At 42.2% G+C, this 115,910-nt stretch overlaps 2 protein-coding genes across 2 annotated transcripts; both read left to right on the forward strand.

Moving 5' to 3' along the window:
* Nucleotides 1-8,428: 8,428 nt before the first annotated feature.
* si:ch211-266g18.6 (synaptotagmin-like protein 2) lies at nucleotides 8,429-78,421 on the forward strand. The gene is made up of 15 exons (XM_014209985.3): nucleotides 8,429-9,003; nucleotides 15,711-15,856; nucleotides 16,072-16,165; nucleotides 17,023-17,068; nucleotides 17,158-17,200; nucleotides 17,297-18,835; nucleotides 29,449-29,510; nucleotides 29,832-29,936; nucleotides 30,950-31,122; nucleotides 31,666-31,771; nucleotides 59,966-60,127; nucleotides 60,720-60,798; nucleotides 63,250-63,349; nucleotides 75,273-75,478; nucleotides 76,165-78,421. Exons 1-15 carry the CDS (start codon nucleotides 8,873-8,875, stop codon nucleotides 76,302-76,304), a joined length of 3,132 nt encoding a protein of 1,043 aa, XP_014065460.2. The 5' UTR covers nucleotides 8,429-8,872; the 3' UTR covers nucleotides 76,305-78,421.
* A 12,062-nt stretch (nucleotides 78,422-90,483) lies between these two features.
* LOC106610579 (glycoprotein endo-alpha-1,2-mannosidase) lies at nucleotides 90,484-93,754 on the forward strand. The gene is given in 6 exon segments (XM_045723328.2): nucleotides 90,484-90,530; nucleotides 93,182-93,294; nucleotides 93,297-93,360; nucleotides 93,362-93,457; nucleotides 93,459-93,549; nucleotides 93,551-93,754. Coding segments are annotated over 6 exon segments (615 nt in total).
* Nucleotides 93,755-115,910: the final 22,156 nt, after the last annotated feature.

Raw genomic sequence — 115,910 nt, forward strand, 5'->3', positions numbered from 1 at the left:
GGCTAGAGGGCAGTGTTAGGATGACTGACGTGCCCAAAGTAACTGCCTGTTACTCAGGCCCAGAAGCTAGGATATGCATATAATTGGTAGCATTGGATAGAAAAGTTTCTAAAACTGTTAAAATAATGTCTGCGAGTATAACAGAACTGATATGGCGAAAACTCGAGGAGAATCCATACGGAAATTCTTTTTTTTGAGGTCACCACCCATTCAAATGAAATCCTCCCAGATTGCAGTTCCTATGGCTTCCACTAGATGTCAAGTCTTTTTAGAAAGGGTTTCAGGCTTGTTTTTTGAAAAATGAATTTGTAGTTTTTCAAGGTTGCTCTCATTTTGGACTGTAGTCTTGTGGCACGCGTGGAAGAGGGTGCGCACTTCATTATTTAGCTCCGGTATTGAACATACTACATTCCGTCTTAAATTTTAGCGTTTATTTACATATTAGGGCAGCTGAGGATTGATTAGAAACGTTGTTTGACTTGTTTGGATAAAGTTTATTGGTAACTTTTGGGATTGCTTTGTATGCATGTTGAACGAGTGGAATGGGTGGATTATTGAATCAAACGCGCCAACTAAACTGACTTTTTTGGGATATAAAGAAGGACTTTATCGAACAAAATGACCATTTGTTGTGTAGCTGGGACCCTTGAGATTGCAAACAGAGGACGATATTCAAAGGTAAGGGATTTATTTTATCGCTATTTCTGACTTTTGTGACGACTATGCTGGTGTATGCGGGGCGCTGTCCTCAGATAACCGCATGGTATGCTTTCGCCATAAAGCCTTTTTGAAATCTGACAAAGCGGCTGGATTAACAAGAAGTTAAGCTTTTAAATGATGTATGACACTTGTATTTTCATGAATGTTTAATATTAAGATTTTTGTATTTTGAATTTCACCGGATGTTTTCGAGATGGGGCGCTAGCGTCCCACCTAGCCCAAAGAGGTTTTTAATTCACCAGGGAGGGTTAAACACACACACAGCAAAGAGATTAGCACAGAATGTGTCAATTTCAATTTATCTTAAAAAAATAAAGTCCAATCCTCTTACTGCATTCCTGGACCCATCACATATGGACACATACTGTATAACTGTCACCATGGAACAGGAGGGGCCATTATACAACAACAGATGTAATCAACTAAGAATATCCATAAATATTGCTTAACTTTTATAGCACTGAACGGTCAATTTTTGAAAAGTGCCTTGTCTTCATTAAACTTCACAAGATTCAATGTCTAATTCGACTCTAGTTCACTGGATAGGGAATAGTGGTGACCTCTACTGAGCTACGCAGCCTACCCATCTCCTCTGCCCGGCCTCAGTGTTGTGCTATTTCTCTTGAACATGGATGACAGATGGCAGCATTGTTTGTTTGTTTGTGTTCGGGGTCCTCCACTCTGATCTCTAGCCTGGTTTCCTGGGGGAATCCCAGGCTTTTGCCCTACAGGAATCTGCTCACATGTCTCCCTCAGGATGTGACCCGATTCAGGAAACTATGCGTATGTCACAAGTCACGACTTCACAGGAGCTATTTGTACATTAAAATAAATGTTTTATAAAAATTGTTTTTTTGGCAGAAATGCCTTCTCGAACATGTATACTTTCATGTGCCTTTTTATATCAAAGTTTTATGCCATCTGTAAATACGAATAAAATTGTTAAATTACGAGCCTAGTGGGTTTAACCACAGAAAAAGTCAGCAACCTTCCCGCTAGACATGATTGGGCTGGACATGCCGAGCGATGAGTTTGGATTGGTCTGCCATATAGCACACGTCTGTCTATTGGAGCTGGTCAGTATGTCTAGGTAATCATGTCAAACGCAGTAGTAAAACTGCATAAACCTAATGTCAAGTTAAAGTGTACTGTTAACGTTAGCTGACTGGCTCGCTAGCTATGTGTATGCTCTCCACTTTCTGCAGGACCGAGATTTGAAAGTGGAACTTGAGTATGATAGCTAAGGAGATGGAGAAAACACCAGTCTGATTACATTGTGCATGGCATCAGACAGGAGACGCGTCCAACCATGATGTATCCTGGTATAAGATTGTTTAGCTAGCTACATTTTCAGATATTACGTTTCTAATTTTGACAGTGGTTTCATTTCAAGTGTACTGTTAGCTAGCTATGTGTGTGTATGATCTTATTCTTCGTATCTCAGACATATTTGCTTGATTAGTTATAGCCATAGAACCTGGTTGTTAGCTACCTGCAGATTCATGCAGGGTGGTAACGTCATGAGTTGTGATTATGGTCCATTGTTTAGCTAGCTAGCTGCATGTCTTGTCAAAATTAGAGTGGAGTCTTTGTTAAAGTATTTTCATTTCAAGTGTACTGTTAGCTAGCTAACGTAAGCTGGCTGGCTCGCTAGCTGACGTTATGTCATGCGTTGGGATTCATTATTTACCTAGCTAGCTATCTAGCTACATTTCTTACAAAACTCTCGTCTTAGTGTGCCAGAGCGCAGAATAACTGATTCAATTTTGAACGCTCAAAACCCATTGAATATTGCCGGTGTCAGTAAACGTCGGCAGCAAAGCGTAATTCAATTCAGAGCGCCCAGTGCGCGCTGAACTCAAAACGCTCTGAATTTACAAACGGACACTCTGACAGCACAGTTGCAGTCACGAACGCTCTGGATGACATACTGTAACAGCCTAACCAGCTCTGCTAGGGCGACTAATGTTCAGTGAGTTGTTCTCTCTCTTTTAGATGTTTGGAAGTAGCTGGCAAGTTAGTTCAGAACAGTTGGATCAACCCTTAAAGAGATGGGTGGGGCTAAGGCTGAAGAGGGTGTGAACAATGCATGAATGAGTGTAGACATAGCAGGGCTCTTCAATAGTAGTACCAAAACATTGAAAGACGTTTTTCTCAAAAGCGAGTTTACAAGTTGATCAACTTTCAAAGCAGAATTACTTTCCCATTGTTTCCTCAAATGCAGTGTATTACATGCCGTTTTGTAGCTCTGAGTCTCTAATTTTATCCAAAATAAAAAACAGATTCAAATGTTGCTACATAAGACTGAATAAGATCCAGGTGGTGAGTCACATATGTGCTTTAATTTGAGTGTGAAGACATTTTCTTCGTGTGAGCGACTAGGGACGGGGTTAAGTATATCTGTGAGGGACTGCTCACACGCGAGTGCATTTTTGTGTAATTTGAATGTACAAAATGTGTGCATTTTGACATGTTTATTTGATAAGTCTAAGGCCTAGATTCAATCCGATCAAGCGTTAACCAGCGATAGCCGACACCCACATAACTGATGTTTTGGTGGTGTCAGAGGTGCGCAGCAGCTCTTGTGATCGTTGTTACGAAGCCACACCCGTCCCACTAGCGTTAGCCTACACTTTCTCGTTCTGAACTTCTATCTAAAAATAATGACGCTCAAATTGAAAATCATTCAACAAAATAATGAGGATTTCTATCATCCTAATTGAGGTGTAGATTACATCTCAGTGTTTGAACTTGTAAACAACGCTGCATGGGATATATCTAAATGCGACTCCATGCAGCCAATGGCGATGTCTGCTCTAGGTAAAATGTCGGGAGCCATATGTGAATTTGACAGCTCTAACGCAGTTCCGACACCGTCAAAACATCGGCTAACATCCAGATATCCACATATATGCAGCCTTTGACTTGCCTACTGCTGAAATATTAGAAATATGTATCTTCATTATTTCTCTTCATATGACAAGGATTTGCCAGTAGATTGTCGACTTGATTCATGATGACTGTTAGCCTGCTAGATAAGATTTTTTTTAAGTAGGATGTCCTTGATCAGTCCAATCAAAGCTACTGTAGATATAACGTGATTTGACTTCCTTTTATCTGTGGCCAATGACCTTGAGCCTTCTTGGATGGGCACTTCTAATGCAACTCTATGGCAGCACCTAAAGGGGCTTGAATGTTCCAGCTCTACCCTTAGATTTTGCGGTGATGTAGTGTCCCCATGAGTGTCAGAACACTGAGCCAATCACGGCACAAGTAGAGAATATTACCAACCCCTACGCTCCGTATTTTCCACTGGCTGCCCCACGGAAAGCACTGAGCTAGGCTGAAACACCTGCATTTTGGAGCTGCCTTAAGAAAGCAAAAAATAGTTTTGTATGCGGCTTTATTAACACAATGATTTATTTTTACATTGTTTGCAAACTGATATGTGACACATATGAATGCCAAAATAACATGCATTTTTATTTTTTGGGCTAAACAGGTGGGGATCTGCTCCACTTGCCCTGAATGACAGGTCGCCACTGCCTGTAGTTTATTATGGGTTAATAACCTAAACTGTTACCTTCATTTTTATAAAGTGTACCTTAATGTAAAAAAAGAACATCATTGAGTTATTTTTTTTTTTGTCCCGGTTTAGCCTGTGTTTGATGGTAAAGTGTCTTGGCTTTCTGTGTCTGAGGATGCAGATGTGTCCTGTAATTGTGATCTTGTCACCACAGCAACCAACAGTATCATACCTATCCTGTAATCATGTCTTTGGTCAAACATTTACCTTCATCCTTCCAACTCTGGGCCACATAACCGAACACATACACTAAATACTTGACACACAGAAAAATGTGTACATAAATACTCTGACACACACATTCCCACACACGCATGCACAAAAACGCGCACACACAACTCCCTGTCCAACATAGATTTTCACTACCACCGATGACACACTCTGCTGAGTTCTTTGGGGTAATTAGCACCAGCTATTAGTCATGGAGATTTTATGATGGAGAGAGAGAGAGAGGAGGAAAGGGCAGGGAGTGCAGAAATAGAGAGTGGAATGGACTGGATCCTCCTTTCCTCAATGTGGATCGATGAAAAGGCTACATAGTCATCCACCATATATGGTGGATGACATTCTCTATCATTATCATATCAATATTACCACTGCAACTTTATTTATTTCACATCGTTCAAGAGTTTTCAGATTAGCCGTCATGAAGCAAAGAAACAAGACAAGAAGTAATCACTTTAAAATAATTTGGACGCTTGTGGGAACATATTAAGACAGTGTGCTACTGGTGAGAGTCATGGGACTCCTTTAGTACAGTCCTTGTCCTGGAGAGCAACATTGGTGTGCAAGCTTTTGTTCCAGCCCAGCAGTTAAACGCTTTATAAACCAGAGTTGCACTGAGGCGGTGTGTAATAGTAGGAAGACCACTTAGTGCAGGGTGAGCTGCATAATCAGATCTGACGTAAATAACATGAGTAAGTCTACCTCTGATAAGCTTCCCAGTAAAGCATTAAAAACAATTAAGCAACCCAGAAAAGTGCTAAAAATAGCCCATATTAACATGCTTGTAACAGATGACATTCATATTTTGAATATCTCTAAAACTCACTAAGATAATACTTTTGATACAGCGGTAGCAATACATGGTTATAACATTTACCGAAAAGACAGAAATGCCAACGGAGGCGGTGTTGCGGTCTATATTAAGAACCACATTCCTGTAAAGCTTAGAGACGATCTAATGTTAAATACTGTTGAAGTAATATGGCTACAGGTTCATCTGCCTCACCTAAAACCTATTCCTGTGGGAAAACCACCAAGTGCTAACTGTCAGTATCTGGATAATATGTGTGAAATGCTTGATAATGTATGTGATATGAACAGAGAAGTATATTTTCTGGGTGATTTTAAATATTGACTGGCTATCATCAAGCTGCTCACTCAGGAAAAAACTTTAAACAGTGCCTGCAACCTGGATCAGGTTGTCAGTCAACCTACCAGGGTAGTTACAAGCAGCACAGGAATTAAATCATCAACATGTATTGATTACATCTTTACTAATGCTGCAGATATTTGCTTTACAGCAGTATCCAAATCCATAGTATGTAGTAATCACAATATAATAGCCATATCTAGGAAAACCAAAGTTCCAAAGGCTGGGTCTAATATAGTGTATAAAAGGTCATACAATAAGTTTTAAAGTGATTCATATGTTGATGTAAAGAATACAGTTGAAGTCGGAAGTTTACATACACTTAGGTTGGAGTCATTAAAACTTGTTTTTCAACCACTCCACAAATTTCTTGTTAACAATCTATAGTTTTGGCAAGTCGGTTAGAACATCTACTATGTGCATGACACAAGTCATTTTTCCAACAATTGTTTGCAGACATTATTTCACTTAAACTTCTGACCCACTGGAATTGTGATAGTGAATTATAAGACTAATTGACGACATTTGAGTCAATTGGAGGTACCTGTGGATGTATTTAAAGGCCTACCTTCAAACTCAGTGCCTCTTTGCTTGACATCATGGGAAAATCAAAAGAAATCTGCCAAACTGTAGACCTCCACAAGTCAGGTTCATCCTTGGGAGCAATTTCCAAACACCTGAAGGTACCACGTTCATCTGTACAAACAATAGTACGCAAGTATAAACGCCATGGAACCACGCAGCCGTCATACTGCTCAGGAAGGAAATGCATTCTGTCTCGTAGAGATGAACGTACTTTTGTGTGAAAAGTGCAAATCAATCCCAGAACAACAGCAAAGGACCTTGTGAAGATGCTGGAGGAAACGGGTACAAAATTATCTATATCCACAGTAAAACGAATCCTATATCGACATAACCTGAAAGGCCGCACAGCAAGGAAGAAGCCACTGCTTCAAAACCGCCATAAAAAAGCCAGACTACGGTTTGCAACTGCACATCGGGACAAAGATCGTACTTTTTCAGAAATGTCCTCTGGTCTGATGAAATAAAAATAGAACTGTTTGGCCATAATGACCATCATTATGTTTGTAGGAAAAAGGGGAAGCTTACAAGCTGAAGAACACCATCCCAACCGTGAAGCACAGTGTGGCAGCATCATGTTGTAGGGGTGCTTTGCTGCAGGAGGGACTGGTGCACTAAATATATGCCATCATGAAGAAGGAAAATTATGTGGATATGTTGAAGCAACATCAAGACATCAGTCAGGAAGTTAAAAGCTTGGGTGCAAATGGGTCTTCCAAATGGACAATGACCCCAAGCATACTTCCAAAGTTGTGGCAAAATGGCTTAAGGACAACCAAGTCAAGGTATTGGAGTGGCCATCACAAAGCCCTGACCTCAATCCCATAGAACATTTGTGGGCAGAACTGAAAAAGCGTGTGCAAGCAAGGAGGCCTAGGAACCTGACTCAGTTACACCAGCTCTGTCAGGAGGAATGGGCCAAAATTCACCCACTTATTGTGGGAAGCTTGTGGAAGGCTACCCGAAACGTTTGACCCAAGTTAAACAATTTAAAGGCAATGATACCAATTACTAATTGAGTGTATGTAAACTTCTGACCCACTGGGAATGTGATGTAAGAAATAGAAGCTGAACTAAATCATTCTCTCTGCTATTATTCTGACATTTCACATTCTTAAAATAAATTGGTGATCCTAACTGACCTAAGACAGGGAATTTTTACAATAAATGACAGGAATTGTGAAAAACTGAATCTAAATGTATTTGGCTAAGGTGTATGTAAACTTCCGACTTCAACTGTACATTCAGGTATCATATCTTCTCAATGTCATACCTGCACATATACTGTATTTTCAAAAGCTAATTGATAGACAAGGAAATAAGAAAATAAAATACCATTTATTGTCTTAACTATCTAGGCCTGTAAATACACTGTGTTTACAAAACATTCGGAACACGCTTATATTGAGTTGCACCCCGCTTTGCCCTCAGAACAGCCTCAATTCGTCAGACCATGGACTACAAGGTGTCGAAAGGACCATTCTTGATACACACGGGAAACTGTTGAGCATTAAAAAAAGCTGCAGCTTTGCAGTTTTTGAAAAGGCACTAAAATCTTTTGTCTTGCCATTTCACCCTCTGAATGCCACACCTACACGATCCATTTCTCAATTGTCTCAAGGCTTAAAAATCATTTTTTGACCTGTCTCCTCCCCTTTATATACACTGATTGAAATAGATTTAACAGGTGACATCAATAAGGGATTATAGCTTTCTCCTAGATTCACCTGGTCAGTCTATGGCATGGAAAGAGCAGGTGTTCCTAATGTTTTGTATAGTCAGTGTATAGCTCACTATTGGATGATCATAAATAAATAAATTGTCCCTCCTTAGAAAAAAGTCAATATATCAAGTTTCAGTTTGATAGGGTGTGTCAAAACACATGACTTGCATGTTTCCACAAGAATGAGGTGTGTCTGTCTGTAAACAATTCCATTATGCCTTGAGGTTGGGTTTTCATGAAGCAATGATTTACCCAAGCATTAGGTAAGGGTGTTCACTATGCAACAAGGCTAAACCCTTCTCAGTGTTAATGGAGAAGGTTGCTGAAATAGTTAATTAGTGAAGCCTTGATACAAAGTTGCCATAGCTTTCATTACGCTGGGAAACAGACTGGATAAGTAATTAATTTCCTACTTCTCCTTAGATTCTAAAATCTTGACATTATTGACAAAAAATCTGTGCTCATAGTGCCCACAGCATTTTTCCCTGGACAATGGCGTTGCACTGTAAATCATTAACAGCTCTCTTATTGACAAAGGACCTTTCACTGTTTACATTATTACATCATTCATTGCCAGTTCGGCCAAACACTTTGGTATATGTGTTGGAACTCAGTGGCTGCATGTCCCCTCATTAGATTAGCTGTTTTAAATTGAGAATTTTTTGGTACATGTAAAGAATATATGCCATACTTTCACCTTTCATCAGTCAATGTGTTTTTCCTCTTTCCTCAAAGTAGTTTAACCGGTTTGGCACCCTTTTTATTTACGTTCACAGGTGTGTGAAGACTGAAAATAAAACTCCTTTTTCTCCTCATTTGGATCTTTGGGACTCTTTTGGATGTACAGCTTTTTTTTTAAGTGTTAAACTGACATAAACTTCATGTCATGATGAAGTCCACAAAGGATTTATTGGAGTTTCTGGACCTGAGTCATCTGTCCACAGATGAGGAATTGGCAATCCGACAGGTGCTTCAGCGAGATGACAACCTCAGGAAGCGAGAGACTGGACGCATACGGTAATTCATTTATGGCCTTGGTGGCAATATTTTTGGGTCGAATACATGCTGAGAATGAACATGTCCTATTTCATGATAGTTAATGTTGTGCTCAGGCACTGATGTTCGGCGAATATGCCTGACTCGCAGTCGGCATTCCAATTCATTCAAAAGGTGTTCGATGGGGTTGAAGTCAGGGCTCTGTGCAGGCCAGTCAAGTTCTTCCACATCTACTGTATCTTGACAAAACATGTATGTATGTATGGACCTCGCTTTGTGCACGGGGGAATTGTCATGCTGAAGCAGGAAAGGGCCTTCGCTAAACTGTTTCCACAAAGTTGGAAGCACAGAATCATCATTGTATGCTGTAGCTATAAGATTTCCCTTCACTGGAACTAAGGGGCCTAGCCCGAACCATGAAAAACAGGCCCAGAGCAGGTAGTGTTCTCCTGGCATCCTCCAAACCCAGATTAGTCGGTCGGACTTCCAGATGGTTAAGCGTGATTCATCACTCCAGAGAACGTGTTTCCAGTGCTCCGGAGTCCAATGGCGGTAAGCTTTACATCACTCCAGCTGACTCTTGGCATTGCGCATGGGGATCTTAGGCTGCTCTGCCATGGAAACCCATGTCATGAAGCTCCCGACAAACAGTTCTGGTGCTGCATCCAGAGGAAGTATGCATTCATATATAAATACAGCATAGGCCTAGGCTACATAGCAGAGTTGGGGTAAATTCCATTTCAATTCCAGTCATTTGAGGAAGTACAATGAAATTCCAGTTCCCATTCCAATTCTCTTCAGTGAGTGTTGCAACCGAGGACAGACAATTTTTACGCGCTATGCACTTCAGCACTTGGCTGTCCCATTCTGTGAGCTTGTGTGGCCTACCGCTTCGAGGCTGAGCCGTTGTTGCTCCTAGACATTTCCACTTCACAATAAAAGCATTTACAGTTGACCGGGGCAGCTCTAGCAGGGCAGAAATTTGACGTACTGACTTGCTGGAAATGTGGCATCCTATGATGCCATGCAGAAAGTCACTGAGCTCTTCAGTATGAGACATTCTACTGCCAATGTTTGTCTATGGAAATTGCATGGCTGTGTGTTCGATTTTATACACCTGTCAGCAACGGGTGTGGCTGAATTGCCGAATGCACTAATTTGAAGTGGTGTCCACATACTTTTGTATATACATTCAGACCCATTGTCTTTTTGTTACTTTACAGCCTTATTCTAAAATGTTTTAAACAGTTTTCCCCCCATCTCAATCTACACACAATACCCCATCATGACAAAGCAAAACGTTTTTTTTTTTGCAAATGTATTAAAATATAAAAACTGTATCACATTTACATAAGTATTCAGACCCTTTACTCAGTACTTGTTGAAGCAGATTTGGCAGCAATTACACCCAAGAGTAATCTTGAGTATGACTCTACAAGCTTGGCCCACCTGTATTTGGGGAGTTTCTCCCATTTTTCTCTGCAGATCCTCTCATTCTCTTTCAGGTCTCTCCAGGGTTCAAGTCTGGGCTCTGGCTGGGCTATTCAAGGACATTCAGAGACTTGTCCCAAAGCTCCTCTGTTGTCTTGGCTGTGTGCTTAGGGTCTTTATCCAGTTGGAAGGTGAACATTCGCACCAGTCTGAGGTCCTGAGTGCTCTGGAGCAGGTTTTCATCAAGGATCTCTCTGAACTTTGCTCCTTTCATCTTTCCCTTAATCCTGACTAGTCTCCCAGTCCCTGCCGATGAAAACATCCCCACAGCATGATGCTGCCACCACCATGCTTTATTGTAGGGATGATACCAGGTTTCCTCCAGACGTGACGCTTGGCATTCAGACCAAAGGGTTCAATCTTGGTTTCATCAGACCAGAGAATCTTGATTTTCATGGTCTGAGAGTCCTTTATGTGCGTTTTGGCAAACTCCAAGCAGGCTGTCTTGTGACTTTTACAGTGGAGTGGCTTCCATCTGGCCTCTCTACCATAAATGCCTGATTGGTGCTGTATTGCAGAGATGTTTGTCCTTCTGGAAGGTTCTCGCATCTCCACAGAGGAACTCTGGAGCTCTGTCAGAGTGACTATCGGGTTCTTGTTCATGCCCCTGACCAAGGCCCTTTTCCCCCGATGGCTCAGTTTGGCCTGGCGGCCAGCTCTACAGAGAGTCTTGATGGTTCCAATCAATCTTCTTCCATTTAAGAATAATGGAGGCCAATGTGTTCTTTTGGACCTTCAATGCTGCAGAAATGTTTTGGTACCCTTCCCAAAATTTGTGCCTCGACACAATCCTGACTCGGAGTTCTACGGACAATTCCTTCGACCTCATGGCTTGGTTTTTGTGCAAACATGCACTGTCAACTGTGGGACCTTACAGTTGAAGTCAGAAGTGTTCATACACTTATGGAGGTGTCATTAAAACTCGTTTTTCAACCACTCCACACATTTCTTGTTAACAAACTATAGTTTTGGCAAGTCGGTTAGGACATCTACTTTGTGCATGACACAAGTCATTTTTCCAACAATTGTTTACAGACAGATTATTTCACTTATAATTCACTGCATCACAATTCCAGTGGGTCAGAAGTTTACATACACTTAATTGACTGTGCCTTTAAACAGCTTGGAAAATTCCAGAAAATGATGTCATGACTTTAGAAGCTTCTGATAGGCTAATGGACATCATTTGAGTTAATTGGAGGTGTACCTGTGGATGTATTTCAAGGCCTACCTTCAAACTCAGTGCCTCTTTGCTTGACATCATTGGAAAATCAAAAGAAATCAGCCAAGACCTCAGGAAAAAGATTGTAGACCTGAGGGTGCTTTGCTGCAGGAGGGACTGGTGCACTTCACAAAATAGATGGCATCATGAAGCAGGAGATTTATGTGCATATATTGAAGCAACATCTCAAGACATCAGTCAGGAAGTTAAAGCTTGGATGCAAATGGGTCTTCCAAATGAACAATGACCCCAAGCATACTTCCAAAGTCAAGGTATTGGAGTGGCCATCACAAAGCCCTGACCTCAATCCTATAGACAATTTGTGGGCAGAACTGAAAAAGCGTGTGCGAGCAAGAGGCCTACACACCGGACTCAGTTACATCAGCTCTGTCAGGAGGAATAGGCCAAAATTCACCCAACTTATTGTGGGAAGCTTGTGGAAGGCTACCCAAAACGTTTGACACAAGTTAAACAATTTAAAGGCAATGCTACCAAATACTAATTGAGTGTATGTAAACTTCTGACCCACTAGGAATGTGATGAATTTGACATTATTCTGACATTTCACATTCTTAAAATAAAGTGGTGATCCTAACTGACCTAAAACAGGGACTTTTTCCTAGGATTAAATGTCAGGAATTGTGAAAAACTGAGTTTAAATGTATTTGGCTAAGGTGTATGTAAACTTCCTACTTCAACTGTATATAGTCAGGTGTGTGCCTTTCCAAATCATGTTAAATCAATTGAATTTACAACAGGTGGACTCCAATCAAGTTGTAGAAACAGGATGTACCTGAGCTCAATTTCAAGTCAAATTTGGAAAAAGTAAAGGGGTCTGAATCATTTCCGAATGTACTGTATAGTGTATCTCAATGCAGTTAAATACTTGGAATTATACTTAACAAAAATAAAAACACAACATGTAAAGTGTTGGTCCCATGTTTCATGAGCTGAAATCAGGAGCAGAACTGTTCCATACTCACATGTGTTTACCTCCCTCTTACTGAGCATTTATCCTTTGCCAAGATAATCCATCCACCTGACAGGTGTGGCATATCAAGAAGCTGATTAAACAGCACAATCATTACACAGGTGCACCTTGTGCTGAGGACAATAAAAGGCCAGTTTTCACACAACACAATGCCACAGATGTCTCAAGTTTTGAGTGAGCATGCAAATAGCAATGCTGACTGCAGGAATGTCAACCAGAGTTGATGCCAGATAATGTAATGTTATTTTCTCTACCATAAGCCTCCAACGTCATTTTAGATAATATGGCAGAACGTCCAACAGGCCTCACAACCGCAGACCACGTGTAACCACACCAGCCCAGGACTTCCACATCCAGTTTCTTCACCTGCGAGATCATCTGAGACTAGCCACCCAGACAGCTGATGAAACTGAGGAGTATTTCAGTCTGTAATAAAGCACTTTTGTGGTGAAAAACTCATTCTGATTGGCTGAGCCTGGCTCCCCAGTGGGTGGGCCTATGCCCTCCCAGGCCCACCTATTGCTGCGCCCATGCCCAGTCATGTGAAATCTGAAGATTAGGACCTAAAGAATTTATTATCAATTGACTGATTTCCTTATATGAACTGTAACTCAGTAAAATTGTTGAAATTGTTGCATGTTGTGTTTATATTTTTGTTCAGTATAGATTACTTGAAATTAGTACTGTTCATTTGTTATATTCAGCCCTTCAGCCCAAATTTAAGAGCTGATTTGAACATATGCAGTGAGGGAAAAAAGTATTTGATCCCCTGCTGATTTTGTACGTTTTCCCACTGACTAAGAAATTATCAGTCTATCATTTTAATGATAGGTTTATTTGAACAGTGAGAGACAGAATAACAACAAAAAATCCAAACAAACGCATGTCAAAAATGTTATTAATTGATTTGCATTTTAATTACGGAAATAAGTATTTGACCTCTCTGCAAAACATTTATGTATTTATTTTACCTTTATTTAACCAGGTAGGCAAGTTGAACAATTTCTCATTTACAATTGCGACCTGGCCAAGATAAAGCAAAGCAGTTCGACACATACAACAACACAGTTACACATGGAGTAAAACAAACATACAGTCAATAATACAGTAGAAAAATAAGTCTATATACAATGTGAGCAAATGAGGTGAGATAAGGGAGGTAATGGCAAAAAAGGCCATGTTGGCAAAGTAAATACAATATAGCAAGTAAAACATTCGAATGGTAGATTTGTAGTGGAAGAAAGTGCAAAGTAGAAATAGAAATAATGGGGTGCAAAGTAGCAAAATAAATAAATACAGTAGAGGTAGTTGTTTGGGCTAAATTATAGATGGGCTATGTACAGGTGCAGTGATCTGTGAGCTGCTCTGACAGCTGGTGCTTAAAGCTAGTGAGGGAGATGTGTTTCCAGTTTCAGAGATTTTTGTAGTTCGTTCCAGTCATTGGCAGCAGAGAACTGGAAGGAGAGACGGCCAAAGGAGGAATTGGCATGACTTAGTACTTGGTGGCAAAACCCTTGTTGGCAATCAGAGGTCAGACGTTTCTTGTAGTTGGCCACCAGGTTTGCACACAACTCAGGAGGGATTTTGTCCCACTCCTCTTTGCAGATCTTCTTCAAGTCATTAAAGGTTTCGAGGCTGACGTTTGGCAACTCGAACCTTCAGCTCCCTCCACAGATTTTCTATGGGATTAAGGTCTGGAGACTGACTAGGCCACTCCAGGACCTTAATGTGCTTCTTCTTGAGCCACTCCTTTGTTCCCTTGGCCGTGTGTTTTGGGTCATTGTCATGCTGGAATACCCATCCACGACCCATTTTCAATGCCCTGGCTGAGGGAAGGAGGTTCTCACCCAAGATTTGACGGTACATGGCCCCGTCAATCGTCCCTTTGATGAGGTGAAGTTGTCCTGTCCCCTTAGCAGAAAAACACCCACAAAGCATAATGTTTCCACCTCCATGTTTGACGGTGGGGATGGTGTTCTTGTGGTCATAGGCAGCATTCCTCCTCCTCCAAACACGGCGAGTTGAGTTGATGCCAAAGAGCTCCATTTTGGTCTCATCTGACCACAACACTTTCACCCAGTTGTCCTCTGAATCCTTCAGATGTTCTTTGGCAGACTTCAGACGGGCATGTATATGTGCTTTCTTGAGCAGGGGGACCTTGCGGGCGCTGCAGGATTTCAGTCCTTCATGGCGTAGTGTGTTACCAATTGTTTTCTTGGTGACTATGGTCCCAGCTGCCTTGAGATCATTGACAAGATCATCCCGTGTAGTTCTGGGCTGATTCTTCACCGTTCTCATGATCATTGCAACTCCACGAGGTGAGATCTTGCATGGAGCCCCAGGCCGAGGGAGATTGACAGTTCTTTTGTGTTTCTTCCATTTGGGAATAATCATACCAACTGTTGTCACCTTCTCACCAAGCTGCTTGGCGATGGTCTTGTAGCCCATTCCAGCCTTGTGTAGGTCTACAATCTTGTCCCTGCCACCTTGGAGAGCTCTTTGGTCTTGGCCATGGTGGAGAGATTGGAATCTGATCGATTGATTGCTTCTGTGGACACGTGTCTTTTATACAGGTAACAAACTGAGATTAGGAGCACTCCCTTTAAGAGTGTGCTCCTAATCTCAGCTCGTTACCTGTATAAAAGACACCTGGGAGCCAGAAATCTTTCTGATTGAGAGGGGGTCAAATACTTATTTCCCTCATTAAAATGCAAATCAATTTATAACATTTTTGACATACATTTTTCTGGATTTTTTGTTGTTGTTATTCTGTCTCTCACTGTTCAAATAAACCTACCATTAAAATTATAGACTGATATTTCTTTGTCTGTGGGCAAACGTACAAAATCAGCAGGGGATCAAATACTTTTTTCCCTCACTGTAAAACATCTACATCTTTGAGAAGATTTACAGTGCAGTAGATTCATGTTAATAGAGAACAACATTTTTGTTGGAATATTTACTAAAATAATCAGGCTTTTCATTTACTACTTTTCCATCTGCTTTATTGTCTATTGGTGGCAGTCGTCTGCAAATCTCCATTCCTGACCCTAAAAAGCTTAAAGTTATGACTGGGGAGTGGTTCGAAGAGCTCCGGACTCATCGCTATGGACGACAGTCAGACGTGACAGAAGTTCTCAGGTCTTCAATGAGGAGAAAGAAGACAACCGGTATAGATTTTGTACTGATCACCATTAATCAGTTAAATAATTACACTCTCAATCAATGAAAGAATAATTCATATTTTCCATATTCGGATTTTAACCCCTTTGTCAGTCATCTCCCACTGTCACTCCTCAGGATAAAGACTGTAGTTACATTATTCATACAGAGGGATGGGCTGACCGAATATAAATAATCTGAGTGATCATTGTCTGCTTCTCAGCCTTTGGGACTAGCACTTTCAGCGATGTCGGACAAACAGAAAACAAAGAAGGAGAAAAGGAGAATAAGGACCCTCAAACCAAGACTTCTGAGATGTAAGTTTATTCTAAGAGTAGCCTACAATATCAAGATTTCTGGTCACACATGGAATACAAACATACAGATTGCAGAGGCTTAATTAAGCATTGAACAGTGAATTGCTACCTCCTAATAGAAGAGAAATGTGTTACAAGAGCAAACTTCTGGCATTAAAAGCTTCAGAAGATTTCTGTGCTGGTATTACAGAATTACTTTTACTGCAAGGTGTTTTCAAATCAAATGATATTTGTCACATGCACCGAATACAAGCTTACTGTGAAATCCTTACTTACAAGCCCTTAACCAACAGCAGTTTTAAGAAAATGGAGTTAAGAAAATTATTATTAAATAAACTAAAGTAACATAATAAAATAACAATAATGAGGCTATATACAGGGGGTACCGGTACTGAGCAAATGTGCGGGGGTACAGGCTAGTCGAGGTAATTTGTACATGTAGGTAGGGGAAAGGGACTATGCATAGATAATAGCGAGTAGCAGCATTGTAAAAACAAGAGGGGGGGTGTCAACGCAAATAGCTCGGTTGGCCATTAGATTTATTTTACTCAATTATTCGTTTCAGCTTAGAAAGCAAGGAATTATTGTATCGGTGTACGCAACTCTATTACTGTATCTATGCATGCAACTCACAAATTAAATCACTTGGCTCATCAACAATTGCAGGAAAATTGCTATTGAAGAAATACCTATTTGTCATTCAAACATTGTAATTTTGCCAAAGATACACTTTTTTTTAAAGAGTTCTACACCTTTCAGTCTTGCACTGACATTTGAAGTACTGCATATGCATATTAAGTACTTATATTCTTATTGTTTGAGTACAACTCCTTGCAATCTCTCTTTTCCACTCATAGCCAGACACCAGACACAAGTTTCCTCAACCCATCTTTTCGTGAAAAGGTTTGTTTTATTGCATTATTATTTGAGACAAAACTTTCTTTCACTTTAATCAAAGAGTTGATGCATAATAACACAATTGTGATCCTCAGGCTAACCAGGAACTTAGCAATGAGGAAAGCACTGTGGATACTGGTGAGTATGAAACATTTTGCAGCTGTGGAAGGATCCACCGAACCCTATCCCGACAGGCCAACCCTAAACTAAACCTGAACTTTTCCTTTATTACAGACAACACCGCTGTTGATGTTCCTGAATGGAAACATCCACTCTACAGGTCTCATGAGGGGCCTGCTAGTAAGGAAAAATGTACCAGCCCATTTACATCTCAAAATCAAGAGATGCCATACTCTAGCACAACTGACACTGTCCACCAATCACCAGACAGGAAACCTGGACAAGAAAACAAGACAGAATCTGCTTATATTGCCAATGCCATTCTTGAGTCTCAGCTCGGTCCTATCAATGTATCTAGTTCCGACCCTCAAACCAAACCAACAACCAAATCCCTGAACACTATTGTGGATCTGAAGTCTAGCAAAAAGCTGGTGTTTCCCCCTGAAATAAAGGATGATCCAGAGAAGAACAGCTCTGTAATGTATGTAGACCCCTATGTATGGACACAACCAGAGTTGAAAAGTAGCGTCATAGAGGCCGAGCCAAAAGACATAGAGATGGCCATAGGAACAACTAAAACAATAGTGATATTGCCTAGTGTTGACACACATAATAGGTCAGAGGATAGCACCATTGGTTTTGATGTTGAACATTCAGGGCAGGAGTCTCTCACTACTCCGTCTTTTGAGATCTGGGCACAGAGCAGCCACATAAGGCCAAAGCCAAAAGAGGTGAACTTTCCAAAGGTAAAGACAAATACCACAGGGACTCCACCTACTGGTGACACTCTGACCCAATCAGAAGATAAGTTCAACAACAGGAGACCTGATGATGAAGTTTCAGAACATGAGGGGCCTCCTAGCATGCAATCTTCAGAGGTCAAGTATGAGAAGGAGCAATTTCAGCTTGAATATGAAGATATGTTGGGGCTGGAATATGTTAGGCTAAACCAAGATGTTTCAACAGAGAGCCAAGAACTTCAAACAGACCAAAACCACAGTGAAATGCTATCATTTGAGAATACATACTCTCTCCAGAGAAAGGACCCTTTGCCTACCATTGAGTCATTCAAATGTATAGAGGAACCTCAGTACTTGCTCCAAGAGGGACCACAGGACATACTCACCATAGACAAACATGTTCCTGTTGATGAATCATCTATCTTCAAAGAGGCCAGACCCAAGAAGGACCTAGTTTGTTCAGAAGAATCTCTACCATTTGCTGTTTGTTTTCTAGATGAAGTCATAATTTCTAGCAATCTCCATACATCAAAGGAGGACACTGGTGAGGACAAAGAGAAGGAAGTGTCAAAGTTAAGAAATGATTCTCTCTCAGAGACTGGTCCATCTTTGTTACATGTTTCATGCCACGAACAATTGCATAGGGTTTCTCCAAGAGATTTTGATGAAGAAAAGAAACAAGAACAGATGGATGTAAAGAAGTCTACTGAATCTCTAAGTAAAGCAGTGGATGGAGAGACATTTGTTACTTTAGATGGAGAGGAGGTAGATATATTTAAGGAAAGGAATACTTTGGAGTCCAAGCTGTCTCCAAATGGAGACTTTCAAAAAGTGAATCAGAAGACTGGAAAATGTCTCATTCCCACAATAGTGGTCAATTCCTCTGAATCCCCAGTGACAGATGACACTGAAGGTAAGAGGTCTCTATATTTTGCAGTTTAAACTTTGGTATGGAGCTCTCTATTTTTCAGTTTCACATGCCACAACATGTTGCGATGCTTTTGTTAGCCGAACTAACATGATAAAATTAAATCCTGATCTCGTGATTTCAAATCCTTTGCTTTCATAACTGTGTTTGTGCTTGCTATTGAAGGTCAACTCTAAGTGACTACATTGTTAGAAAGGAGGTTCAGAATGAAAGTACTTTACAGTGTTTCATTTGGAACACAGCTTCAAGCTATGACATTTGAGGAGAATCATGACACACCTTTGACTTATAAAAAAATATATATACAGTCCCAGTCAAAAGTTTGGACACACCTACTCATTCAAGGATTTTCCTTTATTTTCTACAGTGGTTCCTCAATTAAAAGTTTTGAGATTATGCCGTGGGAATTTGTGGTTTAGAGCATTACCCTGCATGACTGCTTCATTGCTCCAGACCACCGCAAGGGGGAGTTGGAGCACTGATTATGCTCTTGGTTCCCAATGCACTAATGTGTCTCTAACTGACAATGAATGAGCAATATAAACCAAATAAAAACAGATAATTGTGCACGACCCCACAATTGAATTTCAATGAACTGAATGATGAGGATGAAGGTTATTCTAAGAGAAACAAAAATGTTCAATTATTTTCCAGTTAGTTCTTTGTGTATATTATTGGTTATCCTGACCTGGATGCCATGTACAGTACTATTGTCTCTAAAATGAACAATATTACCACCGTCTCTTGCGCATGTCATTATCCTTTCATATTGCATCCTTATTTACAAAGCTATTATTATTATTAGATATTCTCACAGACCAGATTTGCCCAAATGAAAAATGCCCCTTAGATATTAATTTAGAATCCTCCAATCTTCTAAATGTAATTATTGGCGGAGAGACATATAGATTCAATGTTTCTGCATCGGGCCTCTGTATGGGGCGGGAAGGCCCCATCTATGCTTAGATTCATAATTACGTCTGAGATTGCAAATAATTCAAACAGCGATATTTTCATTGCAAATAAGGCTTGGCATTGGGAAAAGAGGGAGAGATGAACGCATATCTCTCTGTACATTCTTCTCTGAAACTTCGATTTTCATTATCTACCTTTCTTCTTGATACTTTTTGAGAGCAACATTTTATCTTGCTATTAAGCAAATTGTTCTGAACAAATGTTGACTTTAAAAAAAGTAGTGTAGCCTACAATAGGCTACATACTGTAGACCTGTTTTTCCCCACCAATCACGCACAGAGAAATAGACAAAAAAGAATAATTGGAGAGACAGTGATTTTATGAGCGTAATCAGATCAACATTATTATCTTATTGTCATTGAATTTATGTACTAATCATATGTGTTAAACATGTTAAATGTGTAGTGTAAGACAATTAATTGTGCAAATATTATATACATATTATATTTCTGGCCAGCTGACTATTGTCTCAGAAAAATTTGCCCTGGGGCCAAACCGAGTTGACAAACCCTGATATATAATATGTGTTACAGAGCCTTTACATAAGTCCACTCAAGTTTCTTCAACTGTCTTCTGATTGATTAGAGCGATGTTGATGTTGTGCTGTGATGCCAGCAGATTCCAGATTGCATTTGCCAGTCACTCATCCTCTTCAACCATCAGTGAGTTGCTTTGAATAGTCTTGCTGGAAATGGAATACAATGTAAAAATGTGCAGCATACAGTAAAGACCAACAGTCTATTTATTTAAGCATTATTTTTAGCATTATTAGGCCTACTTTACAGTATTGTAGCCTACTGTACCTGTTTTTTTCCTGGACTTTTACGTTTGCGGTAACACAGGCGAATAGCACTGTCCGTGACCATAATCCCCAAGTCTAACAGTATTTTACCGACATGTTTAATTATTCAAGGCTCCTTTCTCTGTGGTGGAGTTATTTTAAGAATACTTACTGGAACATCCAAAGTCATCCAAGTGTTATAATAGGATTTGAAGAAATTGCCTACCAACGTGTGGTCAACTATTTCAGCACTGTTTTATGCTGCTCTGAGACAAGCATGGGGACTGGTCTTGATAAATCAATTCGATTTTTATTTTCACTGAATTTCTGTTTGGGTATTGGTTAGCCTACAATTACGGTGTGGAAACGGTCACATTGTACAGCGCCATATTTTCCTAAAGGAAACCCTGAGTTTTTTTTCCTTCTTGGAATAGAAACACCATAATATTAATTAAATTCTCTACTACAGCCAATATCACAAAAAGTTATATGCTTCCCAAAGATGCCATCTGCTGGTCGAACTAGCACTAACTAGCATTAATGGCAACAATGGCTGAATAACGTGCCATAGAATTCTGCAGCAGCCCACAAGGTGTGCTGCAGTGTGACACAACTTTTACAGGAAGAACCACTGTACATTGTAGAATAATAGTGAAGACTTCAAAACTATAAAATAACACATATGGAATCATGTAGTAACCAAAAAAGTGTTAATCAAATCAAAATATATTTTATATTTGAGATTCTTCAAAGCAGCCACCCTTTACCTTGATGACAACTTTGCACACTCTTGACATTCTCTCAACGAGCTTCATGTGGTAGTCTCCTGGAATGCATTTGAATTAACAGGTGTGCCTTGTTAAAAGTTAATTTGGGGAATTTCTTTCCTTCTTAATGCGTTTGAGCCAATCAGTTGTTTTGTGACAAGGTAGGGGTGGTATAAAGAAGATAGCCCTATTTGGTAAAATACCAAGTCCATATTATGGCAAGAATAGCTCTAATAAGCAAAGAGAAAAATGTATTACTTTAAGACATGAAGGTAAGTCAATGCGGAACATTTCAAGAACTTTGAACGTTTCTTCATGTGCAGTCGCAAAAACCATCAAGCGTTATGAGGAACGCCACAGGAAAGGAAGACCCAGAGTTACCTCTGCTGCAGAGAAGAGTTCAGTAGAGTTACCAGCCTCAGCAATTGCAGCCCAAATAAATGCTTCACACAGTTTAAGTACATATTTCAACATCAACTGTTCAGATGAGACTGTGTGAATAAGGCCTTCATGGTCGAAATGCTGCAAAGAAACCACTATTAAAGGGAACAAAGAAGAAGAGACTTGCTTGGGCCAAGAAACACGAGCAATGGACATTAGACTGGTGGAGTCTCTCCATATTTGAGATTTTTGGTTCCAACCAGCCGTGTCTTTGTGAGACGCAGAGTAGGTGAACGGATGATCTCTGAATGTGTGGTTCTCACCCTGAAGCATGTAGTAGGAGGTGTGATGGTGTTGGGGTGTTTTGCTGTTGACACTGTCGTTGATTTATTTCGAATTGAAGGCACACTTAACCAGCACGGCTACCACAGCATTCTGCAGCGATACGCCAGCCCATATGATTTGCGCTTAGTGGGACTATCATTTGTTTTTCAACAGGACAATGACCCAACACACCTCCAGGCTGTGTAAGGGCTATTTGATCAAGAAGGAGAGTGATGGAGTGCTACAGCAGATGACCTGGCGTCCACAATCACCCGACCTCAACCCAATTGACATGGTTTGGGATAAGTTTGTCCTCAGAGTGAAGGAAAAGCTGCCAACAAGTATTCAGCATATATGGGAACTGCTTCAAGACTGTTGGAAAAGCATTCCAGGTGAAGCTGGTTGAGAGTGTGCAAAGCTGTCATCAAAGCAAAGGGTGGCTACTTTGAAGAATCTCAAATATAAAATATATTACGATTTGTTTGACACTTTTTTTGGTTACTACATGATTACAAATGTGATATTTCATAGTTTGTCTTCACTATTATTCTACAATGTAGAAAATAGCAAAAATAAAGAAAAGCCCTTGAATGAGTAGGTGTGTCCAAACTTTTTACTGGTACTGTGTATATATATACAGTACATTCAGAAAGTATTCAGACCCCTTCCTTTTTTCACATTTTGTTACGTTACAGCCTTATTCTAAAATTGATTAAATAAAACAATTTCATCAATCTACACACAATACCCCATAATGACAAATCGAAAACAGGTTTTTAGAAATGTTTGCTAATCTATTAAAATAAAGTATTCAGACCATTTGCCATGAGACTCGAAATTGAGCTGAGGTGCATCCTGTTTCCATTGATCATCCATGAGATGTTTCTACAACTTGATTGGAGTCCACCTGTCATAAATTCAATTAATTGGACATGATTTGGAAAGGCACACACCTTTCTGTGTAAGTTCCCACAGTTGAAAGTGCATGACAGATCAAAAACCAAGCCATGAGGTCGAAGGAATTGTTCGTAGGGCTCCGAGGCAGGATTGTGTCGAGGCACAGATCTGGGGAAAGGTACCAACAAATGTTTGCAGCATTGAAGGTCCCCAAGAACACAGTGGCCTCCATCATTATTAACTGGAAGAAGTTTGGAACCACCAAACCACTCAGAAGGTCCTTGGTCAGGGAGGTGACCAAAAAGTCACTCTGACAGATCTCCAGAGTTCCTCTGTGGAGATGGGAGAACCATTCAGAAGGACAACCATCTCTGCAGCACTCCACCAATCAGGCCTTTATGGTAGAGTGGCCAGAAGGAAGCCACTCCTCAGTAAAAGTCACATGAGAGCCCACTTGGAGTTTGCCAAAAGGCACCTAAAGGAGTCTCAGGCCATGAGAAACTATATTCTCTGGTCTGATGAAACCAAGATTGAACTGTTTGTCCTGAATACCAAGCGTCATGTCTGGAGGAAACCTGGCATCATCCCTACAGTGAAGCATGGTGGTGGCAGCATCATGCAGTGGGGATGTTTTTCAGCGACAGGGACTGGGAGACTAGTCAAGATCGAGGGAAAGATGAACGGAGCAAAGTACAATCAATCAATCACATTTATTTATAAAGCCCTTTTTACATCAGCAGACGTCACAAAGTGCAATACCGAAACCTAGCCTAAAACCTCAAACAGCAAGCATTGCAGATGTAGAAGCACGGTGGCTAGGAAAAAGTCCCTAGAAAGGCAGGAACCTGGGAAGAAACCTAGAGAGGAACGAAGCTCATTGGCCAGTCCTCTTCTTTCTGTGCCAGGTAGAGATTATAATAGTACATGGCCATTTAAGGCCAGATTGTTCTTCAAGATGTTCAAATGTTCATAGATGACCAGCAGGGTCAAATAATAATCACAGTGGTTGTAGAGGGTGCAACAGGTCAGTACCTGAGGAATAAATGTCAGTTGGCTTTTCATATCTGAGCATTCAGAGGTCGAGAAAGCAGGTGCGGTAGAGAGAGAGTGTCAATAACAGCAAGTCCGGGACAAGGAAGCACGTCGGTGAACAGGTCAGGGTTCCCTAGCCGCAGGCAGAACAGTTGAAACTGGAGCAGCAGCATGACCAGGTGGACTGGGGACAGCCAGGAGTCATAAGGCCAGGTAGTCCTGAGGCATGATCCTAGGGCTTTGGTCCTTCGGGAGGGGAGGGAGAGAGAGAGAATTAGAAGGAACATACTTAAATTCATACAGGACATCAGATAAGACAGTAGTATTATAACAGACTGACCCCCCGGCACATAGACTATTGCAGCATAGATATTGGAGACTGAGACAGGGGTGGGTCGGGGGACACTGGAGCCCCGTCTGACGATACCCTCACAGGCAGGATATTACCCCCACCCACTTTGCCAAAGCACAGCCCCCACACCCTTAGAGGGATATCAACAGACCACCAACTTACTACCCTGAGACAAGGCTGAGTATACCCCACAAAGTTCTCCTCCACCGTGTGAGCCCGGGGGGGCGCAAAACCAGACAGGATGATCATGTCTGTGACTCAACCCACTCAAGTGACGCACCCCTCCTAGCGACGGCGTGGAAGAGCACTAGTAAGCCAGTCGCTCAGCCCCCGTAATAGGGTCAGAGGCAAAGAATCCCAGTGGAGAAAGGGGAGCCAGCCAGGCAGAGACAGCAAGGGCAGTTTGTCGCTCCAGTGCCTTGCTGTTCACCTTCGCACCCCTGGGCCAGACTACGCTCAATCATAGAACCTAGAGAAGAGATGAGTCTTCAGTAAAGACTTAAAGATTGAGACCGAGTCTGCGTCTCTCACATGGATAGGCAGATCATTCCATAAAAATGGAGCTCTATAGGAGAAAGCCCTGCCTCCAGCTGTATAAATTCTAGGGACAATAAGGAGGCCTGCGTCTTGTGACTGTAGCATACGTGTACTGTAGGTATGTACGGCAGGACCAAATCGGAGAGATAGATAGGAGAAAACCCATGTAATGCTTTGTAGGTTAGCAGGAAAATCTTGAAATCAGCCCTAGCCTTAACAGGAAGCCAAAGTAGAGAGGCTAGCACTGGAGTAATATGATCAAATGTTTTGGTTCTAGTCAGGATTCTAGCAGCCGTGTTTAGCACTAACTGAAGTTTATTTAGTGCTTTATCCGGTAGCCGGAGAGTAGAGCATTGCAGTAGTCTAATCTAGAAGTGACAAAAACATGGATTAGCTTTTCTGCATCATTTCTGGACAAAAAGTTAATTATTTTTACAATGTTACAAAGATGGGGAAAAAAGCTATCCTTGAAATATTCTTGATTTGTTCATCAAAGGAGAGATCAGGGTCCAGAATACCACTGAAGTCCTTCACAGTTTTATTTGAGATGACTGTACAACCATCAAGATTAATTGTCAGATCCAACAGCAGATCTCTTTGTTTATTGGAACCTAGAACTAGCATCTGTTTTTTTCCGAGTTTAGAAGTAAAACCTTTGCCGCCGTCCACTTCCTTATGTTTGAAACACAGGCTTCCAGGGTAGGCAATTTTGGGGCTTCACCATGTTTCATCGAAACGTACAGCTGTGTGTCGTCCGCATAGCAGTGAAGGTTGACATTGTGTTTCCGAATGAAATCACCGAGAGGTAGAATATATAGTGAAAACAATAGTGGTACTAAAAAGGAACCTTGAGGGATGCCGAAACTAACAAATTGATTTGTCAGAGTACAAACCATCCACAGAGACAAACTGAAATCTTTCCAACAGAGACAGATAAGATCTAAACCAGTGCTGTCTCAGTGCTATGATGGGCTCTAAAACCAGACTAAAGCATTTCGTATACATTATTTGTCTTCAGCGAGGCAGTGAATTTCTGCGTAACAGCTTTTTCAACAAGTTTTGAGAGGAATGGGAGATTCAATATAGGCCAATCGTTTTTTTTATTTTTTATTTCCCGGTCAAGGTTTGGCTTTTTCAAGAGAGGCTTTATTACTGCCACTTTTAGTGAGTTTGGTACACATCTGGAGGATAGGGAGTCATTTATTATGTTCAACATAGGTGGGCCAAGCACAGGCAGTAGCTCTTTCAGTAGTTTAGTTAGAATAGGGTCCAGTATACAGCTTGAAGGTTTAGAGGCCATGACTATTTTCATAAATGTGTCAAGAGAGACAGGATAAAAAATGTTGTGTCTCCATTGGTCCTAGGTCCTGGCAGTTCTGTGCAGACTCAGGACAACTGAGCTTTGGAGAAATACGCAGATTCAAAGTGGTGTCTGTAATTTGCTTTTTAATGATCATGATCTTTTCATCAAAGTAGTTCATGAATTTATCACTGCTGAAGTGAAAGCTATCCTCTCTTGTTGAATGCTGCTTTTTAGTTAGCTTTGCGACAGTATCAAAAATACATTGTGTTCTTATTCTCCTCAATTAGGTTGGAAAAATAGAATGATCGAGCAGCACTGAGGGCTCTCTGATATTGCACAGTACTGTCTTTCCAAGGTAGTCGGAAAACTTCTAGTTTGGTGGAGCGCCATTTCCGTTCCAATTTTCGGGAAGCTTGCTTCAGGGCTCAGGTATTTTCTGTATACCAGGGAGCAAATTTCTTGTAACAAATGTTTTTTGTTTTTAAGGGTGTTACTGCATCTAGGGTATTACGCGAGGTTAACCGATTTTTGTACTCCGACTTCCTTGGGTAGGTGGAGGGAGTTTGGAAGGGCATCTAGGAATCTTCAGGTTGTTCAAGAATTTATAGCACGGCTTTTGATGATCCTTGGTTGGGGTCTGAGCAGATTATTTGTTGCGATTGCAAACGTAATAAAATGGTGGTCCGATAGTCCAGCATTATGAGGAAAAACATTAAGATCCACAACATTTATTCCATGGGACAAAACTAGGTCCAGAGTATGACTGTGGCAATGTGTAGGTCCGGAAACATGTTGGACAAAACCCATTAAGTCGATGATGGCTTCGAGAGCCTTTTGAAATGGGTCTGTGGACTTTTTCATGTGAATATTAAAGTCACCAAAAATGTGAATATTATCTGCAATGACTTCAAGGTCCAATAGTAATTCAGGGAACTCAGTGAGGAACGCTGTACACGGCACAGGAGGCCTGTAAACAGTAGCTTTAAAAAGTGATTGAATAGGCTGCATAGATTTTATGACAATTTTTTTACCTTTATTTAGCTAGGCAAGTCAGTTAAGAAACAGTTCTTTTGGAAGAGCACCAGTATTTACTTAACTTTTATTTAACTAGGCAAGTCAGTTAAGAAGAAATTCTTATTTACAATGACAGCCTACCGGGGAACAGTGGGTTAACTGCCTTGCTTAGGGGCAGAACAACAGACTTTTACCTTGTCAGCTCAGGGATTCAATCTTGCAACCTTTCGGTTGCTAGTTCAACACTCTAACCACTAGGCTACCTGCCGACTAGAAGCTCAAAAGACGAAAATGCAGTATTACCTCCGCCTTTGCGGGATGTGCAGGGATATGGTCACAATTGTAACCAGGAGGAGAAGCCTCATTTAACACAGTAAATTCATCAGGCTTGAGCCATGTTTCAGTTATGCCAATCACATCAAGATTATGGTCAGTGATTAGTTCATTGACTATGACTGCATTGGAAGTGATTAAGTAACCCTATTTTGAGATGTTTTGTTTTGCTCAACCTGGATTGAGGCCCAGACACGGTCTCGATGGGGATAGCTGAGCTGACTACATTGACTGTGCTAGTGGCAGACTCCACTAAGCTGGCAGGCTGGCTAACAGCCTGCTGCCTGGCCTCTCTCATTGTGGAGCTAGGGGAGTTAGTTCTTAGATAAGATGAAAGCACCCCTCCAGCTAGGATGGAGTCCGTCACTCCTCAGCAGGCCAGGCTTGGTCCTTTTTATGGGTGAGTCCCAGAAAGAGGGAGGGGCAGAAAACAGTTTTCAACCAGTGATTGAGTTGTGAGTGTCAGCTGTAGAGCTCATCACTTCCCCTAAGAGACAATTACTCAATGCTGACATCTTTCTAGCTGATTTACACGCTGAAGCTTTGTTGCGCTTGGTGACCTCTGACTGTTTCATCCTAACATCGTTGGTGCCGACGTGGTAAAACAATATCCCTGTACTCTCCACACTCGCCAGTTTTAGCCTTAGCCAGCACCATCTTCAGATTAGGTTTTATGTTTGGTAGCTCTGCCCCCTGGTAGACCGTGTATGATCGCTGGATAATTATTTTTAAGTTTAATACTCGTTGCTTAATGGGGAGAACCAGTTGAACATTTCTGTCGGCTGAATGAGCGACACCTGTTGAGTATGCCAACAACATTTCTTTCCAGGAGCCTTGAGAAAATTGTCCGGCTGCAGGGACTGTGAGGGGGGGGATTTATACTACTATCTGTACTTACTGGTGGCACACACGTTGTTTCATCCTTTCCTATACTTAAATTGTCCTTGCCTAACGATTGCATCTGAAGCTGTGCTTGCAACACACCTATCCTCACCATAAGGCGATAGTTCTCCTGTATAGTATGAGTACAGTGACTGCAATTAGATGGCATAGTGTTAATGTTACTACTTAGCTTCGGCTGGTGGGGTCCTGTAGAACCATGTCCAGATAAAGCGTCCAGGGTGAAAAAGTTGAATGAAAAAAACTAAGACTTTGGTAAATGTATTAAAAGTAAAAACTGAAAAGTCTGGATGATAGCCAAGTAGCAACAAACAGCACAACAGCACTGAGACGAGTCCGGAAGTTGAGGGCCTTAATGAAAACCTGCTCCAGACCTCAAACTGGGGTGAAGGTTCACCTTCCAACAGGTCAAGGACCCTAAGCACACAGCCAAGACAACGCAGGAGTGGCTTTGGGACAAGTCTCTGAATGTCCTTGAGTGGTCCAGCCAGAGCCCGGACTTGAACACGATCAAACATCTCTGGAGAGACCTGAAAATAGCTGTGCAGCGATGCTCCCCATCCAACCTGACAGGATCTGCAGAGAAGAATGGGAAAAACTCCCCAAATACAGGTGTGCCAAGCTTGTAGCGTCATACCCAAGAAGACTCCAAAGGTGCTTCAACAAAGTACTGAATAAAGGGTCTGTAATGTTATGTAAATGTGATAAGTTTATTTAATTTATACATTTGCAATAATTTCTAAAACTGTTTTTGCATTGTTATTATGGCGTATTGTCCTTGCCTAACGATTGATGTAGATTGATGAGATAACAAAATGTGGAAAAAGTCAAGGGGTCTGAATACTTTCCGAATGCACTGTATCTGACACTTAGAGATTCACTATTCAGTAGTATGTTTTCAATCAAGGAAGTTCACATGCCAATTGAGGAAACATGCATATCACACCAAATGACAAACAGTTGTTTTTGTCTTATGTGGGGTTTTTTCTCACTCTGGCTTAGAGCACCCAGCTACGTCTCAGGAACCCCCTTCACTGGTTGTTACACCTATGGACACCTGGGAGGTTAGACGTTAAAATACATTTCCAACAAAACAAATTAATAAATGCATTCTTAAACTGTTTATGCACATATTCTGAATAATGGCTTTCACTTGTGGGAGTTTAGTAGTACTGATATATAAACAACCAGAAAGATGGATGTTTTCACTCTTTAAAACATGCACGCACACACACTGATGCCTTTCATTCATGGGAGTTAAGTTGTCTAAATACATGAAATGTTGCACTTTTGAATAAATTTGACCACATACAGTACATGCACACACCGGCTGATGGCTTTCATATGTCTTCCTTGACTTTTACTCAAACTTTAACCCTCTTCAGGATGAGGGTCTGGACTCAGATGATGACTGCAGCTCTGTCTCCAGCTATGGGTCTGACTTCTCTGCAAGAAGAGGTTATGGCTCCATTGCTTTGGGCCTCACTGGGGTAGGACCATTTAATGGACAGTTACCATAAAGCTACCGTTTACAACAACATACTGTAGTTGTTTTTGGAAGATATGGCTTGAATAGCAAGATATTAGCTGTCCCGTGAAATATTTTTTTTAATACTTTTTCTATTTTTTTTAAATCTTTCTTTTTCCTTTCTCTGAACATCAAAGGTGATATTTGTGCAAAAATACAATCATACATCAACTTTTCAAAATACTTGACACAGCTCTTGATTTTGCAGTTCATAATTGCATCATGTTTTAAACTATTGCAATGATTACTTAAAACCCCCCAAAATGATTGATTTATTTAGGCCACCTTTTCCCAAAAAAGTTGTGAAATACTGATGGTGAGGCTTAACCCTTTTTTTTCAAATGCATATTCTTGATACCATTTAAAAGGAAACAGTTTGAAGTTTGTGGAAATGTGAAATGAATGTAGGAGAACTTAACACATTAGATCTGGTAAAAGAAAAAAACATGAATTTTTTCCCCTCATCTTTGAAATGCAAGAGAAAAGGTCACAATGTACTGTTCTAGGTTAGGCAATTTTGGCCACTAGATGGCAGCAGTGCATCTGCAAGGTTTTGGACGGATCCAATTAACCATTGCATTTTTGTTCAAAATGTTGTATCAAGACTGCCCAAATGTGCCTAATTGGTTTATTAATACATTTTCAAGTTCATAACTGAACTCAAACAATAGCATGGTATTCTTTCACTGTAATAGCTACTGTAAATTGGACAGTGCAGTTAGATTAACAATAATTTAAGCTTTCTGTCCATATCCCATATGTCTATGTACTGGGAAATGTTCTTGTTACTTACAACCAAAGCGGGATGGGGGGGGGGGGGGGGGGGGGGGGGGGGGGGGGGGGGGTGTAATCGATCCTGTAGAGGTTAATATGGTTGTGTTTGGTAATCCTTCCATTTCCAAAATGACGCCTGAAGAACATGCTTTGTCTCCAAATGAGTAGCTTTGAAATGTCCCTCTCCTGTCCTCTTGTCAGCGCACTGGCAGTCTTCTGAGTGTGTACAGTGAGGCGGGGGACTTTGGGAGTGTGACTGTCCAGGGGGCAGTGGAGTTCTCGCTAAGGTACAGAAATGCAGAGGAGCTCATCGTCACAGTGGAGCAGTGTCAGGACCTTGCCTACGCCAACCCTCGCAAGCAGCGCACAGACCCGTAAACTCAACACACCACGCATTCATGCACATAGACACACAAATTCAGACCAATATTATAGTAGTTAAATCAGGTGTTTTAAAGATGCACTATGCAGAAATCATTCTGCCATTTCCTGGTTGCTAAAAATTCTAATAGTTAGCCTAATTTCAATTGATGTGACAAAACAAGCAAGTATAGTGTAGAGAATTATTGTACCATCTAATCTGCTGTGAAATATATTTTCCATAACCCAATATATTGTATTTTCAACTGTTTGAAGCTGGTGTACAAAACTGAAAGTAAAAGACCCAAAAACGAGAAATAGTGCACATAGAACAGATGTACCGCTTCTTAGACTTGCTTTCAATGAGAATGACAGATCTATAACTTACCTTTCTATGTGAATTTGGTCGAGTCGCCCAAAAAGTTACATATTGCAGCTTTAATTGGGGTCTCCAGAACCTACAACAGGTTTAAAAACTTTCAGGGTGAGGAACTATACATCAAGTTGTAAAATAGTGAACTACTCCTTTAACAGCATTACTCCTGTCTCCTGTGCAGATATGTGAAGACCTACCTCCACCCTGACAAATCCCGCCATAGCAAGAAGAAGACCTCCATCAAGAAACGCACAATTAACCCAGTGTTTGGTGGAGAGACACTGAAAGTAGGTTTTACCATGTTGTGAGTGCTTTCTGTATATTTTATGAATGAATTTTATATGAAAATGTACTTTGGAAGGTATGCATCTCTTAGCCTGGTCTTTGTTTATTTTTTCACTCAAATACAATTACTTTATTTACAACCAAATCTGAGTTTCCCCACCCAACGTGTGCAGTTGGCACAATGGTGTGGGCTTGGCTGACTGGAATACGCATGCACATTTGGTGCAGAACCAGATGTTATGCGTGTATACAGTGACATGAGAATATTCCCCATAGTTTTTGTTCACCCACACCAGAAGTGATCAGGACACGCAGGCTGAAATATCAAAGCAAACTCTGAACCAATTCTATTAATTTGGGGACAGGTCAAAAAGCTTTAAACATTTATGGCACTTTAGCTAGCTAGCTTGCTATTGCTAGTTAATTTGTCCTGATATATAAACATTGGGTTGTTATTTTACCTGAAATGCACAAGGTCCTCTACTCCTCAATTAATCCACAGATAAAACGGTAAACCGAATTTGTTTCTTGTCATCTCTCCTCCTTCCTCCGGAGTGTGGACGTCAGCTCATCTTTCAATCACCCACGTGGGTATATGCTCCTAAAAACCAATGAGGAGATGGGAGAGGTCGGACTTGCAGTGCGTTGAGCGTCACAAATAGAACCAATTTCTATTTTAGCACCTGGCCACGCGGACGCTCGCTGAGGCACGCTAGCGGTGTGGTTGCAATGATTGAACAACGTATGTGTACATTTATTTTGCAACGCTCGCGCACATGTTAGGGTCCTGCATTTTGTTATTTTCTACCCCACATTTCCATCATCCCACCTCAAGGGGCCAATATAGCACCTTCTCACATTACGTGTGAAATAATTGTCATGTGTGCATACCATTATCATCTAGTATTATCCAATTAGTCAAAGTTCCCATTATTAAGTTAACTGACTTCAAATTAAATGTCTGCTGACACTCACAGCTCTGTTGTCATCAGCAGCCTGCGCTTTAATGCACCAAAATATAAGCCTCAGGACATTATCAGCATAAATATTTAATTACTTATTCATTGCGTGTTTTAGAAAACAATTAGTTTTAGGCATTATCAGTTTTTTAGTTTTGTTTGACCCTACTTGTTCAAGTCCAACTTTTTCTGAATGAGTTGGGTTGCACATCTAGCTAGTTTTTAAATCACTATTACTATGGCCCTTTTTCACTTTGACCCTTCATCTTAAATCAAATCACATTTTATTGGTCACATACACATAATTAGCAGATGTTATTATTGGTGTAGCGAAATGCTTGTGTTCCTAGCTCCAACAGTGCAGTAGTATCTAACAATTCACAACAATACACAAATCTAAAATTAAAAGAATGGATTTAAGAAATATATACATTTTAGGACAAACAATGTCGGAGTGGCATTGACTAAATACAGTAGAATAGAATACAGTATATACTGTACATATGAGATGAGTAAAGCAGTATGTAAACATTATTAAAGTAACTAGTGCTCCATTATTAAAGTGGCCAGTGATTACATGTCATCTGATGAAGGTGCACATGGTCCTATTTATGTAATGAATATGAATTCGGAGGGCAGAAATGATTAAATATTAAAGCATTAGACCTCTCACTAAAGGCGTCAGTCATACAAAAGGTTCTAAAATCCGAACTGGTTTTGCAGCACGCAGATTCCAGATTGCCTTTGCCAATCACTCATTATCTTCAACCATCAGTGAGTCGATGGCTTGAATAGTCTCGCTGGAAATGGAATACCACGGTAGATGCTGTGTTTTTGGTTGATTGCCAGGTGGCATTGGTGGAGAGTCAGGCAGAGAGCGACCTGTTTAAATTATATGAGCAAAAAATATTCCATTTTATTTGGAATGGCAAGCCAGACAAAATTAAAAGGGCCTATTGTCTCACCCTATGTTCAAGATTACAACCGCTCACTTTCGGTAATTTGAAAACGAAATCATCTCCAAAATATTGTTATTTTTTAAACAAGGACTTGAAAATGAGATTGTAAACTCTGCAAACAACGTTTCCAGTCCGAGAATGAGAATGGTAAATGACTGTAATTAATCCATCCACCCATTATTGGCTATTAGCAGGACAATAGACTCTTGCCAAGAAGGAGGGTAGGGGGAGAATTGTATTGTTACGGATTAATGTTTTCAGGTGATAACAAACAAGTTCCATCGGGTTTAAGGATAGGGGGCAGTATTTTCACGTTCAGATGAAAAGCGTGCCCAGAGTAAACTGCCTGCTACTCGGGCCCAGAGTCCAATATTTGCATATTATTAGTAGATTTGGATAGAAAACACTCTGAAGTTTCTAAAACTGTTTAAATGATGTCTGTGAGTATAACAGAACTCATATGGCAGGCAAAAACCTGAGAAAAATCCAACCAGGAAGTGGGAAATCTGAGGCTTGTAGTTTTTCAAGTGATTGCCTATCCAAACTACAGTGTCTGTGGGGGCATTTTGCACTTCCTACGGCTTCCACTATATGTCAACAGTCTTTAGAACCTTGTTTCATGCTTCTACTGTTACTGGGGAGAGAATAAGAGCTGTCTCAACCAGTGGACTGCCTGAGACCTATGAGTTGTTTACTGCGCAGTCACACAGGTGCGCTGTTCCTTCCTTTTCCTCTGTAATGAATACGCTATTGTCCGGTTGGAATATTATCTATGATTTATGTTAAAAAGACCCTAAGGATTGTAAACATCGTTTGACATGTTTCTACGAACGGTAATGGAACATTTTGACTTTTCGTCTCTGGTTTTGTGCTCGCTCATTTTGCCTTTGGATAGTGATCTGAACGTGCGAACAAAAGGAGGTATTTGGACACAAATATGGAGTTTATCGAACAAAATGAACATTTCTTGTGGAAGTGGGAGTCCTGCGAGTGCATTCCGACGAAGAGCAGCAAAGGTAAGTGAAGATTTATAATACTATTTCTGAGTTTTGTTGACTCCAGAACTTGGCGGGTAACTGTATAGCTTGCTTTGATGGCTGAGCTCTGTACTCAGAATATTGAACAATGTGCTTTCGCCGTAAAGCTGTTTTGAAATCTGACACAGCGGTTGCATTAATAACTCTACCCACATGTATATATTACCTCAATTACCTCGACAAACCGGTGCCCCTGCACATTGAATCTGTACCAGTACCACCTGTATATAGCCTTTCAGGTATTCCTTAACCTCTTGGGGCTAGGTGGGACGCTAGCGTGCCACCCGTGGTGCACTCCATCAACAGCAGGTGCATTTCAAGAGCGGCAAATTTGAATCCAAATAAATGTCAAAATTCAAATTTTTCAAAAATACAACTATGTTACACCATTTGAAAGATAAACATCTCCTTAATCTAACCACGTTTTACGATTTCAAAAAGGTTTTACGGCGAAAGCATAAATTTAGAGTATGTTAGGACAGTACATTTACAAGAGTTGTGTGTAATGTTTTGTCAAGTCAAAGACAGGGTCACCAAAACCATAAAACCAGCTAAAATGATACACTAACCTTTTACAATCTCCATCAGATGACACTCCTAGGACATTATGTTAGACAATGCATGCATTTTTAGTTCTATCAAGTTGATATTTATATCCAAAAACAGCGTTTTACTATGGCATTGATGTTGAGGAAATCGTTTCCCTCCAATAACCGGCAGTCAAGTCAGCGTCACATATTAAATAATTAAAATTAGAAAACATTGGTAAAATATTATATTGTCATTTAAAGAATTATAGATTTACATCTTTTGAACGCAATCAACTTGCCAGATTTAAAAATAACCTTACTGGGAAATCACACTTTGCAATAATCTGAGCACTGTGCCCAGAAAAATACGCGTTGCGATACAGACTAGACGTCATGTTGGGGAGATCTAAAATCGAAAATACTATGTAAATAATCCATTACCTTTGATTCTCTTCATCAGATGTCACTTCCAGGTATCACAGGTCCATAACGAATGTAGTTTTGTTCAAAAAAGCTCATCATTTATGTCCAAAAATCTCCGTCTCGTTAGCACATGATGTAAGCCAGCCGGACTTCTCGTCATGAACGAGGGGAAAAAATATATTTCCGTTCGTTCAAACATGTCAAACGTTGTATAGCATAAATCATTAGGGCCTTTTTTAACCAGAACATGAATAATATTCAAGGTGGACGAATGCATAGTCTTTTATAACGTATTGGAACGAGGGTACCCAACATGAAGTAGCGCGCCAGGTGTCTAATGGGACATCACCGTTCCATGGCTCTTGTTCGGTCAGATCTCCCTCCAGAAGACTCAAAACACTTTGTAAAGGCTGGTGACATCTAGTGGAAGCAATAGGAAGTGCCAAAATATTCCTAAACCCCTGTGTTTTTCAATGGGATAGGTTTAAAGTCAATACAACACATCAGGTATCCACTTCCTGTCAGAAAATGTCTCAGGGTTTTGCCTGCCAAATGAGTTCTGTTATACTCACAGACACCATTCAAACAGTTTTGGAAACTTTAGAGTGTTTTCTATCCATATATAATAAGTATATGCATATTCTAGTTACTGGGTAGGATTAGTAACCAGATTAAATCGGGTACATTTTTTTTATCCAGACGTGCAAATGCTGCCCCCTAGACCCAACAGGTTAAAGAGGTGGGGTTTCAGGTGTCTCCGGAAGGTAGTGATTGACTCCACTGTCCTGGCGTCGTGAGGGAGCTTGTTCCACCATTGGGGTGCCAGAGCAGCGAACAGTTTTGACTGTTATTGAAAGAATTATAGATACACTTCTCCTTAGATAAAGGAGAGTCTTATCTTTAAAATGCTGTGAAATAGTCATATGTTTGAAAAATTGAAGTTTTTGTATTTTTGAGGAATTTGTAATTCGCGTCACGCCTATCATTGGATATTGGAGCAGGTGTTCCGCTAGCGGAACGTCTAGATGTAAGAGGTTAACCTGTTAGGGCTAGGGGGCAGTATTGACACGGCTGGATAAAAAACGTACCCGATTTAATCTGGTTACTACTCCTGCCCAGTAACTAGAATATGCATATAATTATTGGCTTTGGATAGAAAACACTCCAAAGATTCTAAAACTGTTTGAATGGTGTCTGTGAGTATAACAGAACTCAAATGGCAGGTCAAAACCTGAGAAGATTCTGTACAGGAAGTACCCTGTCTGACCATTTCTTGGCCTTCTTTGTCATCTATATCCAAAACAAAGGATCTCTGCTGTTACGTGACACTTCCTACGGCTCCAATGGGCTCTCAGAAGGCGACAAAAAGCTGAATCGTGGCTTTGCAGGCTCTGGCTGAAAAAAAGTAGCGCGTTTGGGTAGTGGCTGGTTACAGTACTGTGAGACTCAGGCGCGTGCCCGCGTCGACCGAATGCTTTGTTTTCTTTCCTCTGTTTACCTAAACGCAGATTCCCGGTCGGAATATTATCGCTTTTTTACGAGAAAAATGGCATAAAAATGGATTTTAAACAGCGGTTGACATGCTTCGAAGTACGGTAATGGAATATTTAGAATTTTTTTGTCACGAATTGCGCCATGCTTGTGACCCTCATTTACACTTCGGATAGTGTCTTGGAACGCACAAACAAAATGCCGCTATTTGGATATAACGATGGATTATTTTGGACCAAACCAACATTTCTTATTGAAGTAGCAGTCCTGGGAGTGCATTCTGACGAAGACAACAAAGGTAATCAAACTTTTGTAATAGTAAATCGGAGTTTGGTGAGGGCTAAACTTGGTCCGTGTCTAAATGGCTAGCCGTGATGGCTGGGCTATCTACTGAGAATATTGCAAAATGTGCTTTCACCGAAAAGCTATTTTAACCTGTTGGGTCTAGGGGGCAGCATTTGCACGTCTGGATAAAAAAAATGTACCCGATTTAATCTGGTTACTAATCCTACCCAGTAACTAGAATATGCATATACTTATTATATATGGATAGAAAACACTCTAAAGTTTCCAAAACTGTTTGAATGGTGTCTGTGAGTATAACAGAACTCATTTGGCAGGCAAAACCCTGAGACATTTTCTGACAGGAAGTGGATACCTGATGTGTTGTATTGACTTTAAACCTATCCCATTGAAAAACACAGGGGTTTAGGAATATTTTGGCACTTCCTATTGCTTCCACTAGATGTCACCAGCCTTTACAAAGTGTTTTGAGTCTTCTGGAGGGAGATCTGACCGAACAAGAGCCATGGAACGATGATGTCCCATTAGACACCTGGCGTGCGAGTTCATGTTGGGTACCCTCGTTCCAATACGTTATAAAAGAGTATGCATTCGTCCACCTTGAATATTATTCATGTTCTGGTTAAAAAAGGCCCTAATGATTTATGCTATACAACGTTTGACATGTTTGAACGAACGGAAATATATTTTTTCCCCTCGTTCATGACGAGAAGTCCGGCTGGCTTACATCATGTGCTAACGAGACGGAGATTTTTGGACATAAATGATGAGCTTTTTTGAACAAAACTACATTCGTTATGGACCTGTGATACCTGGAAGTGACATCTGATGAAGAGAATCAAAGTTAATGGATTATTTACATAGTATTTTCGATTTTAGATCTCCCCAACATGACGTCTAGTCTGTATCGCAACGCGTATTTTTCTGGGCGCAGTGCTCAGATTATTGCAAAGTGTGATTTCCCAGTAAGGTTATTTTTAAATCTGGCAAGTTGATTGCGTTCAAGAGATGTAAATCTATAATTCTTTAAATGACAATATAATATTTTACCAATGTTTTCTAATTTTAATTATTTAATTTGTTACGCTGACTTGACTGCCGGTTATTGGAGGGAAACGATTTTCTCAACATCAATGCCATAGTAAAACGCTGTTTTTGGATATAAATATGAACTTGATAGAACTAAAAATGCATGCATTGTCTAACATAATGTCCTAGGAGTGTCATCTGATGGAGATTGTAAAAGGTTAGTGCATCATTTTAGCTGGTTTTATGGTTTTGGTGACCCTGTCTTTGACTTGACAAAACATTACACACAACTCTTGTATATGTACTGTCCTAACATACTCTAAATGTATGCTTTCTCCGTAAAACCTTTTTGAAATCGTAAAACGTGGTTAGATTAAGGAGATGTTTATCTTTCAAATGGTGTAAAATAGTTGTATTTTTGAAAAATTTGAATTTTGACATTTATTTGGATTCAAATTTGCCGCTCTTGAAATGCACCTGCTGTTGATGGAGTGCACCACGGGTGGCACGCTAGCGTCCCACCTAGCCCCAAGAGGTTAAAATCGGACACCTCGATTGCACAAAGGAGTGCTGTATCTATAATTCTTAAAATAATTGTTATGTTTTTTGTGAACGTTTATCGTGAGTAATTTAGTAAATTCACCGGAGGTATGCTAGTTCTGAACGTCACATGCTAATGTAAAAAGCTGGTTTTTGATATAAATATGAACTTGATTGAACAAAACATGCATGTATTGTATAACATAATGTCCTAGGTGTGTCATCTGATGAAGATCATCAAAGGTTAGTGCTGCATTTAGCTGTCTTCTGGGTTTTTGTGACATTATATGCTAGCTTGAAAAATGGGTGTCTGATTATTTCTGGCTGGGTACTCTGCTGACATAATCTAATGTTTTGCTTTCGTTGTAAAGCTTTTTTGAAATCGGACAGTGTGGTTAGATTAACGAGAGTCTTGTCTTTAAAATGGTGTAAAATAGTCATATGTTTGAGAAATTGAAGTAATAGCATTTCTAAGGTATTTGAATATCGCGCCACGGGATTCCACTGGCTGTTGAGTAGGTGGGACGATTTCGTCCCACATACCTTAGAGAGGTTAAAAAGGCTTTACGGCGAAAGCATAAAGTTAGATTATGTTAGGACAGTACATTGAAAATAGCTGTGTGTAATGTTTTGTCAATGCAAAGACAGGCGTCACCAAAAGCAGAAAACCAGATAAAATTATGCACTGACCTTTGACAATCTTCATCAGATGACACTCCTAGGACATTATGTTAGACAATACATGCATTTTTTGTTCTATCAAGTTCATATTTATATCCAAAAACAGCATTTTACTATGACGTTGATGTTGAGGAAATATTTTCCCTTCAATACCGCCAGTCAATCAGCACAACAAATTAAATATTTACTATTCGAAAACATTGGTAAAATATCATATTGTCATTCAAAGAATTATAGATTAACATCTCGTGAACGCAACTGCATTGCCAGATTTAAAAATAACCTTACTGGGAAATCACACTTTGCAATAATCTGAGTACTGCGCCCAGAAAAATAGGCTTTGCGATACAGACTAGGCGCCATCTTGGAGTCATCTAAAATCAAAAATACTACGTAAATAATCCCTTACCTTTGATTATCTTCATCAGAAGGCACTCCCAGGAATCCCAGGTCCATAACAAATGTAGTTTTGTTTGAAAAAGCTCATAATTTATGTCCAAAAAGCTCCGTGTTGTTAGCGCGTCCTGTAGGCTACTCAAAAACATGAACAACGCCCGCCGGACATGTCTTCATCAAAGAGGGAAAAAAATATATTTACGTTCTTTCAAACATGTCAAACGTTGTATAGCATAAATCATTAGGGCCTTTTTCAATCAGAACTTCAATAATATTCAAGGCGGACGATTGCATTCTCTTTTAAAACGTATTGGAACAAGAGTACCCAAACATGCACTCGCGCGCCAGAGTAGTATCGGCCATCCGCTTATGACCAAAGTTCCAAGTCTCTTGTTCAGTCAGTTTTCACAGTAGAAGACTCAAACCACTTTGTAAAGACTGGTGACATCTAGTGGATGGCGTAGGAAGTGCTCAATGATTAGTAAGCCCCTGTGTGTTTCAATGGCATAGGCATAAAAGTAATTCATCACATCAGGTATCTACTTCCTGTCAGAATTTGTCTCAGAGTTTTGACTGCCATATGAGTTCTGTTATACTTCAGACACCATTCAAACAGTTTTAGAAAATTCAGAGTGTTTTCTATCCAAATCTGTTAATAATATGCATATCCTAGCTTCTGAGTTGGTGTAGGACGCAGTTAAAAATGGGCACATATTTCTTTCAAAATTCTCAATACTGCCCCCTAGCCCCAACAGGTTAACACTTTTTTGGTTACTACATGATTCCATATGTGTTATTTCATAGTTTTGATGTCTTCACTGTTATTCTACAATGTAGAAAATAGTACAAATGAAGAAAAATCCTTGAATGAGTAGCTGTGTCCAAAATTTTGACTGGTACTATATGTGTAGAGTGTGACCTAGCGTTTGTGTGCGTATGCATGTGTCTGTACCTGTGTGTGTTTATCTTCACAGTCCCCGCTGTTCCATAAGGTGTATTATTATATGTGTCTAATTTCATATCTAGAGCATTCCTACTTAGCGTTGTGTTGCTTAGGGCACTATCCTAAGTTGATAACTACATGATAAGTCTACAGCTGTAAGGCACTAGCTTCGGACAGTCTACAGGGATGGCTTATGGACCTCTTGGGAGAAACTGGTGAGTACGGTAGCTGTAGAGTCAAAGGCCTCAGGGTAAATGTTCAACTTTACCAAGGCTGGTATTTTGCTCGGACCCTTAAGTGATCCTAGCATAAATCCTCAATAAATGTTCCGTTGTACATGTGTGTTTATGCTTACACAAGTGCACATGCCAAGGGAAAGAAAGCCAAGTATCCTGGTAGGCTGCAACCTGTTCAGAATGAGTCTGACTCCATCAAATAATTTCCATGTCAATGCCTGGAGGTCAGTAAGAATTGATGTCAACCTCAAGACATATGTTAAGGGGACCTCTAGTAGTTTTACTACACGTCAATGTGTCTTGCACCACTGTAGTGGCGATAGGTATGAAGGAGTCTATTTCATAGCTATGTTATCCACGGAGGAACTCTATAAGCACGGAACCGGTCGTATGCGGTGTGATCATGGTTCATGACTTCTAATAAATTTCCTCCTGAATAGAGGGTTCCGTTTATTAGTGGCGTGTGTTCCGTCGAAGGGCTTGTCCGCTCCTCAATGTTCTCATGGGTAAAGTTTACCACTAGATTTGTTTACTGCCTCGTACAGTGTTGCACGTAGTCTCAACCCCCCCCCCCCCCCCCCACTGGCCTCGACAAGAGGCTCATCATGTGTATGGGTTAGTACCCCCCCCCCCCCTTTTGTGTCTCGGGACCCCCCATCAGTGGTTGGTGTTGGTGTCCGAGGCACAAACGAAAATGTTGGACCCTTTGCACGAGTAGTCAGCAGCCGCATTGGTAGTAGATTGGCTGTAACCTTTCAACCAAATCTCCTGGTGTTTGTGCTTTAAGATGCGCAGTGGTTGTCGAGGCCTGTCAGTCACCACAGCATACACATGTGCCAACCGTTCCAGTACCTGTGAACTGAGACGAGGATATCTGTCTGTGATATCACATAGTGTTTCACCAGTGAGGTTCATCGGGTCAGTTGCGGGACTGATGCTGTTCGTTTCATTTTGAGGGGTTTCAGTCCGCTGAAGAGAGAAAAATGTATCATCGGAAGCAGAGTACACTCTGCACGTCGAGGCTTTTATTCCTGAGACGGCCGCAGTCTTGCGGAAGTGTACAACGGACAAGAGAAGTTAATCTTAGCTACAGTATCGGATGACTCCAAGGAGATGGGAAGTTGCTCATTCACAGAGACTGCTGGCTCGAAATCATGAAAAGAATGGTCAATCAGGTTTGCCGATTCAATGTGACGAGATATCGTAATATGTCCTGAGGTCAGATTCTGCACCAAGAGGTTTCGAAATGTCTTTTTCCCATGGGGTGCTGTCGACAGACACCCCTCGTTGATGACTGCGTTGCACCTAGCATTAGTAGAAGACAGTGTGGTCAGTGGAGATGGCATTGTGACCATATTTGGTTGGTTTTCTTTCCATTAGTGGGAGTAAACAATCCATCAAGTCTGCTCCGAGTAGCAGGGGTTAAGATTTGAGGCTGGTAACATTCACAGGGTGAACAAGCGATACGTCCTGGAAGTGTAGTTTCAGCATGAGTCTCAATGTGAGAGGTGAGGTAGCCTGAGTGAAACCTCAGTGTAGTTTCGCATCGTTCCCTTTTTAACCAATGTTTAGTTGGCTTCAAAGCCCTTTTGAGATCATTGAACAAGGTTTGAGAGATGAGCGACAATGTCGAGCCTGAATCAATTAGCGCAGGAGGTTAAGTAGTCCTCCAGGACTATTTCCAGTTATGGCCTGTTTGAGTTGTGTTTAGTGGTCATATTCCCCACAAACTGGAGTGGTCATTCGCAACGACGTGATGTCATTTCTGTTCAAGGTGAAAACAGATCGCCTGATCAGGTTTTGAGTGGAATTGGCTTGTGAAGTTTGACCTTTTTCTTCACAACCTTTGTATCAGAGTCTATAGAGAAAGCCTGTGGGCTTGTTTCTTGATCGAACAGGCCCTGGACGGAGTCTTGAGTGAGAGCGGGAGTAATTAGATTTTTAACGTCCTTGCTAAGGGTCTTAATCCTGTCGGACCTATTGTCTGGCAATTCCACGTCTAGTCATAGTGACTTAACTTTTTCCCTTTTCTCAAATTTTTGTCGCTTTAGTACTTCATGTAGTAGAACGTCTAGAGAGCATCGGTCAACGTTTTGATCATTGTTGAACCCTTTGTTGCCCTTGTGCTCTGACACTTTGTGGGGGTTGGGTGCAGGAACGTAGCGATCGGGTCGATTGTAGCGGTAGTCGTTTCGATGGCAACGTACTTTACAATTATTTTGACCGCAGTGGGTATTAGTATTGTGGTTTTGTGGTAGAAATCATTGTTGTGTGTCATCTCTCAATGCTCCAACACCTGATAATCCTCTAACAGGAGTGGATGCTCCTGTTCAAACTTCAAAACCAAGGTGTCAGGGCACTCCGCGCTTAGCACTTTTGATGCCTCAAAAGCTGTGCTCGCAAGCTCTGAGTTCTGAGATTGGCAAACCAATGTGGGCTGTAGGGCCCAAATAGGTAAGGAAGTTGGGAAACATGTTCGACAGAAACATTTGTTTGAATGGTAACAGCTCTTCCATTCCTGTTTCAGTGAGTAGGGCAAAGTAAGTTGAATGAAGCCTATGATAGTAAGCTTGAGGGTGTTCATTCCATGCTTGTTTGACAGTGTTAGCCAGCAAGCTGTCGTGTTTACGAGTTGTAGAACACTGAATTATACTTTCAAAGCCGTGGCAATTTTAGTATAGTTGTTTTGCAAATGAATCTTGTCACGTGTCTATTTGACGTTATCTTCAACAGGTAAAGCCTGTCAGAACCCGTAGTGTTCGGGTAGCCATCCAAGGCGTCCTCTCTGTCTGCTAGGAACGTCTCAGTGTCGTTTGGCTTACCTGGAACGGGGTCAAAGGTGCGGAAGTTTTTGAAGAGTTTGTCAGGGCGTTCTGTGCCAAGTGGGCAGAGAGGGTTGGCTTCATCCTGTGAGGAAACTGGGGCCGAAAGTCCAAGTGGAGAAGCCAAGCTTTTGCTTTGTTGGCGAAGAGGCTCCATATTACTCTGTGCCGAATGTCCAAGAGGAGAAGACTGAGGAACACCTGAGGGAAGCAAAGTCTGAAACCTTTTTTCGTCTTCACTCCTTTGTGTACCGAGCTCGGTTGCGTGGTTGGGTAGTCACGCTGCAGCACGTGACTGTTCTGGAATTCCTCCAGATGGTACCTAAGGTTGGTATTTTGTGCATAGCACAGTCCACTTGGGCACTTAGAGTACTTATTTCAGACACGTGAGTGTCGCACTTGCTCCGTTTGGCCTCATACTTAACTGTTATGGTTTGCAGGTAGAGGACTTGAGTACAGAGCGAGAGAGTCAGTAATGAGATTTCCTCCGCTTGCTTAGAAATCAATATTTCCATCCTCATCACCTGAGTTCTCTCATCATTCCTTTGGTCAGCGACTTCAATGAGTTCTGCTGATTTCAACCATTTCTTGCTTGTGCTTCAGCCGTGCTATCAGGTTGTGCGCTACTGGTGTAGAAGTCAGGTGCAGGAGAGCAGAGAGTTGTGATCAGGCGCACACTTTATTTGGCAGAAGCAAACAACTGACGGACGCAACTGTGTCAAACAAACCTCCAGCCAAAAGCAAAAGTGTAAAGCGTGACAAAGTCACAAGGATGCAAAAATATTTAACAATTAAACATACTACGGGTGAACACGGTACCCGGGAAAAACCAGCCTGGCGCATCACACAAAAACACGTAACAAAGAACAATTCCACACAAAGACATGGGGGGAACAGAGGGACTGTAAACCAGGTGTGCAGGGAAACAGGGAAACAAGGCAAAACAAATGGAACAATGAACAGTGGAGTAGCGATGGCTAGAAGACTGGTGACGTCGACCGCCGAACGCCGCCCGAACAAGGAGAGGAGCCGACTTCGGCGGAAGTAGTGACACGTGCACTGTGGTACTGGACCAATGCCAATCTCTGATTGTGATACATCAGAGCTAAACTGGAGAGAACCTTACAAGGCCTGTGCCCGATGGTTGATTTTGGAGAGCATTTGTCTCAATTTCTGCTGTTTTTCCACTAATTGCATAGTTAGGGTTTGTATCACTGCCAAGGTCAGCGACCAATCCTTTATGGGTGAGTGTTCGATAATTAGCAGGGACTAGGAACCACACCCTCTGATAGCTTGTGCATGAGAAAAAAAACATATTTTTTTTGAGTCGTTGGAAGCTGCAAAAACTATTTTTATCTATTTAAACATGTTAATGAGCCATCAATACTGGATCAGCAATGATTAGGATGTGAATGCAAAAGCAAATTTGATTGATTAATCAATGTTAAAGACATGTACAGTCTATCTGGGACTTAAACTTTAATTAACCTGAAATCGTTGCTGTATCTAGGGTTAATGTGGAAAAGTTTAAAATGTATCATTGGTTGAAACACATCAATTTGGACCTCACCCAAATGATGGACCTGAAAAGGTATGTTCAGCAATTTAACATCCTTGTTAACCTCACTAGGGTAGAGGGCACAATGTTCACCTCCGGATGAAAACCATGCCCAAAGTAAACTGCCTGCTACTCAGGCCCAGAAGCTAGGATATGCATATAATTGGTAGATTTGGATAGAAAACACTCTAAAGTTTCCAAAACTGTTAAAATAATGTCTGTGAGTATAAAAGAACTGATATGGCAGGCGAAAACCTGAGAAAAAAAGATCCCACTTCCTGGATGGATTTATGTTTGTAGTTATCTATTGAATGCCATTACAGTATCCATTGAATTAGGACTCAAATTGCACTTCCTATGGCTTCCACTAGATGTCAAAAGTCTTTAGAAATGGTTTCAGGCTTGTATTCTGAAAAATGAGGGAGTAAGACCACTTTGAGTGAGTGGATCCTGGGAAGTCACCAGACCTGTTTCCTGCGCACGACCGAGAGTGCACCTTTCTTGTTTTTCTTTTATATTTACATTTACATTTACGTATTTTAGCAGACGCTCTTATCCAGAGCGACTTACAAGTTGGTGCATTCACCTTATGATATCCAGTGGAACAACCACTTTACAATAGTACATCTATATATTTTTTGGGCGGGAGGGGGGGTTAGAAGGATTACTTAATCCTATCCCAGGTATTCCTTAAAGAGGTGGGGTTTCAGGTGTCTCCAGAAGGTGGTGATTGACTCCGCTGTCCTGGCGTCGTGAGGGAGCTTGTTCCAACATTGGGGTGCCAGAGCAGCGAACAGTTTTGACTGGGCTGAGCGGGAACTGTGCTACCACAGAGGTAGGGAGGTGAGCAGGCCAGAGGTGGATGAACGCAGTGCCCTTCTTTGGGTGTCGGGACTGATCAGAGCTTGAAGGTACGGAGGTGCCGTTCCCCTCACACCTCCGTAGGCAAGCACCATGGTCTTGTAGCAGATGCGAGCTTTAACTGGAAGCCAGTGGAGTGTGCGGAGGAGCGGGGTGACGTGAGAGAACTTGGGAAGGTTGAACACCAGACGGGCTGCGGCATTCTGGATGAGTTGTAGGGGTTTAATGGCACAGGCAGGGAGCCCCGCCAACAGCGAGTTGCAGTAATCCAGACGGGAGATGACAAGTGCCTGGATTAGGACCTGCGCCGCTTCCTGTGTGAGGCAGGGTCATACTCTGCGAATGTTGTAGAGCATGAACCGACAGGATCGGGTCACCGCCTTGATGCTAGCGGAGAACAACAGGGTGTTGTCCAGGGTCACGCCAAGGCTCTTAGCACTCTGGGAGGAGGACACAATGGAGTTGTCAACCGTGATGGCGAGATCATGGAACGGGCAGTCCTTCCCCAGGAGGAAGAGCAGCTCCGTCTTGCCGAGGTTCAGCTTGAGGTGGTGATCCGTCATCCACACTGATATGTCTGCCAGACATGCAGAGATGCGATTCGCCACCTGGTTATCAGAAGGTGGAAAGGAGAAGATTAATTGTGTCGTCTGCGTAGCAATGATAGGAGAGACCAGGTGAGGATAAGACAGAGCCAAGTGACTTGGTGTATAGCGAGAATAAGAGAGGGCCTAGAACTGAGCCCTGGGGGACACCAGTGGTGAGAGCACATGGTGTATATTGACGACGCTATTGTCCGGTTGAAATATACTGCTCAAAAAAATAAAGGGAACACTTAAACAACACAATGTAACTCCAAGTCAATCACACTTCTGTGAAATCAAACTGTCCACTTAGGAAGCAACACTGATTGACAATAAATTTCACATGCTGTTGTGCAAATGGAATAGACAACAGGTGGAAATTATAGGCAATTAGCAACACACCCCCAACAAAGGAGTGGTCCTGCAGGTGGGGACCACAGACAACTTCTCAGTTCCTATGCTTCCTGGCTGATGTTTTGGTCACTTTTGAATGCTGGCGGTGCTTTCACTCCAGTGGTAGCATGAGACGGAGTCTACAACCCACACAAGTGGCTCAGGTAGTGCAGCTCATCCAGGATGGCACATCAATGCGAGCTGTGGCAAGAAGGTTTGCTGTGTCTGTCAGCGTAGTGTCCAGAGCATGGAGGCGCTACCAGGAGACAGGCCAGTACATCAGGAGACGTGGAGGAGGCTGTAGGAGGGCAACAACCCAGCAGCAGGACCGCTACCTCCGCCTTTGTGCAAGGAGGAGCAGGAGGAGCACTGCCAGAGCCCTGCAAAATGACCTCCAGCAGGCCACAAATGTGCATGTGTCTGCTCAAACTGTCAGAAACAGACTCCATGAGGGTGGTATGAGGGCCCGATGTCCACAGGTGGGGGTTGTGCTTACAGCCCAACACCGTGCAGGACGTTTGGCATTTGCCAGAGAACACCAAGATTGGCAAATTCGCCACTGGCGCCCTGTGCTCTTCACAGATGAAAGCAGGTTCACACTGAGCACATGTGACAGTCTGGAGACGCCGTGGAGAACGTTCTGCTGCCTGCAACATCCTCCAGCATGACCGGTTTGGCGGTGGGTCAGTCCTGGTGTGGGGTGGCATTTCTTTCGGGGGCCGCACAGCCCTCCTTGTGCTCGCCAGAGGTAGCCTGACTGCCATTAGGTACCGAGATGAGATCCTCAGACCCCTTGTGAGACCATATGCTGGTGCGGTTGGCCCTGGGTTCCTCCTAATGCAAGACAATGCTAGACCTCATGTGGCTGGAGTGTGTCAGCAGTTCCTGCAAGAGGAAGGCATTGATGCTATGGACTGGCCCGCCCGTTCCCCAGACCTGAATCCAATTGAGCACATCTGAGACATCATGTCTCGCTCCATCCACCAAGTTGCACCACAGACTGTCCAGGAGTTGGCGGATGCTTTAGTCCAGGTCTGGGAGGAGATCCCTCAGGAGACCATCCGCCACCTCATCAGGAGCATGCCCAGGCGTTGTAGGGGGGTCATACAGGCACGTGGAGGCCACACACACTACTGAGCCTCATTTTGACATGTTTTAAGGACATTACATCAAAGTTGGATCAGCCTGTAGTGTGGTTTTCCACTTTAATTTTGAGTGTGACTCCAAATCCAGACCTCCATGGGTTGATAAATTGGATTTCCATTGATTATTTTTGTGTGATTTTGTTGTCAGCACATTCAACGATGTAAAGAAAAAAGTATTTAATAAGATTATTTCTTTCATTCAGATCTAGGATGTTTTATTTTAGTGTTCCCTTTATTTTTTTGAGCAGTGTATTATAGATTATTTAGGCTAAAAATAACCTGAGGATTGATTAGAAACATCGTTTGACATGTTTCTACAAACTTTACGGACACTATTTGTATTTTTCTTCTGCCTGTTGTGACTGCCTTTGAGGCATTGGATTACTGAACAAAACGCACCAACAGAACAGAGGTTTTTGGATTTAAAGAGGGACTTTATTGAACAAAACAAACATTTATTGTGTAACAGTCTTGTGAGTGCAACCATATGAAGATCATCAAAGGTAAAGCATTTTTTATGTCGCTATTTCTGACTTTTGTGTCGCACCTGCTTGGTTGAAATATGATTTTCATGCTTTTGTATGCAGGGCTCTATCCTCAGATAATCGCATGGTTTGCTTTCGCCGTAAAGCCTTTTTGAAGTCTGACACAGCGGCTGGATTAACATGAAGTTAAGCTTTATTTTGATGTATAACACATATATTTCAAGAATGTTAAATATTTGAATTGAGTATTTTTGCATTTCACGCTCTGCAATTTCACTGGATGTTTGGCCAGGTGGGACGCTACCATCCCAGGTACCCATAAGAAGGCTAAAAACAATATTTAACATGTGTAAATGTTTGTATGACCATAACAAGATTCAACAACTGAGACATAAACGGAACAAGTTCCACAGACATGTGACTAACATAAATGGAATAATGTGTCCCTGAACAAAGGGGGGGTCAAAATCAAAAGTAACAGTCAGTATCTGGTGTGGCCACATTAAGTACTGCAGGGCATCTCCTCCTCATGGACTGTGCCAAATTTGCCAGTTCCTGCTGTGAGATGTTACCCCACTCTTCCACCAAGGCACCTGCAAGTCCCCAGACATTTCTGGGGGAATGGCCCTAGCCCTCACCCTCCGATCCAACAGGTCCCAGATGTCCTCAATGGGATTGAGGTCCGGGCTCTTCGCTGGCCATGGCAGAACATTGACATTCCTGTCTTGCAGGAAATCACGCACAGAACGAGCAGTATGGCATTGTCATGCTGGAGGGTCATGTCAGGATGAGCCTGCAGGAAGGGTACCACATGAGGGAGGAGGATGTCTTCCCTGTAATGCATAGCGTTGAGATTGCCTGCAATGACAACAAGCTCAGTCCGATGATGCTGTGACACACCGCCCTAGACCATGATGGACCCTCCACCTCGAAATCGATCCCGTTCCAGAGTACACTCCTCGGTGTAACGCTCATTCCTTCGATGATAAACGCAAATCCGACCATCACCCCTGGTGAGACAAAACCCTGACTTGTCAGTGAAGAGCACTTTTTGCCAGTCCTGTCAAGCCCTCAGTCCAGCCTCTCTCAACCTACTGCGGACAGTCTGAGCACTGATGAAGGGATTGTTCATTCCTGGTGTAACTCGCGGGCAGTTGTTGTTGCCATCCTGTACCTGTCCCGCAGGTGTGATGTTCGGATGTACCAATCCTGTGCAGGTTTTGTTACACATGCTCTGCCACTGCGAGGACGATCAGCTGTCTGTCCTGTCTCCCTGTAGGGCTGTCTTAGGTGTCTCACAGTACGGACATTGCAATTTGTTGCCCTGGCCACATCTGCAGTTCTCATGCCTCCTTGCAGCATGCCTAAAGCACGTTCACACAGATGAGCAGGGACCCTGGGCATCTTTCTTTTGGTGTTTTTCTGAGTCAGTAGAAAGGCCTCTTTACTGTCGTAAGTTTTCATAACTGAACAGATCCAGTTGCGGCATGTTCAGACAAATCCGTTAAGGTGGGTTTCGGAACTCTGCGTGATTTCAGTGATTTGTGATTTTCTGAAATAACACTCAATCATTCAACCCTCTGTAAATAAGTCAGTTCTTAACGTAAAGACTTAAAGCTCAAAATTCTGTAAGAGCCTACCCCAAGGCGGATATGAGTTCACTTTCAGCTTCCTGTGTCAACCGGAAGTGCCTTAAATTGGGGTCATAGGGACTGTTTCGAAGGGTTAAAAATGTCAGATCTTTTCAAAAATTCATGTGTGTGATTAGGCAACCCTCATGAACTGTAAATCAGTCATTTCTCCCAACAGATGTCAAAGGAAAAACACACACACATAAAGGATGGAGTGACACAGTGCGGGGCTTAACCTCTATGGGCTAGGTGGGACGCTTGCGTCCCACCTACTCAACAGCAAGTGTAATCCCGTGGCGCGATATTCAAATACCTCAAAAATGCAAAAACTTCAATTTTTCAAACATATGACTATTTTACACCATTTTAAAGACAAGACTCTCGTTAATCTAACCACACTGTCCGATTTCAAAAAGGCTTTACAACGAAAGCAAAACATTAGATTATGTCAGCAGAGTACCCAGCCAGAAATAATCAGACACCCATTTTTCAAGCTAGCATATAATGTCACAAAAACCCAGAAGACAGCTAAATGCAGCACTAACCTTTGATGATCTTCATCAGATGACACACCTACGACATTATGTTATACAATACATGCATGTTTTGTTCAAGCAAGTTCATATTTATATCAAAAACCAGCTTTTTACATTAGCATGTGACGTTCAGAACTAGCAAACTTCCGGTGAATTTACAAAAAATTTACTAAATTACTCACGATAAACGTTCACAAAAAGCATAACAATTATTTTAAGAATTATAGATACAGAACTCCTCTATGCACTCGATATGTCCGATTTTAAAATAGCTTTTCGGTGAAAGCACATTTTGCAATATTCTAAGTAGATAGCCCGGCATCACAGGGCTAGCTATTTAGACACCCAGCAATTTTAGCACTCACCAAAGTCAGATTTACTATAAGAAAAATGTTATTACCTTTGGTGTTCTTCGTCAGAATGCACTCCCAGGACTTCTACTTCAATAACAAATGTTGGTTTGGTCCCAAATAATCCATAGTTATATCCAAACAGCGGCGTTTTGTTCGTGCGTTTTGTTCGTGACAAAAAATGTCTAAATATTCCATTACCGTACTTCGAAGCATGTCAACTGCTGTTTAAAATAAATTTTTATGCCATTTTTCTCGTAAAAAAGCGATAATATTCCGACCGGGAATCTGCGATTAGGTAAAAAGACGAAAGAAAATAAAGCATGGGGGTGACTTGTGCACGCGCCTAAGCCCATTGTCCTCTGATCGGCCACTTGCCAAAAGCGCAAATGTGTTTCAGCCTGGGGCTGCCTCGATATCATTCAGCTTTTTCCCGGGCTCTGAGAGCCTATGGGAGCCGTAGGAAGTGTCACGTTACAGCAAAGATCCTCAGTCTTCAATAAACAGAGACAAGAAGAACAAGATCTTGTCAGAGAGGGCACTTCCTGTAAGGAATCTTCTCAGGTTGTTGCCTGCCATATGAGTTCTGTTATACTCACAGACACCATTCAAACAGTTTTAGAAACTTTAGGGTGTTTTCTATCCAAAGCCAATAATTATATGCATATTCTAGTTACTGGGCAGGAGTAGTAACCATATTAAATCGGGTACGTTTTTTTATCCGGCCGTGTCAATACTGCCCCCTACCCCCAACAGGTTAACCTCTTGAGGATACCGTAGGATAGGGGGCGCCACAGCGCATTTTGAAAAAAAATCGTTCCCATTTTCAACGGCCTACTAATCAAACTCAGAAGATAGGGCATGCATATACTTATTATATATGGATAGAAAACACTCTAAAGTTTCTAAAACTGTTTGAATGGTGTCTGTGAGTATAACAGAACTCATATGGCAGTCAAAACCCCGAGACCGATTGAAACAGGAAGTGTAATTCTGAATTGTGGACTCGACTTCATCACTTTGCCTATTAATCACACCGTGAGCAATGGTTCACTGAGCACTTCCTATTGCTTCCACTAGATGTCGCCAGTCCTTTCACAGTGGTTTGAGCCTTATAGAGTCAAAACTCAGTGAATGACACGAGTTTGAAATTGGTCACAGGGGATGGGCCATCACCATTATGACGCCGGCGGCCATGTCTGCCCCCACCTTTGGATACGGTTTTAAAGGCCATGACATCATCCCCCTCGAATCTTATTGGCTCTCTTGGTGTTAGAGGCCCTGAAGATTTATTTTATACAACGTTTGACATGTTTGAACGAACCTACATGCGCGAGCATTGCTTTTATTCTGAACTTCAGAGCTGCGCTTGGAGAGAGCCATAGGACGCGCTACCAACATCAGGCTAATGGAACGTGAAGTATGGACTTTTTGACCGAAAATACATCTGTTGTGGACCTGGGATGCTTTCTGATGAAGACAACTAAAGGTAGGCGATTATTGACAATATTATACAAGATGAGATGGTTCATGCTATTGCGTCCAAGATGGCGCCGAGCTCTGTATATTAGCTCATTTTCTGAGTATCGCATCTCCTTTTATCGCAAAGTGTGATTACCCAGTAAAGTTAATTTAAAATCTGGTATGACGGGTGTTCTCAAGAGATATTCATCTATAAATGTTAGATTGACAATATACATTTAAAAAATCGTTATAGTATAGCAATTTATTGAAATGTAGCATTGTTTACCGGGACGCTTTTGAGGGGAAATTAGGTAGTCAACGTCAGACAGAGATGTAAAATGCTGTTTTTATATATAAATATGACCTTTATTGAACAAAAGAATGCATGCATTGTATAACATGATGTCCTAGGGGTGCCATCTGATGAAGTTTGTAAAAGGTTAGTGCTGCATTTAGCTGTTTTTTGATTATATGTGATGCAAGTGGTTGGTCGGAAAATGGCTATGAAGCTGCTTTTTACGATGGACTCATCTAATATAATCTAATGATTTGCTTTTCCTGTAAAACCTTTTTGAAATCGGACGACGTGGGTCGATTCAGGAGAGGTGTATCTATAAAAAAAAAATATATATATTATTTATTTTTTTTTTAAATTCTGATTTTTTTTTAATGCTAATTGCCAATATGATTTTTCGCTGGATTTTGATCCCGCTAACGGGATCAGATGGGTGCTATGTTTTAGATTTTATTTTCACATTTTCAAGATTAGACCCTTGGGTCTTGACTTGATGTGCATTTGCAATATGAAAATGTACAGTGGAGTGCGCTCGCCATCTATGGGATTTTTGCTGTGTTACACTTGGCATTTGCAATATGTTTTGAATGAATTGGCGTCCAAATGAGTGGTATTGTACATCGTGTATATGTTTCGTACGGTGCCAATAAGATCCCATTCATTTTTGTCCATTTCAGGGGGCTGTTCCCTTTGATGATCTTCTTCTGTTGGCACTCCAAAAGGTCACAGTTACATCACAAATGGTCCTTTTGTTCGATAATGTCCTTCTTTATATCCATAAAAACTCAGTTTAGCTGGCACGCTTCAGTCAATAATCCACCCAGTTTCCCTCCATCAAAATGCATACAAAATGAATCCCAAACTTTACTAATAAACTTTTCCAAACAAGTCAAACAATGTTTATAATCAAACCTTAGGTACCCTAATATGTAAATAAACGATAATTTTTAAGATGGAGAATCGTTATTGTCTTTACCGGAGAAAAATACCAAAGAACGCGCTCTCATTCATACGCTTGGAAACACTACAGCCAAAATGGGAGCCACCTAGAAAAACTACAATTTCTGGCTAATTTTTCCAAAAACCAGCCTGAAACTCTTTCTAAAGACTTGACATCTAGTGGAAGCCCTAGGAACTGCAATCTGGGAGGACTTCGCCTTATAATAAAAGTGATAGGAAAAGTTTATAAACGTAAACGTAAATGTGATTGCCATTGAAAATAGTGGTAGGCTGAAATGTTATTTTTTTGGGATGGTTTGTCCTCAGGTTTTTGCCTGCCATATCAGTTCTGTTATACTCACAGACATTATTGTAACAGTTTTAGAAACTTTACAGTGTTTTCTATCCAAATCTACCAATTATATGTATATTCTAGCTTCTGGGCCTGAGTAACAGGCAGTTTACTTTGGGCACGCTTTTCATCCGGACGTGAAAATACTGCCCCCTACCCAAGAGAGGTTAACCTGTTATGGCTAGGGGGCAGTATTTTCACGGCTGGATAAAAAACGTACCCGATTTAATCTGGTTACTACTCCTGCCCAGTAACTAGAATATGCAATATAATTATTGGCTTTGGATAGAAAACACTCCAAAGTTTCTAAAACTGTTTGAATGGTGTCTGTGAGTATAACAGAACTCAAATGGCAGGTCAAAACCTGAGAGATTCCTTTACAGGAAGTGGCCTGTCTGACCATTTCTTGAACTTCTTTGCCATGTCTATCTTTTACAAAGGATCTCTGCTCTAACGTGACACTTCCTACGTCTTCCATGGGCGCTCAGAGCCCGGGAAAAACCTGAATGTCGTCATCCCAGCCCCAGGCTGAAACACATTATCGCCTTTCTCAAGTGGCCGATCAAGGGACTGTGGGCTTAGGGGCGTACCCTGGCCGCCGCCGTCTTTGTGATTTTTCCTCTGTTTGCCGAAAAGGAGATTCCCGGTCGGAATATTATCGCTTTTTTACGAGATAAATTGCATAAAAATTGATTTTAAACAGCGGTTGACATGCTTCGAAGTACGGTAATGGAATATATAGAATTTTTTTGTCACGAATTGCGCCATGCGCGCGACCCTGCTTTACCATTTCGGATAGTGTCTGGGACGCACGAACAAAATGCCGCTATTCGGATATAACGATGGATTATTTTGGATCAAACCAACATTTGTTATTGAAGTAGCAGTCCTGGGAGTGCATTCTGACGAAGACAACAAAAGGTAATCAAACTTTTATAATAGTAAATCTGATTTTGGTGAAGGCTAAACTTGCCGGGTGTCTAAATAGCTAGCCCGTGATGGCTGGGCTATGTACTTAGAATATTGCAAAATGTGCTTTCACCAAAAAGCTATTTTAAAATCGGACATATCGAGTGCATAGAGGAGTTCTGTATCTATAATTCTTAAAATAATTGTTATGCTTTTTGTGAACGTTTATCGTGAGTAATTTAGTAAATTGTTAGCAAATTCCCCGGAAGTTTGCGGGGGGTATGCTAGTTCTGAACGTCACATGCTAATGTAAAAAGCTGTTTTTTGATATAAATATGAACTTGATTGAACAAAACATGCATGTATTGTATAACATAATGTCCTAGGTGTGTCATCTGATGAAGATCATCAAAGGTTAGTGCTGCATTTAGCTGTCTTCTGGGTTTTTGTGACATTATATGCTAGCTTGAAAAATGGGTGTCTGATTATTTCTGGCTTGGTACTCTGCTGACATAATCTAATGTTTTGCTTTCGATGTAAAGCCTTTTTGAAATTGGACAGTGTGGTTAGATAAAGGACAGTCTTGTCTTTAAAATGCTGTGAAATAGTCATATGTTTGAAAAATTTAAGTTTTTGAATTTTTGAGGAATTTGTAATTCGCGCCACGCCTATCATTGGATATTGGAGCAGGTGTTCCGCCAGCGGAACGTCTAGATGTAAGAGGTTAATTGCCTACCGTCTGTAAGCAGTTACAGGCTGACTGCACCACTCACATCGCGTGAACGAGCATTGCAAAATACATTTAGAAATCTATATTAATCCATTATTGCGCGCGCCAACGAGCGTCTGAGTTGCCAAGGGCTAAAATAGAAGTCAGTTCTACTTGTGACGCAGATCGCGCTGCAAGTTCTGCCTCTCCCATCTCCTTATTGGTTTATAGAAGCAGATACCCACGTGCCATCTCCTCATTGGTTATACCCATGTGGGTGACTGAAAGATGAACGAGGTCAGTGCACCTAATTTATGAAAGTTGCCAATTGCAATATAAAGTCAAGAGAAGAAAAAGCCTGGAAGGAGGAGAGATGACTAGAAACGATTCGGTTGACCGTTTTATGTGTGGATTAATTGGCAGAGTAGAGGACCTTGTGCATTTCAGGTAAAATAACAACTCAATGTTAATATCCCAGGACAAATTAGTATAATTGGTTCAGAGTTTGTTTTGATATTTTAACCTGCGTGTTTTGATCGCGTTTGGTGTGGGGGGACAAAATACATTTATGCACGATGGAGCACGATGGCGCACGTGCGCAGCCGGTTTGGGTTCCATGTTAGTGTCTTAAGGACCGTTCCACAGGTGCATGTTCATTAATTGTTTATGGTTCATTGAACAAGCATGGGAAACAGTTTTTAAACCCTTTACAATTAAGATCTGTGAAGTTATTTGGATTTTTACGAATTATCTTTGAAAGACAGGGTCCTGAAAAGGGACGTTTCATTTTTTGATGAGTTTAGTAGGATTGATTCGATATTAGTGTTTATTTTTTGTATTTTTTTACCAACACTAACCAGTTTTCCATCCATTGTTTTTGTGCGAGTAAAGTACTGTACGTTGAATAAAAGATGTCATGACAGCTCTGAATTAAACAGAACATTTGTAGGTACAATTTCCCAATGTTGACAAAGCAAAACACGCTAGACAAGGTCGGATCATTTTGTGTCTGTAAAATTAATTATGGAAGAAATGTTGTTGGAAACGCTTTAATATGCAAATATTGATATACTAAACATGATATACTAAACATCATATCGAAGTAAAATTGGAATCACTCGATAACATGTTGTGTCGTCCTCCCACCACAACGAGTCGGGAAAGCATGCTGTTTATCAGGCTACAGAAAGAAGTATTCAGACCACTAAGACATTTTCCACATTGTTACATTACAGCCTTATTCTAAAATTACAGTACCCCATAATGACTAAGCAAAACCAGTTTAAAAAAAAAATAGTGCTAATTTATTCAGATTAAAAACTGAAATATCACATTTTACATAACTATTCAGACCCTTTGGCAGCAATTACAGCACCTTTGGCAGCAATTACAGCCTCGAGTCTTCTTCGGTATGATGCTACAAGCTTGGCACACCTGTATTTGGGGAGTTTCTCCCATTATTCTCTGCAGATCCTCTACAGTTCTGTCAGGTTGGATGGGGAGCGTTGCGGCACAGCTATTTTCAGGTCTCTTCAGAGATGTTTGATCGAGTTAAAGTCCGGGCTCTGCCTGGGCCACTCAAGGGCATTCAGAGACTTGTCCCGATGCCACTCCTGCATTGTCTTGGCTGTTTGCTTAGGGTCGGTGTCCTGTTGGAACCTTTCACCCCAGTCTGAGGTCCGGAGCAGGTTTTCATCAAATATCTCTATGTACCCTGCTCCGTTCATCTTTGCCTCGATCCTGACTAGTCTCCCAGTCCCTGCCCCTGAAAAACATCCCCACAGCATGATACTGCCACCACCATTCTTCAACATAGGGATGGTACCAGGTTTCCTCCAGACCTTGACGCTTGGCATTCAGGCCAAAGAGTTCAATCTTGGTTTCATCAGACCAGAGAATCTTGTTTCTCATGGTCTGATCGTCTTTAGGTGCCTTTTGGCAAACTCCAAGCGGCTGTCATGTGCCTTTTTACTGAGGAGTGACTTCTGTCTGGCCACTCTACCATAAAGGCCTGATTGGTGGAGTTCTGCAGAGATGGTTGTCCTTCTGGAAGGTTCTCCCATATCCACAGAGGAACTCTAGAGCTCTGTCAGAGTGACCATCGGGTACTTGGTCACCTCCCTGAGCAAGGCCCTTTTCCAACGATTGCTCAATTTGGCCGAGCGGCCAGCTCTAGTAATTGTCTTGGTGGTTCCAAACCTCTTCCATTTAAGAATGATTTTGGGGACCTTCAATCTTGGGGACCCTCAATGCTGCAGAAATGTTTTGGTACCCTTCCCCAGAACTGTGCCGACATAATCCTGTCTCTGAGCTCTACGGACAATTCCTTCAACCTCATGGCCTGGTTTTGGCTCTGACATGCACAGTCAACTGTGGGACCTTATATAGACAGGTGTGTGCCTTTCAAAATCATGTCCAATCAATTGAATTGACCACAGTTGGACTCCAATCAAGTTGTAGAAACATCTGAAGGATGATTATTGGAAATATGATGCACCTGAGGTCAATTTCGAGTCTCATATCAAAGGGTCTGAATACTATGTAAATATGGTATGTTTTTTATATTTAATACATTTGAAAATCTAAAAACCTGTTTTCGTTTTGTCATTATGGGGTATTGTGTGTAGGTTGCTGAGGATTTTTATTTATTTAATACATTTTTGAATAAGGCTGTAACATACCAAAATGTGGAAAAAGTCAAGGGGTCTGAATACTTTCTGAAAGCACTAAGTTATGATGAACTTCATAGGATGGTGAAAGTGCAAGGTCACAAGCTCAATTGATGCTCCTTTCCAATTTATATAGAGGGTCTTATTCTGGTGACATTATCGTCAATGCTTGGCAGCCGTTTGACAAATAAAATAATCTTGCTCTTTTGTCCGTAATAATTATCATAATTTAGGCTGGCTGACCCGCATTCTATTTGTGAGCTGTTGGCTAGAGCGCACATGCCAATACCAGAGTGGGTACCCTCGCCATATAACACAATTAAATATTTCATTTGGTACATTTTGCTGCAAAAAGTAGTTTTATGTGCACTACATCACGTACAGCTTCTTATCTGCAACAAGTCAATTTGATGGAAACGTCTCTGGTGGGAAAATGCGGATTTTAGAATATTAGCATGAAAATCTGAAGCCAATTGCTGAACTGAAACCTAGCTAGTAACAGATAATTTTTATTATATTCTAATGCTGCATTCATAGCAAGTGGGACACTGAAAATACTACGTGTAAACTGGAAGCAAAAGGTTTTGTGCGTTTACATGCTTTGAGCTAATTGAGAACACAGATTGGCTAATGGCAAACAAGCTGCGTCAACCATAAACTATTGTAGTGTTAAAAAACCAAACCAAATTATTTGAAGAATAATGTTTTGTTGTTGATTTAGCTGTCAAATTCTGTTACCGAGGTAATTTCCTTAGTAGTTGAGTTCATCTTGTGCTAGAAGTCAGATCTCAGGGGTGACGAGTTTCCCACTAGTAATTAGGAGTTGGACAGGCGTTCAAGTGGATTATATCCTCGTATTTACGAATTTACAAGATGTTATGAACGCAGCTTCTCCTCTTAACATTTTATATTTTATTTCATATTTTTTATTCGTGTAATACAGTTTTTTTTGTATTCCCCTCTCCAGTACAAGATGACGATGGATGATCTGAAAGGCAGGACACTGAACCTTTCTGTGTGGCACAATGACTCTAGAGGGAGAAATGTCTTTCTGGGGCAGGTAGACATTGACCTTAAGACCTGGGACTGGGGGCATGAGACCCTTACCTGGTACAACCTACAGCCCAAGGTAAATAGCATTTACTGTATAAGAGTTGTGGAATTTATACAGAAAGAAACACCACAAGGCAGATTGGTACATTGCCTCCCAGGCGTTGAGGTCAATCCCATTTTAATGTAGTCTTTTCAGGTGGATTTGAAATGCACCATTATTTTCAAAGAGGATTATTTTCAGTTAAATCTCAATTCACTTTCTGAATTGCCTGAAAAGCCTGCTTATTTGACCCACCACTGACCTGAGCAGATCTCTGGTAAGGAGGAGTTTCCTTGAAATAAACCACAACACAAATATTATTGTAGAACATGTGTTAAAACCCAGCTGGACACCACCTCTCCCTCCCTGACCAACATTGGCCCTGATATAGAGATGAAATGCTATGTGCAGTAAGAGATGAGTTCATACTTTATTGATCCCCAAGGATGGATTAGTTTGTCGACCTGACAAACCCACAATAAGAACCAAAAAATATCACAAGACATTAAGAACAACTATTGGATATAATGTATGTTTGTAAATGTTTTGGAAACAAAAAGCAGTAAGAGCAACACTCAATTATAATTGCCTGTGTGTTAAGTCATCATCCACTTGTTTTTATTTGCAGAATCCTGGCGTTCAGGACTCTCCTGAATATCATGGACTGTTGACAGTAGCACTGAAATATATTCCCCCTGGCTCAGCAGGTACTGATATGATATGCCTGTCTTTTTTGTGCATGGGATAGCATTATGTTATGATAGAAAAATTGTGACAACTAATTCGTGTTTAAATTATTTTACTGATCCAAAACATATGTATACAGTTCCAGTCAAAAGTTTGGACACACCTACTCATTCAAAGGTTTTTCTTTATTTTTAGTATTTTCTACATTGTAGAATAATAGTGAAGACATCCAAACTATTAAATAACACATATGTGATCATTTATTAACTAAAAATGTTAAACAAATCAAAATATATTTGATATTTTAGATTCTTCAAAGTAGCCACCCTTTCTCTTGATGACAGCTTTGCACACTCTTGGCCTTCTCTCAACCAGCTTCACCTGGAATGCTTTTCCAACAGTCTTGAAGGAGTTCCCACATATGCTGAGCATTTGTTGTCTACTTTTCCTTCCCTTTGTGGTCCAACTCATCTCAAACCATCTCAATTGGGTTGAGGTCGGGTGATTGTGGAGGCGAGGTCATCTGATGCAGCACTCCATCACTCTCCTTCTTGGTCAAATAGCTCTTACACAGCCTGGAGGTGTGTTGGGTGATAGTCCCACTATCATTTGTTTTTCAACAGGACAAAGTGTAAACTATACGGGATGGCGTATTGCTGCAGAATGCTGTGGTAGCCTTGCTGGTTAAGTGGGCCTTGAATTCTAAATAAATCACTGACAGTGTCACCAGCAAAGCACCCCCACGCCATCACACCTCCTCCTCCATGCTTCACGGTGGGAACCACACATTCGGAGATCATCCGTTCACCTACTCTGCGTTTCACAAAGACACGGCGGTTGGAACCAAAAATCTCAAATTTGGACTCATCAGACCAAAGGACAGATTTCCACCGGTCTAATGTCCATTGCTCATGTTTCTTGGCCCAAGCAAGTCTCTTATTATTATTGGTGTCCTTTAGTAGTGGTTTCTTTGCAGCAGTTTGGCCATGAAGGCCTGATTCACGCAGTCTCCTCAGAACAGTTGATGTTGAGATGTGTCTGTTTCTTAAACTCTGTGAAGCATTTATTTGGGCTGCAATTTCTGAGGCTGGTAACTCCAATAAACTTATCCTCAGCAGCAGAGGCAACTCGGGGTCTTCTTTTCCTGTGGCGGTCCTCGTGAGATCCAGTTTCATCATAGCGCTTGATGGTTTTTGCGACTGCACTTGAGGAAACTTTAAAAGTTCTGGAAATGTTATGGATTGACTGACCTTCATGTCTTAAAGTAATGGACTGTTGTTTCTCTTTGCTTATTTGAGCTGTTCTTGCCATAATATGAACTTGGTCTTTTACAAAATAGGGCTATCTTCTGTATACCACCCCTACCTTGTCACAACACAAATGATTGGCTCAAATGTATTAAGGAAAGAAATTCCCCAAATTAACTTTTAACAAGGCAGACCTGTTAATTGAAATGCATTCCAGATGACTACCTCATGAAGCTGGTTGAGAGAGTGCCAGAATGCCAGCACAGGAAAAAAAAATTCATACATTTTTTTAATGAAATGTATGAAATTGTATGAAATGTATGCATTCACTACTGTAAGTCGCTCTGGATAAGAGCGTCTGCTAAATGACTAAAATGTTTAAAAAAAAATGTAAAAATGTAGCTATTTGAAGAATCTCAAATATATTTTGATTTGTTTAACACTTTTGTTTACTTCAATGATTCCATATGTGTCATTTCATAGTTTTGATGTCTTCACTAATATTCTACAATGTAGAAAATAGTACAAATAAAGAAAAACCTCTGTAATGAGTAGATGTGTCCAAACGTTTGACTGGGACTGTATATTTAACCTTCATTTTAGGCACGTCAACAACACATGTAGTGCACATTTTGCAGACCTCAATCAATTTGTGTCATAAAACAATTATAAATTTTTCCTACTAAACCCCTTCCTCCCCTAGCGATTTCACAATCTACAAAAATACAATATCACACCTATCTCACAATCTACAGTTATGGTGCCACTCTGCACACACAAGCTTGTTAGCTAGCTAGCGCAAAGGAAATTCAAAGTTCCTCCATAGAAGCTGCTCTTCTTAGGTATAATTCTGTGGACCTAATTCATAATGCATGGCATAATGTAATGCCCAGCACTTCAAGCCTCCTCCCCAACCCTCTCTTGCTCTCTCCCCACCCGCAAGATTTTAGTTACATCTTGCACCATAGGCTACACATCATCAAAGGTTGATTTCACCGGTTAAAAAAGGAACAGAAACAAACAATATAAACCGGTAGTTTTTTGGGGTTCAAACCGGTCGGAATAGTGGAACGAAACCAAACCGATTGGAAAATAATTTTGATTCCAACTCCTGAAAAAGACTAGATTAGTCAATAGTTGTGTAGTACATATTGAAAGACATGTTGGACACTGAATTAGCTCTCTGATCATCAATATTGGATATTGTGCCTCCTCTTCTTGCAGGTGGTGACAAGATTAACTCAGGGCAGGTCCATGTGTGGCTGAAGGAGGCCAGAGAGCTGCGTAAGCTAAAGCCTCAGGGTGTCGACTCCTTTGTGAAGTGGTGAGTAGAAGACAGGTTTAATAGAATGGCATCTGAGGCATGTATGGTCACATACACGTGTTTAGCAGATGTTATTACGGGTGTAGCAAAATGCCTGTGTTTCTAGCTCCAAAGGTGCAGTAATATCTAACAAGTAATATCTAACAATTACACAACATATACCCAATACACACAAATCTAGTAAAGGAATAGAATTAAGAATATAAAAATATATGGACAAGCGATGTCAGAGCGGCATTGAATAAGATATAGTATAGGATACCGCAATTTCATAAGAGATGGGTAATGAAAGATATGTGGACATTATTAAAGTGACTGGTGTTCCATTTATTAAAGTGGCCAGTGATTTCAAGTCTATGTATATACAGTTGAAGTCGGAAGTTTACATACACTTAGGTTTGGGGCGGCAGCGTAGCCTAGTGGTTAGAGTGTTGGACTAGTAACCGAAAGGATGCAAGATTGAATCCCCGAGCTGACAAGGTACAAATCTGTTGTTCTGCCCAGAACCTCTTGCATCTAGACGTTCCGCTAGCGGAACGCCACGGCAAATATCCAATGGAAGAACGTGGCGCAAAATACAAATACCTCAAAAATGCAATAATTTCAATTTTTCAACCATACGACTATTTTACACCATTTGAAAGACAAGACTCTCGTAAATCCAACCACATTGTCCGATTTCTAAAAGGCTTTACAGCGAAAGCAAAACATTAGATTATGTTAGGAGAGTACACAGACAAAAATAATCACACAGCCATTTTCAAAGCAAGCATATATGTCACAAAAACCCAAAACACAGCTAAATGCAGCACTAACCTTAGATGATCTTCATCAGATGACACTCCTAGGACATTATGTTATACAATACATGCATGTTTTGTTCAATCAAGTTCATATTTACATCAAAAACAACTTTTTTACATTAGCATGTGATGTTCAGAACTAGCATTCCCATCCAAAACTTCCGGTGAATTGACTAAATTACTCATCATAAACGTTGACAAAATACATACATTATTTTAAGAATTATAGATACAGAACTCCTTTATGCAATCGCTATGTCAGATTTTAAAATAGCTTTTCGTTGAAAGCACATTTTGCAATATTCTGAGTACATAGCTCAGCCATCACAGGCTAGCTATTCAGACACCCACCAAGTTCGGGGCTCACTAAACTCAGAATTACTATTAGAAAAATTGGATTACCTTTGCTGTTCTTCGTCAGAATGCACTCCCAGGACTGCTACTTCCACAAGAAATGTTGTTTTTGTTCCAAATAATCCATAGTTATGTCCAAATATCTCCGTTTTGTTCGTGCGTTCAGGTCACTATCCAAAGGGTAACGCGCAAGCGCATTTCCAGACCAAAAATGTCAAAATGTTCCATTACCGTACTTAGAAGCATGTCAAACGCTGTTTAAAATCAATTTTTATGCCATTTTTCTTATAAAATAGCGATAATATTCCAACCGGACAATGCTGTATTCATTCAAAAAGGAAGAGAAAAAATGGCAAGGTCTCGTGAACGCGCATCTCCAATCTCTTTGTCACCAGGCAGTCCACTGACAAACTGTGCTGCTGTTATCTGCCCAGAGACAGGAGACGCCACAATCCGGTTTCTGAAGGCTTTAGAGAGCCAATGGAGCCTTAGAAAGTGTCACGTAACAGCTCAGATACTGTAGTTTTGATAGACAAGCAACAGAAGGACTACAAATTCGCAGAAAGGCCACTTCCTGCTTGGAATCTTCTCAGGTTTTTGCCTGCCATATGAGTTCTGTTATACTAACAGACACCATTCAAACAGTTTTACAAACTTTAGAGTGTTTTCTATGCAAATCTACTAATAATATGCATATTCTCGTTTCTGGACAAGAGTAGTACCCAGTTTAACCTGTTAGGGCTAGGGGGCAGTATTGACACGGCTGGATAAAAAACATACCCGATTTAATCTGGTTACCACTCCTGAAATGTGTGCCCATTTGTGATAAGCATGCACCTGTGAATAAATGTAGAATCAGTGGAAGGGACAATCCCTGGTTTTCAGATAAATTGCTAGACATACAAACACTCCTGTTGACTGGCCCTCCTTCAGAACGCTAAGAAACAAATGCACAGGATTGCAAATCAGATTTCTTTCTAAATGCAGTCACAGAGAATCTAAACAACCCTACCAAGTTCTGGAAAAAAAATCAAATCAGTGTCAGGATCTAATGTATCCTCTGGCCTTCCTGACCATTTAACGATGGATTCTAATGAAATGAAAGATAAAGCCGATATTGTAGGAGTTTTTAACATGCACTTCTTATTTTCTGGTTCAGTTTTTGATAATAGTGGGGTCCAGGTGTCTAATGTAAGCTCTGTTACAGGCTCTCATGTGAATCATTTTAACTTTGAGCCTGTTTCTTATGCTAAGCACTAAAAGCAGTTGACACTAAAAAGTCTGCAGGTCCAGATAACCTGGATCCCTACCTCAAAAGGTAGCAGCTGATATTATTACTGAACCTGTGGCTCACATTTTCTCTTGACCAATTCTATAGCCAGCATTTGGAAATCAGCTGATGTCCTCCCACTGCTAAAGGTTTGGTGTCACGTCTACTCCTTCTCCTCCCCTCTGGCGTTCAACGTCGCCAGAGTACTAACCACTGGTCGTGGGATTCATCATTACGCACACCTGGCATCCATCATTACACGCACCTGTTGATCATTAGGATACTCACTTGGACTCTGAATACCTTCCCTTTATCTGTCACTCCCTTGGGTTTCTTCCTCAGTCGGTGTTGTTCATGTTATATCACCACTGTTACGCTGTTTCGTTTTCATGTTTGTTGTTTTATTAACCTCTATGTGACCGGCGGGACGAATTCGTCCCACCTACGTAACATCCACTGCCAGCCTGTGGCGCGATTTTCAAAATCTTCAAAATCCTATTACTTCAATTTCTCAAACATATGACTATTTTACAGCCATTTAAAGATAAGACTCTCGTTAATCTAACCACACTGTCCGATTTCAAAAAGGCTTTACAACGAAAGCAAAACATTAGATTATGTCAGCAGAGTACCAAGCCAGAAATAATCAGACACCCATTTTTCAAGCCAGCATATAATGTCACCAAAACCCAGAAGACAGCTAAATGCAGCACTCACCTTTGATGATCTTCATCAGATGACAACCCTAGGACATTATGTTATACAATACATGCATGTTTTGTTCAATCAAGTTCATATTTATATCAAAAACCAGCTTTTTACATTAGCATGTGACGTTCAGAACTAGCATACCCCCCGCAAACTTACGGGGAATTCGCTAACATTTTACTAAATTACTCACGATAAACGTTCACAAAAAGCATAACAATTATTTTAAGAATTATAGATACAGACCTCCTCTATGCACTCGATATGTCCGATTTTAAAATAGCTTTTTGGTGAAAGCACATTTTGCAATATTCTAAGTATATAGCCCAGGCATCACGGGCTCGCTATTTAGACACCCGGCAAGTTTAGCACTCACCATAATCATATTTACTATTATAAAAATGTCATTACCTTTTGTTGTCTTCGTCAGAATGCACACCCAGGACATCTACTTCAATAACAAATGTTGGTTTGGTCCAAAATAATCCATCGTTATATCCGAATAGCGGCGTTTTGTTCGTGCGTTCCAGACACTATCCGAAATAGTAAAGAAGTGTCGCGCGCTTGGCGCAATTCCTGACAATAAAATTCAAAGTATTCAATTGCCGTACGTCGAAGCATGTCAACCGCTGTTTAAAATCAATTTTTACGTCATTTTTCTCGTAGAAAAGCGGTAAAATTCCGACAGGGAATCTCCTTTTCGGCAAACAGAGGAAAAAATCCCAAAGGCGGGGGCGGTCGGGGTCACGCGCATAAGCTAGTGTCTCTTGATGGGCCACTTGAGAAAGGCGATAATGTGTTTCAGCCTGGGGCTGGAATGACGACATTCTCTTTTTTCCCGGGCTATGAGAGCCTATGGACGACGTGGGAAGTGTCACGTTAGAGCAGAGATCCTTAGTAAATGATAGAGATGGCAAAGAAGTTCCAGAAATGGTCAGACAGGCCACTTCCTGTAAAGGAATCTCTCAGGTTTTGACCTGCCATTTGAGTTCTGTTATACTCACAGACACCATTCAAACAGTTTTAGAAAATTTAGGGTGTTTTCTATCCATATGTAATAAGTATATGCATATTCTAGTTACTGAGTAGGAGTGGTAACCAGATTAAATCGGGTATGTTTTTTATCCAGCCGTGTCAATGCTGCCCCCTAGCCCTAACAGGTTAAAATATTCACCTGCTTCTCGACTCACAGCGGCATTGTTACAGAATACCGACTCAAACTATGGAAGCAGCAGGAAATTTAAAAATCTCTCAGACGGTCAATTAACAGGGTAATCTTCTACGTCAACACCATGACCAGCTGGCACAACTGGGATCGGCTATGGAGGAGGTTCTTCGCAGTGTGCAACGTCTCGAACACACCCAGGAGGCGTTCCCTTCATCCAGTGGAGGTAACTCTACAACCAGTCGACCCAGTGAGTTAGCACATTCAGCAACCCGCGCAGGTCAGCGATGCCCATTTATCCAATCCTGGATAAATATTATGGTACACCATCCAAATGTCGTGGCTTCCTACTTCAGTGCTCCCTCTATTTTACGCATCAGATGGGAGCTCCCAACACTGTTTCCAAGGTTGCCACGGGGATTTCTCTACTGACTGGGCGGGCGTTGGAATGAGCTAAGGCGGTCTCAGGGGGAAAGGAGGATCTTGATTCTTATGAGGGGTTCATGGCTCAGTTTTACATATATTTTTAATCATCCCCCAGAGGGCAGTGAGGGAGGTGAGCGGCTACTGCAATTACAGCAGGGGAACCAGACGGCTGCTGAATACGCGCTCACCTTTCGGACAGTAGCAGCATCCACTGGATGGAATGTGCCGGCACTTCGCACGCCATTCAGAAGAGGTCTGAGCGAGGAGGTCCAGACGGAACTGGCCTATCGAGACAATCTCACCTTGCGATGGCCATCCGTCTGGATAACATACTTTGGGAGTGCCGGTACTCTCATCGTTTCTCTCCCTCCCCAGTGAACACTCGGGATCAGAGCCTGAACCCATGGAGGTAGCGGTCACACGCCTCCCCACGGCAGAGCGCCGCAGACGGATACAACTGGGGCTCTGTTTGTACTGTGGACAAGAAGGGCACAAGCTCCAGAGGTGTCCGGCATGTCCGAACCTGGGATCCACAAGAGCAGAGGACAGTCACGTGATCTTCCACCCCCTGGAGCAGGAGTGAGTATGCCGTCTTCATCATTGTCGTCTTCATCACGCTATAACCCTACCATCTCATGGTCGAGGATGAGAATTACACACTGTTCACCCGAGTGCCGGAGGACCTGCTTCCCTGTCCCGTGTGGTTCCATGTTGAGAGTCCTATGGTTGCCCTTCAGCCCATGTCCCGGAGGTATACCAGGACCTGTGAGAGATATTCTCCAAGACTCGGCCCACCTGTCTTCCTCCTCATCGCCCCTAGGACTGTTGCCATCGACCCGCTTGCAGGTGCAGCGCATTTATCCTCTGTGGGTGGCTGAGATCCAGGCCATGGATGATTACATCCAAGAGGCGAGCTAACAAGGTTTCATCTGCACTTTCACTTCCCCTGCATCGGCTGTTTCTTTTCTTCATGGCCAAGAAGGATGGAGGGTTACGTCCCTGCATTGACTACAGAGGACTCAACGAAATCACCACAAAGTATCAGTACCCTCTCCCATTGGTGCCGTCAGCAATCGAACAGCTCCGCGGGGCGAGTTTTTTTTACCACACTGGACCTGTGGAGTGCTTACAATCTCATCCGCATCCGGGAGGGGGATGAGTGGAAAACGGCATTTAGCACGATGTCTTGTCACTACGAGTACTTGGTGACGCCAATGCTCCGTCAGTGTTCCAGGCTTTCGTCAATGAGGTGTTCAGGGACATGCTCGGACACCAGGTGGTCGTGTATATCGATGACATCCTGATCTACTCGGCTACCCTGGAGGATCACATCACTCAAGTTCGAACAGTCCTGGAACGCCTACTGGCTAACCATCTGTTTGTCAAGGCTGAGAAGTGCCAATTTAACCAGAGGTCGGTATACTTCTTAGGTTACCAAATCAGCCCGCAGGGAGTGAGGATGGAAGATAAGAAGGTAGATGCAGTCAGGTCATGGCCAGTCCCAACCACCATAAAACGGGTACAATGGGGTTTTGGGGCTTGCCAACTTCTACCGTTGCTTCATCAGGAACTACAGCTCTGTCGCTGCTCCTCTCACATCTCTCCTTAAGGGAGGGCCCCGTAGGTTGGTGTGGAGCCCAGCAGCTGAAGAGGCCTTTGGTATCCTTAAGGGACATTTCACCTCCACCCCATTGCTAAAATTTCCAGATCCCACGATATCCTTTGTGGTGGAGATGGACGCTTCAGAGGTAGGTGTGTTATACCCCTGTGCGTTTTACTCTAAGAAACTGTCCCCTGCAGAGAGGAATTACGACGTCGGGGATTGGGAGCTTCTGGCAGTGAAGTTGGCATTAGAGGAGTGGAGACACTGCCTGGAGGGCGCGAAGGAACCATTCGTCATTCTCACCGACCATCGGAACCTGGAGTACATATGGACAGCGAGGAGGCTGAATCCGCACCAAGCGAGGTGGGTACTGTTCTTCACAAGGTTTGACTTCACGCTGACCTATTGCCTAGGTTCAAAGAACACCAAGGCCGATGTCCTGTCTCTACGATTTGGGAGAGGGTCCTGTCCAGAGTGCACCTATAATCCCATCCTCCCGAGTCGTAGCTTCTGTGGTCTGGGACATAGATGCGGACATCCGCCAGGCTCTGGAGAAGGAGCCCGCACCCAATAACTGTCCTCCTGAATTCATTTACGTTCCCACAGGGATAAAAGATCGGCTGCTGACCTGGGCGCACACAGTTGTCGTCGCTAGACATCCAGGTTTTCTCGCACTATCCATTCCATCTCTGAGAAATACTGTTGGTCCACCTTAGCGCAGGACATCACTTGTTATGTCAACTCCTGTTCCGTATGTGCTCAAACAAAATCCCCCCGGAACGCTCCAGCAGGTAAACTCCTTCCCATGCCTCAGAAACCCTGGTCACATCTATCTTTTGACTTTGTAACCGATCTCCCCTCTGACGGTTTCACCACCATTTTGGTGGTAGTGGATAGATTTTCTAAGTCCTGTCATTTAATCCCTCTTCCTGGTCTCCCCAATGCTCTCCAGGTCGCTGAGGTACTCTTCCAGCAGGTCTTCCGGCACTATGGCCTTCTGGAGGACATATTCATATTCTCCCACCGTGGCCCTCAGTTCACATCATTAGTATGGAGGGCCTTTTTGGAGAAGCTTGGGGTCACAGTCGGCCGTCTAACGAGCAGGTGGAGAGGATGAACCAAGAGCTAGGGAGGTTCCTAAGGAGTCACTGTCAGGACCGGCAGGGTGAGTGGGCACGATTCCTTCCATGGGCAGAGTACCCCCAGAACTCGCTACGTCACTCCTCAATGGGGTTGACCCCCTTCCAGTGTGTTTTGGGTTTCCAGCCGGGCCTGGCTCCGTGGACTCCGGGCCAGACCGAAAACTCCTGCGGTTGATGAGTGGCCTGCCTGTTCCATCGTCAAAAGGAACAGGCAGACCGCCACCGCAGTGAGACCCCTGTATTCCACCCTGGGGATCGAGTCTGGCTTTCTACCAGGAACTTCCCACGCCGCCTGCCCTGCAAGAAACTGAGGCCCCGGTTTGTGGGGCCATTCAAGGTTCTCTGGAGGGTCATCGAGGTGGCGTATAGGTTACAGCTCCCAAGTCATTATCGTATTGCACCCTCTTTTCATGTCTCCTTTCTCAGGCCGGTGGTTCCTGGTCCCCTAGCTGATGCTGTCCCCCACAACACCCCCGATCCCACCTGGACATTGAGGAAATGTCCGGTGTATGCTGTCAGATCCCACCTGGATTCCCGGTGTCGTAGGGGTCGGTTCCAGTACCTGGTGGACTGGGGGGGTATGGCCCAGAGGAGTGATGTTGGGTTCTGGTGGAGGACATTCTGGATCCCAACATCCGTGATTTTCACCTTCGATGACCAACCCGCTCCTCATCCTCGGGGTCGTCCCTCTGGTCTGCCTCGTTCGGCAACCGGAGCCGCACGTCAGAGGGGGGTACTGTCACATCTACTCCTGCTCCTCCCCTCCGGCGTTCGACGTCGCCGGAGTACTAACCACCGGTCCTGGGATTCATCATTACGCACACCTGCAGATCATTAGGATACTCACCTGGACATACGTAGCTCCCTGATTACCTTCCCTTTATCTGTCACTCCCTTGGGTTCCTTCCTCAGTCAGTATTGTTCCTGTGTTTATGCTATATCACCACTGTTACGCTGTCTCGTTTGTTGTTTTATTAAACGATGCACCTGCTTCTCGACTCACAGTGTCACTGTTACAGGTGGAGATCCCTCAGATGCTAATAACTATCGTCCAAACTCCCTATCCTGGCCAAAGTATTTGAATCCCTAGTGAGTTCACAGTTAAACATCTTAATTGAAAATAACATACTGAGCGGGGTTCAGTCTGGCTTTTGATTGGGGCACAGCACCCCAACTGCAGGTGCTCTGTTTGTTGATTTATCAAAGGCATTTGATTCAGTTGACTATTAGTTTTTGCTAGCTAGACTCAGTAACATTGGTCTCAGTGAAGGGGCAGTAAATAGTTCCTAAACCAATCTTTCTGACAGAACACTATGTATATACTGACAATCACAAGTCTAGCTTTCTTGAGATTAATAGAGGTGTGCCCCAGGGTTCCATTTTAGCTCCTGTGTTGTTCTCAATTCCTATTAATGATTTGGGGAATGGGATTCAACCAGCAAAGTTGCATCTGTATGCAGATGATCCAGTCATATATTGATGTGCTCCTTCTCTGGTTCAGGCTGTTGAAGAGCTCCAGACTGCTTTTCAGGCACTGCAGGCCTCCCTTTATGGTCTCAAACTGGTCTTGATTATAAAAAAAATACTAAATTCATGACCTTTACCAGAGCTCACACTCAGCCAGAGAAGGTTAACATTTTCACACCTTGTGGCTTATCCATTGAAAAAGTGTCATCCTACAAATACCTACGTAGGTACAGTGTATGGTTGGATGACACATTGTCCTTTTAAAGTTCATATAAATAATCTTGTAAGGAAGCTTACATTGAAATTGCTTCCCGCTTATGGCTAGAAAGAAGCTTGTTCAGGACACTTTTCTCTCTGTAATTGAATATGGTGACTTGTTGTATATGCATGCAGCCTCCTCTGTTTTACAGAGACTGGACTCTGTTCATTATGCATCCTCCTTTTAAATCCATTTTTCAAATGCCAAGTCAATCACCCACCATTGCACCTTGTAGCAAAATGGTAGGTTGGAACTCCCTTTATATGCGCAGAAAGCTACATGTGTTCATCAACAAAGCCCTTTTGGGTAAACTCCCTCTTTACCTCTGTAGTCTGGTCTCCTTCACCACCAGCAGTTACCGGTTTGCTAGGTGGTTGCTATTTAATGTCCCCAGGACATTTACAGTATTAGGCAAGACTGCCTTCTCGTCTTGTGCACCAGAGGCATGGAATAGTCTACAATCCATGCTTCATTTAGATTTGTTAGTGCCACTGAATGAATTTAAAATATTGATGGGAGACTCTGTTACAGAGGAGTGTAAATGCTTTTTTAAAAGTATTTTTTTCATATTGTATTGTTGTATGTTTTAACCCCTGGTCGGGCTCGGGACGGACATCCAGTGAAAAATCCTATCGCCATTAGCATAACAAAATGTAATATTGCATAACAAAATTAGCATAACAAAATTAGCATAACAAAATGTAATATATATTTTTTCAAATATAGGACTATGTTATATCGTTTTATAGATACACCTCTCCTGAATCAAACCACGTTGTCCGATTTCAAAAAGACTTTACAGCAAAAGAAAAACATTAGATTATGTTAGAGGAGTATATCGTAAAAGTAGCCACATAGCCATTTTCCGACCAACCACATGCATCACAAATAACCAAAAAACAGCTAAATGCAGCACTAACCTTTGACAATCTTCATCAGATGACACTCCTAGGACATCATGTTACACAATCCATGCATTCTATTGTTCGATAAAGTTCATATTTATATATAAAAACAGCAATTTACATCGGCGCTTGACGTTGACTAACTATTTTCCCTCAAATGCATCCGGTGAAACAGCGCTACAATTTACTAAATTACTATTCGAAAACATTTTTAAAATGTAATATTGTCATTCTAAGATTTATAGATGAATATCTCTTGAAAGCACCTGTAATGCCAGATTTAAAAATAACTTTACTGGGTAATCACACTTTGCGATAAAAGGGATGCGATACTCAGAAAAATAGGCTACCGTTACAGGTCAGCACCATCTTGTAACAATCGCATATCAAATCTACTCTTGTATACTATTGTCAATAATCCCTTACCTTTGATTATCTTCATCAGAAAGCACTTCCAGGCATCCCAGGTCCACAACAAATGTATTTTCGTTCGAAAAAGTTAATCCTTTACGTCCCAATAGCTTGTTCTTGTTAGCGCGTTCTGAAGGTTGCTCCAAAACTTCCGTCGGCTGCGGGACTCCTCTTTCAATAAAATGCATTTTTTTAATTTAGGTTCGTTCAAACATTGTATAACATAAATCTTTAGGGCCTTTTTCAACCAGAGCTCCAATAAAATTCAAGGGGGACGATTGCATTGTCTTTCAAAACGTTTCGAAAGGGGAGGGTAGCCAGGGGCGCCGGTGTCATAATGGTGATGGCCCTCCTCATGTGACCACTTTCCACAGCGTGTCATTCAGTCAGTTCACAGTAGGAGACTCAAACCACTTTGTAAAGACTGGGGACATCTAGTGGAAGCAATAGGAAGTGCTCAATGAACCATTGCTCATGGTGTGATTTATAGGCAAAGTGATGAAGTTGAGTCTGCAATTCAGAATTCCACATCCTGTTACGATCGGTCCCGGGTTTTGACTGCCATATCAGTTCTGTTACACTCACAGACACCATTTAAACAGTTTTAGAAACTTTAGGCTGTTTTCTATCCACAAGTATTAATTATATGCATATCCTAGCTTCTGAGTTTGAGTAGGAGGCCGTTTAAAATGGGCACAAATTTTTCTAAAATCGCTGTAGCGCCCCCTATCCTAGGCGACCGTCAAGAGGTTAATTCTGTAATGTATTGATTGTTGCTGCCTTCTTTGCCAGGTCTCTGAGTCTCAATGGGCTTTTCCTTGTTAAATAAAGGTTTGCGATTATTCCAAGTGTAAGGTGTAAAAAAACAAAGCTCATTTACCTAATTGTAGAAAGCAGATCATTCAATCGACGGTCCTAGACTATGGAGATATCATCTATATGAATGTAGCTGCCACTTCACTAAAGCCATTAGATGCGGTTTACCACAGTGTTCTATGTTTTATTACGGGTGACAGGTTTAGTACACATCACTGCATTCTCTACCAAAAGAGCTGACCCTCTTTGATGTCATGTAGCACCATACATTGCTTAAATTGTATTTATAAAGCTCTTTTTCAAAAACAACCACTGTACCCAACATCATTGTTAACCTTTAGACGTATGAGTTACCATACCCGGTCTCAGGGATGGCTAACACTGGGAAAGTCCTTCGGTCTCTACAGTTAGAAAGCGAGGCATTTTTTTTTCTCAGCTTCTTAATGAACTCATCAATATGTTATTTTTTCTATGATAGCTTATCATCTATCCAGATGCACAGATATTTCCAAGCAGAGACACACCATATGCTAAAGTCATTAACGTAATTTTTATGTGCTATAGAAAACAAAATTATTGCATTTTCTATGTCAGTTACATGTTGCCTGACACAAGCAAGAAGAGTCGTCAGAAGACGCGGGTGGTGAAGAAGAGCCAAAAGCCTGTGTATAACCACGCCATGGTGTACGACGGTTTCTGTGCCGGAGAGGTCAAAGAGGCTTGCTGCGAGCTGACTGTGTGGGACCACAACAAACTCTCCAATCAGTTCCTGGGAGGGGTGCGCCTCAGTCTGGGCACAGGTGATTATTAAACACCATTTTATCATGATGTTACTTGTGCTTTACTCATGCTTGACAAATGTCTGTGATAGTACGTTTGGAAATTTGTTACGAAATGTAATCAATTTCCATGGCTGAAGCACTAAAAACATAGTTTAACAACTGAAAAAACAAAGTATGTGTCACATCCTGACCAGTAGAGGGAGTATTTGTATTGTAGTTTGGTAGGACGTGGCAGAAGAGTATTTGTTTCATATGGTTTGGGTTGTGTGTGTAGTATTAAAGGGGTGTTTGGTTTATGTATTCCGGGGTTTTAGTTTATGTTCTGGTTTGTCTATTTCTTTGTTGTCTGTGTGGCTCCCGATCAGGAACAGCTGTACGTCGTTGTTCCTGATTCGGAGTCATATATTAGGAGCTTGTTTTCACCTGGGGTTTTTGTGGGTAGTTGTATTTTGCACTGCTACGTATAGCCTGTAAAACTGTCGTCTGCCGTTCTTTGTTTTGTTGTTTTTTCGTGTTCTCTTTATTTAATAAATAATAAGATGAGCATCAACATTCCTGCTGCGTTTTGGTCATCAATACACAACGACAACCGTGACAGTATGAGATGCTACTATAGTTCGTCTTTGATTTTGGTATAGAAGTTGTTCTCTCAAATATTTTGCAATGGCTTTTCTGAAATGCCTTACTTTTCTGTTTGATTCCAGGACAAAGCTATGGCAAAAACGTGGACTGGATGGAATCTGTCAATGAGGAAATTAAACTTTGGGAAAATATGCTATCAAGTCCAGATGCTTGGGTGGAGGGTGAGATCCCCCTTCGTTCCTCTATGACCCCCAGGAAGTAGAATAAATCAGTGCGGGAGCGCAGCGCAGTGGTAGTGCTAGAGTCGAACACGCGCATATTTCCATGAGCAACACTTTCCAACTTTCTACCCTCTTCAACTGTACCCCATAATCTACATTCTAACTTTTCTGAAAAAAGGAAAACAAATATATCAGGATGATGAGGTTCGGTAAAAGGTAATTACTGCTCAGAACCTTTTTCTTGTGATAGAGATTTTTGACTGTGATTAATCAAAGTATAAAGAATTAGAATTGCAATGCATAATTTTTCTGTGTATTTTTTATTCACCAATACTTTACTTACAGTACCAGTAAAAAGTTTGGACACATCTACTCATTCCAGGGTTTTTCTTAATGTGTACTATTTTCTACATTGTAGAATAATAGTGAAAACATCACAACTACGACATTTTTATTTTACCTTTATTCAACTAGGCAAGTCAGTTAAGAACATATTATTATTTACAATGACGGCCTAGGAACAGTGGGCTAACTGCCTTGTTCCGGGGCAAAACGACATTTTTACCTTGTCAGCTCAGGGATTCGATCTAGCAACCTTTCGGTTACTGGCCCAATGCTCTAACCACTAGGCTACCTGTCACCCCAAAACATAACACAAATGTGATCATTTATTAACTAAAAATGTTAAACAAATCAAAATATATTTTATATTTCAGATTCTTCAAAGGAGCCACCCTTTGCCTTGATGACAGCTTTGCACACTCTTGGCCTTCTCTCAACTAGCTTTACCTGGAATGCTTTTCAAACAGTCTTGAAGGAGTTCCCACATATGCTGAGCACTTGTTGGCTGCTTTTCCTTCACTCTGCGGTCCAACTTATCCCAAACCATCTCAATTGGGTTGAGGTCGGGTGATTGTGGAGGCCTGGTCATCTGATGCAGCACTCTCCTTCTTGGTCAAATAGCCCTTACACAGCCTGGAGGTGTGTTGGGTCATTGTCCTGTTGAAAAACAAATGATAGTGGGACTAAGTGTAAACTATACGGGATGGCGTATTGCTGCAGAATGCTGTGGTAGCCTTGCTGGTTAAGTGTGCCTTGAATTCTAAATAAATCACAGACGGTGTCACCAGCAAAGCACCCCCTCACCATCACACCTCCTCCATGCTTTTGGGTGGGAACCACACATGCAGAGATCATCCATTCACCTACTCTGCGTCTCACATAAACACTGCGGTTGGAACCAAAAATCTCTAATTTGGACTCACCAGACCAAACGACAGATTTCCACCGGTCTAATGTCCATTGCTTGTGTTACTTTGCCCAAGCAAGTCTCTTCTTGTTATTGGTGTCCTTTAGTAGTGGTTTCTTTACCGAAATTAGACTATGAAGGCCTGATTCACGCAGTCTCTGAACAGTTGATGTTGAGATGTGTCTGTTACTTGAACTCTGAAGCATTTATTTGGGCTGCAATTTCTGAGGCTGGTAACTCTAATGAACATTTCCTCTGCAGCAGAGGTAACTCTGGGTCTTCATTTCCTGTGGCGGTCCTCATGAGAGCCAGTTTCATCATAGCGCTTGATGGTTTTTGTGACTGCATTTGAAGAAATGTTCCATATTGACTGACCTTCATGTCTTAAAGTAATGGACTGTTGTTTCTCTTTGCTTATTTGAGCTGTTCTTGCCATAATATGAACTTGGTCTTTTACAAAATAGGACTATCTTCTGTATACCACCCCTACCTTGTCACAACACAAATGATTGGCTCAAACGCATTAAGAAGGAAAGAAATACCCCAAATTAACTTTTAACAAGGCAGACCTGTTAATCGAAATGCATTCCAGATGACTACCTCATGAAGCTGGTTGAGAGAATGCCAAGAATGTGCAAAGCTGTCATCAAGGCAAAGGATGGCTATTTTGAAGAATCTTAAATGTAAAATATATTTTGGTCACTACATGATTCCATATGTGTTATTTCATAGTTTTGATGTCTTCAGCTTTATTTACCTACAATGTAGAAAATAGTATAAAATTAAGAAAAACCCTGGAATAAGTAGGTGTGTCCAAACTTTTGTCTGGTACATCTTGTCATTTCCCAGGGAGTGTGTCTGTTTTCAAATTATGTAAGTGTAAAAATAAAGTTATGTTTGTAAAATGGTCACCAGCTTTATTTAGCTTTTTTGTACAGTACTGCATAGTACATTATGGTTAAAATCTAGTGCTTACTGACCTAATGTGGGACAAGGACAGAATTGTGCTGACTTTACACAGAACATTGCGAGACAGAATCTGGGATCAGGATGACATTTTTTCACAGGATGAAAGGAAGGACAAAAGGTCAATTGGATAACAAAGCAAGCACTCTATCATGTAGTAAGTGTCTTCCTTTATGTGCAATCAGTTAATGCATTATATGTTTATCTCTCAATACCACAAGGATGACGCAAGTGAAGTTTGGTCTAGTGCTGTAGGTTGGTTATCTTGGAATTCAGCAGGTAATAATTCTTAATAAGTAATTAATAATTATGTAATAAGTCATTACATAATGTATTGAGTTTATTTTCCAATTCTGGGGTCCATTTGACTAATGGTTTATATTAAGATTTCAGTGTTAGTGTATTGGTATATGGCAGTCATCTTTGATTCTTGAACTTTATTTTTTAATCTGTTTGTGCAAATGATTTAAATCTCAGTTGGTACACTCAACATTGGCATTCCAAAATACTTAAACACATTCACAGCTGTAATATACTGAAAGATCAACTTGTACCAAAATGATACGAAGAGAAGAGCATGGAGAAGGGAAGGAACTGCTCATGATCTGAAGCATACCACCTCATCTGGGAAGCATGGTGGAGGTAGTGTTATGGCGTGGGCATGTATGGCTGCGAATGGACCTGGTTCCCTTGTATTTATTGATGATGTGACTGCTGACAATAGCAGCAGGATGAATTCTGAAGTGTTTAGGGCTATATTATCTGCTCAGATTCATCCAAATGCTTCAAAAATCATTGGATGGCGCTTTACAGTGCAGATGACCTTAAGCATACTGTAAAAGCAACCCAATACTTTTTTAAGTCAAAGAAGTGGAATGTTCTGCAATGGCCAAGTCAATCACCTGACCTGAATCCAATTGAGCATGCATTTCACTTGCTGAAGGTGAACCTGAAGGCAAAATACCACAAGAACAAGCAGGAACTGAAGACAGCTGCAGTAAAGGCTGGTAGAGCATCACCAGGGAAGAAACCCAGCATATGGTTGAATGTCACCATGTAGCAAAAAAAAATGCTCCATCGTCAAATTCGTGTTGATGAGAGGAATCACTTGAAGCCATTGCGGTCTGGTCAGTTCTTTCAGTGTTGCTCAAAGGATTGTGTTGTTAGCGTTAGCAAATGATGTTATTCTTCAATAACACAAACTCCAAAGCGAATCAGGGGCAGAAAAATAGATTTATTCAGACAAATCAAGATGTTATGCTGGGAGTCAGATGTTCAGTCTCCAGTGTCCTCATGTTCAGTGTCCTCAGCTTTTCCCCCAGAATAAAGGAACAGGATGCCACTTATAACCCCTCCAACCTAGCCTGAGGTTGACCAATCAGAAGTCCTTGCAGGACCACTTGGCCAATGGCCAAATAACAAGTATCTCACTCCAGACTCAATGTACAGACCAATGAAAATGTGACCCACGTAGCACACGTTGTTCTGAGTTCAGGAGTGACATTCTACAGATTCTGAACAGATGTTGAACTGAAACCCATCTCCTATTACCATTCGCTATTGACCATTAGTACTCTCGTTTTTAGTTTAGTCCTCTCAAACTCTCCTACTCTGCGTTGTGTAGTTATCTTTAAAATATTCTTACATTAGCGTCTGCCTCCACTTCAGAAAAGCCTGCCTTGGGGGAGGGACAGAGCCAGAGCACGAAGCACTGCCCCACACAAGTTGTAGTCTTCCAGAGACTGGAAAAATGTGTCAGCTCATATATTTAGCAATGAATCCACTGGTAGGAACATTGCTGAAAGAAGTCCAATGTCTCTATCGAACAAGGACAACCATATCTATACCACAAAAATGTATAATGCGAACAATATCACATAGAGCCTTCACGAAATGCCACAAATAGGACTAAATTTATGTTCAGATCTCACAATACACCGGAAGCCGCCATAGGGTGTATCATTCAGCACGCATCACCCAGACCTGACTTCCTCCTGGGCAATTATGTGTGAAACATATCTGACTGACATAGAAATGGCTCGGACATGATGAAAACAAGCCCAGATTCACCCAGGGTGAAATTCCCTTTTAACTGGGACTTTATCAATGAGAATTGATCCACAGTAAAACGAGTCCTGTATCGACATAACCTGAAAGGCCGCTCAGCAAGGAAGAAGCCACTGCTCCAAAACCACCATAAAAAAGCCAGACTACGGTTTGCAACTGCACATGGGGACAAGGATTGTACTTTTTGGAGAAATGTCCTCTGGTCTGATGAAACAAAAATAGAACTGTTTGGCCATAATGACCATCATTATGTTTGAAGGAAAATTGGGGGGAGGCTTGCAAGCCGAAGAACAACATCCCAACCGTGAAGCAGGAGGGACTGGTGCACTTCACAAACAGATGGCTTCACGAGGAAAGGAAAATTTGGTGGATATATTGAAGCAACAATTCAAGACATCAGTCAGTAAGTTAAAGCTTCTTCACAAATGGGTCTTCCAAATGGACAATGACCCCAAGCATCCTTCCAAGGTTGTGGCAAAATGGCTTAAGGACAACCAAGTCAAGGTATTGGAGTGGCCATCACATGACCTCAATCCTATAGAACATAGTGGCCAGACTGAGTGGCCAGACTGCCCGGTTCTGCCAGAGTGGCCAGACTGCCCGGTTCTGCCAGAGTGGCCAGACTACCCGGTTCTGCCAGAGTGGCCAGACTGCCCGGTTCTGCCAGAGTGGCCAGACTGCCCGGATCTGCCAGAGTGGCCCTCCTGTCCTCCAGTCCAGCCCGAGTGGCCCTCCTGTCCCCCGGCCCAGCCAGAGTGGCCCTCCTGTCCCCCGGCCCAGCCAGAGGGGCCCTCCTGTCCCCCGGCCCAGCCCGAGGGGCCCTCCTGTCCCCCGGCCCAGCCCGAGGGGCCCTCCTGTCCCCCGGCCCAGCCTGAGTGGTCCGTCTGCCAGGGTCAGCCCGAGTGGCCCGTCTGCCCGGCGCAGCTATCGGCATCATCAAAGTGGGCAACGCCGAAGGTGGAGCGAGGTCCACGTCCTGCACCTGAGCCACCTCCAGGATAGGTGGGTTGGGGAGGGAGTGTGTAGCACAGTGCCGTCGGTGACGGCAGCCACCCTCCCTTCCCTCCCTTATTGTATAGGTGTTCTTTTTTGTTGGGGTATTGGGGATTTTCTTGTGTTTTCCTTTTTTAGGTGCATCCCGGGGTCTGCACCTTGAGGGGGGGGTACTGTCACGTCCTGACCAGTAGAGGGTGTAGTTGGGTCAGGACGTGGCAGAAGAGAGTGTGTGTTTTATTGTTTCATTGATTTTGGCCGTGTGACTTCCAATCAGGCACAGCTGTAGAGGGTTTTGGTTGATTGGGAGTCACACATAAGTTGCCTACGTTTCCTTTGTGTTTCGTGGGTAATTGTGCTTGTCATTGTGGTTGCACCTGACAGGACTGTGTTGGCTGTCAGTTTTGTTGTTTTTGTAAAATGCATAGTGTTCGTGTAATTAAATATGACGAACCCTAACTCCGCCGCATTTTGGTCCACTTCTTCCTCAGACAGCCGTTACAGATTTTAAAATAGCTTTTCGGTGAAAGCACATTTTGCAATATTCTAAGTAGATAGCCCGTCATCACAGGGCTAGCTATTTAGACACCCAGCAAGTTTAGCACTCACCAAAGTCAGATTTACTATAAGAAAAATGTTATTACCTTTGCTGTTCTTCGTCAGAATGCACTCCGAGGACTTCTACTTCAATAACAAATGTTGGTTTGGTTCAAAATAATCCATAGTTATATCCAAATAGCGGCGTTTTGTTCGTGCGTTCAAGACACTTTCCGAAAGGGTAAAGAAGGGTGACGTGCCCGACGCGTTTCGTGACAAAAAAATTCTAAATATTCCATTACCGTACTTCGAAGCATGTCAACCGCTGTTTAAAATCAATTTTTATGCCATTTTTCTCGTAAAAAATAGATAATATTCCGACCGGGAAACCGTGTTTTAGTACAAAGAGAGAGAAAATAAAAACATGGGGTCACCTCGTGCACGCGCCTCAGTCTCATTGTCCTCTGATAGACCACTTACAAAAGGCGCTAATGTTTTTCAGCCAGGGGCTGCAAAGACGTCATTCAGCTTTTTCCCGGGTTCTGAGAGCCTATGGGAGCCGTAGGAAGTGTCACGTTACAGCAAAGATCCTAAGTTTTCAATAAAAAGAGTCAAAAAGCCCAAGGAATGGTCAGAGAGGGCACTTCCAGTACAGAATCTTCTCAGGTTTTTGCCTGCCATATGAGTTCTGTTATACTCACAGACACCATTCAAACAGTTTTAGAAACTTTAGGGTATTTTCTATCCAAAGCCAATAATTATATGCATATTCTAGTTTCTGGGCAGTAGTAATAACCAGATTAAATCGGGTACGTTTTTTATCCGGCCGTGCAAATACTGCCCCCTACCCTCAACAGGTTAACCTCTTGATGGTCGCCTAGGATAGGGGGCGCTACAGCGATTTTTGAAAAACATTCGTGCCCATTTTAAACGGCCTCCTACTCAAACTCAGAAGCTAGGATATGCATATAATTAATACTTGTGCATAGAAAACACCCTAAAGTTTCTAAAACTGTTTGAATGGTGTCTGTGAGTATAACAGAACTCATATGGCAGTCAAAACCCCGAGACCGATCGTAACAGGATGTGGAATTCTGAATTGCGGACTCAACTTCATCACTTTGCCTATAAATCACGCCGTGAGCAATGGTTCATTGAGCACTTCCTATTGCTTCCACTAGATGTCCCCAGTCTTTACAAAGTGGTTTGAGTCTCCTACTGTGAAAACTGACAGAATGAGAGGCTGTGGAAAGTGGTCACATGAGGAGGGCCATCACCATTATGATGCCTGCGCCCCTGGCTACCCTCCCCTTTCGAAACGTTTAGCCTCTATGGGCTAGGCGGGACGAATTCGTCCCACCTACGTAACAGCCACTTGCAGCCTGTGGCGCGATTTTCAAAACCTTAAAAATCCTATTACTTCAATTTCTCAAACACATGACTATTTTACAGCTATTTAAAGACAAGACTCTCGTTAATCTAATCACACTGTCCGATTTCAAAAAGGCTTTACAACGAAAGCAAAACATTAGATTATGTCAGCAGAGTACCAAGCCAGAAATAATCAGACACCCATTTTTCAAGCTAGCATATAATGTCACAAAAACCCAGAAGACAGCTAAATGCAGCACTCATCTTTGATGATCTTCATCAGTGTAACGGTTGTCTTCATGAATGGACCAAGGCGCAGCAGGTATGTGAATACTCATTGTTATTTTATTACCAAAAAAAGAGTAAAGCATCCACTTGAAAAAACAATGACGGTGACAACAGTAGCAGTTTTACAGGCTATACACGCAGTGTAAAAACAACTACCCACAAACCCAAGTGACAAACATACTGCTACATATATGACTCCCAATCAGGAACAACGATCCCCAGCTGTTCCTGATTAGGAGTCACAAGACCAACACAGAACACAAGACTGCCACGTCCTGACCCCAAAACTACAACAACAGCTCCATCTGCTGGTCAGGACGTGACAGTACCCCCCCCTCAAGGTGCAGACCCCGGAATGCACCTAACAACGAAAAAACACCAACCAACAAAATCCCCAACAAAACCCATAAACAATAACCCCTAAACAATAAGGGAGGGAAGGGAGGGTGGCTGCCGTCACCGACGGCACTGTGCTACACCCTCCCTCCCCAACCCACCTATCCTGGAGGTGGCTCCGGTGCAGGACGTGGACCCTGCTCCACCCTCGGCGTCGCCCACTTTGGTGGAGCCGATAGCTGCACCAGGCAGACGGACCCCTCGAGCCGGGCCGGAGGACAGGAGGGCCCTTCGGGCTGGGCCGGGGAACAGGAGGGCCCCTCGGGCTGGGCCGGGGGACAGGAGGGCCCCTCGGGCTGGGCCGGGGAGCAGGAGGGCCCCTCGGGCTTGGCCGGGGAGCAGGAGGACCCCTCGGGCTGGGCCGGGGAGCAGGAGGGCCCCTCGGGCTGGGCCGGGGAGCAGGAGGACCCCTCGGGCTGGGCCGGAGAGCAGGAGGGCCCCTCGGGCTGGGCCGGAGAGCAGGCGGGCCCCTCGGGCTGGGCCGGAAGGCATGCGGGCCACTCGGGCTGGGCCGGAAGGCATGCGGGCCACTCGGGCTGGGCCGGAAGGCATGCGGGCCACTCGGGCTGGGCCGGAAGGCATGCGGGCCCCTCGGGCTGGGCCGGAAGGCATGCGGGCCCCTCGGGCTGGGCCGGAAGGCATGCGGGCCCCTCGGGCTGGGCCGGAAGGCATGCGGGCCACTCGGGCTGGGCCGGAAGGCATGCGGGCCACTCGGGCTGGGCCGGAAGGCATGCGGGCCACTCGGGCTGGGCCGGAAGGCATGCGGGCCACTCGGGCTGGGCCGGAAGGCATGCGGGCCACTCGGGCTGGGCCGGAAGGCATGCGGGCCACTCGGGCTGGGCCGGAAGGCATGCGGGCCACTCGGGCTGGGCCGGAAGGCATGCGGGCCACTCGGGCTGGGCCGGAGGGCAGGAGGACCACTCGGGCTGGACCGGAGGGCAGGAGGACCACTCGGGCTGATCCTGACAGGCCGGGCACCTCTGGCAGAACAGGGCAGTCCGGCCACTCTGGCAGAACAGGGCAGTCCGGCCACTCTGGCAGAACAGGGCAGTCCGGCCACTCTGGCAGAACAGGGCAGTCCGGCCACTCTGGCAGAACAGGGCAGTCCGGCCACTCTGGCAGAACAGGGCAGTCCGGCCACTCTGGCAGAACAGGGCAGTCCGGCCACTCTGGCAGAACAGGGCAGTCCGGCCACTCCGGCAGAACAGGGCAGTCCGGCCACTCCGGCAGAACAGGGCAGTCCGGCCACTCCGGCAGAACAGGGCAGTGCGGCCACTCTGGCAGAACAGGGCAGTCCGGCCACTCCGGCAGAACAGGGCAGTCCGGCCACTCCGGCAGAACAGGGCAGTCCGGCCACTCCGGCAGAACAGGGCAGTCCGGCCACTCCGGCAGAACAGGGCAGTCCGGCCACTCCGGCAGAACAGGGCAGTCCGGCCACTCTGGCAGAACAGGGCAGTCCGGCCACTCCGCCAGTTCAGAGCAGTCCGGCCACTCCGGCAGTTCAGGGCAGTCCGGCCACTCCGGCAGTTCAGGGCAGTCCGGCCACTCCGGCAGTTCAGGGCAGTCCGGCCACTCCGGCAGTTCAGGGCAGTCTGGCCACTCCGGCAGTTCAGGGCAGTCTGGCCACTCTGGCAGTTCAGGGCAGTCTGGCCACTCTGGCAGTTCAGGGCAGTCTGGCCACTCTGGCAGTTCAGGGCAGTCTGGCCACTCCGGCAGTTCAGGGCAGTCTGACCTCTCTGGCGACTGTTGACTGGCGGGCAGCTCTGACGACTGTTGACTGGCGGGCAGCTCTGACGACTGTTGACTGGCGGGCAGCTCTGACGACTGTTGACTGGCGGGCAGCTGCACCATCTCGTCCGTATAGGCGAGATGGTGCGCACCTCAGCGTAACATGGCGCCCTCCACCTCGTACGCACCTCCCTGTAGTCACGGGTAGCTGGCTTACGGCTCTTCCCTGGCCTGGCCAAACTACCCGTGTGCCCCCCCCCAAAAAAATCTTGGGGCTGCCTCTCGGGTTCCCTCAGCTCCCTTAACTTGTCCGCCCAGAATTTTCTCTCGTCCTGCCAGGTCCATTCTTCCATTTCCTTCTCCTGTGGCTTCCTCCTCTTCTGCTGCTTGGTCCTTTGGTGGTGGGTAGTTCTGTAACGGTTGTCTTCATGAATGGACCAAGGCGCAGCAGGTATGTGAATACTCATGGTTATTTTATTACCAAAAAAAGAGTAAAGCATCCACTTGAAAAAACAATGACGGTGACAACAGTAGCAGTTTTACAGGCTATACACGCAGTGTAAAAACAACTACCCACAAACCCAAGTGACAAACATACTCCTACATATATGACTCCCAATCAGGAACAACGATCCCCAGCTGTTCCTGATTAGGAGTCACAAGACCAACACAGAACACAAGACTGCCACGTCCTGACCCCAAAACTACAACAACAGCTCCATCTGCTGGTCAGGACGTGACAATCAGATGACAACCCTAGGACATTATGTTATACAATACATGCATGTTTTGTTCAATCAAGTTCATATTTATATAAAAAAACAGCTTTTTACATTAGTATGTGACGTTCAGAACTAGCATACCCCGCAAACTTCCGGGGAATTCGCTAACATTTTACTAAATTACTCACGATAAACGTTCACAAAAAGCATAACAATTATTTTAAGAATTATAGATACAGAACTCCTCTATGCACTCGATATGTCCGATTTTAAAATAGCTTTTTGGTGAAAGCACATCTTGCAATATTCTAAGTACATAGCCCAGGCATCACGGGCTAGCTATTTAGACACCCGGCAAGTTTAGCACTCACCAATATCAGCTTTACTATTATAAAAGTTTGATTACCTTTTGTTGTCTTCGTCAGAATGCACTCCCAGGACTGCTACTTCAATAACAAATGTTGGTTTGGTCCAAAATAATCCATCGTTATATCCGAATAGCGGCGTTTTGTTCGTGCATCCCAGACACTATCTGAAATGGTAAATCAGGGTCGCGCGCATGGCGCAATTCGTGACAAAAAAAATCTAAATATTCCATTACCGTACTTCGAAGCATGTCAACCGCTGTTTAAAATCAATTTTTATGCCATTTTTCTCGTAGAAAAGCGATAATATTCCGACCGGGAATGTCCATTTAGCTAAACTGAGGAAAGTAAACAAAGCTTTCGGTCGACGCGTGCACGCGCCTGAGTCTCACAGTACTGTAACCAGCCACTACCCAAACGCGTTACTTTTTTTCAGCCAGAGCCTGCAAAGCCACGATTCAGCTTTTTGCCGCCTTCTGAGACGCTATGGCAGCCGTAGGAAGTGTCACGGGACAGCTAAGATCCTCACTCTTCAATAAACAGACACAAGAAGAACGACACCTTGTCAGACATGCCACTTCCTGCCTGAAACCTTGTCAGGTTTTTGCCTGCCAAATGAGTTCTGTTATACTCACAGACACCATTCAAACAGTTTTAGAAACTTTAGGGTGTTTTCTATCCATGTGTAATAAGTATATGCATATTCTAGTTACTGGGTAGGAGTGGTAACCAGATTAAATCGGGTACGTTTTTTATCCAGCCGTGTCAATACTGCCCCCTATCCTAAACAGGTTAGAAAGACAATGCAATCGTCCCCCTTGAATCTTATTGGAGATCTGGTTGAAAAAGGCCCTAAAGATTTATGTTATACAACGTTTGACATGTTTGAACGAACCTAAATAAATAAAAAAAAATGCATTTTGTTGAGAGAGAAGTCCCGCGACCGACGGAATTTTTGGAGCAGCCTTCAGAACGCGCTAACAAGAACAAGCTATTGGGACGTAAAGGATTAACTTTTTCGAATGAAAATACATTTGTTGTGGACCTGGGATTCCTGGAAGTGCTTTCTGATGAAGATAATCATAGGTAAGGGATTATTGACAATAGTATACAAGAGTAGATTTGATATGCGATTGTTACAAGATGGTGCTGACCTGTAACGGTAGCCTATTTTTCTGAGTATCGCATCCCCTTTTATCGCAAAGTGTGATTACCCAGTAAAGTTATTTTTAAATCTGGCATTACAGGTGCTTTCAAGAGATATTCATCTATAAATCTTAGAATGACAATATTACATTTTATTACAAATGTTTTCGAATAGTAATTTAGTAAATTGTAGCGCTGTTTCACCGGATGCTTTTGAGGGAAAATAGTTAGTCAACGTCACGCGCCGATGTAAAATGCTGTTTTTATATATAAATATGAACTTTATCGAACAAAATAATGCATGTATTGTATAACATGGTGTCCTAGAAGTGTCATCTGATGAAGATTGTCAAAGGTTAGTGCTGCATTTAGCTGTTTTTTGGTTATTTGTGACGCATGTGGTTGGTCGGAAAATGGCTATGTGGCTACTTTCACGATTTACTCCTCTAACATAATCTAATGTTTTGCTTTTGCTGTAAAGCCTTTTTGAAATCGGACAACGTGGTTCGATTCAGGAGAGGTGTATCTATAAAACGATATAACATAGTCCTATATTTGAAAAAATATATATATTAAATTTCGTTATGCTAATGGCGATAGGATTTTTCGCTGGATGTCCGCTGGATGTCCGTCCCGAGCCCGCCCAGAGGTTAATAAGATTATTTCATTCATTCAGATCTAGGAAGTGTTATTTTAGTGTTCCCTTTATTTTTTGGAGCAGTGTATTAAAGGCAATGCTACCAAATACTAATTGAGTGTATGTAAACTTCTGACCCACTGGGAATGTGATGAAGGAAATAAAAGCTGAAATAAGTAAATATCTCTACTATTATTCTGACATTTCACATTCTTAAAATAAAGTGGTGATCGTAATTGACCTAAGATAGGGAATCTTTACCAGGATTAACCTTTCTGGCGCAGGCGTTCCGCTAGCAACCCACCTTGACAACATCCGGTGAAATTGCAGAGCTCCAAATTCAAAATACAGAAATAGTCATGATAAACATTCATAAAAAATACAAGTGTTATACATTGGCTTAAAGATTAACTTCTTGTTAATACAGCTGCTTTGTCAGATTTCAAAAAGACTTTACGGCAAAAGCATACCATGCGATTATCTGAGGACAGCGCCCCGCTTACAAAAGCATACAAACATTTTACAACCAAGTAATGGAATTACAAAAGTCAGAAATAGCGATAAAATTAATCACTTACCTTTGAAGATCTTCATATGGTTGCAGTCACAAGAGTCCCAGCTACACAATAAATGTTTGTTTTGTTCGATAAAGTCCCTCTTTATATCACAAAAACTCTGTTTTGTTGGCGTGTTTTATTCAGTAATCCACTGGCTCAAAGGCGGTCAAAACATGCAGACGAATACATCCTAATAGTACCAGTAAAGTTCGTAAAGTTCGTTGAAACATGTCAAACGATGTTTATAATTAATCCTCAGTTTGTCAATTGTCTAAATAATCAATAATATTTCAACTGGACAATAGCGTATTCAATATAAAGGAAAAAGAACGAAGTGTGCGCAATCGGTCACGTGCGCAAAGGAGCTCTGCTTCATTCTGCATGCCACTTACAATATGGTCTCATTCTTCCTAATTTTTCAGAAAACAAGCCTGAAACAATGTCTAAAGACTGTTGACATCTAGTGGAAGCCATAGGAACTGCAATCTGGGTCTTAACCATTTAGATACTCTATATGCATTCAATTGAAAACTACACACATCAAAAATATCCCACTTCCTGGATGGATTTTCCTCAGGTTTTTGCCTGCCATATCAGTTATGTTATACTCACAGACATTATTTTAACAATTTTGGAAACTTTAGATGCATATCCTAGCTTCTGGGCCTGAGTAACAGGCAGTTTAGTTTGGGTACGCTTCTCATCCAGATGTTGAAATACTGCCCACAAGCCATAACAAGTTAATAATAATGTAACAAACTACAATTTCAGAAATTACCTTCGCTTGGGGGTAGCAATTCTGTCACTTGCTTTTCAGTTGTCGGTAGGCTACTCCTGACCGATCATAAATGGATAAGTAGCCAACGTTTTTTAATTTCAATCTGTAGGGTGAACCAACAATCAGCAGCCAAATTTCAAAGAGAACAATAAGCCCAAAAACGTCAAATAGTTCTCACAATAATGGACAGTGGATCACAACAGGCATTAAAATAAGAATGGCAAGGTTTAGACATTTATTGATTTGGTGGCGCTCATATTCATATTATTAACAGTTGTTTTAAAGCCCTTTACACCACAAGATTCTTCATTTGGAAGTCCATTTGGTCTCAAATTGTTCCTTAATATCAAGGGACCTGGAAAAAATAACATTCAAATGCATAGTAACATTGACATTGTCATCACTGAAGCAGCAAAACGAATGACACAGACCACCGAGAGGGTCAAGAACATGGAGGCTGCTCTCAGGCAATTCCCTGCTTTAAACTACAATGTGCATTTACTTAAAAATCGCACTGTTGGTTAGGGCCTGTAAGTAAGCATTTCACTGTAAGGTGAATAACTGTTGTATTCGGCGCACGTGACAAATAAACTGATTTGATTTGCATGCCTTTTACTACACATGGTATGGCAACACACATTTTGATGGAAAGTACATTCACTGGCACCACCCTATTCTGCCACACTGGGACTCAAAGGTGGCAGCAAGATAGCCAAGAGGGGGAGACAGCCCACCAGATGACATTGGAGCCTACTTCGGGAGCTTATAGTTCCTGGGACCTCTCTGTTATTGAAGCTCACATTAAGCAACTGTGAATGGCAGCTATACCCCTCAACAATTCACCCCTCTGTGGACAAGACCCAAGTTTGTAATCTCATTCATCATCAGTTGGATAACTGAGTCTGTGCATTTGTGTGTTCTTGCTGTTTCCTGGTATCCACTCGGCATGAAGGATGAAAACAGGTGCGTATGATAATGCAAAAAAGCAAGCATGGCTCATATATATTTATTCTTTGACCAATATCATAAAACAAAGCAAAGAAAAATGTGTCATTTACATTTACATTTAAGTCATTTAGCAGACGCTCTTATCCAGAGCGACTTACAAATTGGTGCATTCACCTTATGATATCCAGTGGAACAACCACTTTACAATAGTGCATCTAAATCTTTTAAGGGGGGGGGGGGGGGGGGGTTAGAAGGATTACTTTATCCTATCCTAGGTATTCCTTAAAGAGGTGGGGTTTCAGGTGTCTCCGGAAGGTGGTGATTGACTCTGCTGTCCTGGCATCGTGAGGGAGCTTGTTCCACCATTGGGGTGCCAGAGCAGCGAACAGTTTTGACTGGGCTGAGCGGGAACTGTGCTTCCTCAGAGGTAGGGGGGCCAGCAGGCCAGAGGTGGATGAACGCAGTGCCCTTGTTTGGGTGTAGGGCCTGATCAGAGCCTGAAGGTATGGAGGTGCCGTTCCCTTCACAGCTCCTTAGGTGTCCTAAGTCATTTTTTTGTTTACTCAAATGTAATGCCTCTTTTGTCCCTATTGCCATTGATTTGTGTCTACTACACAGGTTGCTTTTCATATTGAACCATACAAAGGAAGAGATCAAACAAGTATGTTTCCAATGTCAAATACAGTTGAAGTCGGAAGTTTACATACACTTAGGTAGGAGTCATTAAAACTCGTTTTCAACCACTCCACACTTTCCCTGTTAACAAACTATAGTTTTGGCAAGTCGGTTAGGACATCTACTTTGTGCATGACACAAGTCATTTTTCCAACAATTGTTTACAGACAGATTATTTAACTTGTAATTCACTATCACAATTCCAGTGGGTCAGAAGTTTACATACACTAAGTTGACTGTGCCTTTAAACAGCTTGGAAAATTCCAGAAAATTATGTCATGGCTTTAGAAGCTTCTGATAGTCAAATTGACATAATTTCAGTTAATCAGATGTATACCTGTGGATGTATTTCAAGGCCTACCTTCAAACTCAGTGCCTCTTTGCTTGACATCCTGGGAAAATCAAAAGAAATCAGCCAAGACCTCAGAAAAAAAGTTTAGACCTCCACAAGTCGGGTTCATCCGTCATAACGCTCAGGAAAAAGACGCGTTCTGTCTCCTAGAGATGAACGTACTTTGGTGCAAAAGTGAAAATCAATCCCAGAACAACAGCAAAGGACCTAGTGAAGATGCTGGAGGAAATAGGTACAAAAGTATCTATTTCCACGGTAAAACGAGTCCTATATCGACATAACCTGGAAGGCCGCTCAGCAAAGAAGAAGCCATCGCTCCAAAACCGCCATAAAAAAGCCAGACTACGGTTTGCAACTGCACATGGCGACAAAAATCGTACTTTTTGGAGAAATGTCCTCTGGTCTGATGAAACAAAAATAGATGGCATCATGAGGAAAGGACGATTATGTGGATATATTGAAGCAACATCTCAAGACATCAGTCAGGAAGTTAAAGCTTGGTTGCAAATGGGTCTTCCAAATGAACAATGACCCGAAGCAAACTTCCAAAGTTGTGGCAAAATGGCTTAAGGACAACAAAGTCAAGGTATTGGAGTGGCCATCACAAAGCCCTGACCTCAATCCTATAGACAATTTGTGGGCAGAACTGAAAAAGCGTGTGCGAGCAAGGAGGCCTACTAACCTGACTCAGTTCTGTCAGGAGGAATAGGCCAAAATTCCCCCAACTTATTTTGGGAAGCTTGTGGAAGGCTACCCGAAACGTTTGACCCGAGTTAAACAATTTAAAGGCAATGCTACCAAATGCTAATTGAGTGTATGTAAACTTCTGACTTCAACTGTACATCATAGTAAATAGTACGCCGTTCCTTATTATATATTTTTAATTTGGCCTTCAGCCTTGTCAGTATCAATGGAGTTCCACTTCTATTACTACTCAACATAGGTTTTACCAAAGCTTAATTCATGTATTTGTTCACTAATACCTTATATTGGTGATGTTTAAAATACGACCTCAGCTTTATGGATTTGTCTATGATTGAAGTCCAATGCCTAACTCAAGCAGATGTCTATTTCTTCACCTTTTTAAGTAGACCCCATTTGTAAAATTGTACTTAATTTGTAATTGTGTCATTCTATCTTAAGAGATGGTGAGCACTCTGCATTCTACAGGCATAGAACAAACACTGGAAAGTTTCTTCAACTATTCTACATGTACGTTTCATATCTACTCAACTCAGAAGAGTGGGAAAAACACCTGAAAGCAGTAGCATTAGAGATACTCCCTAGCAGGGCATCTTCATAGGACTCCTCGTTGAAGAGAAACAAGAGGGATATAGTCACCTCAGGTTTCGACGGAGTTTACACTTACTTTGCCACTAATGGGTTTTTCTATGGCTCCACTTACCGCAGTTGGGACTCCATTCTGTGGAGACAACAACCTGTTGTTCATTCCAAGTGTGGGGCCAGGTTATATTGACACCAGTATTAGGCCTTGGAATTTCCAGAATACATGCAAACCGCATTAACGGGAAGTACTATGAAAAGGCACTGCATGTAGCCCTAGTTGCAGGTGCTGATATTATCTCTATAACGTAATTTAATGAATGGCATGTGGGAACCCAGACTGAGATGGCAATTACAAAAACAAGCCAGACTGTGTACCTAGATTGCTTACTCAACAAGCCTGTTGTCTATTTTGAGATAACTCGCAAATAAGCAGCAATATTTAGCATTGAGAGGAAGAGATGGCCAGAATGAGTGTCTAACATCGTTTAATCTGAACAGAAATTTACTTCACACATATTGCATTAATCAGCCAGGTATACACAGTATAGATTGTAGAATTTGACAACAATAGTGTGACAGAAACCTATGTTCCCTTTTTATCCTGTGTGGTAACATTAACATGCTAACAAATAAAAAGGCAGCCTTATGTACAGAAATATAGAACTATGTGATCTTTCTCCTGCTTCATATGATTATGATGATTTGCACTTTAATGTATAACTGTTTACTTAAATTATATTTGGGCAGTTGCCTACCCAGGGCCTACCCCAAATAAACCCCTTCCTGACTAAAAAGCACTTTTAATGGAGGATCTGAATTTAATATGCTTCTTAGTCCAGGGAATGCTTAACCTTGTTCTGTGCAACCCACCACGATGTGACAGTTCTTACGTCAGAGCATTATATACTTACTTTTCGATCACATCACTATTTAACAGGACACTGAGAATGTTTAATAATGTGAATGTACCCCATAAATCAAATTGTCATATACATACCAATGACTAAGCAGTTTGAAGCTTGAGTCCTTAATTGAAAGAGCTATCATCCATGATACCAAAATGCTACCTTTTTTTTACATTTACATTGTTTACAAACATTAGAGTAAAACAAGCTCATATTTTGGATTCTGATGGGGTACAACGGTTGAACTAAGTTAATGAGGCAAGTTATACGTTTAAGAATCAATGGGTATATCATTTATGTATGTCCAGAAATATATGTATCAACTAAGGATTCTAGCTTGAAGTTTGTTAGTATTTATGAACATACCATTAAATCAACATTGAGAACATCTAGGCTACTCTTATGTGATGTGTCATTTCAGGGTTATCCTTCTCCTCCATAAGCTTTCTTTAAATATAGGAAATGCAACAAAAGGGGCAAACATTGTCATTAAAATCATCAACCTGGATACATCAACATAATCTCTGGTGATGTGCACTGTAGACTACTGTATCTCCAAGACAATTTAGATAGAGGATTAGACTATTCAAAATTGTCTACCAAATAAAGCACGAATCTTGTCAAATATGTGAATGTGGGTTTGGATATAGGCAATGCCTATGTTGTATTTGTAATTTTAAACATTTACTTGGAAAACCACGTCACCTGCGAACAAATAGGCTAATTGTATGAGCAGCGGGAATATTGCACAATCATTCCTAATTCAGATTGGGAACGCATGAATCACATTCAATTTAATCAATAGCCTAATGCATTTTTAGCATGCACGTCCGACTAGAATCTCTGCTAGTCTACCTACATTTGGTTTTGCGAAAACGCTTTCAGCATACAGCTGCATTATCGTTAAATAGGGGCAAGGTAGCGCATGGGCAGCCGGTGGGGAATTATTCCACATCGCATCACATGCCTTACATTGCGTCCTTATATTAATGAAACGTTGCATTTGATAATATTTTGTGAATTAACAATAGCCTAACAGTCATTTTCTAATTCTGGTAACCTTGGCAATCAGGTCGCATTAGATGGGTATTTATATAGCCCTCCGTTGCAAGATCGTGGAAACGATATGGGTTTCGGCTCCCATGAATCTTTGCCAATTCCTGCAAATATTGCCACCGGCGCAGTGTATTTACATCCTTAACGTTTTCGGCATGTAGGATGGTATGAGGGAACGACCTGGCAAGCCAATGGGAAGTTATGCATATTTTAACACACGCTTGTCGAGATGGTGAGTAAAATGTATTTTTCTCCGCTCCATGTCAGAACAGTGGTACCTGGTATCGCAAGACATTCTGTTCTAGCTAATTAAAAATGAAACGTCAATAAAAAAAATCAACGAAATGCGTATATCTCGTCATCGTTCAAGTCACAATTTTGGGTTAAAATTATGCATTGAGAAAAGTACACATTTGTATTAAGGTCATTGACGTTATCCTTCCTCTTGATGCATGAGGATAATGAGTAGTATTCTCAAATATGCTTACGGCCAACAGTGATATGAACCTGTGTTGGTGCGTAAAAGGGCGTTTGTTAACCAGAGAGAATAGGTAGCCTATCGAATAAGGCTACATTTGAACAATTGCTTTTATTTTAAACAATTAAACACAACGCTGCATCATGACGAAAGACACTCATTGCAAGTGTGTGTAGGCTCCATCAGGTTTTTAAATGACCTTCAGTTGCACTGGCTAAAAATCCATTCTCACTTTGGATACAGCTCTTAAACCAGCTTTCGCTAGTGTAGCCTATAAACCAAAAGATAAATGGTTTAGGAAATTATTCTAATAGCTAGCCTGCAAATAGACCCGTTTTATTCTGCCCTCGGGAAAATGCAATAGCCTGCACAAGACCATTGCATGCACCCCACTAAAGCATTTGCCTACCTATGATTTTATTCTGCACTGTTTTAACTCAAACAGTGCAGAATAAGCTCACGTAACCTAATATTGCAAGCTATGATATTGCTAAAATGTAGAGTACAAGTACTCAATAGTCTGTCCTATATACAGAAACAAACAACATAGGATATCTTAAAGCAAGTTGGAAATATAAACCAGTAAACACACAGATACAATAGGCGGAAATATCAACTATTAATATTTATGATGACTTCACTTTTTGGTAGCTGTTCAATAGACAACCTTCCAAGTCAAATTTGCTCTCAATCAGTGCTGTATGGTCCTGCCTGACAAAAATACATACAGTAACACATGTTTTTGATGTTGTGGCCATTGTAATCTGCTCTACAGAAAACAACCCTAAACTGGCTGGAGGGGGTTGGGCCACAAACTCATGTAACCCAATATTGCAAGCTCTGATATTGCTCAAATGTGGATTACAAGTAGTCAGCTGTCTTCTTACACAAACAAACTGCATTAGGAAATCTAAATGAATCTTGGAAATATAGACCTGTAAACACAGACACAATAGTTCGTAGCTGTTCAATAGGCAACTTTGCTCTCATTCGGTGCTGTATGGCCGTGCCTGAAAGAAAGGCATATAGTTACAAGTTTTTTGATGTTGTGGCTCCAAAGAAAAACAAGTGGGCACAGACATCAAAATTAAAATTTTGGGAGTGCAAGGTTCCATAAACGTTTTTGGATCTTTAGCCCCTAGTCTTGCAATTAAATCAAAGGGGCAATCACAGATCTTTATATTTTGCCTCAAATCCAATATGGCTTCCAAAATAAAATAAAATATGGCTGCCATAATAACATTTGATGCAGTATAAATCACCTGTAAATATGCATTTTGTAAATGAGGCATTTGTTCAGAGATTTGCAACACTCATGCCTATAAAGACTGTTGGTGTGAATCAATTTTATTCTGAATCCAATATGATTACACTCACACCTTAAACTGCATAGAGTGCCTTCGGAATGTATTCAGACCCCTTAACTTTTTCCACATTTTGTTGTGTTACAGCCTTATTCTAAAATTGATTAAATAAATGTTTTTAAATTGGCAACAGTCTGAAGCATTTATTTGGGCTGCAATCTGAGGTGCAGTTAACACTAATGCACTTATCCTCTGCAGCAGAGGTACAGTAACTCTGGGTCTACCTTTCCTCTGGCGGTCCTCATGAGAGCCAGTTTCATCATAGCGTTTGATGGTTTTTGCGACTGCACTTGAAGAAACTTTCAAAGTTCTTGAAATTTTGCGTATTAACTGACCTTCACGTCTTAAAGTAATGGACTGTCGTTTCTCTTTATTTGAGCTGTTCTTGCCATAATATGGACATGGTCTTTTACCAAATAGGGCAATCTTCTTTATACCACCCCTACCTTGTCACAACACAACTGCTTGGCACAAACGCATTAAGACGGAAAGAAATTCCACAAATACATTTTTAACAAGGCACACATATTAATTGAAATGCATTCCAGGTCACAACCTCATTAAGCTGGTTGAGAGAATGCCAAGGGCATGCAAAGCTCTCATCAAGGCAAAGGGTGGTTACTTTGAAGAACCTCAAATATAACATACAGTTGAAGTCAGAAGTTTACAAACACCTTAGCCAAATACATTTGAACTCAGTTTTTCACAATTCCTGACATTTAATCCTAGTAAAAATTCCCTGTTTTAGGTCAGTTAGGATCACCACTTTATTTTAAGAATGTGAAATGTCAGAATAATAGTAGAGAGAATTATTTATTTCAGCTTTTATTTCTTTCATCACATTCCCAGTGGGTCAGAAGTTTACATACACTCAATTAGTATTTGGTAGCATTGCCTTTAAATTGTTTAACTTGGGTCAAACGTTTCGGGTAGCCTTCCACAAGCTTCCCGCAATAGGTTAGAAGGAATCTGCCAAAATTCACCCGACAGAACTGGTGTAACTAAGTCAGGTTTGTAGGCTTCCTTGCTTGTACACGCTTTTTCAGTTCTGCCCACAAATTTTCTATAGGATTGAGGTCAGGGAATAGTGATGTCCACTCCAATACCTTGACTTTGTTGTCCTTAAGCCATTTTGCCACAACCTTGGAAGTATGCTTGGGGTCATTGTCCATTTGGATGACCCATTTGCAACCAAGCTTTAAATTCCTGACTGATGTTGTCACGACTACCGCCGAAGCTGGTCCCTCTCCTTGTTTAGGTGGTCGACGTCACCGGCTTACTAGTTGCCACCGATCGATGTTTCACTGTTCATTTGGTTTTGTCTTTATTGTGTACACCTGTTTTTGATTTCCCTAATTATGTTTATTATTTAACCCTCTGCATTTCCTGTTTGTCTTGTCGGTGATTGTTTCCTGTTTTGTGTTCTTGGATGGGTTGTTCCCCAATCCTGTATTAGAAGAAGGTTATTCATGAATTTTAGTAAACACGTATTTTGTTTACACTCATCCATGTGTCCTGCGCCTGACTCCGACACTTCTTCTAACTAGTGCATTACATATGTCTTGAGATGTTGCTTCAATATATCCACATAATTTTCCTTCTCATGATGCCATCTATTTTGTGAAGTGCACCAGTCCCTCCCGCAGAAAAGCACCCCCACAACATGATGCTGCCACCCCTGTGCTTCACGGTTGGGATGGTGTTGTTCTTCTTCGGTCTCTTTTTTTTTCTGAGGTCTTGGCTGATTTCTTTTGATTTTCCCATGATGTCAAGCAAAGATACACTGGGTTTGAAGGTAGGCCTTGAAATCCATCCACAGGTACACCTCCAATTGACTCAAATCATGTCAATTAGCCTATCAGAAGCTTCTAAAGCCATGACATAATTTTCTGGAATTTTCCAAGCTGTTAAAAGGCACAGTCAACTCAGTGTATGTAAACTTCTGACCCACTGGAATTGTGATAGTGAATTATAAGTGAAATAATCTGTCTGTAAACAATTGTTGGAAAAAATTACTTGTGTCAATCGCAAAGTAGATGTCCTAACTGACTTGCCAAATCTATAGTTTGTTAACAAGAAATTTGTGGAGTGGTTGAAAAACAAGTTTTAATGACTCCAACATAAGTGTATGTAAACTTTTGACTTCAACTGTATATTAGTTTCTATGCTAACTAGCTCGTTAGATAAATATGGTGCTAAGATATCAGGTATGAGCTAATAGCCAACGTAGCTAGTTAACGTTAGATAGTTATCATTTTGAACATGCACCATTTTCGGCAACGAGTCATCTTACTTGCAGTGTAATGTTAGCTATTTACTGGTGTGCTGATCTGACCAGAAGCAGTTATTATGCACATTTATGGCTGGGTAGAAAATGTCATCGCCATTGAGCTATTTCTCATAGTGGCAGTAAACAGCAGCAAGTGATATGAGGAGATGTGAAAGGGAGCAGAGTTAGCCTCGCTCTATCCAATAATAGCAGTAGGATCAAGTTACAACCTGCCCATTGCTTGACAGATAGCTGAAATAGCCAATTGAGTTGTTTATAATTTGGCATAAATGTGCATAATATCTAACAAGGAGAGTGAGGGTAGGAACAAAAAGATGAAACGACGATGCACGTTCTGTCACACCCTGATCTGTTTCACCTGTCTTTGTGCTTGTCTCCACCCCCCACCAGGTGTCTCCCATCTCCCCTCATTATCCCTTTGTATTTATACCTGTGTTCTCTGTTGCCAGTTCGTTTTGTTCGTCAAGCCTACCAGCGTTATTCCCCTTGCTCATGTCTTTGCCAAAGTTCCTGTCTTCTAGTTTTTCCGGTTTTGACCATTTTGCCTGCCCTGAGCCTGCCTGCCATCCTGTACCTTGTCCCACCACACTGGATTATTGACCTCTGCCTCTCCTGACCCTGCTTGCCTCTCCTGACCCTGCTTGCCGTTCTGTACCTTCCTTACCTCTGCCTGCCCTTGACCAATCGTTTTGCCTGTCCCCTGTGCTAATTATTAACTTATCACTTCGACACTGTCTGCATCTGGGTCTTTCCTAAAATGTGATAGTACGAACTGGTCATGGCTGACCCAGCAGACTCAGATTAGCTCCACAATCTCGCTGCAAGGAGCCACCATTGGACGACACGAGGAGTTACTGCAATGTCTTATGGAGGGACTCCATACCCTGGCAGAATGCCATGACCAGACTTCGAGACTTTGCTGGAGCAATTCCGCGCATTCCCCACTGGGCAGCGGGTCACACCCCTAATCTCCCAGCCTACCCCAGTGTCTCGAGAACCCCGCTTACCTCCTCTGGAGCGCTACGCTGGAGATTCCGGAACCTTCCGGGCTTTTTTCTCCCAGTGCTCCCTCATTTTCGAGCTGCAGCCTTTTTCGTTCCCCTCGCACCGCTCAAGGATAGCATACATTATAACGCTAATGTCCGGGAGGGCACTCGCCTGGGCTATGGTGCTGTAGGAGCAACAGTCCACCGTCCGCCTCAGTCTAGAGGAGTTCATGGCGGAAGTTCGGAAGGTGTTTGATTCTCTGTTGCCTGGGAGACAGGCTGCGTCAAGACGCTCATAGTGTGGCAGACTGCGTGGTGGATTTTCACATGTTGGCGGCTGAGAGTGCCTGTAACCCGGAAGCATTGTTCGAAATGTTCCTTTATGGATTATCGGAGGTGGTCAAACATGAGCTTGCAGTCCAGGAGCTGCCCATGGACCTTGACTCCCTCATGGCCCTGACCATCCAGATCGATGGGCGGCTTCGAGAATGTTGGAGGGAGAGGGAATCTGTGCCCTGTCACCCTTGTTCGCCCTCGATTCCCATCTCGCCTCCGAAGAATCCTAGAGACCCCCGAAGTCTACATGTCCGAGTGAACCCGACCTCACCCTAGTTATCTTCGGAATCAGTGAGGGCTGCCGACTCTCCTCCTTCAGAGGCCAGGCATCTGGGCAGGGCTAGATTGACTCCAGCTGAGCGCTTACGCCGACTCCACACCCAGAGCTGTGTATATTGGGGAGCTCATCAAGAAGGGGCAAGTACTCTGGCTCATCAAGAAGGGGCAAGTACTCTGGTGTGCCTAATGGAGACCTTTTCCTCTCCCCTTACTCACACCCCTTTCCATGCCATCCTGCTGTAGGGGAACAAGTTGAAATCTCTCCGGATACTCATTGACTCTGGGGCCGATGTTTTTTGGACGCTACCCTGGCGTCCGAGCAGGGCAGCCCCTCTCCATTCCCATGGACTTTAGAGCGCTGGAACGGTCCTCTATAGAGTGTCAGGGAACCACAGCGAGGCAATCCAATTTATGCTGATTAATGTTTCCTCAGGTTCCCAGTGGTATTGGGATTCTCTTGACTCCAGCGACAATCCGATCATAGACTGGACTGCTGGTGTCATTATGGGCTGCAGCCCATCCTGCCATGTCCATTGTCTGAAGTCCCGGGGCAGGCTGCGCTGACATCTTCCCGTGGGCTCGAAAGTTGCCCTGGACCTCTCCGCCATTCCCGCGGAGTACCAGGACCTCCAGCAGGTGTTCATTAAGGCCCGGGCCACTTCGCTTCTGTGGCACCAACCCTATGACTGCGGGATTGACCTTCGTCCAGGCACCAATCTGCCCCGGGGACAACTATACTCTGTCGAGTCCGGAGACCTACACTGAGGACTTCCTAGCTGCAGGGTTCATCCGTCCTTCTGCCTCCCCCACCGGCGCAGGGTTCTTCCAAGCTGGACCTACGGAACGCCTACCTCCTGGTGCGGATACGGGAAGGGGACGATTGGAAGAATGCCTTCAACACGGCCAGAGGTCACTACGAATATCTGGTCATGCCATTTGGCCTTACTAACACCCCAGCTTGTGTTCCAGTCTCTGGTTGATGTTCTCCGACATGTTGAACCGGTTCATCCTCGACGACATCCTCGTCTTCTCCCGCTCCTCCCAAGAACATGTGCTCCATGTCCGACAGGTTCACCAATGCCTCCTGTAGAAACAGCTTTTTGTGAAAACTGAGAAGTGCGAATTCCATCTGGATTCCATTTCCGCACCGCCAAGCGTCTCAATTCCAGGCAAGCTAGGTGGGCCCTGTTCTTCACCCGGTTCAACTTCTCCCTCACCTACTGACCAGGATCCAAGAACATCAAACCAGATGCGCTGTCATGCCGCTATAGCCCCGTGGCTACACACTCGGACCCCGAGACCCTCTTTCCTACCTTGTGTCTGGCGACGTCACTCAGCTGGGGAATAGGAAGCAGGTCCATGAGGCACGGCGTTCCCAGCCGAACCCCAGGGGGGGCCCAGATAACCGGATGTTTGTGCCTGATGCTGTCCTCTCCTTGGTCCTGGAGTGGGCCCATTCCTCCAGGCTTGCCTGCCACCCAGGCTCCCGTTGGACCCTGGACTTTGTGCGACAACGCTTTTGGTGGCCTACCATGGTCCCGGATGTCTCCACGTTCATCGCCGCATGCACGGTCTGTGCGTAGAACAAGACTCCTCGGCAAGCTCCGGCTGGTCTTCTTCAACCACTGCCTGTCTCTCACCGTCCCTGGTTTCACATATCCCTTCCCCCATCTGATGGCAACTCCACCATCCTTACAATAGTGGACCCGTTTTCCAAAGCTGCCCACTTCATTCCTCTCCCCAAGCTACCCTCTGCCAAAGAGATGGCCCAGCTCATGGTGCAGCACATCTTCTGGATTCATCGACTCCCGGTGGACATGGTCTCCGACTGGGGTCCTCAGTTCTCATCCAGGTTCTGGAAGGAATTCTGCATGCTCATTGGCTCGTTGGCCAGCCTGTCCTCCGGGTTCCCCCCCAGTCCAACAGCCAGTTGGAGCGAGCCAAACAAGACTTAGAAGCTACTCTTCGCTGCCTGGTTTCCGCCGACCCCACCACCTAGATCCAGCAACTAGTGTGGGTCGACTATGTCCGCAATGCCCTTCCTTGCTGGAAGAGAACCTGGTTGGCCCTTAAGACCACCTCCATGTATTGATGACAAGCAGACCGCCACCAGACCCCGGATCCCCGGGAAGAAGGTATGGCTGTCCACCTGGGATCTGCCCCTCCAGATGGAGTCCTGCAAACGTTTCCCCCCCCCCCAGTTTATCGGCCCTTTCCCCATCTCCAAGGTCATGTTCGTCTTCTGTTGCCCCATACCCTCCGTATACATCCCACTTTCCATGTTTCTAAAATCAAACCCATGTCTCACAGCTCTTTGTCTCCTGTTTCCAGGCCCACCCCTCTCCCGTCTCATCGACGGCCAACCGGCGTACACGGTAAGGTGTCTCCTGAAGATTATACCTTGGGGCAGGGGATTCCAGTACCTGGTTGACTGGGAGGGTTATGGCCCGGAGGAGAGGTGCTGGGTCCCCGCTAGGGACATCCTGGACCCAGGCCTCATCACGGATTTCCACCCCGGTCAACCAGGTATGCGCCCAGGTGGCGCCCCTAGAGGGGGTACTGTGACACCCTGATCTGTTTAACCTGTCTTTGTGCTTGTCTCCACCCCCCACGAGGTGTCTCCCATCTCCCCTCATTATCCCCTGTGTATTTATACCTGTGTTTGTCTATTGCCAGTTTTTGTTCGTCAAGCCTACCAGCATTTTTCCCCTTGCTCCTGTCTTTTCTAATGTTCTGGTTTTATAGTTTTCCCGGTTTTGAACATTCTGCCTACCCTGACCCTGCCTGCTGTGCTGTACCATGTCCCACCACACTGGATTACTGACCTCTGCCTGCCCTTGACCTGTTGTTTTGCCTGCTCCCTGTTCTAATAATTTATTACTTCGACACTGTCTGCATCTGGGTCTTTCCTAAAACGTGATACATTCTGTCTGAATGACTCAAATCTGCCAATAGTTTGAGAAGTAAGAATGCGCACACAGACAGACACACGTGTGCTGACCTACAGTTTACTTGGTCCATAAACATGTAGGAAGATTGCATCCTGACAGCTGAGAAATTATTTCGCCCTATCAAAAAATACTTGTTTCATAAGCATCTGTGATCACAAACCATGAATTTGTTAGACCATTTGCATTGAGTTCTTGTATATTCTCAAAATAACAGCTGTGTCTATGTGATGTCTTTCCTTACAGGCATGATATGCTGGAATGATGCTTCTATGCAAGTGTATGATTCTCATGAATCCAGTTTTAAAATGTATGTAGCAAATTGAGTTACAAAAACCATGATCTACAAAAATCAACTATCATTCTGAGAAATAAGATATCTACTTTTTGGGAAAGTGTCTTTTTTTTTTAAGTACATTTTACAATTTTTCACCCAAAATTCTCATTCCCGAAATGCATCCGGATTAAATTCTCGGGACATTTATTTTTAATAAAACAAAGTGTTGCTGTAGTTTTTACATAAATCATAAAAAATGGTATACTAGTTGAAGTTTACATTAAACTACACTGAGTCTACCAATCATTAGGAACAGCTTCCTAATGTTGAGTTGCACCTTTCACTACTATTTCAGAATAGAAGACACACTATCAAATAACACATATGGAATCATGTATGTTTTATATTTGAGATTCTTCAAAGTAGCCACCCTTTGCCTTGATGACATCTTTGTACCCTCTTGGAGAGAGAAACGCTCTGAATTTACGAACGGACAATCTGACAACACTGAGTTTACGAATGCCCAGAACACACTCTGGCACTCCAGATTAAATTTACGAAGACACCCGTAGCATAAGCCAGCCTTTAGTCTTTAGTTGTTTAGTACATAGCCTCACATGTGAATCCTTAAAGAGTCGGGTGGGGATAAAGCTTTAGAGGGTGTGAACGACGCTGAATGGGTGTAGACAAAGAAGAGCTCTCCAGTAGGTACCAAAAACATTCAAGGGACATTTTCTCAGAAGTGAGGTTACAAGTTGATCAACTTTCAAAGCAGAATTACTTTCCCATTGTTCCTCAACTGAAGTGTATGATATACCATTTTCTAGCTCTGAGTCTCTACTTCTATCCAATGTAAAAAACACCATTTCAAATGTTGCTACATAGGACCGATTTTACCCGTTCGGTCACAAATATTCTTTATGTCAATAACATAGGAATCACTACAAAACGTATACACTATATTAGGCCCTTATATATAGTAAACATCTTAGATATGGTTACTACATGCGATGCATCTGGATTCTGCTTTCAAGCACATGAAATCACTGATCTGGCTTTAAGTTCTGTCTATAAAAATGACCTTTTCGTAACAAATTAAACCAGAACCATGCACATTCACTAATAATGTAGCAGGCTTTGCCAACACTTGGTCTGTTTTCACACATTTTTCCTTTCAATTTTTTAGATTAGTGATGCACCGATATGACATTTTTGGCTGATACCAATATCCAATATTTTCCTTGCCAAATATAAAAACCGATACCGACAACCAATATTTTAAATTTGAGCAGCCTTAAGCATTCTAGGACAGTTAAATAGTTACACAAACACACACACACGGACGCAGCGGTCTAAGGCACTGCATCTCAGTGCAAGAGGCGTCACTACAGTCCCTGGTTCGATTCCAGGCTGTGTCACATCCGGCCGTGATTGGGAGTCCCATAGGGCGGCGCACAATTGGGCCAGCGTTGTCCGGGCTTGGCCATCATTGTAAATAAAAATTTGTTCTTAACTGACTTGACTAGTTAAATAAAGGTTACAAACACACACCACTGACCAAGAAGCTATTTTGTTGGCATTTACGTATGTCCCCATTACCAGTAAAACATAATCAAAACCTATTTCTTTCACTTACTTGCGGTGCTGTTTCGTTGTTCATTTGTTCAGTCATTTCATTCTCAACCAGGATTTCATCATACATGTCAAGCAGTGAAGTTTCAGCTGTCTGTACGTGGCCTCTCTTCTTCTGTGCGCATTGTCCCTATGTCCATTTCTGTCTTGTCCAGCTGTGTATGTAACATTTCATGTAAACCCTGGTTCTTGTCTGCATCAAAGTAGCGGTCCTTGTACCTAGCATCGAGGATGGCGGTGACACAGTAGAGGCTCAGAGAATACCACCGAATCGCTTGTTCACGGCCTCGAGTACTTTTGTAAGTTACCCCACGGTCTGTGTCGACAGTTTTGTTGAGCAGGCGTTTCAATGCCATGACAGAGGGTATCACGTCTGCTGCAAACGCAGTTGATTAGCTTATTTCTCCAGTCAGTTGTTCAAATGGCGCTAGGAGTGTGTTTATGTTTCAAACATGTTCTCAAATTCCATTGAAATGGCAGCAGCGGTATGAGAACCACCACATTCCTGAGCATGCAATACAGCTTTCCTCAGTACTAAATCCTCGTCGACCCACTGTGCTGTCAGACTCCGCATGCTCATGGGTCTGACATCGCTGGGCCAAATGTCAGTCGTGACGCCCATAGCAAGTAGCATAATGAATTCCATTATTTTGGCATTAATGGATTTTGCCTTTTAGTTGTCTCGAGGACATTTTTTTACTCTTTCAAATGACTGCTCTACTTGAACTTTTTTAGTTGTTGGAAGTGTGCGTTTAGTATTTCTCTGCTTTTGTTCTGTGTAGTGCTGTATTTTTTGTGGCATCATTACGTCATCTACTTACGTTAAACTGGACATTGGGCCGATGCATTTTTAGCTAATATCGTCTGATTCTGATATGCTCACCGATTTGTCGTGCATCCCTATTTTAGATGGCTAACAACACTAATAATAGTAATATGGGAATAGGTAGGCCTAATCCTATTAAATTTTTATCTTAACGAAGACAATGAATAACCCTGTCAAGAGGTCTCGGGTCTTCTTCCATTTGAAAAAGCTAACAGCAGATGTGGTATTTTTACAAGAGACCCATTTACAGATCACTCAAGGCTAAAAAACTTCAGGTTTTCCATTCAGACTTTAACTCCAAAGCCAGAGGGGTTGCAATTTTGGTTAGTAAAATAATACATTTCTCTACTACTGTTATTTCAGACAGTAATGGCAGATATTTAATCATAACTGGCACCATTTGGCACAATCTTATAGTATTGGTCAATGTATATGCTCCCAATTTTGATGATGTTGAATTTGCCAATCGGTTGCTCTGGAAAATCCGTTCTCTTAACACCCATCTTTTGATATTTGGCGGGAACTGAATTGTGTTATTAGCCCAGCTTCAGACCGCGCCAACCCCAGAACTATGTCCCCTTCTGCTATGTCAAAGTCCTTCTCTGATTTTATGGTTCAGAATGGGTGTACAGATCCCTGGAGATTTCAGAATCCCCAGGCAAGAGAATATTATTTATTTTCACATGTAGACCATTCTTTTTCTTGTATTGACTATTTCTTTATTGATCATAAGTTACTTCCAAATGTCACCTCTTCTGAATATTTACCCATTGTAATTTCTGACCATGGACCTTTATCCCTCGACATAGGACTATCAGGACAAACTCGTACTCCTCTCATTCTCTCTTATGGAAATCACTTAAGGCCTACCTTAGAGGATTAATTATTTCTTATTCTTCTCATTTAACCTTTCTGACGCAGGCGTTCCGCTAGCGACCCACCTCGACAACATCCGGTGAAATTGCAGAGCTCCAAATTCAAAATACAGAAATAGTCATAATAAACATTAAAATACAAGTGTTATGCATTGGCTTAAAGATTAACTTCTTGTTAATCCAGCCGCTTTGTCAGATTTCAAAAAGGCTTTACACGAAAGCGTACCATGCGATTATCTGAGGACAGCGCCCCGCATACAAAAGCATTCAAACATTTTACAACCAAGTAAAGGAATTACAAAAGTCAGAAATAGCGATAAAATTAATCACTTACCTTTGAAGATCTTCATATGGCTGCAGTCATTAGAGTTGTCCCAGCTACACAATAAATGTTTGTTTTGTTCGATAAAGTTTCTCTTTATATCCCAAAAACTATTTTGTTGGCGCGTTTTGTTCAGTAATCCACTGGCTCCAAGGCGGTCAAAACATGCAGACGAATACAACCTAATAGTACCGGTGAAGTTCATCGAAACATGTCAAACGATGTTTATAATTAATCCTCAGGTTGTCAATTGTCTAAATAATTGATAATATTTCAACTGGACAATAGCGTATTCAATAGAAAGGAAAAACAGCGAAGGGTGCGCAATCGGTCACGCGCGCAAACCAGCTCTGCATTCTTTCTCAGTCCACTGACAAAAAGGTCTTCTTCATTTTTCAGAAAACAAGCCTGAAACAATGTCTAAAGACTGTTGACATCTAGTGGAGGCCATAGGAACTGCAATCGGGGTCCTTACCCATTAGATACTCTATAGGCATTCAATTGAAAATACCCACATCAAAAAAATCCCACTTCATGGATGGATTTTCCTCAGGTTTTCACCTGCCATATCAGTTCTGTTATACTCAGACATTATTTTAACAGTTTTGGAAACTTTATAGTATTTTCTATCCAAATCTACCAATTATATGCATATCCTAGCTTCTGGGCCTGAGTAACAGGCAGTTTACTTTGGGCACGCTTCTCATCCAGACGTCGAAATACTTCCCCCAAGCCATAAGAAGTACAACATTTGGAAGCTAAACTAGAAGAACTCTCTAAAGCCATCCTTGACTTAGACCATCAATATGCCTTGATGCCATCTCCAGAGCTATATAAGCAACACTTGAACTTACAATCCGAATTCAATCTCTTGTCCGCTACAGATACAGAACGGTTACTATTGCATTCACGTGTTACCTACTACGAAGATGGCGACAGGGCAAGTCGTCTGCTTGCACACCAATTAAAATGCAACGTCTGATTCCCCAAATTAAAGATTTCTGACCCTACGGGGATCATTGACACCTTCAAATCTTTCTATTCCTCCCTGTATACATCTGAATTTCCATCAGATACTGCCAATTTGACTACATTTTTGGGTGAACTGGAGACTCCCACAGTTGAGGCTGAAACTGCAGATGATTTTGATTCTCCTCTCAGTCTTGAAGAAGTTAAGTCTATCAAGTCGATGCAGAGTAGCAAAGCTCCAGGGCCTGATGGGTTTCCAACTGTGTTCTATAAGAAATTCCATACCAAGTTAGCCCCCTTACTTTTATCTATGTAAAATGAGTCACTTGAACGTGGTTCACTGCCACCTACCCCAACACAGGCTTCAATAGCGCTTCTACTTTAGGGCCCTAAGCCTCCTTAATGTGGATGTAAAGCTGCTGGCGAAGATGATAGTGAGGCGTCTGAAAGTAGTCTTACCAGGACTCATATCACAGGAACAAACCGGCAGATATACATTTTTTAATATTTGGATGCTGTTTTACAATTTATTCTAAACAATTCTCCAACTCCCCTGAGGCGGTAATGTCCCTTAGACGCAGATAAAGTATGACAGAATTGAATTGGAGAACCTATTTGCTGTAGTTAAATGTGGATTTGGGGACAAATTTAGCTCATGGATCAGACTCTTTTACACATCCCCCCAGGCCAGTGTCTGTACCAATGACACCCGTTCTGATTATTTTGCCCTGGAATGTGGGACATGCAAAGGCTGCCCACTGTCCCCTTTATTATTCGCCGTCGCCATTGAACCCCTTTCAGTAGCTTTGCGGGCATCCTCCTCTTTCCAAGGTGTAACACGGGAAGGAGTTAGGTCATCATTATAACATAGAGTAACAAATCATCTGCATATAAATGATAACCTATGTAAATAACCCTGTAACCTGTTTACCTTCTATTCTGGAGAACTTTGGCTCCTCCGGTTACAAGCAGAATCTCCAGAAAAGTGAGTGCTTCCCAATCAATCCAGCAGCGCAACAGCTCCAGCAGACAGACTTGCCTTTTTAGCTTAGTCACTCTGGTTTGAAATACCTTGAAGTGAAAGTAACTCGTTCATTACATGCTCTTTTTTCTGCAAACTTTTCTCCCTTCCTTGCGCAAATTAAAACAGATTTTCAGAGATGGGGTAGCTTACGACTTTCACTTATAGGAAGGATTAATGCTGTAAAAATGAACAGTTTACCCACATTCCTTTATCTATTTTAATCTATTCCATTGTTTTTACCAAAGTGTTTTTTTAAGTCAGTTAATCACATTTATCTGGGGAGGCAAGGTACCCAGAGTCAGTAGATCTTTACTTCAGAGATGCAAGTTTAGTGGAGGGCTTGCACTACTCAACTTTTTATACTATTACTGGGCAGCCAACTTTCAGAAATTGCCATTCTGGTAAAAATTGGCATCTTACATTCAAACAATGAATCCTGATCTAGGATAACTTTTCAAAACATGAAATTATTTGGCTTGCTCTAAAAAAATCTGAAATGTTGTCCATTAAGTAATGGTTTTAAAACAATGATGATCATATTTAAAAAACTATGGCACGTTACCATCTCAAGGCACATTTTAGTATTTCTGCTTCTCTTCCTGCTTTACTCTGCTCTTCTCTCCCAGCATTCCCCTCTTGCTATACTGGCAATCCTGTAGTGCTTTCCACACTTAAGATTTGGTACCAGTTGACAGCATTTTAAATTCTCCTCTGCATCTACTATGGGTCCTATTGATAAGAATCACTTATTCCCCGCTTCCCTAATAGATAATACCTTTCCTTGTCCAGTAAGACTTACATGCACATTTTTTTTTTCTTTCTAGTTTTCCCAACCTGGCCTCTAAATATTCTTTGCCTCCATCTCACTTTTTCTTTGCCTCCTTCAAATTAGGCATTGTGTCTCCTCCCAATTTTCTGGCTTCCCTGCTCTACCCCCTTGCCAACCCTGGGATGGCAATGACTCTTTAACCTCAACAGAAAGCAGTCATTTCTCAGATCTGTGTATTATGTCATTGGACAAACACTCCACCAACAAAACTAAAACTGCTTGGGAACGGGAAATGGGTGTTGAATTTACCAAGGAGTGGTGGGATGAGGTGATTGATAGGGTACGCTCCACTACATCTTGTGCTCGTCTTGGTCTCATACAATTTAAGGTTTTACATAGATTGCATTTTTCCAAATCCAGATTGTCTGAACTACATCCAAATGTGAATGATGAGTGTGATAGATGTCATGTTTCACCATGTGACCTTAGTCATTTAATGCTCTAAACTACAAAATTACTGGGATTCTATTTATTTTATTTTATCTGAGGTACTTGAAATCAACTTGCAGCCATGTCCCTTGATAGCTGTTTTTGGTATTCCAGAATACCTGTTCTCCTTGGACCCCAAACATGCCGATATTGTTGCTCTTACATCCTTACTAGCTCGACGTAGAATTCTTCTCCAGTGGAAGTCTGCTCAGCCCCCCTCTACTTCTCAATGGCTCAACGATGTAATGTTCTTCCTTAGCTTGAGAAAATTAAGTATTCTCTTAGGGGTTCCAATTATACATTTGTTAGAAAATGGCAACCATTTATATCATACTACAATGGCTTGCAGAGGCTCCCCTCTGATAAGATGCTTTAAGGTTTCCCAGTAGGTATTCCCAATAGTCATTACATAATATGTACAGTCATCAATATAATGCTATCCAGTCCAAGCAAGGTTTACTGATAATTTTAGTTATTTCTGTTTTTGTTGCTCCACTTTTTGTATCTTGAATCTGTATTGAGTTGTCTGTGAGAATTGTTTTTTAATTATGTCAAAAACTTGAATAAAATGATATACAAAATGTTTTAATGAAAATTAACACCGGTCTGGTAAACAATCTCTCAAGCACAAACCCACATGCTAGTGAGTAGCCAGCTAATATTTATTTTTCAAGTTTAGCCAACTAGGTATAATTTCACAAGCTTTGAATTCAGCTAACAAGGCAAACCAGTTGAATTGTTGTGAACACAACCTTCTGTCCGTCTCCAACTGTTTGAACAGTGCTAGCCTGTCCACTTTGTTCAGATGTTGAAATCAAGTGGCCTACCTTATTTCTCAGAATGAGAACAAATTGCAAATTCTTTATATAATCGTTTTATGCTTTTTGCACATTTATAAAACAGACTAAACAGCTAGTACAACAATCATTATTTAACAAAAATGCTGCTAGTGGTACCGTGATACGCGCGCGACAAACTGAGCATGCATTTTGCAGAATGAATGTTCATTGGTACATTTGTTTTAATAGTGTCTGCTATGCTCACAATTTGAGGAGTTGAAACATAAACAGAGTATGGTTGGAAAGGTTCACTTCCCCTCTATTACAGTAAAATAATGTCTCCATGTGTTTCGGTGTCCATATGACCGATTCTATTGACAAAACCTCAAATGCGAATAGCGAGTTGAAACAGTTTGTCAGAGAGGGAGAAGTGATCTCTTCATCTTTGTTTATATGAGCGGTAGGGGGAGGGGCTTGGGAGAAAGAGGCGAAGCGAGAGGTTTCACTCTCGCCGAAATCTGTCCACAATAAGCCTTATGGTTTTCTCTGCGCTTATTTTGAACCAAAGCTTGTCACCTGCCTTGATTATCGCGCAAAAACATACATTTGAATTAATCTAATTAATTTGATAAATTGCCCAGCCTTAATCACAAATGCAGTGAGCCAGTTGAAGGTCATGTTGGATTCAGGCTAAATGATAAGGAGGTGACTTAAGAGTCCAATCCTGGAGGGCCAAATTGGGGGCAAGTCGTAAAGATAGGGAGAGGTTGTCCGAGTCCAGGGTTGGATTCTCTTTCTTTTCTTTGGAGCCTCCCAGTTGCATCATTGATTCTCAAAGAGGCTTGTAACTTGAAATACTTGGTGTTGCCATGCCAAGCAGTCTGCTGCCTTTTTATATATCCAGACAGTTTCAGTGTATATGGTAGGCATATCGGATTCCCATCATACACAAAAATAGTACAGGTCATAAGTACAGTACACAAATCTGAAAAATGTCTCATTTAAAACATGTACATATACAGGTGATTAAACCACCATTTAATGGTAATGTGGCAGCCATATTAGATTTTGGTCACAATAGGATTTGGAGTCAAATCTAAGGGGGTCCCTAATGTAAATTACAAGAGTAGGGTCTAAACATATCAAATCCACAGAGGAACCTTTTGAATGGGAAAAATGAAAATGTTCAGTGTCTGAGCCAACTCTCCTTTATTACAATAGCCACAACATAACAAATGTGCAACCGTATGCATTTTTTTCAGGCAGGACCATACAGCACTGAATGAGAACACATTTGACTTGGAAGGTTGTCTATTGAACAGTTACCAAAAAGTGAAGTTTACATTCATCATAAATATTCAAAGTTGATATTTCCGACTATTGCATCGGTGTGTTTCCAGGTCTATATTTCCAACATGCATGAAGATATCCTAATGTTGTTTGTTTGTGTATGTAGGGCAGACAACTGACTACTTGTATTCCAAACTTAAGCAATTTCAGAGCTTGCAATTTTGGGTTACATGAGCTTATTTTATGAAAAATTATTTTGGGCCATACTGATATTAGTCCATACAAACGCATTGATTAACAAATTCACTACATGGAAAAACAAATAGTCCCAAAAACTGAAGTGTCTGTCCTATATCTGAGAGATATAAGAAAGTATTTCACCCCCTTATTTTTGGCACTTGACAGTCTCCATATATACTTCCACTCATTTTTTCAACTCGTATTAGGAGACATTCAGACAAGTCTTGTGAGGCCTGTGAATGTCCTAGAGCAAAGCATGTATGTGTTCGTGAGAGTCTAAACTTTCCACAGAGGTCATATTAGTGTGTAGCCCAAGCTGTTCGGATGCTACAGACAGAAGTTGACAGATCGGCTGTAAAGATGCCTGTGGGTGTCCTAGAGCAAAACAACCGACATGTTCTTGAGTCTCATCTTTCCATAGATGGGTCATACTAGCAGGCCAAACCGTTCAGATGTTATAGACGATTTTGTGAGAAGGCCGATTTTCGGGATGTCTCATGGCCTGACAAACACCCCTCTAGCTCTGTCACCTTTCACCGCAGATGCAGAAGTGCAACATCGGCGGATGCAGTAAAACTGTTGCCTTGTCACAGCCAGGTCAGCAGTTGGGGCAATTGCGTACACAATAGTATCACCCGCATATAGATTAATCATTTTCCTAATTTTTAAACAAATTGCCCAGCAATGAGGGGGGCAGCACACTTTATTTTTTATTTAATTTTTTTTGAGCATATCCAATTGGTCCTGGAGATTTATTGGTATCTACAGCAAGTAAGGCATCAAGGACTTGTTTTTCTGTGTATCGCCGAAATGCAAAAACTTCACTATAATTTTCAGAGTCAAGCTGCAAAATTCCCGAATCAGCATTTAGCCCACTCTTCAAGAGTGTTAGCCCGCTGAAATGTATGATTAAATGCTCAATGATGGCATTTTTGTCCGTAATGGGGCCAGATTCTGAATTAATTTGTTGGGACGGAGAGGAGGAATTACAACCCTTCAGAGATTTGAAAGTTTCCAGGAATATAGCTTGATTCCCCTTGCAATCCGAAATAGTGATTACATTAATCAGAAAGGCTAAATCTGATTTGTCTTATACATTGTTTCCTCAGTTGCCTATATCTGGGCCTAAGCAACATACTTACTTGGAGTATTCGTAAAAATAGGATCAATCAAGATAGATTTAGAAGAATCTTTAGGATTCTGCCGTGTAGGCTCAGTTATCAGCTGAAACAGGTTTAGCTCAGAGCAAATATCTTTCAATGTATTTGACACTGGCGTCCTCCAATCAATATTAAAATTGGCCACAATTAATAGCTCAGATCTACCATACTTGGATAGTAATTCTGATAAATTGTTAAGAGCATGACAGAGCCGAGGTAGGGCAATACACTCCTGTGTCAGCTGGTTATTATGACCAAGGCCCAAATTAAGAATGAGACAATACCACATTTTAGGGACAGAGATAGCAAGAGAGAAACATTTCAATTGTCCTTTGTAAATATGTCCACACCCCAATTCTTTCTAATCTGTAAACATTATAACCAGACAGAGTCCAGCACAGAATTATTCAACTAAGTTTCAGAAATTACCAGAATGTCCACAGTGGATTGAGAAGACAGAGTTTCAATAAAATCCATCTTTGAAATCAGATTTCTGGCATTTACATGAACAAATCCAAGACCACAGCTTTCATGTCAGATGGAGCCTGTAATTCAAGCATGCTATGATCAGTAGCTAACCCCTCATTTGAAAATACCATGGGATTGGTTTGAAATAGCATTGTATATGATCAAACACAATTTTTTCCAAAAGTTTACTAAGGGTTGGTAATAGGCTGATTGGTCAGCTATTTGGGCCAGTTAAGGGGGAATAACCTTTGCTTCCCACACACTTTCTAGTATACGTGTTAGACGATTCTGTGCTTCAAACTTAGTGGCAACAGTTTGGGAAAGGCCGTTTTCTGTTTCAGCAAGACAGAAATGGTTTGTCGAGATCGGTGTGGAAGAACTTGACTGGCCTGCACAGAGCCCTGACCTCTACTCCATCGGACACCTTTGGGATGAACTGAAAAAACAACTGCGAGCCAGTCCTAATCGCCCAACATCAGTGGCCGATCTCACTAATGCTCGTGGCTTAATGGAAGCAAGTCCCCGCAGAAATGTTCAATAATCTAGTGGAAAGCCTTCCCAGAAGAGTGGAGGCTGTTATAGCAGCAAAGGGGGGACCAACTCTGTATTAATGCCCTTGATTCTGTAATTAGATGTTCGACGAGCAGGTGTCCACATACCTTTGGTCATATATTGTAGCATCGTTCACACCCTCATAAGCTCTAGATCCACCCACCTCTTTAAGAATTCACGTGACCATGTGCGCTAAAGCAGTGAGGTAGTGCTTAAAAAACAAAAAATATCAGGTAAAAACACTATCTAGACTTAGAGCTATATCATGAGA

The sequence above is a fragment of the Salmo salar genome, chromosome 09, assembly GCF_965601325.2.
Source record: "Salmo salar chromosome 09, fSalSal1, whole genome shotgun sequence".
NCBI lineage: Eukaryota > Metazoa > Chordata > Actinopteri > Salmoniformes > Salmonidae > Salmo > Salmo salar.

Bases quoted from the DNA above. Each gene is read 5' to 3' on its own strand.
- si:ch211-266g18.6 (XM_014209985.3), top strand. From the start codon at position 8,873: ATGATGAAGTCCACAAAGGATTTATTGGAGTTTCTGGACCTGAGTCAT. The intron at 17,201-17,296 runs GTGAGTATGAAA...CCTTTATTACAG, and splicing joins GGAAAGCACTGTGGATACTG to ACAACACCGCTGTTGATGTT. The intron at 63,350-75,272 runs GTGAGTAGAAGA...TTTCTATGTCAG, and splicing joins GTCGACTCCTTTGTGAAGTG to TTACATGTTGCCTGACACAA.